We start from the raw sequence: 144,179 nt of genomic DNA, 5'->3' as shown, positions 1-144,179 counted from the left end.
CGTGCATTATTACAGAGATAATAGTACAAACATATGCTAATGTGCACAACCTAAACCGCCCCGTGTCACAAACACACACAATCCATAGCTTACTTATTAGTAACACAGTAGAGTATCAAACCACTATAGAGCTATATACATGATGAGAGATGCTGCAATGCATGCTGGGAAAGTCCCATGTTACCTCTTTGTTGAATTAATAGCCCCTTCCCCAGTACCTGTGTGTATTAGTGTACCTGTGTGTATTAGTATACCTGTGTGTATTAGTATATGTGGGATGAGGGCAGGTGTTTAGGTGTTTGTTTAAATCACAGTATTTCATGAGTACTATTTAATCTCATATAGGGTCCTGTATGTAAAAAATGTAAAGTAGATACTGTAGAATGATGCTCACATGCTGTGTTCTGATCTGCCCCATCATGTCTCTCCTGATGTGTTTTTGTGTATGTTTCTGTTGCTTGTGCTCGTATGTGAGTACGCCTCAGAGAGGAAAAAAAAGGGGAAGATTGTAAATGAGAGGCAGTAGGGTGCACTAACAATGTTTGATAAGACCTGGGGTTCCAAATGATCACTCCTCTGTCTTTCCTTTTCTTCCCCCCTCTCTCAATCTCCTACTTCACCTCTCCTCCACTCCCTCCCACTGGTTCCTCCCCACACCACGTTGCTTTGGGTAATTTACCAGCAGCAGGATACGCCCTCAAGCTCTCAGCTCTCACAAACAGAGAAAGACATGAATGCGGCCACATACATTCACACATACACATTTCTTCAAATTAGACACGGTGTCCGTGGATCAACTCAACAACACACTTAAAGTTTTCTGCAGAAACTTTTTTGTCTTTTGTTAGCGAGTCAGAGTGCGGAGGCGATTCCTGTTTAGGTTTGAATGCACATGGCAAGGGGGTTGCCGGAAAACTTTTGCCTTTCATAAAAACTATAGTTCTTACAAACAGACAAAAAGCTTACTCTATGTGTAATGGTGGAAATGCTTACAGTGCAGCGAGGCATAAAAAAAACAAAAAAAAACCTGCACAAATATACACACAGACTTACTTGTGTAAATACATATACACATATAGGCACACATACGCGAGTACATTTATATAAATACATACAGTTGTACATCTGATACATTTATCTTCTCCTTTGTTGCGGGAGAGAAAAAAAATTAATTGATAAGTGGTTTAAAAAGAGTATATGTTCGCTTATGTTCCTTTTGTATTTCCTGTGTGTCAGACTGCCCCTGGTGAAGTTATGACTTCATTAAAATAGAACTAAGATCATGAGCTAGACGCACAAATTATATGTATGTGAGTCAGCATTCAAGCAAAAAAAGTTGTTTTAGAGTTTAGATAGTGTTTATTACAAAAAAAAAAAAAAACATGCATATTAGATAATTCCATTTAAATGTACAATGACATCTAATTTGGGGTTGGGTTCTCAGTGTGTGGATGTGTGTGGGGGGAAAGAGAGTGTTTTTGAGTGTGTTCAAATTCCTGCTTGTGTTTGTATGTTTGAGTGTGAAGAATAATTGCACATCAAAAAGAGCCTGACCTCCTGGGGAGGGGTCCTGATTGAGTGTTGCTCTAGTTAATAGACTCACTTTTATGTTTATGAGTCAGTTTTCTTTTGATGACTGCTCACATGTCCCAGAGCAAACTTGTCCTCTGATGTACCCCAACATCAGTGCTAACAGAAACGCATTAAAGTAGCTGAACTGTAATCTATTTCTTTTTAAAGGAGTGTTGTGACTTACCATCTGGTTCCACTATAAACAAGTCATATCAGAAATATTATACTTAAATAGCTAGTGCATTCACAATCCTCCGAACTCTGGCAATTTAGCTCAGTTCTATAGTTACAATAACACTGTACCCATCAAAGCAATTGCAATTCCAAATGGACAAGAAACACAAGCAGCGAAATGATGAGACAGGTTTAAAACAAGCCGACTGACTTTGTTTGAGGGTAAAACAGAAAATATGACCTGTAATATTGCCAGTAATCCTTCATTGCACAGTGTGTTTCTCAGACTATGTGATATTTCTAACACTGGACTGACTGGCTTTTCTCAACAGTAATACTGAGCAACAAAGTTGTTTCCTTTTTTTACTGTTTAACTGAGCGGTATTCTTTGCATCTGTAATTGCACTGAAATCCTTCTGCTGCTGTTTGTTACTGTACTTTCCTAACTCCCGACTACACCAGTGCAAGGAACAATTACTGCCTGGCTGATTTCTCATACTCAAATACCTTGTTTTGAGCCAGCTGAAGAATCTCTGGAGGCACTGCTGTCCTCCTAACTAACCCACATTGGAGCTCCCCTCTGGCAACAAAGTCCACTCAATCAAAAAGGCTTCGTCAAGGAAATACAGCGATAGTGTTAGCACCATGCATCCTGCTGTTATTGCTGCTGCTGCCATTCTGCGATTTCCAGCAAACATTTGATAATAAACACTGTTACTCATTAAAATCGTCCCCTCAAACCTTGGAAACCAGTGTTTTTTCTTAAACGCTACATCTTTAGCACGATCTGCTCATTAGACCCGTGTCCTTTATCACATGCAGTGACATCCTGAATCCTCCGAGAATGCCAAACGATCAAGTTCTTTTGTCTTCACTTAACATCAAGCTAAGTATTTGAATCAAAACAGTTTTGCTCTCATCTTGTGACAATTTAAAAGCTTATAGTTATTTGCACACATATTTGTAGGTTTGCTTGACCTCCGGTTTTGTACTTTGCGTGTGTTTGTCTGTGGACGTGTTTGTGATTAACAAGTGCATGTTGATGCTGCTGGTTTTCTCAGGTTGAGAATTTTGTGTTTTTGGTTTTCAAAAAAATATTGAGGTTGGATGGCATGCTTGAAATGCTTAAATGGTTTCAAAGAAATTTGTAACATGCTTGAGCATGCAGTACATAATGGAGGTGTTGCTTCAGAGGTTTCCTATACTAATGCGAAAGATCCAGAACAGTGGTCAGTCAAATGCATTATGTATTGATATTTATGGGGAGTCTATTTTACTTTTTTCCTGTAATAACATCTCAAAAGTGAATCTTGTATATCTTACATCAGATTTTAAACTGAATGAAACTGGCTTCAGTAGGGATAGCAACATGGCTGCTGTCACATACTATACTTTCTTTATCTCCCTGAGTCCCTGAGGGATATAAGGTCACTCTGTTCTCCCTCCTTTGTATTGTGTCTCACTCACAAGTTAGGTTGATATCAGCGTTTTCTCTATAATTCTAAAGTAACAACTTGGCCTGAATGTCATTGTGTAACACATGCTTGGTCTCCCACCAGAATCCAGAACTTAATTCATTTCAATATAAACAATTGTATTAATACCACTCAGGCAAAAATAGAACTTATCCATTGGTGTTGGACATTTGGTTTTAGGCTGTTATTGCTTGGATGTTTCGATGTTGTACAGTTAGGAAAACACACCCTTGCCTACTGTGTCTTTAAGTTCTCCATGTACTGTATGTATAAGGGAGGCAAATGGCTAAGTGGTAAATGACTGCATCTATATAGAGAGAATTTATCCAAAGCGCTTTACATGCCTCTCGTTTACCTTTTTCACACTCACACACCAATGGCAGTAAGCTGCAAGGTGCTGGCCTAACCCTTGAGAACAATTTAGGGTTCAATGTCTTGACACTTTGCCATTTGAACAGGAGGAGGTGGGGATAGAACTGCTAACCCTGTGATTAGTGTACAACCCCTTCCTGAGCCACAGCCACCCACCCAATTACATTATTTCTTTCAGTATCTAAATATCATCTTTATTACATTATCAAGTGAGAGAGTGGCAAGCTGATATATTTCCACTGCAGAGTTGCTTTAAGATACAGTTCCTCTAATGTCCACTTGATATTGGTTTTGAAAGTAGTCTTATCTGTCGTGTGGGGGAACCCCCTTAATTTTAAGAGATACAAAGTCAATTTCTATTTACTCTAGATGGCCTCTCAGTAGGTAATTCACCATCTAAAGTATGTCATTGTGGTGATTTTGTAAAGGGTTGCATTAAGAAGATATTAAGCCTTAAATAAATGTGTGTATGCTTTTATTTACTTAGGCTATCACACTCTGCAACAGTAGATGCTGCTCACTCAACCCACCCCTGCTCCCCTCAGGCTTTACCACACTGGCCAAATTCAGATTTTCTGGTTTTTAACAACTGCCAAGAGGGTAGTGAGCAGTAAACCCGACTGCAGGCTTCAAAGCATCTCTTCACACAAAGCTACTAATGACGTCACAGATGCTATGGCCATGTCATTATACATGAGGGTTCTGCTAGTCTTCGTTATTCATAGAGATAGAAATGTGTGTGTGTCTGTATGTGTGTGTCTCTCCCTCATAATCATGGCCTCCTCTGTCTCATTGACCCAGCACTGTGCAGAGAGCCCAGAGCACAGCATGAGTCATAGCAGCTGATCCCGGGTCTGCATTTAATCCCACGCTCCATTGCACTGAAAAAGGAGCGGTGCCTCACTGATCTGAACTGAGATCTGCACAGTCACAACACTGTCTTAGGAGGCAGTGGATCCACATAGCACATACGTATGCCTTTACACACATACAGTAATGTCAATACATTATATATAGCAACCCTCTTGGTATATAAGATAAAAACACTTTTAATGAATAGAATGGACTTGAATGAACTTCCAGAACTTTTTTTTATATCAAGTTAAAAACAAAGACAGATTATTACAATGATTGTCTGGTTTTTGTTTTTTGTTTGTTGTGTGCTTTTGGAGAGTTCCCTCTCCTAAAGTCCACAGGCAATTTTCTTATTCAATAAAAGAAGAGAAGTTTCTGTGCTCTATGATCTGGTTTATTCGTTTTTTTCCCCCCTTTACAGTCCTTTCCCTACTCTCTTTTTTACTTTCTCATGCTGACAGCTACTTGCAACATTTCCGTTTAAGGAGTAAATGGTGGAGTAAGTGGTTGTCCACTATTTGTGTCTGTGGATGTTTGTGTTTACATGTTTGGTCTATGTGTTTCTGTATAGCTGCATGTGTGATGTAAGGTAGCCGTTCCTGTGCTCCGACATAGGATAATGACACAAAAGCCATCTTTTCTTAAAACCATCTCTACTGTACCTCTGTTACCATGGTAACTGTTTCCAGATCTAGGATAGTCCTGTCTCCTCCTTTGTCACTATTACCCCCCCTTACACTTCATAATCTCTATCTCCCAGCTTCTTCAACTGTTCCTCAGCATCTTATCGCTAATAACTGTTACTGGGAACTGAGAATGTGTGTGTTTGCACGCCGTATGTGTCCATGTGCCAGTTTTAGGAGAGGTGTCCCTCTATATACGCAGTTCAATGTCAGTAAAATTGAAATCCTTCATCAGCGTTTTGACACAGAGCTGCACCCACACACACACACACACATACACACAGTCATAGGCACACACACGCACTCACTCACAGACATGCACTCTGAGAAACTTCTACTTGAGGTGATGTAGTGTCTTGTAGTTTCCATGGTAACATCTAGGGAGCGAATCAAGGAGGAGGGCCAACATAACAAAAGGGAACACTGCCCCCCCACGACTAGCAAGAGGAAGAAAACGGGAGGACGGGAAGAGAGAGAAAAGATGGAAAACAGAGAGAGACAGAGAGAGAGACGTTGGTTCAAAGTCCACAGGAATACTGATGAACTCCTGTTGCTTAGTTGAAAATCCCTCCTCTCAGTCCGCCAAGGTTTGTCTAGCCTTCCTGCTTTGATCTTCGGCTTTCCACTTTTGCCACAGGCAAGGGACCGGTCGATGTATCCATTGTAAACTACACATACCTGTATTTTGAGCCTTGAAGGAATTCTTTAGCTTTGCTAATTAAAATTGTTAAAACGTGAATAATAAAAGCTTATTGCAGACATGAAACACCTTTGTAGGAGTTCCCCTCTGCGCCACAGGTGTTTCATCATTATTTATTTGAGAATACAAACAGAAAAATCCAAGGGAAACACGTATCGACCAACAATGTGTAGAGAGTAAGTTTGAATTTGAATAAAAATAATACAGTGACGCCTAATCTTAACAGGGATTAACAACACATAAAAACAACTCAAACACTATCACTGTCTAACAAAATTTAAACACTGCCAATGTATCAGTACTTCAGATATTCAAATTTTGATGTTATCGAAAATCAATTGAAGGAGAAACCAAGAGAAATAGCTATAATGTTTCATTTGTCCTCACTAAAGTGAGATTGGCTATCAAAGTAAAGGTTAGAACCTGTTTGGAGACATTTTCACTTTTCACAAAATGTGTAAAATTTAAACATGTCAGAATTACGTACTACTTTTTTTTTCTGGGTGTTTAGAGCAAAAAAAGTCAGTCACACTTTAGAGAGTAACACCTTTAAAGGAGCATCTTACCCAGTAAAGAAAGCACATTTTGAGAGGTGTGAAAACTGGATGATGTTGTTGGTGAGAGAGCATATGGTGTGTTTAAGTTTCAGCCTCAACCTGTTAGTGACATGCGAGAAGGTGTTAACCATCGTTTTCTCTCTTGACACTCCAATATCACGAACAGACAGAGTCTAGTCTAAAAATGGCAGAGTGTATGACTCCTGGGGTCACTTGTTGAACCTCTCACCATAGGAGATGACTGCATGTGCATTTCATATTGTATGTACGTATGTAATGGACTTTGTGATTTAACTAACGGTGTTAGTTAGGAAAAGAGGCTGTCAAAAATTGCTCCCTTGTCCTTTTCTTCCCTGTTTCTCCTCCACACTCACATGCTAACATATCCACACATGCACACGCTGTCTTTGACACAGACACATGTGCAACGTTGCAAAACCAGATAATTGAAGTGGACACGAGAAAAGCAAAAGCTGTCGTAGCTAATTGAGACAAATGAAGCTGGTGGTGATCAAGGGATAAGCAGCCGTTCTCAATGTCACTCCAACAAAGAGACAGGGGACTGAAACACGGAGCCAGAACAGAGGAACATAGCATATTACACATGACCCACACACTCTGGCTCAATGTCACAGAGCCTGAATGAAAGTTAAACTCATAGCATCGTGTTTAATAGCAATATTGTACTTTCAGGACACATTAAACCTCTATTTGATTCCTTCTGCTTTAGCAGCTACCAGCTAAGACTAAATAAAGAAATGTGAATCTGAAAATACTAAAAAGGCATTTTCTATAATATGAATCAGTGTTGTTTAAAGTGACAATATTTAGGATTATGTGTTTTTGCGATAAGTGCCCCCAGTTTCCAAGTGCAATACCACTGATCAGCAGCTGTGCATGAGTATTTCTTATGATTACATGACTTATGAGCAAAAACAATGACTTTGACTGAATTTGACACACATCAAGGCAATGCAACAACTCCCTTAGTCCAACAGCAAGAAGCCCAGCTCTGCAAATCTCTCCACAACAACTAAAAGTCAGTCTTAGATTTACTCTTGTCTGGTGACCTTTTTTTCTGTCATTCTCCTTTTTTCTCTAATTAGTTTACATCATCATGCTATTCAGTCTTTCCACCTCTGTCATGATTTGCCTCTGCTGAATTGCCCATCTGTATTCCCCTGAAAGCCTCCTCTTTCCAGTACTCCAAAATGCTTTTGGTACAAATATTAACACCCAACCCAGTGTTATGAGCTTACAGTCCAAGCATAACTAACTGAGCTAACTTAAGCTACCAGTAGCTTACGTTACAGTTCACAACAGTTTAAGCCAGAGTTGAGCCAGAGCATCTGTAGAACATCAAAGAGGAAAAACAAGTGCTTCTCATTTCTCATGGGCTGGGGTCCAAAGTTAGACGGCAGGCGTATGGGACACAGAGTGGGAATGTCAGGGGCACCGTTCACCTGACAGGTCAGTGTAACATCAGAATGGTTTAAAGTCTGTTATCTTTATAGTAGATAAGTTATATGAGGTCACTTTAAGAGATAAAGTGCACTTAAATGCAGTAGCTGAAGGTCTACAGGAGCAGATGTGTCAATCCACTTTCCAAGCGAAGTTGTTTCATTTTACTTCTTCAGTCCAGTAGTCCAAGTAGAAGGCATATATGTCCACATGAACACAACATATCTGGGATATTTATTTATTTATTTACAGTATGTGGATAATGGTGGACATAGCAGTCACTTTTTAAAATGCAATTTTGTTGCTGTCCTCTTTGATTTACTTATTTCTTATTTTTACCTTTCTCTGTGTCATTTTAACAAACAGGAACGTTGATAGAAATGTTGACAAGCTTACTATTACCATGTCATGCCACATATACTATACTAACAGCAAGTGTTTCTTCTTCTTTAGTCATTCATAAATTAAAAAAACAAAAAACAATTCTGTACAGGCTTGTGTCCATAGACGGTTTTTCTCTCTTACCACAGAAGTGCTTCATCTCACTTTGACAACAACCGATTTCTATATTCTGGATTCATATTTTCAGTTTGTGTAAGTTTTTGATTCATGATCACTAACCTTTACAAATTCATTATTTTGAGTAAATCATTTGAAAAGTGTTTGCTCTAGTGAACACTCCGCTGCCTTAATCTGCCTAATTGCTCTGCGTTTAGAGGCGGGATATAAATGAGGCATTCAGCAACACTGTAACTAATGCATTTGACCCTACTGGTCAATAGCCATATGTTAGACTGATGTCAGTGGGAGACTCTAATTAGGCTACAACACTATCCCAATAGACAATCTATAGCTGCAGTATCTATCACAGGGTAGAGAGAGAATGGCATGAGTTGGACAAAAGAGAAAAAAAGTTTTGGCTCAAACTGGGGGCAGACATTTGTGTCATTGTACAGGCCACTTTTTTACCAGAGACAGAAGATTAAATATGGTTGGCTGAGGGAGACAGGAGTCAAGGCCTACCAGCAGAGAAGTTTAAAATATGAATAAACACATCGATGAAACTAAGGATAATGTAAGAGGAGGGAGACAAATATGAGATGTGGAAGCAGAACAAAGAGACAATCACTTGAAAGAGTAGTAATGTTGATGGTATTAAAACTGTAGTCTCTCACTCCTTCCCTGCCTCTTTTGAACTCTCTTGTCTTTCTGTCCGCCTCTCCGCCTCTTAATGTGCAAGAACAGATGTGGTAACATCTTCCGCTACATTAGATAAGGAATGATTTCGAGCAGTACGCTGGTGTCAGATGGTAACACTATTCATAGACAGCTTTAAATAAAAGGAGATCAGTTATTCAATTCAAGAGAAGCGCTCAGTACAGAGATATGGAAATGCAGTTTCCCATAGCTATGAGTGAGTGTGTGCGCATTCATGTGTGTATCACTGTGCCTGAAATGTGGGTGGCTCTTTGTTGCATAAAGGCGTGTGAGCATATGAATGTCAAAGGTGCCTTTGTGAACGTGCCCGTTGTTGCAAGAGTGACTTAAGGTGAACATATATATCTCAGTTTTTTATGCAAATTAAGTTTTCCTGCACGCATCTGTGTATGTGAATGTGTGTGTGAGAGAGAGAGAGAGATTGTGTGTGTGTGTGTGTGTGTGTGTTCATTTATTAGCTCGCACAGTCACCCACTCTTTTTTAAAAATAGCAGCCTCTTGGCTGAGGCTGTCAGCAGCAATGAGAAAATAAGGAGTTCCATTCTGGAGGTAGCAGCCTTCATGATACAATAAGGATAGGGTGGCTGAGGGAACACACTGACACACACACACACACACACACACACACACACACACACACACACACACAATTACTTTAAATGGATGCAGCTATATTCACTGTTAAAGTCCAGGTTAGTTGACAAATTTTTAACCAAACCATTACATAATGTTAATTATAATTCATAACATTTGCATAGACATTTTACATGCTACCATTGATTACTTTAACCCTGGTACTCCTCCCCTCAGTGTACTGTGTAAAAAACAAAACAAAACAAAACAAAAAAACAGGATACAGAGCTTTTGCTGCTATGGCTACCACTGTAGGCTACAGAACTACAGTATTTTAGTAGTAGATACTTATTTATAGGAGCCAACATGTGTGTTGGGTATGTGTTGTTTATTTGTTTAGATTGCACACATTCTTTTGATTACTATTATTTCTGGTAATTGGCACAGGTGTGTGGTTACCTTAACCCTGGGTGGCAGGATTCAGACAAAGAGCCTGAGCCAGGCTCCAATATATTCTGTTTTGCTTGTTATTCTTTTGTTTAATAACCAGTATAAAACACACCTGACGCATTCACTGTAGATCTTTACTTAACCTCTTGAAAGTAGTCACCACATTATTGTTGACAATAAACAATAGGAGGATTGTAAATGATGTGTATATATTTAGCAGTGCTACAGCCACCTTCCACCTTATCTGTCATGTTAAGTAGCTGATCCCAATCTGGTACTCTGAATCTGTATTTTCCTGAAGAGAGAGGGAGGTGCAAGGAAAGATAGTGAATACAAAGAAACAGCACAAGAGAAAGAAATAAAGATATATGAGGTGAATGTGGCGACTCTGCTTCCTCACAGTTGTTGTACAGAGCGTGGCTCACACAGTAGTTCATTATTCCAGAAGCTTCTAGCTTGATATTTCATGTTATCAGAGAGGATTTCCTCTAGCAGTGCTCCCTGTGACAATGTTCAGAGCCTATATGGGCCTTTCTCCTTTCCAAAAATGTCTGTACTTTCTTATCACCTTTTTCTATTCAATCCTCAGAAACACACATACACACATTCTAATGCTATACGCCTTTATCTTATGCACCATGAAATACATCTCACCCAAAGATCACACATCACCGGGCACCAAGCCTAAAACAATAACAGAGCAGCACCCGTCCCCAGGCCTGTGGAAGCATTCCCATTTGTTTTGCAGTCCACCTACTGTATAAAAAGTCACACTGATCACAGTGCCTTTCAAGCACAGCCAAATCCAGTATGTGGAGAATGGCTGGATGCCAGCCACACTGGCACCTGTTGATAGGAAACTGAGGGGCATCATTGTCCCACTCTCTTGGCAATTAGCTAATAAGCCAAGCAGCTAATTAGCCCAAGTGCTACTCCCGTAAATATATTGTCTTTAAGGCAAAAAGGGTAAAAAAGCACGATGGTGGTCAACTGTATTATTTCCCTACTGTCAGTAAAGGCAATGAGTCTGTTTACTGCCATTGATAAGGTGTAAAAACAAACGCTATTGCACCATCGCAGCTCTTACAAAGCATTTCAATTCTACTTCCATCAGCAGGCGTTTCATACATTTACGGCAGTCAGCGGCTAAAGTGTGACATTTTTTATGTTATGTATAATATATTAAGTGGTCTGGAGCTCAGAATTGCTTTTCATTGGGTTAAGTAACACAGACCCATTCATTGCCTTGCTTTTATTTAAAATATAAGTGGAATAAAGAATAATGGAATCCACCAAATATAATACACTCTGATAGTGAATGCAACTTTCAGTTTCAAACACACTTTAATATGATTTTTTTTTCTATCCCTCAGCATTTGTCAGCACCTGATAGGTACGCACACTGGCTTTTGTGAGGCCCATTTTCCCTTTCTCTTTTGTTTTATTGACTGTAAATCTCAAGGTTGCCCTTTATTCATATCCACAAGTAAACATCAGGTGGCTGCATGTGTTATATTGCCTATCCATTACCTCTACATTCTCGCATGGTTGCTGTCCCCACCATGACCTCTTCCACTCCTCCTTCTTATTCCCTTCATCCATTTTCTCTAATTTTACTGCCACCCTCCTATTGACTCCAAAGCTCCATCCTTCTCCAGCCATCCTGCTCTCCATCTCCTCTCCCTCCTTCCCTCTCTCGCTCCATCATCCTTGCCTCTCATTCAGAGCAGAAGCAGCGCCAGTCAAATTGATTTTGCTGCTGTGCTGAGGAGCCCCATCAACTCACAGATTGGGTTTCCCGCTTACTCTCTCCCACTGGCCCTCCGTGTTTTTTCTTTCTTTCTCTCTCACTTCAACTTTTTTCTCTCTCATCCTGGTGTCCTCTCTCCAATCCTTCTGTCTCTCATCTGTCCGCTCTGTTTCCCTTGCTACTGTATGCTACAAAACTGTCTTTCCCTGACATATTCACTCTGTATAAGTGTTTCATGACCCTGATAATACAGTGCCTATGCAACATATGATGTTGTGTTTTAATGTGTTTTAATGTGTGTGTGTGTGTGTGTGTGTGAGAGAAAGAGAGGCCAAGAGGGATTTAAAAAAATGTTTTTATGCAAACACATGCACGTGTTTTATCAAACTGTCTCCAGTCCACAGTGCATGGGACTGTGCTATGATGATTTTCTGTCCTTTGATTTGTGTATACAATCTGTGTGGCTATGTCCCTGTATATTACATTCAGTACTGTATTATACAGGGACATAGCCACAGTCACCAATCACTCATTACATATTACCTGAATTAGTTAAAACAGCAGGTACGTTAGTTTACTAATCATTTAATATGGCAGGCTATTTAATGACATAAACTAATGTTAGCAAGAGTTTCAGTTTTGGAGTTACTAGGCAGTTTATTTCTTGTCACTGCGAGTTGTATTTCTCATCTTTCTGTAGATGAGTCTCTCTGTATTGAGGCTATAAATACAATACAGAAAGCACAGTAATCAATCCCTGGTTATGAAAGTAAACAAGCTGACCCCCAAATTGTCAAAATAGCAGAGCCTCACTGAAATAAGTGTCTATAATGGCTATTTTATAATGTCAAGTTATAATTCCATAATCCTACTTATTTACTTTACTAAAGTATTCACATTATTATGATATGTTACTGCCTGAGGCAACTTGGGAAGACACTTGGGAAAGGCTGTGGTTATGGTTAAATTGCTTTATGGGTACATTAGTTAAAGGTTTGTGATGGAAAGCATCACATTGCCACTGTACATGAGCATGGAATGTAGTTTGTGATGTGCAGAATTGTCCAACATAAACGTAATTAGGGATAGTGATTTCCCCTGTCATACATTGCCATGAAACACTAACCATTAGGCTCATTGTGACAATCTTCTCTGCCCTTTCTGCCTGTTCTTTGTGTGGCTGCTTTTTTGTGTGCAGGTGCCATACCTAAAGCCTGCAGACCCCTGCTCCTTCATAAACACTCTTGCAGCTCAGTGCTGATTGTCTCTCCTCTCTGAGATGCCCATTTGGTTTTGGTTGACATTTGGCTAATAACGAATCATTATTATGGCATTTTAATATTTTCTAAAGAGATTTTTAAGTACTACCTTCATAAATAATGCCCAGGTAAATAAATACTTTAAAGCTGGTTCAGGTAAAGTAGCCTTATAGCCCATTAGCTCTAACTGCTGACCATCATTCTGCAACTACATTTCCAAAATGATTCAGGCAGTATACTGGAAGCAAACCAATTTAGTGGAGGCTTGGCAGGCCTCCCTGTGTGTGTGCGTGCGTGTGTGTGTTTGTGTGTGTGTGTGTGTGTGTGTGTCTGTGAGTGTGTGTGTGTGTGTGTGTGTGTGTGTGTGTGTGTGTGTGTGTGCGTGTGTGTGTGTCTGTGAGTGTCTGTGAGCATGTTCTATCATGCGTGGCTCCCTATAAATAGTCAGCTGAGCAGATGTGCTTCGTAAACAGATCATAGCAGATGATCTGGATTGATGAATGACTCTTCAGGAAAATAATCTGACAGTGTAAGTGAACAGCTTGCTCTGATCTCATCACAGTGCTGCCCAGTTGTCCTCCATATGACTCACGTTACTGTGTGGGTCACGCAGTAACGGAGGGCTCTTTGACTGTTACCCCTGAATAATGGATTCAACAGGAGTGACTAAATGTTTTCCAAAATTTGAATACTTGCTTGTGAAATATGACTAATGGAAGCCATATTACCACATCCCACTCTTTAGCTTCAGGTGTCACTTTATTTTATACTGTAATGTGAAGAAATTCACAGTAGTGTTTTTTTGAGTCATGAATGTAGGTGTTTGTGAGTGCGTTTAAATAGTCTAATTAATTGAGACAGTTAAATATGTATCTATCTGTATGTGTATGACTGGATGATGGTTGCAAGGTGTTCTTACAACAATCCAGCAAACTGTATTAAGTAAGAATAACAAAATATACCTGTGAAATTGTTGTTTGAGTGCCAATATAATGCAGCTGAACCACCTCTGGGACGTAACAAAGTCAGAGGTGTGTCCTGCAAAATACAACAGTCTAAAGCACAAGTGTTTTGTGTATTCATGTGCGTGTGTGTGTGGGTGTGCATGGACCTCAGAGTCTTAGGCATATGTGGGTGTTTTCCAGTTATTGGATAACATCCAGCCTCATGCCACTAACCACATTTCTGCTTCACTTATTATTGACTGAAGAAAGAATAGGAAAGGAGTGCACAGAAATAACAGGAGCAAGACAGATAAGACTGGGTGTATGTTGAGAAGTGAATAATGAAAAGTCGAAAAATAGACAATCTGATGTGAACTAGGCCAGCTGCCAAAATCCAAATGTGGATTGGGAGATTGATCTCTGTAAAGAGTTTTGTCAAGATACCTTCGGACTAATGAGAACACACACACACACACACACTGCATTCATCCATATGTTCTGAGCAGATGAACTGATCAACTTAGCCCCAAACAATGTTGACGTCTAGCGGTTGAACAGATTTTGCGATGTAATCCTCTAACGGCTGAATTCCACCAGGCATGATGCGTTGCATGGAGTGCCGTGGTCCGTTTCAGACGCGTCCCAGAAGTCGCTCTCCTCTGTTTTGCAGAGAATTCACAGCTGTTCTATTTTTGTCTTAAAATGTAGGGGTGTGGCAATATACCGATACTGACAGCAATTGTAATATTTAAAAGTCCAGCGTGTAAGATTTAGGGCACTCTATTTACAAAATAAGAAAAAGAAATGTTATATCTACAGCATTTTTTTTTAATGGCCACTGTAGTTTCTCCTTCACACTAGGAAGGAGAGGGTCATGTGAGGTGCGTGCAATCAGCAACTTCATCACTAGATTGCACTAAACCCTACAGTACACTGGTCTTATATAAATTAGATATTAATATTGTGTTAATAATAAACATGTCAGATAAGAGTGTAGGTCTGATATCATGACAGCCCTTAATTAGATTGCAATAACACCGCAGTATTAAATTACCATTATACATACATATTACATCCAAGTGTAATGTAAACATAGTGCAATAATATGTGCATGCTCTCCACTCATTGCCACTCTTGTGGGGGTTGAATTATGCACAACACTGACGTAAACAGAGCAACTTCCATGCGTATGTATTTTAGTAATTATTCCAGCAAAATCCCCTACCATGCACTCTTGCTCTACAGTATGTGTACCATGACCCTCATACATCTGCATGTGAACATGGGTGGGTGTGGGACTGTGTGGGCGGCTGCTTTGATGTTCATGGACATGATTTGCACATTACACTGGCCGCACACTGTTGATTTTCAAATCTCTTCCGGCTCAGAGCTGGCATCTTTTTGTTTGTCATTTCTTTTTGTTTTTTAATAGACAGCGCTTCCTCTCTGGGATTGTGTACCCCTCATCGGAATGGCTGTGTATGCGGAATGGAAGATGTGGTGCTTCACAAGAGCCTCCTTGTTTTTCTATCAAGGTCCCTATGGCTCCAAGCTGGAATAACTTCTCTCCACACACCACTAAGGTTTTATGCATATCTTTTAAGCTAGTGCACCAGAATGACATGACGGGACATGGTGGGAACAAAGGAGGAAGTCAGGTAACATTAGTATAAAGTGACAATGTCCATGTAGGGAGGAGGTTGTGGTGGACGGATGCATCAATAAAACATTAGACTTTATCATGGGTCACCACTGTTTCTTTACTGTTTCCAGCCATGATGCAGAGTTGCTTGGCTTTCTTTAAGCTGTCCTCGTTCCATAACCTTGTGACATTGTAACCACAACATGAAAGCTCCCGTAACCTAAGCAAAGTAGTTATTTTTAACCTAAACCATGTAGTTTCCCTAACCTTAACTTCGTAGTTTGCAAGGCTTTTGTTTGTTACAGGGACTGGGCTAGGTTTGGTTTATTTTGCACTGATTTGCACACATTCAGAGAAACTTTTTGTTAGACTCACTAGTTTTAGGGGTGCTGTTTTAGTGCTTTTTTTGTTATTAGAAATTAGACTTGATAGTGAGTGTTTTTTCTTTCTCGTTTTGTTTTCATTCAGGTAGCATAGGCTCTGGTTTAGAGAGTTCTCATTTATTCGTTTTTTGTTTTTTTTTAAGCATCTGCTTGCCTTTTGTCTTCCTTTTAGTACCATACCTCCTTTTGTCTGGTTTTATGTTACTTCCTTTTACCCCTTGACATAACACTTGATTAACAAACTGTCTGGCTATCTGTCTGATGAATGCCCGTAAGTATACGTCTATCCTTGAGCTACAAACCACAAACTATTACTGACTGAACAGGTTCAGGGGTTAAAGTGGGATTTGACAGTCTGTGAATTTTCTGGTTATTATATTTTATATCGTCTCAAATTCAAAGCTTACATGAGACGTTTATGCAGCTCAGAAACTGACATATTGTGATACAAGGTTATCAGACAAGTAAAAATATATAACTTAGTACATTACATAAATAATATCCATTTTCTGTTTATTAGCTTATCCTTATCAGGGTCGCTGGGGCTGAAGCCTATCCCAGGTGACATTGGGCGAGAAGCAGGGTTTGTCCTGGAGAAGTCATTAGTTCATCACAGGGCGGACATATAGAGACAAACAACCAAAACAGAGCTAACCTCTGCACCACTGTGCCGCTTTACATACATAAATAATATAAATAAAACTGTATTCTAATCATTTGAACTAAAGCTGTACAAAGAGGATCTTCCATTAAGCTCCATTCAGTTGATAAGTTGGACACGGGAACACCATTTCGGTGCAACTCTTCAATTCTTTCTTCCTTTCTGTCTTGTTTACTTGCGTCATGCTTATTTCACCCCCTCGACCTAGTCCACATGCTGTCCTCTGCTCAATAATCACCCCTGAGTGCCAGTGACATTTTACTGGCTTATTCCCCACACATGAAAGTAAAGACATAGTCCACAAAAAAGAAAGACATAGGGACCAAAAAAAAAAAAAAAAACCAACATAATATTGTGTTTGTGGCATCAAAACACAGCAAGTGACCTTTTATAGCGCCGACTGACTCTTCTTAGATCCGTGCCCTGTGAGAGGATTGAGGCAGCGTTTGATCTTTTAAACACCCAGACGTCGCAGACAGTGGTGTAATTACAAGACAGCTGAAGCACAGGCAGGGGAGCATTGATCAGGAGCAAGGGAGAAGAAAACACACACACAACCACACTCACATGAATACACATATAGACTGCACAAGTCCAATTATTCATTCAATCTAAAGTTCAGGCTTGCTACAGTGAACCTGGATGCATCATGACATTAAACATTATTGATGTTGACTGTTACGTAAATACCTGTACCTTGATTGTTCCCTTCTCTGTAAGTCGCTTTGGATAAAAGCGTCTGTTAAATGACTAAATGTAAATATTAGTTAATATTAATATTAGCTTGTATCATTATCAAAACATCTCAGTTTCCTAGGATCTCGATCCAACCTATTCATTCGACTTCATCAACACTGGCTGGTAATTAAGTAGACTGAGAAAGGTAAGCTTGTGCACCAATACCACTTTTTCTGAAATAAGCAATTCTTAAATTTCATGCCACATTTTCTGCTCCTGCTATGAGGCAGTTACAGCATGTGATTGCCAAAAGGCAGGGAACCACCTCCAACAAGTTACAACGTTATCACTCAGGCTAAAACAAAGACAAAGACACTAGCAATACAAAGTTGCATTTCTTTCAACTGCAACATAATTGTACAGATTCCATGTTCCATATATTTTATAGTTTTTACTATGTCTCATGTATCACGAAAAGGGACTCGTGTTGAAAAATATGCAAGTTCACAGCCCTGGTATGATAAAAGACGTATAACTAAACCAACAAAAATAAGCTTAAAGTAGGCTTAAAAACAGATATTGATTTTGTCAGCTTGAGAGGTATTTGACAGCCTCATGCAGCTGAAGGTAAAAGTCTCTGTTAGAAGAATTTAGAATATCAGGAAGGTCACAGCTCGAGGATGTAAGACTACACACCAGCTCATGTGAGTAAAATGTCTGCAGTATAGCTTAAGGACCAACAAAAAGAAAAGAAAGATAGAAAGCTTTCTCAATTTTAATTGAGAAAGCACAAAATATTATTTATTGTCCCATCCTCAAATAAACAGATGTAATCAGTCAGACTCATTAATGTTCTGGAAGATTTTCAGGACTCTAATTTTGGCAGGCCATGTTACATTATTTAGTTATTTAGAAGGGTGTATTTGAAGAAGAGGAACACACAGCTGCTTGATACTCTACAGGAAAACAAGTGGCAAATAAATCTTCAATGAAAGGACATTTAATTCAGAATTTAACTGTACCCGTAGGGAAAAAAACAAAAACAGGAAAACACTCACACACAATATCAAGCTCATTTTTAAAACAATATAAAATGTTATTCATTGGGTGGCTCATGTCGCCTAAAAGTGAACAGACTGTAGGACACTGATATCGGCAGTAAAAACATGTCGGCAGACGTTAGACTGCCCTCGTTAAGCACAAAACTCATTATGGCATGCTTTGCTCCCCTGCTGAAAGAAAGAGTGAGCATTTCCTTCCATTTGAAGGGGAAAAAAATAAAACAGTAGTTAGCCTTTTCTATCTGTATCTCCCAGAAAGGTTTGGTTGTCTGGGACCCATGTGCAGAGAGAGATAAAGCCAAGAAGGGTTAGTAATACAGCGCGGCTATTTAAGAGGCTGTAATGATATTCATTAATTTAGATTCATTTCAACTTCCATCTGGAGAAAGACAGAGGGAGAGAGAGAAAGTGTGGGAGAGGAAGAAATGAGAGTCATTGGATATAAGATTCAGAAGACTGGGATATGGAGGTTTTAGTTGGGGGTCAGAAAGTTAAGCTGGAGTCACAGAACTCAGACAAGAAAAGTAAATACTGAAAAGGGAGTCAATCAACTGCGCAGTCTTTTCTCTGCAATAGAGTTTTTGGAAGCTGCTTTCTGTTGAGGGAAGGCTGATTTTGTATGCTGTGCATCATCTGAAAGCCTACGTCAGAGACAGCATTGTGGAAATAGCCTATAAGTACTTCATATTCATTCAAAAATGTATGGATTTCACTTTTTATCCCTTTGACTTTCAGAAAGAAACACATTTCCGAATGTGTCCAGTGAAATCCATGCAAATCCTGCAGCCAGACAATTGCTAAATTGGTCATGGGTGGTAAACTCAGGCAGCAGCACACAAAACATGCAAACATGCAACCACACATGGACACATAAAACTGGATGACAAAACCAGCAGAAACAAGCTGTGAACCAAATACTCCTAACAATATTATTACCATTATTATTTTTTTGGGGGGGCCCCTGATGAGTGTAAGGCAAATATTCACTCTCCTTTTAGCTCTGTTTTTCATCTCCACTGTCTGCTGAGAAAATGTCTGACTCTTTGGCTGCTAAATGTTCCACTTTGTTCACAAGCTAGTCTCTAACTTTGTCTATTTGCCTTTTGGTGGTGGAAAAGTAGAGTACAATAGGTTTATAAGAGCTATTTCATTGGAAACAGCTCTGCACTGCTGGACGCTGATGAGAGCAGTAAGAGTGAACCAAAACAGTAAAGTGGGCAGGAAAACAAAAAGACTGAAAGACTAAAATACTCCATACAGTCTGGGGAACTGCAGAGTCAAGCGATAATTCTCTGTGGGTTAATTACTATAGGCGACCACTTTGTACATTATAACTTTAAACTGAAGTCTATTCCACACTCTTCTATAGTAGATGTGTCCTAACTATAAGGCTGCTTTTTAGTATTTCTTACAGTGACTCTGCAGCTGCTTAATCTCCATCGGAAATTGCATTGTCAGGCTACTATCAGTATCAGTATTCACTCGTTGTTACAGACAACATATGGTCCCCATCACCCTAGAGAACAGTTGGCAGATCCTCTTCTTAGGCTTGACAAATTAAGTAGAATTATCGCCCAGGAAAAGTTATAGCAAGGTAGTTTTAGCAAGCCAGTTTAATAACACCTGAAGCCAAATTTTTGGGATGCATGCCAGTAAGGTTTGTAAAGTCTTATGGTATAAAAGCCTTTGCTATGAAAAACACCCACATCTATATACAGAAAAAAGAGTTGTATGTGTCTTAGTACAGTGTGATAGGACATTCTAGAGGTTGTGGCATGATGGTGCCTGTGTTTGACAGTTTCTAGCTGTCCACCCTGTTGCTTGGGTGCCACAACTTTCTCTTTATATGTTGAACACAGGGGTCAGATTCTGTGGTATTTAGTTTCGCAATCCCCGTTCAACCTATGCCAGTCACCAGTGCGCCTGTGCACCATATGATTGGAATGCCAGTCTGCAGCTTAGGAAAGATATTTTAAGGTGCTCATTCATGGCCATGACCACGTTCACTTCCATGTTTAGTTAAGTCAAATCTCAGTAATGTAGGTGATATTTTTGACCATGCCCTGATGCTTGACCAGCATGTCAAGGAGTTGATCAACAACTTCTACAGCTAGGCATCGTGAGGCGTGAGGATGTTACATTACTGCAGCTTTATAACATGATTAGGCCATTCATATCCTCTGAACAGAGGTTCAAGTAACATGTTGATCACCTTTTACTGCCAAAAGTGACTATATTTAACCATCTCCTAAATGGTGGTTTATAGATATAAATTTTGCCTTCTCCTTTGGTTTGCAACTGGGTTGAACATCTAAATGTGCCCCATATTGTATATCACTGTCAAAAGTCAATTTAATATTTTAACCACAAATGTCCATTGTGCACATTGTGTTACATTGCATTCTGCTTTTACTAAGGCGACAGGTCTTAAGTTCATGCATTCTAAGTTTTTTTTAAGTCTTCATTTAAAGACCACAAAATGGTATGTTTCCCTGAGAGCAGCTGGGAGCTAATCCCTAAAACAGTAGGAGAACATAGTTGAACTCGGCTCTATTTCATCAGGATGTTCTCTTAGTTCTTGGGATAACAAGGAGCCTCACCTGCTGAGATCTTAAAGCAAGTGGAGTAATGTTGGGTTGACATGAGCTTCATTTAAGATGGTGGAGCAAGACCATGTAATATTTCTTACAAAAGGAAGCAAATCAGTGGTAGCATGAATGGAAACCCAGTGCAGAGAGACCCAGGCTGGAGTTATGTGGTCAAATTCAGTCCTCGTTAGAATCCACCCTGCAGCATTTTGAACACCATAGACTTTTTTTCATCAGGAGCATTTAAACCACAGAGAAGGACAATGTAAGAACCAGTGGGAGAATAGGAAAGGTCAAAACAAATGAAAGGGGGGGTTTGCCCAGGGCGCAAATGTGGCCAGGACCGGCACTGATTGAAAGACAACATGTATGAAAGGATTTCAGTGAAATCAAGATGTATTAAAAAGAGCATATTGGAAAAAGAAAACACAGATATCTGCCAAATAATTGCCAAGTAGAATAACGGAGCAGTACCAGAGACCTTCAGAACCCTGTCAAATGCATTAACAATTGGGCAGCAACCTAACGTTGCAACTCCAAGTATCACTATTTGCAGGCAGACAGGTGTTATACCAAAAAGTGATCTAATAAAAACTGCGCACTGCCTGTTTAATGCTGTACCCTAACAGTCATAACCTAGATTGGTTTCATCTGTTTATATGAGATGAAATGTATATGCATGGTAATTCAGAATAATGTGGCCATCATACAGGATAATTATATGGTAACTATATGATATCTTATATGTTAGGATAATTGTATGTAAATAAGAAGACGTGGAAAAACAAAACAAAGCTCCTGTTTAATTAACAGACTTTAAGCATTAGTGAGCAAGCAGTGGCCATTTCACACAGTACTACTATTGTTGATTCAGCAGCAGGGGGCAGGGCATTAACATTGACTGATTGCTTGGATCCCATTTCACACTTAATATCCAACATTATTACTTTTTGAATTTGTTTTTAATTGATGCAATTTTACATTATGTTTGCATTATTGTGCATCCACCATGTAATTATTTCATTTGCCTCTCTGGGTTTTCAAGTTTATGTTTTCTTTTTTCTTTTCTTTTTTTTTTTTACAAATAATAAGATGATGTGAGGACACCATATGACTTTGTACCCTTTATATGTAAAGAAAAGACAATTGCTGTTTTTGACAGCAGAAAATGAAAACTAGTGCCCCTCTCTATTGAGGTATACTTACTTTGTAATTTGTGCAAGCCTGGATATCACAAACTCCAAATGGCTGCATTTGAGACAAATTCATTCAACAGTTACATTAAGGCCATATTACTGTTTGAAAATGTGCCACTTAAGACAATTAGCATTGGTATTCTGTATACTCAAATAGCTTAAATATCTCAATAATTGTTTGGTGAAATCTTATTCAGATATTCACAGTCCTTTGTCAATGAATTCTGTTGACTCTGGTAATCCCCAGACTTCTCCTCTAGCACCCCCAAAAGGTTAGACAGTTTTTATTATTTGTCAGATGGATCACCATGAAATCTGTTACAGACCCTATGAGGATCTATACCAAGGGGGATATCGGGGTCCCTGGTAATATTACACACCTTGGTTCATCATTAGAAATCAAATATGCTTGTGCATAACTATCTAAAGCATCCATCCACCTATCCATCCATTCATTTTCCTTAAATGCTCATCCTTATAAGGGTCATGTGGGGCTGGAGTCAGTTGCTAGTTTATCACAGGACTGACACATAGAGACAAACAACCATTCATGCTCACATTCACACTTTAGACTAATTTAGAGTCACCAATGGAGATACAGTAAAAAATAGACACGCCCAGGAGAAGGAGGGGGGTCACTCCGGCCACAGAACTTAGCAGGCAGTTGGCTGGAAGTCAGCTGGAAGACGGCTGCCATTCAGCTGGCTTTCAGCTTGAACGGGAACTTTTGAGTTGCTACTACTGTAAGGTATTAACTGTGGGAGGACGCCACCCAGGGGGGTTGAAATAAAACTAAAAGAATGAAACAAAACCTGTTTTGCTACACAACAATTTTGTATTAGGGCTACAGTGTGTGTGCACAATTGTATTTTTAGACCGCCATGGTTTGTGTTATATAGACAGTATTCCTGGAAAAAACAGTTTCAGCTGTGGGGCAGAAGGCAGCGATGGAGAGATGGTGTTCAAACAGACCACAGCAGGGTGCTGCTTTATCCAACCTTTACAGTAGAAAGCCATTTCTTCCATGCAGGGGATTTAGTTAAAGGAGTGGTGAGATGGTGCAATGAAAAGCAAAACTAATGGGAGAGACAGAACAAGACAGAAACAGAGAGAGATGATAGAGCAAAGAGGGAGAGCACGAGTGCTGCGGTAAAGCAACAAGGATAAAAACAAGACAGAAAGATTTAAGACACGAATGCTACAGCAAAAGGGACACTGATAGAGACACTGATTCACTGAGGATCTCGGAGAGAGCAGGGAATACTGAGCAGAGAGCAAAAGTGAGAGGTGAGAGGACATAGATGAGATGTGAAGGATAGAATGAAAGCAGGCAATGTGGAACGAGAGTAAAACAGAGAAGAGAGCAGTCAGATAGCTAGGAAGTGATAAGGTGATGGTAGCAGTGCACCCAGGCATGGCTCAGTAGCCAGGAATTGGTAGTAAACATTTAGTGAGGCAGAGTTGGGAGTCTGAGGGACTTTTGAACAGTAGATTGTCTCCTCTCTCTCCTTTTGAGCTGTGCACTGAGCTGCCCTTCGCATTTTTAGGGAGTCATCTGCCAAATTGGATCGATAAGTAATTAACACTTTGCCTCTTTGCTGGCAAGTTCTCTTCCCTCCCTTCTCTGTCACTCGGCCTATTGCACTGCCCTGCAGACAGCAACACAGACAAATACACTCGATCACACACCCTCAAACACACAGACTAAGAAACGAGGGGTTCACCCATGCACAGATTTACACACACTTTACTTCTTGGCCCTCAGTGGAGCTCATGGGGATTGTGAGCACAGGCAGCGTATGTATCGATCTCCTCTGTCCTAGAAAATACTCACTGTTCCATCCGAATACTCACCAACTCAGTTTCTCTCACTTTCCCCATCCTTCAGTCTTTCTTGACTCTCCCGTGACACAAACACACACAGTACAACGCACCCCTGCAGCCTCACCTCAATCCCTTTTCTATTGTTCCCACTCGTCTTCCGGCCAGAGTGACATTTGCCACCTGTTGATGTCAGTGGGGCACTCTCAGGACAAAGTGTCAGCCGGCTACACATGTATCAATGACTTGCAAAGACAATAAAGTAAGGCAGTGGGATATCTGTAATGCAGAGTGATCGGATCAGATAGGAGAGAGGAGGTTGGAGGGATAGAGACACACAGAGAGGTAAAGAAAAGCAAGCTGAGAGAGAAAGAAAGACAGCAAGAGCAACAGACAGAATGACAGAGACAAAGACAGAAAAAGCCGAAAGACATGGGAGGGAGAGATAACAACAGCCCAGGGCCAAGTAGAGGATTGATGTGTGAGGATTCAGTGCAGAGCTCCATCATCAATCCTATTGGCTAATCAGATGTATGGTTGAATTATTGATAAGTGAACCTCATCAATAATTGCAGCACTGCTGCTTTTGGGCCACAGACCATAGAGAAGGAGAGAATCAGAGCTTTTGGCTTAGCAAGAGAAAACACACAGTCATCATGTATGCTTACGGAAGAATAAAAAAATATAGAAATAAAATACCTTGAAGTCATTTCATTTATGAATGAACTCCTATATACCAAAACATGGCATGGGAATAGAATGACACTGACCTTTGCATTCAGGATACACATTCACTCATTATGTTAAATTTATAATGAACCCAGTTGCTCCTTTCACCTCATCATGAGGTCAGAAGAAACCTCTGTTCAACAGTATATTGGACACTCTCCTCTTTTTCTCGACAGAAAAGGACACTTGTACAATCTCTAATCACCCTCTGTCAGTCTGTATAATGGGTCCCATTTCAAAGCAATATATAATTTTGGCAAACCACTGCTACATATATACAAAACATACATTTTTCCTTTCCTAAAAGAATGACTCATTGTTAAAGCAAGCGAGTGTCAAACCTCTGTAGTTCTCAAGCCTTATTCACACCGGGGAGGTAAGTGCAGTGGAACGGCTGTGCCACGGTGACCGGAGCTGATCGCTGCCAGTCTAATCAATCAAACCATTCACACCACGCACCGCAGAACATCTGTTTTTGATGCGAGACGTTCCTAAACCGCGTGAATCTCAACAGAGCAGATTGCACCAGACAGGAAATCCGACACAGAATCAACGTAATACTCTTCCGCCCCCTTTCAAAATAAAACACAATACGCAGTTCACAACTTCACATCAATGTTACGTCATGACCGGTAGCAACAGATGAGCAATCTGTCAGAGGGTCTCAACATGAACGATGAGAGACTAATTGTTGAAGTGGAATAACACACAATAATTTATGACACAACAGATCCTTTTTATAATCTCTTCCACGTTGAAAAAGCAAAGTCAGCTGTTTGTTGTTGTTGTTTTCTTTATACACAGTTTATCACGTACGTTCAGGATTCTCGCGTGAATACAGCTGGCTCACTACGCTGCCGTCAGCTAAACCGTGGCGCAGCGTTTCCACGGTGCTGAAGTCCCCTGTGTGAGTCTCTATGGGAGGGTCAAAGTCTTTTTGTCCTATAATATCTCACTTTGGAATAAAACTCTTTGGTCTTTCTGAGTGGAAAAATAACACACTGGAATTTAAGAGAAAAAACATTGTCACCTTCAGCAGTTTCTAAAAAAACTGTAATAGTTGTTGACCTCATACTTGTGAACCCATACTGAAACTACCGTGCAAATAGTAAAGTTCAAGGTTCAAGGACTGAGAGGTTCATACAGTAATTCTAATAGAAGTAGTAGAAAATGATAAATGGCTATGTCTCCCCTTGAATACCCAATAAAAAAAAGGTTAGTTTATCATTTTCACCTTGGGAATGAGGCTTTGTAAAAAACATGACCACTTTGGTCATTCAAGGACACTCTGTTTGATTGTGTACTTGCTAGATAGTTGGCCAAACAGTCCTTCTGCCCATGGATTAAAAATTAAAACAGAGTTTACAGGGGCCATTTATGAGATTAATGTAGATCTGAAGAGAAAAAAAGGAATGTACAGGGGTGATGTTTTTATTGGCAGATTGTCACGCTATAGAGCCAAGGTGGGATCTAAACACGGAGCATTGGTGCTAAAGTTAAGTTGCTTAGCTACCATAAACTCACTTTTTTTCTGAAAGACAGCTCTGATTGGAGATTGAAAGACCAATAGAAAATAAATAGAGATGTGCATGGTTGTCAAAAACGGGGGAGAATGGCAAGTGTTAAATTCAAACTACGACAAGAAACATCCAAAATAATTGAAACTGATTGTTGAGCTAAAAGTATAATTGCAGAACAGATTGCTCAGGTTTTTTCTTGTTGATAAATGAGATACTGAGAAAGGTTAAAATACTCAGAAGAGTGTAAAATGCTGAATGATGGTGAATGATTAATGTCAGAGTGAGTGCCACAGTTCATCAAAAAACATACAGTCAGAAATGTACGTTGTTAATCAGTCCTCCACAGTGGGGCGGCAGTAGCAACTAAAGGTTGCCGTGACTTGGCTGAAAAACTGCTGTTTTGACCAGAGGAGGCTGTGGTTGCAGCGGTGCAGTCTGTTGTAGCTCCTTCAGAAGACCTGGCAGCTGGATCTTAATCATTTGAGCATGAAGGCAGAGCTCCATCAAAAGACCAGAGACTCAGGTCATCATTGGAGAGAGAATGTCCTTCATCAGAAGACCCAGAAGCTGCTGCATCTGCGAAGTCTGGCTCTCTGTCATAGGAGACACTGGGTAGTTCTCCCTCAAGGGGGTAACAAGAACTTCTCAGCCATGTTTGTAATTGAATGCAGCTGTTTGAACAAATTTACAGTATACTGTACATTAGGGGAGTGTTACAGTATTCAGAGCAGGATTCAAACGAGACATACTACCCTCTTATGAGCCAGAGCATACCCATTTTGTGATATAACCATATCAGATACTTGTAGTATAAGAGACACTACGTGAAAAACAGCTTTTATCATTTGACTATTTTATCGAAAGTAAAAGGATCCCTGCCACGTAGAGATCTCGAGACTGTAATCCATGCTTTTATTATCACAAGATTGGATTACTGCAACTCACTTAATTTTGGCCTGGACCGCTCACTCTTGCACCTCCTGCAGCTGGTACAGAACACTGCTGCCCGTCTCCTTACCGGCAAACGCAAGCGTGACCACATATCCCCTGTCCTGGCGTCGCTACGTTCCCCCTAACCAAATCATTCAAAACATGTGAAGTAGGCATGAAGAAGTTAGAGGCGGATGACATGACTTTTCACCTCTTTTCATCTCTCCTTTTTTTATACTCAGCAGTTTCCTGTCTTTTTCAACTCCAGCGAAATGATTTAACACTTACTCAAATTATTTAACCTGCTGAATGAGCAACTACATTCGGGCCTCAGTGCTCCAGCCTGGATCATACACACATGCACATGCACCATGAACAGTCATGCATGGCTGGACCCTTGCTGAGTCGTCTTTATGGCACACAGTTCATTCGAGTACACCAGTGTATGTGCTTCAGAGAGTGCACACACGTACACAGTTTACACAATGGGGAAATGTTTGTGAGCATTAGTTATCTTGACGATGACTTTGTGTATTTTCCTGTCATCACTTGAAACTACCACTTACAGCTTTGCTGGGTGTGCGTCTTTGTGTGTGTTTCTTTCTTTGGACCTACCGTTATGTGTCACAGGGCTGTAGGTGTATGTACGTGTGTATTTGTTTCCCTGTGACCCTAAATACACACCTATGTGCTTGTGTATGTCTGTGCCTTTTGTATGTGTGTGTGCTTTTGTTGGCAGCCAGGTGCATTACCCTGTCAGAGTGTGGAGCCTGGCTCATATCTTACCTTTAACAGCCAGATAGGAAAACCACTCCGCTTTTGATTTGAGGCGAGAAAAGTGGTTTAGCACACCTCTCTCATATATCTCACCTTCTCCTTCTCCCCCTTCCCCCCTACACTCCCTTTTTACTTTTATTTGTCAATTTCCTCTCATCCTGGCTGGGCTGTCAGCAGGACTGGAGTCTGAGGTACCTGTGGCTCAGGGTTCATTTTACTTACTATAAAAGCTAAAGGAACTGAGTAAAGCACAGATCTTTGTAGCCTTACTGGAACTCCAGAGTCACCTTTAATTTTCAAATTAAAGGTGTCACCCGTTGATTTGATGAATATTGGTCCAAATAAAAAGAACAGTGAGTGCTTACAATGATGTTTTCACACCCTCAAATTAAAGCTGAATGTCAGCATTTTAACCTCATTGACATAACTTCATCAAATGAGTGCTTCATTCGACTCGAGTCACTTCTGTTCTTCTATGCTTTCTATGTAATTGGATATAGAAGTGTGCAAATAAGGATTAATGTTTCAACCACAGAAATAATTATTATGTTGTATGGGAATAAGCAGTGAAACCATAGACTGTAATGATAATTAGACTCAAGTAAGTAATGTGTTTATATAACATTCAGTAATTGTGTCTGTAAAAACCAAAGCAAACACAGAGCACTGAGTCCTAGGGAGGATGCGATAATGATTCTGTGCAGGGTCAATATAGTTTATAGTTTTTTTTAATTATTGTGTTTTTATGTAGTTTTCATATTTTTACTTTCATTTAGTTTCTGTTATGTTTCACTTGCAGTAGTTTTGCTTTATTTAGTTTTAGATTTTTACTACTTTGTAGGGGTGGTTGTTAAAAAGACATTTGTTTCGTGCACGTTCAACTGTATTCTATATTGCCTTAATTGTTGTCTTTACTCTCACACTCACCCACTCCCTCAAATGAGCCTTAAACCTATAACTTTTTGTAATCAATTAAAGTACCTAATTAACTGGTTCAAACCAACCAGCCATCTAGAAAATGAACGGCTGTTATTTGCAGATTTCCACATCAAATACGACTTTCAAAACAAAAACATAGCAACAAAAAGCCCTGCAAAACACACACTCACCACTTACTGTACCCCCTACCACCACACACCAATCTGTACCTACTTTCACACTTTATAATAATAATAATAATAGAATTTATTTTTTAGGAATTAATCAGCCCTGATTAATGAACCATTAATTTGTAGTTAGTAAATAACTCTGAATGGACTACTGTGTTGTAGATGATGAGAGAACTGAGAGATACTAAATTATCAAGTAATGATTACTTATAAATAAATATTCGTAAATCAACATACTGACCATTTTCTTCACGAGTTATTCCTGATTAAGTCTGAACTGAACTAAACTAATTACTTAATAATTATTTACTCTTTTTGTGGCCCCTCAAGTAAAGTAATACATCATAGTTACAGTCCAGCTACAGAATACTAGTGAATTTAAAAACTCTGACTTACAATTAACAATTCTTCCAATTCAACTTCACTCAGCATTTAAGATGAAACTTAAAACTCTTGCATATTTATTGCCATCTCATTTTCAGTAATTCTGTTTGAAATACCACTTCAGCTTCTTTCAGTGCTTCAACTCTAGGCACAACTTCATTAAAGACATTTCAACATTTCAGTTTAAAAAGAACAAGGAACATTTTTTTTGCACTGTACACATAAATACATAGATACACACTTTTTTGTCTCCCCAACATAATACAATTTGTTTGTAAAGACAGCTTTTTTACAGTCTTCCCTGCACTCCACATCCACAAAATCGTCCACACTACCTAGCAACGAAGTCCTGCCTCCAATACAGTCTTTGTTCCCTCATTCAGATATTTTTGGGGGAATTTACCTGGGGGCATGTTTCTAGCAATATTGAGAGTGTAGTTACTAGTACTACAATTTAATTGACAGTTTCCTGATCAGAAAGCTGAGTCATGGGCAGGAAAAGGAAAAGAAAAGAGAAAACGACTGCCTAGCAAACACACTGTAATACACAGTCTTAAATAAAATAACCAGCTGACACAAACAGGTCCTCCTTACATCATTATAATTTCAACACTCAGTGGATAATGGCACTTTCACTTCTCAAAAGAAGTGGTTCAGGATTTTCCACATTTCTGCCAGGCTTTAAATATCAATGTAAATCAGGGATGCTCAGACAAGTTTGCAAGTTGATAAGAATGAAACCCTTCACACTACGAGACACAACAGGTCCTGACTGAGCTTTCAAATTAGATTCCCTGCCTGTCAAATGAGTTAAATGTGGTGTAAATCTGTATCATTATTTTCTGATGTGTTGCTAGCTTGAACTTTTGTCAGTGCACACTTAGGGTGCATTGAGTTGGGCATCCTGCCATTGTCAGTTTGATGAACAACATGATGCTACTGTGAAACAGCCTGTGTTGCACCATGCTCAGTGTAAAAAAAAACAACAACAACAACAATGTTTCTAACAATTTTCGTCATCAGTGGAGTGGACATGTTTTTTTGTTGTTGTTTTTTGTGACGGCTGTTGCCGACCCTGTCCACTCTGGGATCCATGCCTGAGCAGGCATGCAGTCATGAAGATGTTATTTGGTAGACCATTACTTATGCCTTTCTAATGCATAAATGTATAAGCCCATGTCATCTGGAGTGCAAATATTCTAGTTAGAACTTGCAGAATGTGTGTTGAGATGTTGTTTGTTTGTATGTTTCTATAGTGCACTCCTGTAGCACATGTGACAGGTCATGACTCCATGTATGCCCACCTCACTGCTTACCACTATCGCCGGTCTAAATATTCATCTAGCAGTGTACCTATTAGATGTATGGGATGGGCTGGCCTTAGCCAGCCGTCTTCATTAGTGTTATCATGCCTGGCTTCCACCAGTGTCCTTTGCTCTCTTTTTCCATCCACTGTCTCTTTCTTCCAGCACTCCAGTGCAAACAAGGGACTCGGCAACAAATTGCTGTCATAAAACAGATTATTAAACAGTGCTCCATGTTTTCAACCTGCAGATGGATATTTTTCTTGGAAATAATACGGTACTCTCCTCTCACTCTTAGCTCATGCACCCTCTTTCTTTGTCTCTCCATCGGCCTGCCTCACTCTCTTTCTCTCTCCATATGCCGTTGGAGGTTTTATGGTTCTGAATGTTGATGACAGTCGGGACTATGGCGTAGGGCCAAGTGTAGAGAGGGGAAGAAGAGACGGATGAGAGGAGGAAGACATCGAGGGAGGGGTGGTGGGTGGCGAGAGGGGCAGAGATTTGCAAACAAATTTAATAACCAGCCCGCAGAATGGAATCACTTTGCTTTGCTTTAGAATCGCTCACCTCCCAGGATGAGAGTGAGACGAGTGGGAAGAGGGTGGGGATGGGGAGGGGAGATGCTCTATTAAACGACTGGAGAAAATTTTAAATGTGTCACATCAATTTCAGCCACTGCAGTTGTCAAGTGTGTTTGGTTTATATCTGAATACTTAAGAGAGAGAAAAAAAAAAAGGGGAGGAAAGGATAGACAAGAGAGAGAGAGAGAGAGAGACAGAGAGAGAGAGAGAGAGAGACAGAGAGAGAGAGATGAAAAGTGGGAATTAGAAAAAAGTAAGAAGGTGGCAAAAGATAGCATGGCGGATGAGACAGATGGAAGCAGATTAAAACCTTTAATCAGCATTCTATTGCATGAGAACATGCGAGTGAGGGAAAAACTCTAATTATAATATGGTGAGCTTAATTCAAACTTTTGGATTCTTCCAAATTGGGAAGACCAGCATGCTCAAGGATACTCTTCCGCAAAGGCTTTACATGAGAGTCTGCCTCTAACTGAATCCAAATTGCAAGCTTTTGCAAATCTAACTTTGCAAGCACAACATCCCTCCTAAATCTTGTCTCAGGTTAACTTGTACTATATTAAGTTATTATTACTATTATTTTTTTTTCCTCTCTTAATATGGTGACAAAGGTAGTATTTCTATGAGCCTGTGTAGTCCACGTTTCTGAAGGTTTGGACTGAATCGGAATAAAAAAATGTTTTAAGAAATTTCAATGGCAAATTTCCTTCAAAAGCCGAAAATCTCGTTTCTTGATGATGTCCAAGAGCTTAACTTCTTGCCTCCTTGTAGTGATGTAGAAGTTTTCTCAAGGGTGTGTCGCTACACTGTGCCATTACTGTTAGACAATGCTTTGTCTAATCTGGCCCTGCAGTTTTGCTTAACCTTTTTGCAAAATTTACCCTATAGATAATGTTGTTGAATTAGTTTATCACTTCAGCATAGTCCTTATATAAACCTGCTCTGTCCTGCTCTGAACTAAACGTGGGAACATCTGTTTATTCTAACAATAAATAATGCAAGCATCATTTATTTCCCAGGAACAATTTAAGTTGTTATGACTTCTATTAAAAATAGATGAGGTCATTTTTCTACTGGAAATGATCTCATCAGGATCCTGATATTCTTTGGTATTTTCCCTAAACCTGAGTCAAAGAGTGTTGAAACAAACCAATTGACCTGAAGTAACTTGCATGGCTAACTCCTATGCATCAGATTAGTGGAGGCGAACAAGCATCTTACAGACCTGATTTAGACCAGACAGAGAGGTTGGTTGTTTTATAATTCACAAAAAAAGTAAAAACTTATATTGTATAGGTGTATATACCTTTAATTTATACGATCAATGCATGATGTATGTTATGGATTGGACCTTTAATGAATCTGGAGGTTTGGACCATATCCTGGCCATAATTACCCGGAATCCTCAGTAATTATTTCCCAGCCTGCTTAATAACTCCCTCTTGTGAAACCACGAATAGAATAAAAATAATTTTATTGGCCGGGAATTGTGGCTGTTTGATTGGTTGGGAATGGTGATAGTGTCGCTAGTCTGGTTAATTGCTGCTCTGAAATCATTTTAATATGAACAAATGCCCTTGGTGGGTTCTCTCTCTGTTGCTCTTTCACTTTCTCGCTCACTCTCCTCCTACAGACACAAGCTAACTGGGAGAGGGAAAGAGATTGAAATGTTTCCATTAATGAGATATTAAAGTGTCCCCTGTTTCTAATTATTCTCACTGATTACATGCAACAGTCACAGGTTAGCAAGGCTACCAAAAAGTCTATTTACATGGCAACATATACAGAGAGGAGCGATGGAGAATGGAGGAGCTGCTCCTCTTGGATTTTTGCCAGACCTTCTGTCACTTTAATGAACAGATAATCTATGCATGATGTATACATTAAAGATTAAACTGGCACCTTCAGATACACATTACTTTCTGTAACTAATGAGCAATCGATAGCTGGTTCGCAAGAGTGACTTTTTATAGTCCCATTGGGGTAGATATACATTATGTTTGTGTTCTATGCATGTTTGTCTTTGAGCATTGTGTATTCTATCACATTGTTTTCACAGTTGTGGTCCACAATTGGCACCCGATAGTATACATGCATATGAGGAGAGTTTTGTGTGGAAATCATTTTGTGCAACAAACCATAGAAATGTCTTACATGGGTTTTTGGTAATGCGTTTCTTTGTGTCTTTGCAAAGATTAATAATGGTTAAACTGATGGTCATGTGTATCATAATTTCAATTTAATCTTTAAAAAACATGTCAGTGAAAACTTTTATGGTACATTTGCTGTTTTAAACTCCAAGGTCATTACACACACTGGATTAAAGATGAAGAACTGGAAAGTGAGGATGAGCAGCAATACCCTGTGAGCAATGTTAAGTCCATTGGCTAATAAAATAAAAATCACTGTATAAACAGAATATTGAATGACAAAGGGAAAGATGAATAATTACAAGGAAAGCAAGCATGCTGGAAAAAAAAGACCTTTGATACATTTAGATAAAAAGCAACTGAGAGTGGACTGGGTTTTGCGAGTGTGCCTACTTTTTGGACATTTTCTTTTGACTGTTAAGTCTTGCTTTTGTTTGTTATCTGCACTCTACATTAAAGTTCCATTAAGCACTCCTTTTTTTTATTTACATTGAATAACCTTTTGTAGATATAAGAAGGCTGCTACTACAAATACCAAATCATCTGTCACTATGCACCAACCCTTTATATTTTTAACACCTTAACAGAGTTGTTTAGGTTCACCAGCTTATTACTGCATTCCAATGGCTTTCGCCAATTCTGACTTATAAAAACATTTGAAAACCCTTCACTCAGAAAAGCTGCTACTACGCTATTTGCTGAATATGAAATAGTGCAGGAAAAACAAAGCATTTTGTGATGGACTGAAGTGTTGGGCTGGTGGATGATGGACTAGGAAGAGAAACATGACTCATTCGGATGCTACATTGCTCTGTCAGTATGTGTAAGTGGATAATTGTAAACACGTGTGTCATAACCAATTGTTAAACTCATATCCGGGCTTTGTTGCCACCATAAGGTCTTTAAGCAACTTAATCATTTTGTTGAGATGAAGTAGTCACTTCTCACTTTAACTTCTTGTCTTGCCTTTTTACATTTTCAAAGGCCCTTTATTTTACACATCTCTTACCGTGCTTTGATTCTTAGTGAGCTTTCATTGGAATCAATAGAACAGCAGTTCCAATTTTTCTGCCCCATCTCTTACTCTCTTTTCTTCCTTTTTATTACGGTTTCCCTCTGTGTAAAGATCAATAACACATGGACCCTTAATGGCACCGCACTGCTGCTATAGCTTTAGCTTTGACATGTAAGAAAGTAAAAATTACCTGCAGTTAATCGACAGACAGTGTTTATGTGAGTTTGTGTATGTCTTTGTCTGAATTCTCTGCTGCTGAGCGTATTGATGGTATCCGATATCACTGCTGCCTCTCCTTTGTCACAGGAGATGAGCAAAGACAAAGAGTGAAAATGAGAGAAGAAAAAGTAAGTAATTGAGAGAGGGAGAAACAATGAGCCATATATATGAGCCAAACAGCAAAAGTTAATTTGTAGCCCTAATATGGCACTATTTTTTCTGGAGATGAAAATTACCTTTCAATATAGATTTACATAATACATTTTCCAAAATAGAAACACTGCAGTGGAAGGATGTGTGTTGGAAATGGAGAGTGCCTTACCTGTTAAGATACTTAATCTTTTGTCAAACTGTATTACATCGCGTTTTAACATTTTACCACTAGATGGTTTGTTACACAAAATCTTTTCTTTGCACAATCTTCTGCAATCTTCTTTCTTTGCACATGATTACATGTTCTTGTGAGTCCAATGTCCTCGTAATATCATAACAATTGATACAACAATTGATAACAAATTTACTGTGATATTCTTCAATCCAGAATCAACTAACTTCACAAAAACAGCCCCTACAAACCCAGGTAACTCTGTTACTTTCCCAGGGTGTTCCACAAGGTTCTGTCCACGGTGTACCTTACCTTTGGCCCATGTGTCAGCTGGGAACACCCCCATGACCCTGCAAAGGATGAAGGTGACATAAGATGACAAATAGTGTCAGCAAAAACTGTGAGCATGTGTGTATGCTTCTACACTTGTGTATTTGTGTGTGACTGTGAAAGTAAAATGAACTGACTGACTAAACAAAGCCTTATTGAGACTAAGGCAACATGACTAATCAGTCCTCCTGAGTGTAATCTCACTTAAAACTCAAGACTGCATAAAGTTGTGGAATGAATCTGCATGCTGGATTTGCCATGGACGTGTTTTAGGACAATCCACCATAACCTCCCCTCACACAGACAACAAACATAACATTATTTATTTATTTTCCTCACCTTTACTTCACTTGACTGTCTTATTCTTAAAAGCATATGATGCACCTATATCACGACAGGTGGATGCATTCAGGATTTATTTCATGAAAGAATTCAACATCCTTGTCTCCCAGAAAACAGCTTAGTTTTTGTGCCAACATGAACATCCTGGCATGTCAGCGAGAATGCAAAAATGTTCCCTTTTTCTTCTCTTTATTTTCCACCATGGTTAATCTTCATCAGCACTATGCAACGCTTAAGTCATAAGGTGAATGTGGCTCTAAGTGATGACATAAATCACATACTGAGCAGCATAATGACACATAAACACTATATATACACAATAAGTCAAGTGATGTATGTCTGGCTATCTCATTCAGTTACGAGGACCTTGTTTATTTATCACTACTAGATAATAAGCACTGTATGTAAATGATACCATTCATCACTGAGATTACTGTGATGCTGATATTGATAGTGTATTGTGTGTCTTCATGCATTCCTGTTCTACTGGAGTGTTGGGTTTATTGGATTTGTCTAAGTGGTGCCTTGAAAGGCCATCACAATGGCTGTTAAATTATCAAAGTGGTGAAATCCCATTTTTCATGAACCATCCCATCTTTGACAAGCCTGTAGTCTTTTCTACTATGTTTCATCTCATGTGTATCACAGAGATTTTTCTTTGTGGTTTTGCATCCATTTAGACCGACCCAGATGAGATGATGTGGATAAGCATTCCAGTTGATTCTCTGCGGGAGCCAGTCTCTGTCCCATCACGCTCCTCAGCTTTCTGGAGATTGATCGGTATCAGTCGCCTGCCTGACAGCTGCAGTATTAAATCTCATTTAGCAAACCTGACAATTTGAGACTGAATGAAAAACAAGTAAGACAGACAGAAGAGGGGAGAGAGAGAGTTTGCAGGCTGGATGGGGTGGGAGAAAAGGAAGAAGACAAGTAAAAAAAAATAGAGAGAGAGACGTAGACTGACAAGTCTTGAGACCTTGGAAAAAACAGTATGACTGCCTGCGGACTTCAAGCTTTGCTCAAGGCATTTAAGACTACTTTATGTAGATAGGAGCCTGATACCACAGTGCCTTAGCAAATTAGCAGTGAAGTCTTACAATAAATTAAAACAAGACAAATTGGACGCAATGATCACATTATAAATTTCCTGTCACATCAAAGTGTATCTAAAGTGGCTATATTATATATTGCCATATTTTCATGATGGCAATGAGAAAAATGGGATGTGAAAGCCTCCAAATGAATGTCAGTGTTTCACTGTGATTGGTGGTTGTGTAAATCGAAAAAGCTGACTATATCAACTTGATGATCTCTCAATGCTGTTTTCATAAGTTGTTGCTATTGTGAAAATTAATAATACTAAAAAAAAGAAGAATCTCTCCTTAAGAAAGAAACAGAAGCAAAAACAGCGAAACATTATATTATTAATATTAAATTGATTTTAGGAATAATTCAACTGTAAAAATGTAAAAACGATTGACTGATCCCTGTAGACCAGAGAGGTCTACAGTTGTGTAGGTTGTATCAAAAAGATTTCATTCTTGCTAGCACGTACCATTTGTGGTAACACTTTATAATGAGTACACACTATTAAGCACTAGTTAAGCATTAATATACTGAAATCATCATTTATAATGAAAAAGACGACCAAGGGTAAACAAAGCTGAATAAAAACTTGCCAACAACAACAGGGGATCACAAAAGTTTAAGTACAACAAATACAATCTTTAAAATAAAAATCAAGTCAGAAAATATTTCAGTGTCACAATTTAACATATTCTAAATCCTATCTTCAAAAAAAGTCAAAAATAATTTTTGGCCTGCATCCGAGTTTTCCATCTTCATCTCTCCATTCGTCTTAGCTGCACTGATCAGAAACGTCTGCTCCACGGAGCGTTAACGTGAGTAAGGTCTAGCTGCAGCCATAGCCACTACAAACCACACCCCAGGTAGCTGTAGAGGCCCATAGCACTTAGAAAGTAAACAGAAGGGAAACAAAGCAGTAGCGGGAGCAATTTTAACAACGTTAACGGTTGATTCACAACATTAAATGCCTTTCAATGCAAACAATGTGCTTGAAACAATAAATTTAAACAAAATAGAAAGTTAGTAATAAAAGATTATATAGGATTGCAGATTTAAATAAAAGTATTTATTTATAAAGTGACTAATGTATGTGCACACGTTTTATTAAACTCAATAAAATATTTACAATATTAATAATTAGTAGTAGTTATTTCAATTAAAATAGGTGGTTTCCACTGTTCGTTTTTCTAAGAGCCACACTGTCACAGAGCTGGGCCTACTACATCAGATGCCATAAATATCACTCTAAGGTGATGATTTCTTATGGGTTAACAGAAAAGATTGCTGGCCATTTGACACAAATAAAATTTATTTATTTAGAACTAAATCAGTCCCACCGGAATTTTGCGGGCCTTTTTTGAAATAGTTGTGGCCTAAAATGCGTGATGTTGCATGAGGTTTTCAAAAAAATTGCGGTGAAAGTTGCGGTGCTTTTTACATTTTTGTTGCGGGAGGAAGTGAAAGTTGCAATTTAACAGTCGCGCGAGGGGGCCCCGTCCCCGGGGGCAAACCACGGAGAGGGCGCAGTGAGCACTAAGTCCACGACCCCGGGAAGTGGCGAGATCCGGGCGGGCAACTTTTATTGGCAATAGAATAAAACAAACATTCTCACTTCAACATATATTTATAATACTACAGCCTCTTCAAAAACTCCTCCAAGTCCAGAGCTCTTCTGAGTTTTTCTGCATACGTGTCCATTTTCTGTAGTGCCTCCAAAATGAGAAAGCAGCTGTTTCTCACTGTTGAGACAAAATAAAATAGCAAAGAGCAATTAGTAAAAGGACACTCACACTGAGAGGCTGACATAAACAATGTACAAACAATACATATAGATATTAGCACTCTCCTTATGTTTTTAGCATACCTCAAGTCATACTGCAGTCCACTGTTGTACATTTCTGTGGCTCTGTCAATGGAAAATGCTTGGACAGCTGAAAGTGCATGGACTGTTGCCTGTGTCACGAGGTGAAAAAAAAGGACATCTTTCATTTAGACATTAAAGTAGTCTGTCATGTTGGGGAACTGAAATGTTGTGATTTTGGTCTATAGGAGAATAAAATACAATTAAAACTCATACTTTCTGAAAAGAAATAAAGCAAAAATAAATTGATAACCCTACACTGGCCATTAAATTCATACAAAAGTTACTGAAGCACAATAGCAGGAATAAAAACCTATTATCACCAACACACATATTACCGAAACTATTCAGTTTGATATGTTGAGTTAAATTAAAATTAGAAATATTCTGCGTCTACGTGCCGTGTTCACCTACTGCTTCTGTCATCCCTTGCTCACTCATTACTTAGATTTTCATAACACATGTAAAAGACGTCACAAAATCGGTTTGCTTACGGACATTTACAGTGTATTGAAATGTGTTTTTACAAATGGAGTCTGCTGTCTTTGAAAAACAGTCATTAATGGTCTTTTGCCTAGCAAAATATGTCTTAAACATTACATTAAACGTCAACATCTTCCCAAAATGTAAAAATAATATAAATGTGTCTTACCTGAACCGCCATTGCCATCTTGTCTTGCAACAGGAGTGGTTTGCAGGGGGACATGGTTTCTCGCGGCTGCGGTGGCTGCAGTTGGGTATTATTGTATGGGTATGGGTATGAATTGTAAGTTCAACGTAAACGTCCCGAGATGCACTGTTTTTCCTAGTGTTGTAACTTGTAATAATCAACTCTGGAAGAAATTAATAGATGTATCACAATTTAAGTATTCGACAGAGGAAAGAATCCAATTCAGTTTAAATGTGGCCATGCTGCATATGTGGTTATACTGTGTTTATGTGGCTGTGATTATGAGACTCAAAAGACAAGATGAAATCATCTATGCCACAATTTTACTCAGTTCTTTAAATGTCAAAAAGCCACACTTGATGCTTTTCATTACTTAAGGTGTCACTTGGCTAAACTGGCATGCATAACTGTGTATCGACAGCATAGCTCTGAAATTTAATACTGTATTTGTGGTAACTAATTAGGAAATTAATCTCTCAGCCCATTTTGTTTATTGGCAAATTATGTTGCCTCTGCCAGGCATCAGTGAGTGTGTGTGTGTGTGTGTGTGTGTGTGTGTGTGTGTGTGTGTTTCTTCTGTGTTTCTGCAAAACTAAACCAAAAAAAAGGAGCTAACAAGAGCAAGGACATATTTAACCACTGTGTAAGTACTTCTGTAACCTGAACAAGACAGCGGCAGAACAGAAAGATATTAAATGAGTCACATACAACACAATACCTAAAACTGACAACTATAATAAAAAGGCCAATAGAGCAAATAACAAAGACTTTATAGAGTAATTTGCAATTAATAGAGTAATCTGCTACAGAATTTAGTTTTGTGATCTGAGCTGATTATTGCAAAATGAACTCTGTGAGAGAGGTTGACAAAGACGGGATGAAAATGTGTCTAGAATGGCTTTATAAATAAAAATATACCAGCTTGGAATATAGAGGTCAATGATGGGTTGCTATGGTTAGAACTTAATGAATCTATTAATGTAAACATTTGGTCATTAGTCTTAAAATATTTGTTGTTCATAGATGGGAAGAAAAAACAACTTTTAACTAAGGGGCATTTGGATAAAAAAAAGTATTTATATAATTAACTGATTATCAGAATACTCCATAAATGTTGACTAAATGATTAATGTAATCATTTCAGCTACACAGTAGGTAGTGGCAGAATAAAAGTCATTAAAATGGTCATTGCTTAAGTTGAAGCTTCCTAATACAACCAATGCAGTGCATTATAATGGTGTGTAAATAACATTGTGTTTGCGGTTTCTATTTGCAGTAAGGGAAATTAGCATTTTTATACGGTGACCCTGAGGGTCAAAACACAACACAATTTCGGAAAACACACAGTGTGGATGTGTTTTGTGAATATTAGCTGTATTCTGACCCCCAGGGCCACTGTATATTAAATATTAATCATTAATCTACATTTGGTTGTAGTTTGTTGTGTTTACAAAAAAATATGATAAAACATTTAAAACAAATGGAAACTTGGCTGAAGATATAATTATTATTCTATTCTGTGTTTTTATTTGTACACCTGTATAACATCAGGTGATGCTTAAATTTGACATCCATCAGGAAATATCAGTGTTGCATCCATTTCTGTCCATCCATTTTTATTCATTAGTTAAGTTCCGTTCCGTTCCGTTCTCTTCCGCTTATCCATGGTCGGGTCGCGGGGGCAGCAGCTTCAGCAGGGAAGCCCAGACTTCCCTCTCCCCAGCCACTTCTGCCAACTCTCCCAGGGGGACCCCAAGGCGTTCCCAGGCCAGCCGAGAGACGTAGTCCCTCCAGCGTGTCCTGGGTCTTCCCCGGGGCCGCCTCCCGGAGGGACGTGCCCGGAACATCTCACCAGGGAGACGTCCAGGAGGCATCCTCACGAGATGCCCGAGCCACCTCAACTGGTTCCTCTCGATGCGGAGGAGCAGCGGTTCTACTCTGAGCTCCTCGCGGATGGCCGAGCTTCTCACCCTATCTCTAAGGGAGACCCCAGCCACCCTGCGAAGGAAGCTCATTTCGGCCGCTTGTATTCGCGATCTTATTCTTTCGGTCACTACCCAAAGCTCGTGACCATAGGTGAGGGTAGGAACGTAGATCGACTGGTAAATCGAGAGCTTCGCCTTTCGGCTCAGCTCCTTCTTCACCACGACGGACCGGTGCAGAGTCCGCATCACTGCAGAAGCCGCACCGATCCGCCGGTCGATCTCCCGTTCCATCCTTCCCTCACTCGTGAACAAGACCCCGAGATACTTGAACTCCTCCACTTGAGGCAGGATCTCATCCCCGACCTGGAGACTGCACTCCACCCTTTTCCGGCTGAGAACCATGGCCTCGGATTTGGAGGTGCTGATTCTCATCCCAGCCGCTTCACACTCGGCTGCAAACCGCTCCAGAGAGAGCTGAAGGTCACGATCCGATGAAGCCAACAAGACTAGATCGTCCGCAAAAAGCAGCGACCCAATCCTAAGGCCACCGAATCGCAGCCCCTCGACGCCCTGGCTGCGCCTAGAAATCCTGTCCATAAAGGTTATGAACAGAACCGGTGACAAAGGGCAGCCCTGGCGGAGTCCAACTCCCACGGGAAACAGGTCCGACTTACTGCCGGCAATGCGGACCAAGCTCTGGCACCGAGAGTACAGAGACCGGACAGCCCGTATCAATGGGTCCGGAACCCTATACTCCCGGAGCACCCCCCACAGGACCCCCCGAGGGACACGGTCGAACGCCTTCTCCAGGTCCACAAAACACATGTAGACTGGCTGGGCGAACTCCCATGCACCCTCCAGGACCGCGCTGAGGGTATAGAGCTGGTCCACAGTTCCACGGCCAGGATGAAAACCACACTGCTCCTCCTGGATCTGAGGTTTGACAATCTTGCCGACCCTCCTCTCCAGGACCCCCGAAAAGACCTTCCCGGAGAGGCTGAGGAGTGTGATCCCCCTATAGTTGGAGCACATCCTCCGGTCCCCCTTTTTGAAGAGGGGAACCACCACCCACTGCCCCCGTTGTCCACGCGATGTTGCAGAGACATGTCAACCAAGACAGCCCCACAACATCCAGAGCCTTGAGGAACTCCGGGCGGACCTCATCCACCCCCGGGGCCTTGCCACCGAGGAGTTTTTTTGACTACCTCAGCGACCTCAGCCCCAGAGATGGGCGAGACCACCACGGGGTCCCCAGACTTTGCCTCCTCAAAGGAAGACATGCTGGTGGGATTGAGGAGGTCCTTGAAGTATTCCCTCCACCAACCCAAGACGTCCCCAGTCGAGGTCAGCAGCACACCGTCCCCACTGAACACAGTGTTGATAGTGCACTGCTTCCCCCGCCTGAGCCGCCGGATGGTGGTTCGAACCTCCTCGAAGCCGTTCGAAAGTCGCTCTCCATGGCCTCACCGAACTCCTCCCACACCCAAGTTTTTGCCTCTGCAACCGCCGAGTTGGTTCCAACTTGGTTCCGTCAGTTGTCATTTCATCAGGGGATGTTTGAGCTGCACTTTGTCTGGACCCTCACCTAGGACCTGTTTGCCTTGGGTGACCCTACCAGGGGCATAAAGCCCCCGACAACATAGCTCCTAGGATTATTGGAACACGCAAACCCCTCCACCGCGATAAGTTGGCAGCTCCAGGAGGGGTCATTAGTTAAGTTGTAGTAGTAAACAGTTTGGTACTACTGGATGTGTTCAGACAGTCCATGTAAAGTACTAGCCAGATGGGAGCTTAGTAGCTGTCTGTGTGCACGCTGGCTTTGCTGTTTAGCTAATTCATTTACTGCAGCAAAACAACATCCTAGCAAAAAGACCCCTCTCTGAGAATTCAACCCTTCCAAGTTAGTCCCAAGTTGTGGAACTGTATATGACTTAGGCTGTCTGTGTGTGTGTGCGCGTCTAGATGTGTGTGTGTGTGTGTCATTGCCCTGCATCAGCTCAGGTCCCCTTGAATTCTTCATTAGCCTCGTCTGTGTCGTTTAATTTTGTTCTGGTACTTATGATTCACCATCACACAAGCCTAAATAGTGAGACACTTCATGCAATTTCAAAGTCGCTGGGCAACAGGCAGCTTGCTGGCCACCACTCTCAGCAGAGTGGAGAACCCCTGCTGGGCCACTAGAGCATGCTGGGAGATTAAAGTGACTCTGCCGAAGAGTTAGAGGAGAAAATGGCCACCACCCACTCTTTGCTATAAGAGGGCACATCTACCTTTTTTTTTTTTTTTTTTTTGTATAATAACACCAGAGATTGTTCAAAGTGAACTCTACTCTCTGATTTACTGGGTCTGTTAAAAACGTCTCTGTTAATGCCGTGTTACAGTATGTGTTAGTGTGCATGCTTGTGTCTTATTCCTAAATGATGGTTTTAATTAAAAGAAGGTAAACAAAGCACCTAAAATGTGTGTTTATGTGTATATGTTCCAACCATAAATAAGACCTTTCAATAACAGCAGGGCATAATGGATATAATTGGACTTTTGAGGACATGCATAGAATCAGTGAATTAAATCTGTTATTCCTGATGCTCTCTTGTGTAAAAATATATGAAGTAAATCTAGTCAGTTTTACACATTAACTTCTGGCTTCATATCTCCCCCAGAGATAATAAAGACTTAATCTACTCTTTTACTACATTTGATAGATGAGAAGCTCATTTGAGGGTGTTTTAACCATTTTCACAGTTCATTTAAATAACTACATAAAACCAAATTGGTGAAGTAAATAACAGCTGAATCAATAACTCTGTTATCACAGCATAATTTCCTCTCTTCAGAGCTTTGTGAATGTACAGACGGGGACCCCGACAACAACATACAGAAGGCTCACACTGTTTTCCTCTTAAACATGTTTGCTTTGCATGCTTGTCTGTATTCATGATCACATGTGGCCCCGCTGAGGCCTTTACTCATCCAGAACGATTCGCTTGTGTAAAGCCCTGGAGTTCACTCCATTTTCCAGCCCACAAAGCAGGTGTGACAGAGCAGCAAGCACATCTGCTCTCTTTACGGCTAAAGTGTGTTACTATATGACACTACATTTTATGGGCCCAGTAAAATAAAAATGATAAGCATTAAATTGGCCCAGCATCTTATAAAATCCACTGAGAAGGCAGGGATACATGTTGCATGCTGGTTTGTAAACACGGAAACACTACTTTACCAGCATGGGGTTAACAACAGCATAGGCTGGTACACACCTATTGGGATTTTGTGTAGTTATTATATATTGCTCCACTTTTATTTTTTGTTTTACTCTGGCAACCCCTCCAAACTCTAACCATCTAGCTATAGGGACTAATGACAGATAGAGGTAATCAATGCACTGCACGACTCCTTGCTAAGCCCCCCTATCCTATTCGCATGCATTACTGCCCTGTCTCCTTCATTATCTATTCAACCTCTCTGGTTCGCCGCATGGCTAATCCTTTCTTTAGCTTTCCATCCCTCCCTCCCTCTGTCCACACTTCACTTCATCTCACTATCCATTCACCAAACTCCACTTCACTCCGCCTCCATTTTACTGTAATACCCCACTTTGGTTTCTGCTCTTTGCAGTGTATCACTCACAGCGCACATTCCCTGCCACCCTAAGCTGTACCTGCATTTTCTTTTTGAATGACTCTCATTACAAATAAGAAACATTAAGGGCACTTTTAATCTCAAATCCTTCCTAATTGTGGGAGTTATTCAGATATATGATCCTTATCTCTATGCGCTTCCTCTTTTTACTGCATAGGGATGCTAATGCAGTATTGGAGCCATGTAGGAGAGCTCATTGTTCTTATCTGTCTGGAGCTGAATCTGAATATCTAATCACCTTAACAGGAGTTTAATGAAGTTCCACATGAGGCTGAAGAAAGGAAATATCCACACTGGATTCTCCTAATCAGTTTTTCTCACTGTGCCTCATTAGAACCATAATGTCACGTCTGTCATCCGTGTGTGCGCGCACATGCACAGAACTGTATGAAGTTGTACTTGTTTGTGTATGTGTTTATCTGCATGTATGTGTGCTGTGCTATGCATGGTTCATGTGCATGTGTGTATCCTATTTTTATGTGCTGTTTGTGTATGTATACACACCAAAGCTTTATGTGTGTTGGACTTTTTTTATGAGGAGGTAATGCAATTTGTAATAACCTCTAATGATAATAATGTTGATATTATTCCTAATGGAGAGCTGATCTACCATGTTTTATTGTACAGAATGCTCCAAACCATTACAACAGTTGATATCATAATTGGATTGCATTCATCTTCATTTGTAGTTTTTTGCGATTTATTTTATCTGGCTAACTTAAATGTTGTTCATCATCGGATCCTACTGGGACAAACACTACTGAGACATTCATTATTGATAGCAGTGATCATGTGTTCATTTTAATTTGTTTTATTAAAGGCATCTTATTTCTAATTCTGCCAACTCATCTCTAAACTTCTGTCTTTCTCTCTCTGGGACACAAACAGGTTAGCAGAAACACGGGTATAGAGTCTAAGCCTACAATAATGACAGTCTTCCCTTCTGCTGTGCCACCGCCATCTGGTATTTCTTGAGGGGGAACTATGACACACACACGCACACACATCTTTGGCACTAAAAAACACACACCTTGCAATGTTGGTCTCTGCAGGTTCAAGGCAAGCATGCTGTTCATCAGTGTTCACAATCTGTTTGCTAGTTCGGGCCTCCTACCCAACTGTTACTCCACAGTTAGCAAACAGCCCACACACCAGCAAGGAATGTAAACCTGAGTAAATATGCAACCAATGCACATGCATTAAACCAAGATGTTTGGATATGAGTCAAGACAATAGACTAACTACCTATTACACTTTATAAAGGAAATTCAATGCCATGCAACATCTTACCAAACACAATGCTAATTTCTTGACTCTCCAACATGAGTTTGTACTTTTTTACTTTTTTTTTTTTCTACTTTGTGTGTGTGCAATATTTAGCCATTATGAAAGCCATCCACCTTTTAGCACTCACCACTCCACCCACTTATTATACTCTTATCTTGTATTAACACTACATCATCAATCTTTCACACACGCACAGAGATGATGGATACACCGATGCCTCAAAGTGGCACAGTTTCTAAATGACATATTCAAATAAGTATACACACATTTTGTTATAAGGTCACCTTTATTACAAAACACTAAAAACTATCTCCTAAATGTGTTCCCCAAAATTGCATGCTCAACTTAGTTTATGGAAATGATGGCATGTCTTAATTTTGAAGAAGGCGAAACTGCAAAAAAAAAAAAAAAAACACAAACCTAAAAAAAAAAAAAACACAAACCTGTCTGCTGCTCGAAACTCTGTATCTCCATCTTTCCAGCTGCTAAACCCACTACCTTCTGGACTGGGGCTAATTGTGTAAGTCTGCATGCTGAAAAAGATAGGGATAAATGAAAGGGATGAGGAGTATGGGAGAAAGGGGCAGAGAACTGTCAAATTGAAGTGGCTTTAATTTTCTGTCTGGGTAAGGACTGCCTAAGACAATGTTGTTCAATTTGAATATATATTTTTACAGATTTATTTCATTTGCCTCATGTTTGCTTAATTAAGAGCAGCCACTGCATTTATTGAGAAAGCTGTGTGTCCCAGGATCGGGAGTCAATTTAATGCATGAGCAGATTAAATCCTGTTTGCAATAAATTGCACTCATGGCTTTCATTCTTGTCAGAAAGATTTGTGCTGATTTAAACCTCTGCCATAAAATGAGAGCTCTACAAATCAGTGTGGTTAAAATCACATCTTTCGATGATGCCTATATGCTTTCATTTAGAAGCAGTGGCTTTGGACGCACAACATAATTAACGTGGCAAGCTGATTGTCAACAACGTGGACTTTTCTGGTAGAACAGAGATAAACTATGAATTTGTCTTTTAGTGGAACCAAATAAACACCCCTGCCTAGGCACAAACTGGTAACGACAGCTTGAGAACATGTAGAGCAGTATGTGTGGCTTTCTTAAATATATGTATTTTTTATAACGTCGACGCTCTGTTGAGGCTTGAGGGAAGCATGAACAGGTAGCATGTGACGTGCATCAAAATGACTTATTTTCTATGTAAGCCCACACACTGACGGCAACATGCGTCACTGTGGGGTGATTGGCATTGAAGCGTCAAAGCACTCTGCTATTCTCTAACATGTTATAGAAAAGCAGAAGCAATGTCAGATTTGCCCTTGATTGGTACTGTGGATTAACTACTTTTCCTGCATAACTTTTCCTGACCCATGTGAGTTGCACTTTAGATTCAAAGTCAGCTTGGTATAATTAAATGAATAACAAATTGAAAGTGCTACTTTCACATAATTCCGTTACAATTAAATGGCTTTCATTATGTGTATACATATATATATATATATATATAGAAGTATTCCCCAAAAATTATATATATATTAATATTATAATATTTTTTTTTTGTATACTTCTCTAAGGTTGATGGGGGGACTATTTCCATGTTCATAGTAGATTTTTTATTTATTATTATTATTATTTAATTTTTTTATTTTATTTTGTAGGATCTTTTTAACCTTGTCTTGTGGCCTTTGTTCAGGAGTTATAACTAAATGATGTCAGCCCAAAATTGTATGTATGCTAGTGTATGTCTGGGTGTGTTGATGCTGCTGTTCCATAAATAATTCAACAGAGGCTTTTCAACTTTAGAACAGTTTGTTGAAATGGCAGGACATTACTCTTTGTGTGTGCACTTGCATCCTGTATGTGCCTCATATTTTAACCTTTCAGTTACTTTGGTTCAGTGGGTACATTAATCCATGGGAGAGAATGGTCTCCTGCGGTTTGTCCAGATCTATGAGCAACATGAGTCCCTAGCCCTTTCTTGACTTTTTTTCTCTCCTCAAACTTTGCAACTGAGCCCAGATCACAATGCAAAGAAGTCACACTAAGTCAAAAAATTATATGGCTAGCAAGAAGCAAATGTGTACCATGAAGCTTACAGGGCCTAAATATAATTAATTATATCCTCTTTTATTGGTTTGCCTCTTTAATTATTTAAAATCCTAAATGAAGGCAATCAATCCATACTCCGTCTGTCCAGTCTGCCCAGTTCAACAGCTTTTTAGGTAAGGCATATTTTTGGGGGGATATTTTCTGCTGAAACTGTAATATGCTAATAATATACTAATGTACTACTACTGTTAAAGTTGTTCATTTTTGCTCAGGGAACTTAAAAGTTGAAACGCAGTGTTAATAGTCTATTTTTGTTAAAATGATCAGTTCTGAATCCACATACTAGCAGCCTAAAAAAAAAAGTAGCAACTGAATGAATTCAGAACATCCCTTCCTCAATGTCATTCTTAATATTTATTTAAGATTTATCAACACCTTGGTAAATGCTTGGCCTCAAACTCTCAATAATAATAATAATAATAAAAACATCCTCCATGTCTTTGTGGTTGGCACTTATTGTGACGTAGTGGATCCTATTATTATTATTATTATTGTTGTTGTTATTGTTGTTGTTGTTGTTATCACTATTATTATTATACAGACTGAGGCTTCATTTCTTGTAAACCAATCACAAAATCATAATCTGTAAATCAAAATAATAAGTCAAAGTCCGAATCAGCCTCTAAATAAGGACATCAATCACACAACTGAACACAGATGACAGGATATATATATAATATATATATATATATATATATATATATATATATATCCATATTTTTCCTGTTGATGTATGCCCGATGTCCTAAAACAACAATGAAGACTCTGCTATATTAATCACTATTAAATATAAAGCAGTGCATGGTAGACATATCACCCATAATGAAGACTCATTCAAGATAGATGAGCTGTTGCTTTGTCTCTGCATCTGTTGTATGTATCTGAATGCCTTGTGCCTATGTGTTTATGTGTGAGCATGTCTGTATTATTAAGCCATCATCACATAAAGAATGTGTGACGTGCATAATAGGGGTGAAGACTGTGCATGTCTTACTTTGTATAGAATATGTGTGTCATGTTATATTGTATGTGTACCAGCTGTGGCTTTCCCAAGCTATGGTCTAATATGGGATTATGTGTCGTTTTTTAACATTAAGTAGAACATATGTACAATGACATGAAGAGGATGACATGAAGTGCATACTGTAAATGTAACGCAAAGCTGTGAACTGGCCACTGTGATGTGGGTTTGCGCGCGTATGTTAGCACACAGGCATGACGTATGTGTGCATTGCTTCAGAGTGTTAGAATGATATACTGAAGCTGACACTAGGAGTGGTGTCACATCTTGTCTTTATTAGAGTGGAGAATTATGAGGCTTCAGACCTGTTCTAATCATGTAACACACAGTACAGTGACACTCTTGAATGAATGGCCACATATTTCAAGCAAGAAATGCTGAACGCAAAAACTCAGCTGCTTTGTCAAGCTCTTCACTTTTACTTGTAAAATTCATTTAATTCAAAGGTTGAAATTAAACTGTGATGTGAATGAGAAGAAAGTTCTGGTTGGGTTAAAATCTGGTGAACTTGGTATGAATGATCTCTTTTTGTTAAACTTCTGTTTTGAAGAACCATGTAACTGTCTGAAATCCAGTGTCCATGAAATTAGCATCGTGTTAGTCACTGCTATCAGCATGCAATGTTTTAAATTGAAAAAAAAGAAGCTCCTGTCCTCCTTACCCTGAAAACAAATAAGTGGGCAAAATTAATAAATGAAGACATTGTTTGGTTGACTCAGGTTGTTGACATTAAGTAAATGAGACATTGAAAATTGTATTTTTATTGTTTGTTTTTTTCCTCAGCTCTGTTAAGATGATTTATTGATACTATTTTTGCCTCAAGCCCAAACAATAAAAAACATAGAGGTGGAAGAGGTGTATGCACCTGGAAACAACTATTAACGTCAGAATATTATGGTATTGTCTTGAGCACATTTAACACACAAAAATACATAAATACAACACATACGCAAACACTTTAGCGTACATGATCCCCTAGAGGAAATAACCTCTCCTAGCTTATCGATTAACTGAATTGACTGGCTAGAAGTTGGGCACAACATAAATACAGAAAGGATTTAATTGAAGAAAGAGATAGTGACACAGAGTCTAACACACAACTCTGTTGGATTTATATGTTCATGCAGCATGCATCACAGTCATACAGGAGTTTTCCAGTCCTCTGACATCAAATTAAAACCACAACATTGTCCAACTGCAAAATCTGCAAAATCTTTCAAGGATGAAAGATTTGATTGTTGCATATTTGTCCTTTGGTGACCATGTTATTATCCATTCCCCTTACTTATTTCTTTTTCAGTTTACTTATTTAGCCCCTCTTTGTCCTGCACGTTCTGATCATCTTCTTCAATCAACCTTCTGCAACCTTCTTCCTTCTCTCTCGCTTCTTGTTCTTTGTTTGGTCTCTTACATTCTTCTTCCTCGATTTCTCACAGAAACACAATAATGATAATAATTGTGCCTAAGGCCGTTGGCGTGCTGTAAACATATTTAGTCTCTGCTTTACATTTTCTTCCTTATCCTCTTCTGACTATTCTGACAGAATGTTACTCTCTTGCAGTGGTATATTGCAAACTGGATGCTAGTAGTCATCAATTCTGATGGTCATCGAACGGTACAGGTTTATCTAATTGCCACCTTGGTGCCACAACAGGTGGAGATTTAAGTGCAACAAAGTCAATCAATGAAAAGTAAAACCTACTGCAGGGAATATCCATATTGCATTCTACTGCCATCAGCTAAGAACAAGGAATTTGGACTACATTAGGCTCATGATCATCAGATCTTTCAAAGTAATTAGGGGGTCATAAGAGGCAGATTGTACATGCCAATGATGGTGTTATCATGTGGAGTGTGTTTATTGCTTCACATTAAGCCTCCAGTGGAGCATCATTAGCATGTTTTAAGATTGATTCTTATGGCTGTAATCATTACGTGTCAAAGATTTGACTCCACACTTATTTCCATGATCATATCCTCATTCAGATAGCCCTGAAAGTTATTAATTTATCCATTTTCACATTTAGCAGAGGTTGTTTGAATTTAGTAGTAACCTACCAACTGTTTGTACTGTAACTGACTAAAAACCAAGATCATATTGAAGTTATTAGGTACAATAGTGCACATGTAATACCTTAATCTACTGTATATACCTCCAAAGATGGAGAATATGTTTATCTATCAGTCATGTGAGAGTACATTCCTCACATTTGTATAGTTTTCATCCTGAATGCAAGAAATTCATGCTTAAGAAGTTTACATTTACTTTTAGCTGACACTTTTATCCAAAGCGACTTACAGGGAGAAATTTGGGGTTCAGTATCTTGCACTTCGACATGCAGACTGGAGGAGCCGGGGATCGAACCACCGATGGTCTGATTAGTGGATGACTCGCTCTACATCCTGAGCCACAGTGTGGACAATATTATAGAAAATGGCTTGACTGCACAGTGTTTTTCTTTATGTAGATCTCACCTCTTATATTTCTTTCTCATACCTCTGGCTCCATGCAGTTCAAGATGAGTTATGTAAACTGTTGTACAGAAATGACAGGTTCAATCTTATGTAATGCACCTTAGGGGAGCGTTGCCACCATTTTTATGTTTTGAGTGTATATATACACTCAAAACAAAAATCCCTGTTATATATAACATAGGAAATGAAACAAACAGTCCTACGTAATGGTATTGTTTGTGTATTGAGGGTTCCAGAAATGCATTATCCATTTTCTGCAACCATCCTTTTTCGTCTCCAAGTCTCCTTGTTTTCCTCTTTGTGAGCAACACGGGTATGTGGTTTAATGTTCATTCCCATGGCCACAACATAGACCTCGCCTTCCTATTCGAACCACAGAAATTATATTACACAACAGAGATCCAGTATATGGTCTTATGTAAATCTCTATATGGTTGCAATAACACAGTATATACCTCCACTCAATCAGACTAATGTCATATTATTATTGACCATCTGAGAGATGATTTCTGCTAGATAATTATCTGCATGTATCATAAGCATGACTATTGCAGAAGCCAGGGGACAGCTCATAAAACTATCCCATATAATGAACAACCAAATGATACCAACAGAGGAATTTAATGACTGTACAAATGTAAAGGCAATTCTGAGGCACAAAAGGGTACATTCAATACTACTACCTAAGAGGGAATACAAAGAGAGGCGATGGAAGTTCCAAACAGCAGATGGATAGATCATGTGAATGAGTCACTCTGGCTTGGGAACTGAACGCCGCATCCATTATTAGGGCTGGTAGTTGATGGCAAAGGCAAGACAATTACATTGCACTTCTTCAGCTTTTGACAGACATAAAGACTGAAGTACAAAATAACATGGGGACGAGCTGAAAGACAAACTAACTTGCAATAAAACAGATAGATAGGCATCCAGACGCAGCAATCCACAAGCAGACAACTAAACACGTCAGCCAGACAGACAGGGAGCGAATCATCATAGTGCTGGAGCAAGATGGACAAACAGAGCGCATCATGGGCAGTAAAACAGCGTTTGTTGTCATGTCCATAACTCAGACTCCCCTGAGTTTTCCCCTGAAATGAAAATCGGACGTTGTAGTTCCTCTGCTGGGGTGTCAGAGGGGAAAAAATCCATCCCTCATCCCGCCTCTCCTCACATCCCTCTCTAAATCTCATCTGGTTTCATCATAAAAAACGACAGGCTGTCTTGGTAAAGCATAGGGCTTATATCAGCATGGGTCTGGATGGGCCAAAGACCAAAGCAGGACAAACAGGGCCAGCATGGTGCTTTTCGCTCTTGTGTTTTGTTACTGCAGTAGACGTAAATCCCTCACAAAGCTGAAACTGAAGGAAAAATGATCGAGAGAATTATTTTCATGTGTTTGGATTTATATTAAGAACCAGGTTAGTGAGCTTCGAATAGCACATATTATAGATGCCAAATTCTTGTGAAAGATTGTGTGTTTATCATACATAATATAGGTATTGACTGTGGAAATAGATAATCCAATGCAAGGCCCCCCTGGAAGTACTTCTTCATGCAACTGACCCAGAGATTGTTTGATGTTTGCTTGGACTTGTCTTGTTCTGCCAGGGAAAAATCTGTTGGCTTCCTGTTTGTGCAACAGAGTTGTCCAATAAGACTTCATGTAGAGTGTCACTTTACTCACTTACTCACTATATAGTATATGTTGGTCATAGTTGGAGAGAATTAGAGAGCTTGGTAGGTATGTTCAAGTAAGGAATTGGCTCCCTGATGAAGTGGGTACAGTCACCGGGTGTAAGCATGATAGGTGATCAGTGTCCTGCCAACTGGAGTAGGCGGTGATTTGTCTGTATCTTGTATATTAATGGACACCTTTCAATGACATGGTGTTCCACATGAACAACTGAATGTGTCAATTACTCTGAAGAAACGTTGTTGCCATTTCACAAAACAGCCCACATACATATTAAGCCTTAAAGCTCATTGTTACCATGGAGCACACACCGCAATATTTACTCCCATTTAAGGCTGATACTGAATTATACTGCAATCAACAAGTCCATAATTACTATGTTACAAGGTAAGTCATAATAGCAAACATGCTTCACGACTCTCTTTTATATATTACCCTTTCCATCTCCTCATCAGTGTTGTGATTTAATAGAGGGACTCCGCTGAGAAATGTGCTCCATTGTAATAGGCTTTCATTTACCACCACACTATGTTGCACTAATGACTTACAATGATAATCTGTTTTTCTAACTTCCCTTTTGGGAGACAATTTTGAAAACTAAGACATCGCCTATAATGCACACAAAGGAAAAAGGGTGAAACAGTAATACAAGAGAATGTTAACCAGCAGCAAAAAAAAAAAAAAAAAAAAAAGATAAAACCCAGAAGTCAGCAGCAGTATCAGACAGAGTGCCAATGACCTGATACCACCCCTGGACTAATCACCATTTTACTGTACTGTAATGTCCCAGGGTGGTCCTGGATTTTACTCACCAAAGATGAATTAGTATATACAGCAGTTGCTATTACAATTTGCATTGTCAATGATTAGAACCATATAAAAACACTGATTCATTTGTTGGTTGAGATAACTCCAGCTTCTATGACATATATTTTTTACTAGCACAGCAGTGGTCATATACACTAGAGTTTGGCGGGTAAGTTTTGGGTCAGGCCAAGTTTTTTCTAAGTCATTAGATGGCAGGCCGGAACATAATCAAAGGATAATTTAAGAAATTGATTGAGTGACAGAGTGTCATTTTGTAACTGCTTAGTCAACTGTTCCACACTGTATTTACATTGTGTGCTTTATTCACCAGCTTCAAACACAGAGCACCTTATAAAACATGCATGTGGCGATGCAGAGAGTGGATGAAAAACCTTAAGTAATAAAAAGAAAAAGACACTGATCAGCCTATTAATCGCCTATTTAAATAGTGAAAGGAACTCATTTTGAGAATGACTGACTTCTTCTTGGTTACGCATCAGAGGATAATTTATTCTAATAATGATTTGACATACTTTTACTCTTAGAATTATTTCTTGGCATCAGTGACTGATTTTTCTTGTCAGTGTTTTTCATCAAATGAACCTTGCTTTGTTACTATTCACATGTCTGGCACCTTGGCCCACAGTCACCTACAAGTTTAACTGGTATATTTTTTTATGAAGTCCACCATATTTAATTACTATATTTTAAAAGTAACCCAGAGGGTTTGCAATCAGCAATTTTACCACTAGATGCCACTAAATCCTACAAAGTGGTCATTTAACTGTTAACTTAAAATGTTTAACTGACCAGGACCTTAAGATCACTGTAATTACTGACAATTTCATACTGACAGTGAACACTGGTTTCCTTGAACCATATTCTGTCCCTAACCTTAACCAAGTCATGTGTGCCTAAATCTGGTCATTCATCACCCTCATGGTGAAAAGCTCTGATAAACAATGTTGTTAGGGACACCAGAGCAGAAAAAGCTAGTGTGTAACTTTGGAACGCAATGACAAACAAACAAACTTGTTCTATTTGTAGGATGTCTTGTATTCTTCCCCATGATCACCAACAACTGTCTCTCTCATCCATTGTCATCATTTCCACTCTTTTGCTAATCTATAAGCTGTTTAATTTAAATATATAATTGTATATTTATATATATATATATATATATATATATGCACAGTAATTACATTTCAATGTAGAACTCTTGGCCACACTTTTGCATGATGGATCCTAACCACACTTTACTACAAAAAGTGCAAGAAGATTAAGTCAACATTGTTCTCCAATGACTTGATGCCAAAAGCATGTTTAATGACAAACCTCTGGTACTTCAGAATTTGGAAAAGGTTCCAATTCACAACCACTTCTTGTCACCCAGCTTAGCTTTTTCAGTCCCATTTATTTCCTCAGAGATAGGAGGGTGGTGGGAGGAGAGATGAAGAAAGGTGGACAGAGATAGAGCGTAAGTGTTTTTTTAGGGGTTCTAGTTTGTTGAAGCTGTTGTGCAGTGACCTCTCAACTATCTCTCCTTCACCGTTTCTGTCCTAGTCTGCTATTCTTTGCCACTCTCCCTCTCTCTCTTTTTCTTTTCACCTTCTCTTCTTCTGTCTGCCCATTGCCTTATCTCCTCAGCAACCTTATTGACTTCAGACCGACTGCACAAAATGTGTTTTCAAACAGTGGTGATGGCAGTCTAAGACCGACAGTCAGGACTATGGCTTTTAATCTCCTGCTGCTTTGCATTTTAAACCAAGAGGCACAGGGGCAAGTGACAGAAAGTGTCCATAAGTGTGTGTGTGTGTGTGTGTGTGTGTGTGTGTGTGTGTGTGTCCGATGGAAGAGAGAATGACAGAGAGCTATCCTTGACCTCTAAGACCAGACATGGAGTACTTACTAATCCCCTTCACCAGTTGCCAAGGGAACATAGACAATCCCAATAAAGTCTGAACAAATGACAGCTTCCTTCAGTGGTTATTTACTCTTAGTGGTCACCACACTATTATACATAGACACATACACGCAAGCACGCAAACACAACTAGACATACTCGTATGAACACTCACAAATGTAAATCATTTCTGTCACAATTCAACAAAATGACTTGCATGTATGCAGGCTGAATAACACTATTTTTAAATACATTCATCACTTTGTAGTGTCCCAATTTAGTCATACCGTTAGACGTTAGGAGTTACAGTTACATAAGAAGATGGATCCTGTCCTTGGCCCATTGTCCTCTTCCATTCTATGATTAACGTGCACGATCAGCAATTTCCACTAGTCATGTTGGTTTTGGTGAAAAGCCATTGTTGAGTCATCCTTTTTTTAAATAGTTTTTGTAGTTAGTGAGACAACAGAGGCTGACAGTGTACCAATCTGTCTCGCAGTGGGAGTCTTCTGTAGCTCTCAAGGTACTCTGCTGTGAACCATATGAGCCCACTGAGGAGAGTACACTTAAAGTATAATTCAACTTGATTTCTTCTGTTAAGTATGGTGTGCCTCAGGGATTGGTCTTGGGACCAAATATATTTCCTTAATACATACTTCTTATACTTCATACTTCTTCTTCATACTTGCCCATTAGATCCGCAGACCCAAGAATGTGGAGTTCATACAATGATTAAAAATTTGCTTTAGCAGAACTCAAACAAGGCAGAGGTCCTTGCCATTGGCTCCAAGCACATGGCACAACAAATCTTGCCATCTACTGGTTCCTTAGGCCTTTTGGATCAAATCAAGCCTGCTGCAAAGATTCTTGGTTTCTGGTTTGAGAGTAATTTTGAGTTTTTAGCAGGACATAATCAAACTTGTGTAATCATGTTTTTACGATTGTAGAAATGTTCCAAAAATAAGAGCTTCTTAAGTTTTAATGATCTCTTCACGCCTGGATTACAGCAACAGCTTTTTGATTTACCTGAACTAATAATCTATTGACCAAGTCCAGAGTTCACAAAACTCAGCCGCCAAGTTTTTAAGCAGAACCAAAAAATGTGATCACATCCACTCCTCTTTTAACCTCCTTGCTTTAGAATTGATTTTAAGATTTTATTCATTATCTCTGACACTCATGGCCTCTGTCCTTGCTGTATCTCTGATATTAATACTAAATGTGTTGGCTTATACTGTTGTTGTAGATCCTCAGAGAAATGTTTGTGATTGTTTGTTTGTTTTTTGTGTATTTCTGACACCTGGATGAAGATTAAAGAGTGCAGAGCATTTTCAGTGAGGCCCCTGAGGCTCTGAAACAATCTGCCCAGGGAAATCAGGTTGACTGAATCAGTGATCTCCTTTAAAGGTCCAGTGTGTAAGATTTAGGTTGATACATGTACAGAATATGGCAGAAAGTGTTTTGTGTAGTGTTTTTTGCTACTTACAAACAACGTGGGTCTGACTCAGAATGGACAAACTGAATACAGTATCAGGTAGGGACCCAAGGGACTGGAATTGTTCTGATTGCCTAAAAAATATATGTTTCAAGGCTTCACTCTCAAAACTAGTGTTTCTTGTTGAAGGAAAGTGTGTTTTTTAATTTTATTTGTATTATTTATATAATCAATATATGACAAAGATGTGTTTATTTGAATCACATTACATACATTATATGCAAAACCTGCTGCATGTGTCTTATTTTCTGATCATCAGTGCATCTTGTTTTTCTATCCTTGTGTAATAGCACCTTGCAAAGACCCACTGCAAAAAGATTCATGTCCTGATACAGACTAAACCTTATAGCAAAAAGGTATGCATTATCTTCATTCATGTCAAATGTAGCCATAAATGTAGAAATTGAGTGCCATATAATGTACTGGAGACTATTGCTATATAATATACAAATATAAAGTATAAGATTTGAATTGAATAAAACATGAGTCATAAAATGAAACAGCAGCAGTGTTGTCACTGATTCTTTTCATACAGGGCCAAGATCTAGTTTGTGAATGGCACAGTGAGTTGTCTGCCTCTTGTGAAATAGTAAATTGACATGAAAGTACAGTGCTTTGGACAAGTACCCAGCTTGAGTTGGCCTGGGAGACGTGAGTTAACAGAAGATCACACACAACCACACAGTGGAATGTGTGTACATGTGCTTTTCTGAATGGCACCAATCCCTGTGGGTGTACACCTGCCTGTTTACTAAACCTTGCTCTGTTTAAAAGTGTTCTACACACACATACACATACACACTATCTCTTGACTATTAAATATGTTACCAAGGACTCTAGAGCATTCCTTTACACACATAAACACACCCACAGCAGGACTCCGTTCATCATGGCAGCCTCATCTATCTTCTCAGTATTTCTTATTATTTGGTCTGTGGGTCACAGACCCTGCAGATTTCACGGGTCTCTGCTCCTTATCAAGATCAATTCCATTCAACTTCATAGGAGCTGAGGCCTCTTATTACATAATTAAATTTGGGTTGATAATGAGAGTAGAGCACAGTTCCAGTACCTGTGATCTGTTGAGACGAAGAGCAGGCCACTTGCTGCAGTTGCTAACATATGACAAACCAGAGTAGAGAGGTACTTTCACTGAGGACCTGAAAACCAAGTCTGGAAGACTCTCAGCCTTTGAGAAAAAATGTTGCCCTCATGGGGACAACTTACTCACATCTACACTGCAAACAAACTAGTTCAAGTGTTTACAATTTAACTTTTAAGCTCCTCTTGTTTACAAGCGGCCTATAGAGATTTGTCTCAGTGTATTATTTTGGAATTACTCACAACTCTATTTTTCTATATTACTAAGGAAGTGAAGTGAGCATACGACCCACTGCATGAGTGCTTCCCCCTACTGGGAAATGTCTTTGAGTTGGCGTCTTCAAAAGATGCTATGTGAATGTGTCAGTGAATATATTGAAAGAGTTATGAACAAGATGAGCTCCTGGGGTTCTTCTCAGAAGTCGTATGAATGGTCTATGTGGCATTTTAAATGCTTAATATTTACAGGTAAAGAGTCATCAGCAGGGGTTCAGGATGGAACTTTCATTATGCTGATTGATGTTCTGGCTTCTGTTGAAAAGAACTGTATCAAAGTGAAGGAACTTTGTACGTATGTTTTCTCTCCACTGGCCTCAAATGACAGAGCAGTCATGCTGTTAATACAAATGAGCTGTCCTTGTATTCCTATGTGCAGAAGGCCTCAATGCCCACGCCTATAAACTAATATGCTTCAAATTAATTAATGAGAAAGAAAATAGAGAGAAGAAGATAGAAGATTTTCTCTATAAAAAAAACTTAGACTTCAACAATTTAGAACATTTAACTCCTAATGCAGATCTTTACATTTTAGGGCAACACAGTGGTGCAGTAGCCAACACAAACCCTTTAGGGTTCAAACCATAGACAGTATAAAACATACATGTAGTCTCTGTGATGTCATCCATAGGTTTCTGAAGAGCCAGAATGTGGTGACTCTAGATGTCACCAGCTTGGCAGTTACAGTACCTCTGCTTCCCTTATGGCTAATCCAAAAGTGAGCAAAGATGTGGATCATGGGTGGAGCTGAGGTGGGCTGAATAAAGCCTGGTTGCTTAAACAAACCACCTGTAACAACACCCACCTGTAAATCAAAACAGCTACACTTGTATTTTTGCATATGTTTAAGACAGATTGAAGGTTGTTTTGTTTGTTTTTGTACCAGGCTGTAAACATGTTTATTTCTGCTGTGAAGTTGGACATTTTAAGATGAACGCTTAAGGAGATTGATTTGTTCTGTAGCCAGCCTCAAGTGGCCATTTGAGGAACTGCACTTTTTGGCACTTTACTCACGCTTGGTTCAAACAGATTCTGGGGGTTGCCAATGGGGCCTTTCTATGTGGAGTTTGGTTGTTTTTCTCTGGGTGCTATGGCTTCCACCCATAGACCAAGACATTCAAGTTAATAAGTTAATTAGTGACGCTAAATTGCCTGTAAATGTGAATGTGAGCCCCTTATGACCTTTCTAAGGATATAAGGTTATGGGTAATAAATGGATGGATGTTAACATTTTAAAGTAATGCTGAATTAATATTTCCTTCACACTTCTCAATGGCTCAAACAAGAAAGTAAAATCTGTAGAATTTGATTCATCTTGATCTATCTTTGAAAGTGATGAAACCATCTGTGTGCAGTACTGGGACTGCTTTAGTTACTGTTACACAAACACCTCAAAGGAAATCCTTAGCAAATGAGAACAAGAAACGGGCCTTGTATGATTATTTCTAACTCTCTTTCCACCATAATAACATTTGGATTATTTCATCTTGTCATTTCTCACATTTGCTCCTTCAGAGGATTTACTGGACCTTGACTGTGCACTACTTGTTTGACATTTGGTGCTTTTATTGTAGGTGGCCTGGCTTTCTTCAGCTTGAAGTGTTGCTTTGGGCTGGTGTGCTTTCAAGATGAACACATCACAGAAGAAAGAGGAAAAGTCCATCCAGCTAATGATTTCTATGATGTAACAAAAAATGTTTACACATGAAAATGTATTCCCTCTCTCTCTCTCTCTCTCTCTCTCTCTCTCTCTCTCTCTCTCACACACACACACACACACACACACAGACTCGCACACACAAACCGAAAGAAAAACAAACATGCACATACACACACATCATCAACTTTTTTCCTTGTGAGTAAGTTACCCTCAGGTATTCTATTATTCAGACAACCAACATTATGAGCCATTCTCTATGCATGAGAATAGAGACATCTATCCATGAAAATGAGACATCTTAAGCATCTGAGTGACTGAATTCGACTCTGTGCATCTATGCTTATTTGTGTACTATATGTTGGAGAAAAAAGGTATACATATGCATGCATTTGTGTTTCGCTATATTAGATGGAGAGGAACAGGCAGTGCTTACACAGTATAATGAGTGACTTGCTTTTCTTCTTCTCAAATGTTCTCCATATAAACCATAGTACACTATGAATAATTTTAATAGCAGTTTATCACTTCACGGATGCTTAGTAATTGTAAAGAATAATCAGTAGTTTAGCAAGTTGTGGCGAGACCACCATCTCTTCAAGCTCAAAGGTGTGTCTGGAGAAATATATGCACAACTGCTGTTTTAAAAATGGTGACGTGGACTGTTGCTAAACTGAAAACTGGAAATTACTAAATTCACGGGCAATCAGTCAAATGGCTACCTTAGGATATCCAAGTTCTTTTTGTCAAGATTGTGGAGAATTTCTGATTTTCTCCAGAACTCAGCTTAGGTTCAAAATAGAATTCTTATCACATTAAAATGAATCAAAATGAGATATTGTTGCTGATGCTGGAAATGGACTTGGCTATCCACAATGCCAATGAAAACGTAACAGCTTAAACAAAGCCATTGCAAAGCATTCCTCAATGTTGATGCATGTGAAAACTTCATTAATTACAACCAGGAAATTGTCTTGTCACATCCCTTCCTATGCAGGGAGGTCAGAGAGCAAAGTCAGGGCAGAGCCGCACACATAAGATGGCAGGGATTTTCTCAAGGACTCTTCAGCAACATCGATGTTTTTCAGCATTGCCCCCGGTCTTCTAGTTCTTGAATTTCGATTTGTTTTTCCACAGAATTTTGCATTAAAATATTACCTTTCATGCTGTTTGTTTCAACGTGTCTAAACAGAGAAATTGCCTACAGCAATATGTGCTTCAAGAAAGACAAAAAGCATTAACAAGCCAGCTGCATTTTTAGATTAAAAATGACGTGGTGGCAATGAAATGTTAAAGAGACTGTCTCCAAAGCAATGGGATAATTATCACTTCAAATTATTATATTCCTCACTTATGATTCAGGAGAAAAAGTTAGAAGATCCTGATCTCCACTTTAAGAGGTTGTTTGTCTCTGACGGTGTCCTCAATCTCTCTAACATGACTAACTTCGATTGGTACAATGCTTATTATATGTACATACATTTGTGTATGAATTTGTGTGTTTATTTGAGCTCTCATGCATGTATAGCTGTGTGTAATGATAGCATGTAATGCAAAAACTGAAAAAAATCAGTCAAGGCTGGATAGAGAACGGAGGATGACTTAAGAAAAAGGTCATGATGAGAGAATACCGAGAGAGAAATAAAGAGAGAAAGAGACGAGGAGAAATCTTAAGACGGAGTGTCTACAGCCTTGTGAAAAAAACCAAGACATGCTGTACGGCATGGAAAAAGCAAGGATACATAATGCAAACTACATTTTCAATGGTACAACACTGTGTAAATGTCTGTGAGTGCACGTGTATGTGTGTATGTGTGTGTGTGTGTGTGGGAGAGAGAGAGAGAGAGTGAGAGTGTCTCAAGCAGCAGCTCTCCACATCCATGAAGCAGTGGAAATCACGGCTTAAGTATGTATGGTTCCTCCTGTGGGAGCCCCTGTTAAATTTTGCATGCCTGCAGAGAGTGTCATAACACATTCACATCACACAGCTCAACAAGCTCACAGGGTCAGGCTAGAGAAGAGAACTGCTTCTGTGTGTCTGCGCGTGTGTGTTTGTGTATTCACGCACAGTTGCTCCATACATATGCATGCGTGTATGGACAGTATATGCATCGCATGCATACAACACGTTTGCCTACTTGCTCATACGCATGCCTGTTTATGTTTATTCATGTACAGACACTTGTGCATCTCCTCATAAAACCTCCTGTTATGTTGGCTAACATCATTTGTACTGTAATGCAAGGCTGAGCAGACCACTTAACCTTAATTAACAGCTCATCTATACATAGTGTCTATAATAACAGAGTAAGACTCAAAACATTTAAAGGTCCAATCTATAGTCTAAAGGCCAACCAAAGGCCAAGCCCACCAACAGAAAGGCTTTTGTTTCTATTTTACAGACCCATTGATATGATGACTTATTAGGCTCCTAAATGTGAAGACTTATTGATTTATTGTGAAGCTGCTAAAAGCATAAATTGTAGCACGTGAGTAATTATTGGAGGTCAGATCTTTAGTTCGACCTTTGGGACACAAACGTAGCAAGTTTTTATTATCTATTTACAATTTAAGACATAAGACTAATGAACATAACTTCAATTGAAGTTTCATATATTGTGGTGATACACATTATTGTGTTTTTAACCACATAGTTTCATAGGTATTTAAGTATGTTGGGCTCACATAACCAACATCACCAAGCAAATGGCTTGGTGATAAACATCGCCACGTAAATCTTTTACATCTGTACATTTTAAAGGAACCATTGTTTGCCTCGCCACTCTTTCCTTTTTTACTGCTTTTATGTGTTTTAAATTGGAAATAGTCTTAACAGTGGATGTAGGTGATGAACAGGTTCAACTCAAAGCATGTACATAGATCATGTCTCTGTCCACATGTTTGTATGTCAAGCTGTTCAGCAAAGATAAAGTTTGTGCATGGAAGTGCACACACACACACACGCGCACACACACACTTGAGGTCTCAAAGCAACACACTTTGAGACAAAACACTGAGCAGTTAAATACATACTGTAAGCACTTAAACACATCACTTAAACACTCCCACACAGGCTTTGTTTAATTCATTAGCTGTTGCGTGTGACGTGAAATCTCTGCCCACACACACAGTCACACATAACATGGACATGCATTAACACACATGTTGTGTACACGCACAGGACAGAATGAGGCCAGTCAACTCTAAAGGACTGCCAGGAGATGATTAACATGTTTTGTTCGCCACTCCCCACGTCTCCTATTTTGCTCTTCCGATTTCTGACAGCCCTTTGCTCTTAGTGTCATCCAGATACTTGATAATATATAAAAACAATGAGCTCTGCTCTTCTCCTGTCTATCCATCTCATTGTCCCATGGTGTGTGTTTGTCATTTTTTTTGTCATGCCATAAGCCTGTTCTCTATAGCAGGCTGTAAAAAGTCCATGGGGACTTCTTGCAGGTCTTGTTCTGATTTTCTGTGTCTCCAGCTCCATTGCCTCCCGCTATTCCCTACTCCCACACAATGACAGGGTCGAGACCTGTGTTTGCCTGGCCTGAGTGCCGCAGCAATACGCACATATGTACAAACACGCATGGACACACACAACACAACAAGTACACACTCGCAAACAATCACTTGTAAACAGTTTTTCACTCAGGAGTTTTACCCCGAAGGAAAGAACTCATTTACTCTTACAGAGGGTTCAGAGGTGTCACAGTGTGTTTATTTGTCTGAACACAGGTCTCTCTCTCTCTGTGTGTGTGTGTGTGTGTGTGTGTGTGTGTGTGTGTGTGTGTGTGTGTGTGTGTGTGTGTGTGTGTGTGTGTGTGTGTCTTCTTTCTTCCTTTTATTATATCACTTAATTTCCCCGATTCTTCCTCCTCTCATTTTTATTATGCACTTTGTCTTGCTGACCGAGTGTCTGCTGTTTCAAAATAATATTTCTATGTGTCAGTCAGCACAACGAAAAAAAACTGATTCATTTATGCATGTCTCTGGCCCTACGCATACTGTACACACAGGGCAGAAATAAATAATAAGTAAGATTAAATTTGTCGTGGACCTCTTAGTTTAAGTGAGAGGAATACAGACAGGCTGAGGTGAGCGTTAGCCAATAACATTCAGAGTGAAGGCAATCGGTCAGTTAGAAGCAGCCAATAGCAATGAGCACTGCATTCAGGGGTTTAGTTAAGGCTGTATTGATTTCCTGTGTTGTAAAAGATGGCTGTAAAACTGCAAAATTCATTCTGAACTATGGCACACAGACAAAAGGGCACTTATCTCTGTGGTAACTTCTTGAAGACCCTGAGATGTTGAATGCTTCATTATAAGTGATTTTCAGCTTGACACAAGGTCAATAGCCCAATCCTGCCACCTGTAATGCCATTAGGATTAGCAGCTAAATTGATTATCCCTATCAAATCTTTGCTACATCCGCGAATCAGTCCCTCAAACTAAATGTGTTCAGAATGGGGTGCTTGAAGCATGTGATGAATGCCTTCTACCCCACCCCTTCTCCCAAAGGACCACTGACCCTAAGACAGAGGGGATGGAGTGATATTATTTTAATCACAGCTATCATGTTGTATCAGGCTGAAGACAGCTTCTTGGAAGACAAGAAGGCTCTTAGATGAAGAGTTTGTAAAGAGGAAGGAATTAAATGTGACACCAGCTGTGGCTGCGGTGGACGTGCGCCACAGTAATGATTTTCTGAGAGGCTGGATCCATTTAGGGACATTACATATATACTTGTTTGCCCCTCGGACATAAGATATGGCCCTGTCAGTGAGATATAACTGTGTTTTTTAGGTCAGGAGAGTCAATAAATCTTAAGTGCAGAGAGAGAGAGAGAGAGACATCATGCTTATTTTTCTGCAAATGCCTGAACTGTAAATGAACGAAAAATTAACAAAGGCATTTCAAATCCAATCAGACCACATGAGGGTGTGCTTCACTGCTGCAGATTGCAGTTATTATTTTTTATAGCCTCTGTTATCACAAACAAACACACATGCAAATAGCGACACAAAGATCCACGTTCAAACACATGTGTCTTCAAAGCTTTGCCCGCCATTTCACAGGTCAGAGTGGATTATTTAGAATCACTTTGCCTCTGTCGTCATGGTATAAGACACCGGCATATCAGCATGACCGGGATGTGGAGGTTTGCACTTCAATAACAGACACACACAGCCCGGCACGACACAAAAAAAAATAGAAATTAAATATATATCTGAGAGACACAAAGGCGAGTTATTAAATTATATGGGGAAACATGCGCCCAGTGCCTCTAAGACAAGAGCTTTTCTCTTTTCGCCTAATCCCAACAAAGGGATGCTTACTCCTTTGTTCTACACTCCCTCTCGTCTCCGTTCGGACACGGAATAAGGAATCCAGGGAAGGGAGGAGTGCTTGCCAAGTCCATACGGAGAAGAAAAATCTCTCCCTTTCTTTGTTTGTTTGGTTTTTCTGTGGAGTTAATCTCAGCACTGTTGATTAGCGGGTGGTACAGCACTCGGTCGTCTTCTCTGGGAGGAAGGGAAGGAGAGGAGAAGGGGAAAAAAGGAGAATAAAAACAAACAACTGCTTCCATCTTCAGCCATCTCGGGAGAGATAGGCCTTTGCCACACGCATAAGCACACTTGTGTGCACATGCACACGCTCGGCACCAGAGAGAATAGATAAAAGAAACAAATTTAACAACAAGAAAATGAACAAACAAAATCTGCCACCTTGGGGCTGTCCATCACCTCAAACAACAGAGGATTAATATTTCTAATCTGTTTACAAGTTTAATCATTTTGATTAAGGCTTAGTCAGCAAAAACAACAGCAAAGGTGGAACACTATCCCAAAAAACTTTCAAGTGTATCACTGGACTGCAAGAAAAAAAAAGGAACACTTGAGTTGGACGAGATTCTCATTCACAGCTCACAGTGTTGGCACTTAATAAAATGACAAAGAGCAGGACAAGTATGAGTAAGACTAGAGTAGAGGGGGAGAGAAGAGATGAACTGGGGATTTGAATTTTAAGGACATGAGGGAAAACAAACTGCCAGAAAAATCCCTCCCTGTTCTTATCAATATTCATCGATCAGATTCAGTTACAGAAATGCATAATTTAAATGGGACATGGTGGGCCTATCTCTATTTAGCTGGGATGTCCTGGCTGTGACCTTGTCACCCAGAACACTTAATCAACCAACAATTGAGATGACTATCCTTCCTAATTGTCTTTAGACATTGGTAAATGGGCAGAGGAAGGATAAATAATTACTAAATCCCCATGAGGAGCTTAGGTATTGATCTTTGGTCAGTAATGATTGTTGATCCTATTAACCTGAGCCTTGTGTAAGCACTTTGATCTCACTTACAAAATGTAAGATCAAAACCTTTTTCAAGAATCTGAATCCAAAGCAGACAAAAATCTGCTAAATTTACACACATTACATTACATTACACAGTTTCACATTTATTATCTTGGGATAAATTCAAGAAATCATCTCATCTATCATCTCATTTTCAAATGGAGACAGAACAGCACATGACAAAATAATATATAACACAACCAATCATCTAATAATCATAAAAAGCAAACTAGATAACAAACAAAATAAAGCAAAAAGAAGATAGTTACAACCCTAGACTAGATACAATCAGATGAAAAAACAGCCTTAAATGAGTGAAATGATGACAATGAACAGATATTTACAGGTCACTTATTCAACCTAGAGCCTGGCAATCTTACACTGATGATAAGACTCTGTTCTGATTCAACATATTTTGTTATCGGAACTAGTATTTTTGTTATCAGTGCTTAAGTCCAAACACAGACGAGCTCTCTTTTGTCTCATTTTGCTTTTGAGACTCAAGTGTTGATTATTGGACCTTTTTTACTGCTGACAAATGCTGCTAATTGTCATTCAACCAAAAATGACCTGTGCCCTTTTGTGTCTGTAACTGTGATCAATTCATTTTTCAGTGAAGTGTTTCAGTCCACGTTTTGTCTGTCGTCTTTGTATTGCCACCCCACACAGCAGGCTCAGCGTACAGCAGGGATCTGCAAGAAAGTTTGGCCTCAGGCCAATTTTTCTCAAATCCAGTAGATGGCAGGCCACAACATAATCAACATAATCAAAGGATAATTTAAGAAAATGGATTGATAAACTAATGCAACTGGAATCTCCAACAGTCTTTTACAACAAAAAAGAGCCACAGTTGTGCGCAGGACTGTGATGGTATTAGGCAATTTGTAATGTGTGTGGGCGGCAGAGCGAGCAGCTGATGAAAGTGAGCAGAGCAGAAGAAAAGTTTAGCAGTAATTTGTCTATCTGGCAGTAAATGTACAGTGTAGGTTACAGTTAGTCAATTAATACATGCTGCAGACCAATAAAAGTCGTGTCTGTTATTTTTTAACTGCTGGTAAAGTGGAGTTAGCACTGAAGTAACGACCTGGAAGCTGCACTGCCTCTTTGTTACACGGCGGAGGTGAACTTATTATGATAATTATTTGACATACTTTAACTCCCAGAGTTATTCTTTGGCACCAGTAACCGATTTGCACGACAGAGATCTATTTCAGTACCAGGCGCTTTCAAAACTATCTGGTAGGCCAGATATTATTGCTGGCGGGCCACTTTTGGCCTGTGGGCTGGCAGATGCTGACCATTGGTGTACAGGATTGGGAATCTTGAGCGCCCCAGCCTTGAACAAGAGAAGATAATCTCTATTACCTATCTCCTTGTAAGAGGATCTTGTTTGTATGAGTGCATATATGCATGTAGGTGTGAGTGCCTGTATATGGCCAATCATGGTACACACCAGAGTCCACTAGAGTAACCGTAACATGGTCCTCTTTACTGTCTGATAGGATCAAACCTCTCAGGGAGCACACATGGCGTTTTCTGATTGGTTATTGGCTCTAGAGGTTCTGCTCAGGAGAAAACCACTTCGGCCTGAGTCTCACACATCCCTATACCTGGTGTGAGTGGTATCTGGAGGATCAAGAGTGTGAAGAGAGCTCTCTCCCAGTGCACACTTGTCCCTTCTTTATCTGTTGAGCAGACATCTGGCCAGGAAGCTGACGTCAGAGTGGTAAAATAAAAGCCTCAGTGCAGCTCAAGGGCAACATGCAGCCTTAAAATAATCTCTCTACTAGTCTGCTTTGTGCATTCATTGAAAAGCTGGAATTTGCTACACGTCCTTGCTTTTAATTAAAGTATAATGATACGCATATTTATTTTTTAGTGTATATATTGCTTAGGCTCAAATCAAATATCAAGTGACATGAACAGGCTTCAAATCATTGCTGATTACATATATATATATATATATAGAGAGAGAGAGAGAGAGAGAGAGATTTTTTTTAAAGATATTTTTTTGCCCTTTATTTTGATAGAGACAGCTGAAGAGTAACAGGAATGTGGGGATAGAGAGAGAGATGGGGAATGACATGTAGGGAAGAGCCACAGGTCGGACCGAGGGCCACCACGGCAAGGACTGAGCCTTTGTACATGGGGCAGATGCTCTACCAACTGAGCTAAACGACACCCCTGATTGCCTATAGTTTAGATGTCAAAGTGGTGTCAGTCTCAGGGACAGGGGCAATGCCAGTTAAGTACAGTAGTTATAAGTCTGCCAGTAAAACAACACTGGGCATTGTCTCTATCAGCAGTGCCATTTGTCAATGAGTTTAATTATGCCAGTTCAAATAACGGGCTTACCAATAGTCCCTTTTGGAACTCGGCACAGCTGTCATTTTTGGATTCTTGAAACCTGATACCTGAAAAAAAAAACAATAGAAAGTTTTTTGCTATACTGTACGGCAATTCAATACATCACAAACAGTAATAGAGGTACAGTAAACTGAACTAAGATAGCAAGTCAGCTGCTTGCGTCTTGTCAAATGTTGACTGTAGAGCCATAGCTAATAGTAATAGTGAATTTTACTTTTGAGTGACTGATTCCTAGCAAACCTAGAGAGAACTTTGCTAATTGCCAAATATCATAAGTGTGATAGTGTGGCAACACTAGCAGCCAGCTAATATCAATTACTAGTCCAACTGTCCCAGCTAAAAGTCAGTCCTAGATTTACTCTTGTCTGGCTGCTTCTTGCTTGGACACTCTATTTTTTGTGTTTGTACTCTTCAGGCCTCTGTCATTTTGTCCATGGCAGCTGCTAAGTCCAGTTACATTGCCCACTTGCCAATTTCTGGCACGGCATGGCTCCATTTCCCGACAGCATTCCCCACATCTTGGGCTTGAAAATCTCTTCTTCCCAGCGGTTTAAAACAGCTGTGGTACAAACACTAACACTGCACCAGTTCTCTGAGCTCACAGCAGCAGCGATTTGCTGTCCACCAGGCAACTGTGTAAATCACATTGAGGTGGAGCAGCCAGAGGACATCAGAGGGAAAACCAGTAAAGGTTTTCTCCAAAAAATATGATCCAGTTTCAACAAAATCAGTGAAATAGTTGTCGGTGTGTGACTTAGTGCCATTTAGTGTTACGTACTAGAAACAGGTGTATGGGGCACAAGTAGCAATGATAGAGACAACATTCATCTAATTCCACCTCAGTGTAGCATCAAAAGGATTTATTCTTCATTTATTTATTGATTTGTAGATATTCTATAAATATTGTATTGTATTAATTTTGCTATGTGAAACACGGCGGTGCAGTGGTTACCATTTTCAGTTAGTGCTAACCACAAGGTTCCTGCTTCGAACCCCAGCTGAGGCCTTTCTGTGTGAAGTATACATGTTCTCTCCGTGTCCGTGTGGGTTCTCTCCGGCTTTCTCCAATAATTCAAAGACATGCACTTAATAGGTTAAATGGAGACTCTAAATTGTCCGTAGGTTTGAGTGTGAATGGTTGTTTCCCTCTATGTGCCCTGCAATGAACTGGCGACTTATCCAGGGTGTACCTCACCTCTCGCCCAAGCTGGGATATGTAGGGTCCAGCCCCCATTGAATGGATGGATGGATGGAAACACGTTGGGTAAGAAAGAGTTATGTATATACTCCTGAGTATAGAAGAGGATTAACTATAGGTTTCTAGCAGTGCAGGCTTTCTAACTATCTGGGCCATGGGGGTCACAATGGAGTCATCCATGATGATGTGTAAACAGCATACAGGTGCAAAGCTGGTTTTGTTGCGGGTGGTTTCTTGTAATCGAGGACACTTTATCATGGGAAGCTTGGCTGCTCTGTCAGGGAGAACAGACTCAGTCACCTGACTCTTCTTTTGATCCCTTTTGTCATGGGAAGCAGAGTAGATGGACAACAGTTATCCTTTTCTTAATGCTTCTCCTGTAGGGGGGTGTGCTCACACACACACACACACACATACACACACACACACATACACACAGAGTGTGAAGGCCTACAGTCAGTTACACTTCAAAGGCCCAGTGCTTGATTGGGCCACCTGAGGTTTGAAGGTAAGGACAGGACAAAGCTGCTCCACCGAGGGAAGATCTGCTCACTCTTCTGCCTCACTCATTATAGTCACAATATTAAGCAGAACTTGAGCCTTTAGCAAAAAATAATTGTCAGGCTGTAATTGCTAAACTTTCCTATTACATTGACAGGATTTTTCTTGTAATTCCTGTTGTTTTTTTCTTCTTTTTGAACATGTGCTCTATAAGCAACAAGCAGAAAATAGGATTACAGTAGAATACCTAGATACTCACAGAAGAGACAATGTCTCTGATAGTGAACGTAACCACACCCCTGCCAGTAATAATTACATGTAAAACTATGGAAAGATAGCAGAATATACTGTAAAACATACTTCATTAATGGTGCCGGAACACGTGTCAACATGAAACTTAGATCCAGACTCCAACACACAGTAAACTTGTAGGCTGTCCCCATCCCATTGTGATGTCACAATCTCCTAACTGTCAGCAGAAATGTGTCAGCTTCTTCAAATGTCAGCAAGAGTTAATGAAAGGTAACATCCGTGTATGTGCTTCTGTTTTTGCAAGTTTCTGTGAGTGTGGTTGTGTCTGATGCAAAGTCAATGTGATGCTACATACTTATGTCTGTTATTGATTGACAGAAAAAGACGAATTAGATTTTTGTGCAAACTTGTTTGCATTTTCATTATGTTCATGACTACTGGCTTTCCATTGCAGAGCCCAAAGTCAACAAGGGTTTCAATTTCTTGTATTATCACTTTGTTGCACACTGTATAAAAACAGTCAATAAGTTACTGCTGAGTTTTACTTACTTTTTCATTCACATAAGCAGAACAAAATGGAACAATCCGTTCTCCGCCATCAATTTTTCCTACAAATTATGTCCATGTGCTATTGATTTTCATTCAGTGGCAGTTTCAGTGCCAAATGTGAATCCTGTAGAAGACTCCGATCAAAAACATTGGCAGTAAATATTTTGGGGGTATTCAATATTGACATTCTGTCAGAAACACTGCAGAAAAAAATGTAATCCTGGGGACAAAATGCTCTCTCTAAAGTATACTTTTCCAATTCAACATAGTTGCATATAACTGTAATTTGTTGAGAAAAAGTTGTCTGCACCGCTACACTTGAACACTTGAATTGTGTTCGTTCCACGGGTTTGGTACAAGTCAATAGTTTCTCCATTCGGGGAAAGGATGAACTTCGAATATAAAGTTGGTGGCAAAAAGACCAGTGCAGCATTACACTGAGGAAACTGTCAGCAGGTAAAGATGGTTATGTACCAAGTAGAACCTGAGGCTCCTGAGGACGAGGTTGATTTTCGGTGACCGGAGAACAAACACACAAACAAACACGCAGAGCAATTATCTATTCATCTGCCTATTTTTTGTGTTACATTATGATAATATATATATTGTTGTTGTTGTTGTTGTTGTTGTTGTTGTTGTTGTCATTGAAAAACCATGTTATTGTATCTAAATCACAAATATTATATATATTTCTATATATATATTATATCATATATATATATAATATATATCTATATATATTATATATATATATATATATTATATATATATATATATAATATCTATATATATTATAATTATTATTATTACTAAAATTGTTTTTACTTGTAATTGTTTGCAGCAATTGCCTTTTCTGTTTGAAAACTCAAACTTGGGGATTGTTTTAAATGTCTATATTTAGCATAAAAATAATTCAGCTCCACGGTTTATTTTTGGAGAAGACCTTCTGGATAATAACAAGCACAGATTTTGGAGGCTAATGGGAACACAGACTGGAATGATGCCCCAAAGGTTGTGAAAACAAATGTTCTCAAAATATTTTTTATGGCTACAGGAAAGTATTGGCCCTGAGTGGCCAATGAAAAGAAACTAAAACACTTGGTTAAGGATGTTCTGTGTACTCACTCTTACTCACTCTCAGCACATAAAAAAAAACTACTGAATGTTGGCACTGAATGTAAAATAATAATAATAAATAATAGTGTGCTGCCGAATTATTCAGTATATTAGAACATTAATTCTTGTGATGTGATAATATTGATGTTGATGTAAAATAATGATTGGATTTTATTTATCAAAGGTGATTTTCTGACCTTGGCTGGAAAATTAAGTTGTATTTTATTCTACTCTTCTTTAAAAGCATAAAATAATAATACAATTTATTTAACAATTAATTGTCTGACTGTAATTGCACAGACAGGGATGTGCTTTTTTCAACCAAGCAAAGTGAACCTTGAATACTCAAACTAACTGCAACTAACTTTTACTTTTCAAATAGAACCAATACATTTCTAAAGGATTTAGAAAAGCAATAATTATGATGCAGTACAATAAGCCTCATCCACTGGATCCCAAGGCTGTTTCAGAATAACTTTTGTCGATGTGCCTGGTACTTCCAGATACATTAGCGCCTCAGTGTTGCCATGCATGCAAAGTCACAGACTTTTAGCACTGAAAGATTTACTAACCAATGTTTGGCAGAAATAGGAAGCAGAGGTTTCAATGTTTTCTTGGTTTGTTTTAATCCTGCCGATAACGTAGTTTGCTTACAACTTTAGCGTTATAAGGTAGGTTTGCTTTTTACTATCTGTCATTTGATGATAAAGTAATGTTCAACTAAACTCTTAACTGGTTTATGATAGGGTTGCTCAGATAATTTCCCCATACTACAATAGAATAGTTATATATCAATACTCGAAAGAAGGCAATATAATTTGAGATAAGGGAGTGGGTGGGTTGTCCAAAACACATAAATATAGGTTCTGTGCAACAGGGAACTCCAAAGGCATTAGGAGTCAAATTAAGTTGTAAATAAACAAAAGAAACTGTCACCGGGGAGATTAAACTTGTCTTTTAAAAGTATTTGTGATAGATAACACCAGCAAGGGGAAGAATTAGACATGGTATTGTGATAATATACAGGAAAGATTATAAATAAATACTAAATGAATGTTTTATCTCAGGAGTTTTTGGGGACATTACTCACAAGGATCCAAACAAAGAGTAGATGCAATATGATCAAACCAAGTGCTGTGTACGCCTTACTTGATAGTTGTAGCTTTATTAAGACTGTGATTGTTATATGACTGTGACCTCTGCGCACATGCTTTTGGTGATGCTATTAAAACCAGCAATAATTCTGAACTACATGCATTTCAATGAGGGACGACAAGTGAATAAACTGAAGATGACTGTTTATTACAAGAGATGATATGTGATGATAATTCTTTAGACTCTACAGGGTAATGCATATCGAGGAAGAGGCTGGATGAATCTCCTCACTGAGCACAGACACTTATGGTGGTGGCTGATGACTCTTCTAAGGCTAATGGCTGCAGATCTGCAGAGATAAAGAGGTGGAGGGGAGCGAATAGCAGCAGCATGAAAGCACTGAGGGCAGAGAAAGAGAATAATATTTAAAAAGACAGCAGCAAGATGATAGACTAACAACGCAGATGTGTTGATGTGCTATTGGATAAATGTGACCAACTGATGGAAATACGGACAACACGACTGAGAGCCCTATGACACCAAGGAAATTAATGAGCATGCATGAGCTTCATTGTGCAAAAGAGGCATGCAGACACATCATATCATTGTGAGCACTTTGGAGAGGAATTGTATGAATGGGTGAATGTGACAAGTGCTCTAAAAGCACTTTGAGTAGCTGAAAGACCAGAAAATTGCTATACAGATATGTTCAAGAAGTCAATTTTCCATTCCATGTACATACTTTATTCCTTTTAGCTCAACAAACTAGGAAAACAATGTAAACACAGTATTAGGGGCTCAGCTGACAAGTTTACATGGATATGGAATCTTGTCCTTAGCCTTGTTGATTCTTTAGGCCCTGATAACTTTATGGCTGAATAACCTCTCTGGTATGTATATATATATACAAGTTTCTAAACTCGAAATGTCAGACATATAGCATTAAAAAAGTTCCTCATATGCCACATTTTTCTGCTTCCGCCTGGTGCTTGTTTCTATGCATGTCAACGCCGTAGAAAATAGTGTACAGCTCTTGTCCTTAACAGCCTATCATCTGTCTAGTTATCGTTTCATCTATTTTACATTATTTGCAAGTTGTCAGCTACTACTTTTTGGCTTATTCTTTATTATAATTAACATATGTACACTTCCCAAGATGATCACAATAAGCTAAGAGGAACCCCAAAATAGACCTACATCATGAGGAGAAACTCTCACACACAAGTGCATACTCTGCATCACAGCAGAAAAAGAAATCAGTAGCATCAATTAAACCAGGAAAAACAGCAGTTCTTGGAAACGTATCCGACATGAATTAGGCTGACATGATTTTTAGTATAATTAGTGGCTGTTTTGCATTTCCCTATCTCTCTTTTTTCTTTTTTTCCTGACTTGTCCATGGCACAATAGCAACTCATATACCATGAAATGCAGCTTGCAATGTTTATTTTTTAACTTTAAGAAATACATCAAAAATGTGTAAATACAAAAACCAAATACCCCCACAATTGTTTACGACACTCTTCTGCAAACATGGACCTTTAGAGTTTTTAATGGTCTCTGCACTGATTCCCTGACATCAAAAATAGAACTGAAACACAGGAATATGTGTATGAAATGAGTCAAATCAGCTGCAATGTAATTTTATTGCAGTGCTTTATTGACTTCTATGGGTCATAGGTCACTACACGGTGTAGCAGATGATGATAGTGCCAGCAGCTGTACAGGGGATTAAATATAGATTAAAGCACTTTGTCTTTTTAATGGAACACTTTAATTTACCTGCCCCATCTGTTTACTCCTCCTCCTCCTCTTACTCCACCCTCTTCACCTCCTCCTTAATCTTTTTCCTGACAGACAAATCATTTGTACGATACGTCTCAGCTAAAAAAAAAAAAAAGAAATCTATGTATTCTATACGGGTCTTGGTGTTGTGTGTGTGTGTAGCCCAGCCATACTCTTTGAATACAACTTGGAGCACAATCACATGGCTGCATCAAGGGAGCAAAAGATCGAATGGGAAATTACAGAAAATTACAGGCAGTATTCAAAAATCAATTTGTGTTTTCCCAAATGGGAAAAAATGTACGTAGAAGCAACATAATCTAAACAATAGTGAAGATACAATGCAATCTGCTGAAGAAAACATATTTTAGACAGACACATAATATGGTGCTTCAAGACTATAATGACTAGTGGAATTTTCTTCAGTAAGCTGCTGTACAATAAGAGATACTCTGTTGCGTACTTACAGCAAAGCCATCCATGCTCACTCAATCTGAGACATCACAAAACTGTGTTTTGTTCTTAATTTCATGTGTAGGATGACATTATTTATTTAGAGATGCCGGTATAATCTATATTCTTTTATATCTCATAATTGTAATCTAAATGTTTGTTTACTTTGTGCCTGTGTATGTGTATGAGTGTGTGTGTGTGTTTTTTTTTTTATCTTTTCTCCCCCTTCCTTTGTGGTACATATACAAACTCTCAAAAGACACCACATCCTTGCCACATTTTTGATTAAGTATCCACTTTACCTCCCAACACCGGTGCTGGTTTGCTTTCCCTTTATCTAACTTATACTGTTTTCCCCCCAGGAAGAGATTTGTGCTCTGAGATGTATGACTCTATACAACCTATGTAATCATTACAACCATAAGTCAGCTGATGCATGTTTGTTTCTGCCATGTTATTTGTTGATGTTATTAAGTCTACAGGAATGCTTTTAAGACTCTAAGAATAAGAGGTCATGTATCTATACCGCTGTGTATAAATCACTGGCCAACTATATGCAAATATGTTCATGCATAAATTTGTGTGTCTGTGCGCGTTTCTCTGTGCCTCCCTATTTGGACTGTGAAGTTTTTAATGGGTCCAATATCTCCCTGCATGTTAATTGGCAAATTATGGAAAATGGTCACCCACAGCCACCCCTACACAGTCACAGTTTGGCCAAGTCATATTTGTATATAAATACTGCAGCTATTTTATTATTTAAAAGTTTAAAAATAATAAAAATAAATAAATAATGCTCAAACTATAGCAAATTCCGGCCAGACTGAAAACTATGTATTGCTTTTTCTTTTTTTTAGTTTCTAGTAGTTGCCTTCACTTCTTTTCTTTCTTTCTTTTACAATCAGTCTGTTCAATTTACACTGCGACAGTCTGCAGGGTTGAAGCAGCCGAGCTGTCACAATGAATTTGTGTGGCCTAAACAAGATTAACTACTGCTATTTGTATCCCCATATCTGTGAAAGGGTAATCAACGCAGGCGGTTTGGCTTGCTAATTTTCACCATGGTAACCACTTACAAAAACCCATCACAGCAAATAGCTTGGTTTCAACAGCATTTGTACCGTATGTGTGTTTTGTGCACGTTTGCCTTATGCCGGACTCAGATTACAGGTTATTTCGGATGACTTATCCTTGATTTGCCCCCATGAGAATCTTTGGTCAGTACAGATGTTTTGCACAGAATATCGAGTAATATAAGCACTTTAGAAATAATGTTTTCATTTCCTGAACTACCTTCAGACATTATTAAGATTATAATGGTAGCCTGGTTGCAAGAATTTGGACCAAATGTCACTGCTGTTTTTACAGATTCGATGTGGACTCACAGTAAACAAGTCAACAAGAAAAAACTTTTAAAATAGAATCTGTGAAGCTAATGTGGAAAGGCTCAAGGAAATGTGGCTTTGAGGTGTCTTCAGCTGTACACAAAAAGAAGAGTTGGGAAAGACTTGTAGTCACGTGTGTGTGAGAGAGATGGTGTGATATGTAGCTCCTGTTGCACTTTGTGTTCATGAGCAGCTAATGTGTTAACCTTTTTCTCACATGTGTGATGCAAGATTACAAATCTTTGTATGAGTCTAGTTTAAGTAAAGGTACATGTCTGCCTGGATTCGGAAAGCTCTTGCCACTATAAAGTGTTAGACAAAGTACATGGTCACAGAGTTGTGAAGGGATATGGTGCTCTAGAGGAGTTGGCCTCCACTCACACCTCCTTCACCCACAATGTTAGATCAGGATGATTGAGATAGGAGTGAATGTGACATCAATCACATTATTTGTAAATGTTAAACAAACTACATATTGCTCTGCCAGCTACACAAACTTTATACTATACTAATAATAAGAGCAATGTTGGCTAGTCACCCCAAATTATATTTAAATGTGTATATAAATAAGTATACTGTAAGTATATAGGTATATATGTATAAGTATATAAATAAGCAAAAATAATATGTAAACATTTCATAAAGGGAGAAGAGATATTGCTGTAATTTCGCTCAAAAAACTATTTTATTATATACAATAGCTGAACAATTAACACAGACACTGCATTATAACTTGGAAATGAATTTGTTTATCTCGCCATGTCTTTAAGTGTATGTGTAGTTACTTTAACAGAATGTAAACGTCTAAATTCTCAAGTACGTGCTTATCATGAAATTAAGTATTTAAAATCATTAACTCGTACTTACACCTCCTGCACTTTCATAGAAAAGTATATGTGTGCATTTGTGCAGCAGTAAGTGTATTTTACCATTAACTGCAGATTCTTTGCAGTATGGCCATTTGTGTGACTGGTTAGCTATTAAACTTAATCACTGCTTAGACGGGGGTGAACAGAATCGAATGGGGAGTTCTCTGCACAACAGACAGTAAACTGTAATTGGTGTAACAGAAGAGACATACAGCTTTGAATCCTATTGTTGTTTTGCCCTCTGAAAACTCTTCAATTGACCAATGTGCCCCCCACGTTATGAACTAAAAGCCTATTCATGAATATGAGAGTGATTTTCTGCAATGTGGCTCTAGTGCAAAATTTCTGTTAGCAGTTCATCTGTCTTTGTCTCGGTCTTTCGGTTAAAATCTGTGATGGTTGACAGCTGTATTTCAATTGAGAAACAAGTGAATGAGTAAGTCTTGAGAGAAGTCTTTGGTGCTTAGACTCTACAGAGAGATATTTGATCAAGGGGCGTTTCAACATGATAAATTCCCCCACATAGTTGACACACTGGTGGTGGTGGCTGATGACTCTGCTAAGGCTGACGGCGGACGGAATGATGAAACTGATGAATCTGCAAAGATTGGGTCGAGATGATGACGTGGAGGAGTGTGCAAAACAGCAGTACGTAGGAAGAAGGAAGGTGAGCTCAAAGTACAGCTCAAAGTGTTGCTGGCTGCCTCCTTGATGGCAGTCCTGCCTCTTCCGTCTTCAGACTTTAACCATGATAATCATATGAGACTTGTAAAAAAATGACTTGTGAGCCTCTCTGCTGCATGGTCCCAAAATCCACAGAAAAATAAAACCAACAAAATACACACCCACAGACAAAAATCACCAATGAGGACTATCACTGCGCCCACCTACACCACAGGAATGATACTCACTCACTGCTGACAGAAAACAACATGCAGAGTCAACGCAGGACATGGAGTGAAAGGAGGAAAAAGCCAGACATACCAGAAAGGAACTATTCTTTGTATGTGAAGAATACGTCTTGACTTTGCTTACCTCTCCATACTGAACTGATTTCCACCATTTTGCTTTTCCAGCTCCTACTATAAACTCCTCTGCTTTCTGTCTCCACTCCATATCTCTACAATCATGTTTTACTATTTCCATCTTCCTCTCCTCATCTTTAACTCTGTCCTCATTTAACTGTTCCCCCCGGTCTCATTCCTCTTCATTTTCATCCTCTGCAGACACTCTACTCACATCTTGTCAGAGAGGTGAGATTAGGCAAGTTTCTAACATAACTGAGACAAGCCTACTCACATAGGCACACTTACACTAGTATGCCCACACACATATCCAGTAAAAAAGTTTATATATACAGATGCTTTCCAACCAAAAAACTGAAAAAAATTACAAATATTTATTTATAAACTGCAAACTGTAGGAAGCATATAATAAAGCCTTGACTCTTCCGTGACTTAACCCACTAATCATCAACATGTTAAATGTGTTGCTGAGAGCCACCAAGACACAGCGCTATAAGGAACATTAGACCTGGACACTGTATCTGATTAAGAAGCCACTGTAATATTACTGCATAAGATTTCTATGGTTAGCAGATTGGCTAGCAGCAAACTGAGGATAGGAATTAGTATGTGTTTATGCCAACTTCATGATCATACAAGGATTTGATATGGTTTCCCTAATTGGTGAGAGTGTAACTAAGTAATAGAAATACCTACTGTAAATAAAGTTTGGAGCAAAGTTATAAGGTGTTTCCATGAATATATTTTCTGTAATGTGAAACCACATATTTTGTGGTGTATATTTAACACCATTTCATAAAGGTTAAGAAGTTTAGCCTCTAATCTAAACTAACTAATATGCAAGCATGTACTACACCTTGGTCCTACAGTATGAAAACAGTCTGAGAGCTACGTGTGCATCTCATCTCTTTGCTTTTGTCTTTTGGAGATGCCAGCATTCTATCTTTTGGATAGTCTCTCTGCTGTTTAGCACGCAGAGATTCGGCTGTGTCTGTTTAATCCTAAAGTATGCAGTATGAGAATGTCAAACCCCCAAGCTGCTTACCACATTCTTTTATGTATTCTTAACAAACACTGGTACATCAAAAACACATAAAACACTGTAACACATCATAAGCTACTGTACCTTCTTCAGGTGTTTACAGCAGTAATGTAGACAAACATAGTATATCAGTTCCTCTCGGGAGTCCCAATATTGTGGAAGAGTAGCCTTTAGTGAAAAATAGAAATGGAGAAATAAAATTAAAGAAACAACGTGATGACAAGTCTCATTAATATGCATTTTCATCATGTATTATCTGCCACATAAAGTCCATGTGATAACACCTACAAACATCTCAACGTCCATCATCACATTTTAGAAAAGCTGTCATGAATTCAGTTATTTTAGGCCTGAAGGGACTGACAGGCTTTATAAACTTGTGATGAAGGGGAGTAAAACAGACTTTGATATACAAAACAGACATTTACTTTAAGGTGTACTTTGCCTGGCACCAGCTGCTTGTATTTGGCTTTGCCTCAACTGGGTTACAAGACTGCATGGTCTGTTGCCTCACAGCCATGTGAAGTCTGTCCTAGCACAGCTCAGTCTGCTCTAATCATAGAAATAGGGATTGTAGAATTAGTCCTTTCTGGTCCATCAAAGTTTACTTTGGTGCACGGCCATAGTTTTTTGATAACGTGCTAAAGTCATTGTCAAAAATGGCATGAAAAATTCAAATGTCCCTGTACATCTGCCAGATCTTGGCTAAAGAAAGGAAACTTTGGAAGAAGCAGTGAGTCATCATAAGTCTTTAAACATTGTTTTTAGCGACAAGGTGAGAGCGTAGAAGGAGTTGCTTTGACTTGGCCACACCAAAAGTCGTAAAAGAAGTCATAAAAGAAGTATTTTTAGCTGTTCCTCTCCAACTGTGATTCTCCATCTGCATCTTGTCTTTCATAGCTGGTTTTATTTTCATTCAGCAGGATGTTGGATATGTGACAAAGCAGAAAATAGAACGAATCAAAACAGGAATAGAGAAAAGAGATGAGAGTGCACAGCGGTGAAGAAAGAAAACAGACATCCCTTTCTTTCTCCTCTTCTTTGGGACTGTCACTCTGTTGAACTGCTCACTATCACAGCTTTGATAAGAGCAAGAGGTACAGAGGTAGAGAGAGCGAGAAAGGAGAAAGAGAGATGGAGATGAGGCAAAATGAGACTCTTACACTACCTATCCATTTACACCCAGGAGGGGTTTTTTTTTGGAGACTGTAGACTGATTACCTGATGAGAGACAGGGAAGGAGGAAAGAGTGATCCAATTAGGAAGACTGAAGTGTTTCTAAAAACTCAACTCAGAGCCACTGCCAGTCGACTTTCAGAAGTCGAATGACTTATCAAGTGTTCCTTATCAAGTGTTCAGAGTAAAATAAGGCGGCTGATTTTCTGTGTGATAAAAATATCCTCGCTAACAGGTGTGAGTTCAACTAATTATACAGGAGCCAAAACACCTGTCCACTGCTAAAAGGAAGTGATGCATAGTTTCACTGAAATATTGTGCTATACCAAGAAAAATACAACAAATTTCTGTCTTGGCTCTATGATTTACTGTATGGCTTGGAGAGAAAGTATAAATAATATATATAGTACTATTTCTACTCCAACATCCAGGATCAGACACAGAGAAGTACTTCTGTTTTAACAGTAAGATAAGCTTTGTTAAGTTTGTTATTAAGTTTCATCACATTCACACCTACAGGCAATTTAGAGTCACCAATTGTCCTTTTTACTGCATGTCTTTGGAGTACGGGAGGAAGCCGGAGTACCCAGAGAGAACCCACGCAGATACAGGGAGAACTTGCAATCTCACAACCCCAACCTTCCCGTCACTGTGCCGCAACCAGAATAGTACTTACTTTATTTTCAAGAATATTTTGATGATCACACTTCTACTTAAGTAAGATTTAAAATTCAGGTCTTGTAAAGAAGTACTGTAACTTTTACAGAGGCAAAGGATCTCAATACTTTATCCACTACTGTGTCCATCCATCCATCCATTTCCTATAACCGCGGGCTAAAGATCCAACTAGCGCAGGGCGAGAGGCAATTCATGTGTCTTGGTAAGAAGTGAATTGCAGTTGATTTGGTTTTGGTTTCTAAATAAATATATATGTAAAGGTAAGACATTGTGTTGAATTCTTACATCAGGGAATGAGGTGAACTGTAACGAGTGCCTTTATTACAACAGTAATATCCCCTCAAACCTCTGACCTTGACTAAATTCTTGCCCCCACTAGCAATCTCTGTAGTACGAATGATTGGGCTTGTGATTCCCTGCTCTGATTAAAGCTTGTCAGGAGTGGCCACCACAAATTAACATGCACTCCTTCATTTATTTCCCCTTTCATCAGTTGCGAGGAGAGAGGAAGCAAAGGGCCTCAGGGAGGGTGGAGCGGGTGAGCAAAAGAGGCAAGTAAGAGCAGAGTGGGAAAGAGGGGTGTAAGAAGCAAACAGAGTAAAGCAGCGTGCTACCCCATGGCCTTAAGGGAAATGGAGAGATGAGGTTGGAGGAGGTGTGAAAAGAAGATGCTGGCATGAGGAACAGGGAAAGATGATAAGAGCCCCAGGGGCGAGGAGAATTGAGGCATAAGAGAGTTTGGGGGAGGGTGGGGGGGGGACTTTTGTTTGAAGCAAACTTCATATCCACTTGATCTGCCTCTGAATTTTGATCAGGACTTGTTAGATGTCTGCAACTGCCTCACTTCTCTTTCTCCTTCTTCGGCTCCACTCTCCCTTTCTCCTTGTCATTTCCTCTCCCTTTGTTTTGTTTTTTTTCTGTGACAAGACGGGATTGCTGTCAGACAGAAAAGAAGGTGAAAGAATGGGACATAGAGAGGGACTTGAAGCTGGGCTGGGTTTATTTTAATTATGTTGTAATGAAAAAAACAAGAATGACATGGTTGTATTTGTTATTAACTGTGCTAAACAGTCTTACAATCCTACTTTATAGACACATTATGAACATGTTTGTTTGTTTTCTTCTCTTGTGATGGATCTACTTTTTACAAAGAAGGGAAATAAAACTAGACTGTCATTTTCACATCTGACAAATCAATGGCTGAGACGGACACTGTTTAAAGTGGCTGTAAACATGATCACCACGTCACTTCTTTGGCTGGTCTTTGCTAGCAATATTCAATGTGTAACAACATGACGGCAATGGAAACTTTATCAAATTCTGTATTTACTACAATGAGAAAAAGAATAATTCGACATCCACTTACAGTATTAGCTCTTCCCGGAGCTTTCAAATGCATCTCGCAGTTTTCAGTCTACTGTGTTTACACAGTTTTCATCATTGTGTTCCATACTTAGATGCTCATATTAATTTTCACACCCATACCTTTTAGCTGTGTGGTTTTATTATGTGCTCGCTTTTTTGTTGAATATACATTGGTTATTATTCTCCGAGCCTTTCTTGTACACCTCTTTCAAAACTAGTAATGCATCATAACAAGGGACACAAAGGAGAGAAAGGTCCAGCTGGATTTGAGACCCTGGTGAAGCATGTTGCTCCACGAACAAGTGGCAATCAAGGGTTTTCTTTGTGATAGGCAGGATCAAAACAAGATAAATCACACAGAGGTGCAAGGGCAGTGATTCAAGCGACAGAGCATGGAAGATTGAGTTCATCAGAAAATAAGCCTCTCCAAACAAACCTCACAACAGGTGCTGCGTGTCAAGATGTGCCAAGTAAACTTTTATAAAAAATAAATAAATAAATAAATATATCAGTTAACAGACAGTTTTTTGCTGAGCTTCACAATAAAATGACAGTGATGAAGGTCATTTCAAGCCATTGCGGTTTTTCACACAGTTGATGTTGGCTTTCATTGTGTGTCCCTCATATATTTTATCTTTCATGTCTGTCACATCATTGTAAAATTAGGGTTGAAAGCGCAAACATTGGTGTCTGAAATACTCCTTCTCTTTGTTTATTTTATCTTTATTCTACTTTCTTATGATCCAAGGACATTCTGGAGTTGTGAAAGCGAGTGGGCAATAAAGCAGATAGTTACGTGATTAGGCTTCCGTGCCAAAGAGAGTTTAAGTTTGGCTAAAGCTACTCTTCTTCCGTTCTGGTCTGGCTCCTTCACTCCTGCTCTCCATCTCTTTCTCCCCATCTTTCTCACAACTTGGCTGTCCCCTGGCTGAACCACTTCTGTTTAATATGTGTGTGTGTGAGAGAGAGAGTAGTGTGTGTGCACATGCTAAGCCATCAATCGATTATCAGAGTGTAACTGAGGCTACTGCTTTAAATCAGCAGCCTTACAAAGTTGCTTTACTTCAAACATTAGTCAGTGCACTGGCTGGGAAATACCAGTATCAGTACAGTACACTTCTATTTATTTATTTTTTTTGGGAAGGAAATAAAATAAACAGTTATTAGAAATGGTAAAAAAATATTGTGTTGTCAGTGTAGAATGCCAAAGGCACTACACTTAATATGTTGTGTATTCTGTGCCAGCTCAACTGATACATATTTCTTTTTCTGTTGATTATTTAGTAATTATTTTACTTAACTTGATGGCTCCTTTGATGAAGTAGGAACAGGAAGTTTCTATAACCTGACACGTTTTGGGGTTTTCTCTCCCCCGTGGCTTCAACCAGTCATGCAAGTGTTGAGCAGGTGGCAACAGCATTTCGTTGACAATTATCACATACATATGGCATTAGTTATAAGTTTGTTTGTTTGGTTGTCTTTCAGTAACTTTGCATTCCTGCAGCATATGTACTGCTCATTACAACCTGCAAATTGCAATGTGTCACCAGATGACTGACTTTGACTTAGTTCCCAGTTATTTTCTCAGATTTTAGACAAAAACAAATAGTTACAACTATTTACACAGGCTGAATGTTGACAACGTTGGTAACACCAATTATGTGTCATCAGAAGATTATAATAATGTCAAAAGAGTTCAAATCTGACATGATTTTCTCCAGGAGAAAATATTATCTTTTTAATCCAATCAAAACATTTACAGCCTGTGTCTGCAGCGGCCCAGTGCACTCTGTCGTAAATACTGTTGCTGTGTCCACTTATCTATAAATAAAACCCAGATTTTAATAAGAAGTTTCCTTTAATCACGCTATGATTAAGTTTAATTGGGAGTGCTAATAATACCTGTGGGCTTTATAATTATGTTAATCTCAGACATCCGCAATCTCTGCAGAAATAACTCAACAGAAAAAAAAAAAAACCTCTCAAGTGAACCTAATACAAGTGAACTTATTCTGAATGGAAATGGGTAATTGAGATCAGTGTGTTCACAGGAAATAGATGTATTTTCCTTACATCATTTATTTCACTCAGTTTTGTTCACTTTCTTCATAGCCCTCTCTACTTGGTGTTGACTGACTGTAAATAGTGCTGCGATCTGAGGACAAACAAAATGTTGCTCTGTTCTCAACAAACACACACACACACACACACACCTCTTTGTTTGTGGTGAAGCAGTACTTTTTATGGATATCACAGATGACTGGCCTTATGTCGCTTCTGTTCCTACCCAGCTTAAACCTCAGCCAAAGAATGATACTGTACGGTGACCACGAGAGCTCAATGGACTTAATAGATCACATGCAAATAGAAAAAAAAACAAAAAAAAACACACAAACCAATTTGACAACACATGTGAGGAAAGTGTGAGAACGAAGAAATATAGCACAAATGACGGAAACTGTTTTCAGGAAACACTAAATAGTGATGAGCACGCTTGTTGTTACCATGGTTTGTGACTCATGAGGTTATTGAAATTGGTGCCCGAAAGTAAACTAAAATGCTCTTTTATGTCGGACAACAAGTGTTTCTCAGTCGTGTTTATCACCTTTAAGAGTCCCCTGAAAACGTTTCAAAGTAAGTGACGTGCACGCGTGTGCTCATTGAAAACAGAGCAATAGCTTGTTTGCAGAACATACTGTACATACACAACACAAAAAAATGCCATGGAAAGTCAAAGAGAGAGAGAATATATATATAAAAATAAGCGATTGTATTTGGAGTCTAATTTAACCTAAATCAATGCTTCCTCAAAAAGCAGTGTAACTAAAATCAATGTATTCTTATTAAGGATTTAAGAGTGCACTCCCATTCTCTGTGCACAGCGCAGTGAGCCAAAACCCTTGAGTATAATGTAAAATACAAGGTAACATCCTGTCGATATGCATGTACTGTATGAGTTGTTCAATTCCATTGGATTTAATTTACTACGTTATTAGAAACATGAAATATTGATACCACCTGGGTAAGCCCAGGGGGCTTCCCAGAAGTTTAAGGGACCATTTTGTCATTATTTGACAAAAATTACTTGTTCAATGCAGTCATGTATCTTTTTTTTTATATAGATTCAATATATTTTAATATTTCAGTAATTGATGCATTATTTTTTTATGCCCCACAGGATTCGGTTGGTAAAAGCTATTTTCATTATTTATTCATCATTTTGCTTCCAATGACAGGCCGTACAATGCACCTTATTTGTATTTCCATGTGATAAAGGGCCCTCCTTCAGCTATTCTATGTCCAGACAGTGTCAGATGCACCACACATAAAACATGTTCCATGTGCTGAATAATTACTATTCCCCATAATTAAATTTGTATGCCACACTGGAGGTTTATATTCCACTCTGTGTCTGCCATTGTTATTTTATTAGTCCCTTTGTCTGCACACGAATGTATGCGAGTTTGCATGTGGAGAGAGAAAATAGCCTAGAAATGACTGCATCAGACATATTATACATAGCCCACAGCACACATGTAACATACAGCTAATTCTAAGAATGAAAGGACTGTGTAAAAAAAAAAAATTACATTGAATGTATGCAGCGGTATGTTTTTTGTTTTGTTTTGTTTCTTTTGTCATAGTTCATAAGTGGTGCTTCTAGCATTTTCTTTATCCTGAAAGGGCAAAGCATCAAATGTTTCTTCTTGTCTCGTGGACTTAAATAGTATGTGTAGAAAAAAAAATAGATCATGTGTGTGTTAGTGTGGTAACAACTGTAGCTGCTTTGTGACTGCATAATAGAAGAAATTTCAGGTGCAGTTTGTGCTTTAGAAATCCCCCAATCTATCATGAACAACCTCTGGCTCTCTTCAGGGAAGCGATAAATATCTTGTGATATCTTGTGGCAACTCCCAACAAGGTGTTGCAACTTGAAGTCCTATGAAATAATAATTTCTTTTTTCCATTAAATCAAATTGTCAGGAGTCCTAACTTTTCTAATTTTAGAATACATACATTTTAGAATATATATATATATATATATATATATATATATATATATATATATCACATGTAATAAATGTTATATATTATATTAGTGCTGTCAAAATTAACGCGTTAAAAAAAAATGAACGCAATTAACGCGGTTTTGTTTACTTCCGGTGCGGCCGCCATTTTGGATGTGGCAAAGTAGAGCTTTGTTTCCCAGATATATTGTGTGTGTGTGAATGGGTGTATAAGAGGCATAACTTAAAGCCCACGGAGACTGGCCCTGCACGGTCGCCCACATTGCCCACACAAAACCGGCCCTGCTTGTATTAGTTTACGGGCAGATCTGCCGCATCCAATTGGCGGACACGGAAACGTATCGAGTATCTATCCTAACTAAAAGGAGAGTCTGTTGTAATAATATGTCAATGATGCTATCCAACTAAAAGAGAGTCTATGGAGGAAAGATGGATAAGGACGGCTTTTAGGGGGAACATTTAATTTTAAAAAGTTGCCCGACGGCTCGTTGGACAAAAACAAGGCAATTTGCACAGTTTGCAAAGCCGAATTTAAATTCCACAGAAGTAACACGACTTTAACGTATCACCTCAAAGCAAAACACCCAGTCTACACTACAGGAGTGTGGCACTCGTCAGTATATTTCCTCATTCTGGCTTTTTTCTGTTTGCACTGTGCATATGTGCACCATAAGCCAATAAAATGAATGAATTTAAATATACTTTCTCTGTGTTTATTCTACATTAATTTGATCATTTTACATAAATAAATATTCATTATAAGCTTCAGTCTCAGAAAAATGCATTTAATTTCATTGATAGATTAATTGCGATTAATCACGATTAATTACAGAATTTTTTTGCAATTAATTAGTTACTTTTTTTTAATCGATTGACAGCCCTAATATATATATCAAATGTTGAATTTTTGCAATTGAAGTCCCTTGGACCTGTGGTTAACCTGCAGCCAGATCTATCACAGCAGAAAGAATTCACTCATGTTATTTAAAGTTCTGCCTGTCTACTTTATGAACATGATAATGCGATAAGAAACTACTTTTGGATTTAACTTTGCTCTCCCTGGTGTATGTATCAAACACCTGTGGTGACAGTGATGGATTGTGTTTGTGTCAGGATCTCTCTTCTAGATGTACAAAGATAGCATCTTCTTTCTTTACTGCATCAAAAAAAAAGCTTATGAAGGTCCATCAGTCTCTGGATTTGATTAAATTATACCAACCTACTCAAGCTTTATTCTAGCATCTGCACTTGTAATGTGTATAATGTGTATGTGTGCAATTTCAGCTAAACTTCAAAAAATGGGTGCTTACATTAATTTGTCTGATAATTTGCACCTTGTAAAGTACTCTAAATAGAGCCCATCCATCATTACCATGTTGCATGTGCACTAAATTTCATCTTATCATATAATAACATAATGTTTCTCACTGTTTATGTGAGTGTACATTCTCCAAGTTATGTTGTGACATGCCTAATTTGATATTTGAGGGTATACCAACTTGACTGTTGCCCTAATGTGTTGTGTTCCCATTTGTCATTGCATATTACAAGAACATAAATAAAAAAATGTCATTTGAAAATTACTTCCCAGGTAAAACAGAATGTCATGGCATTTACCCATGGATACTAAGAGGATTAAAACAATGGTCCAGTCTTGATTTCCAAGTGAAATGAAAAAGGATCTCATCTGCAGGAAAACAGCATTATGGATTGTGAATAAAGCATTTTAACGGAAGGACACTGGAATGTATTAGACTGTAAATGATTAGATTATATATACCTGCATGCAAATCGACTGGGAAATGGATGCATGCACACATACACACATAGAAGCACACAGGTTTGTACAAACTGTGCACACTAGCACTTAGACAGGGAATATTTCCTCTTAAATTATCTCTGGTTAAATGCCTTTTAGACACATATACACACAGCCAGATGGGTTTTTAGGTTATTGCTGTGCCCGCAGCAGAGCAGAGGGAATGATGTCCTCTCAACCTGTTGAGATGTTGTCTCCCGGCATTCCTAAAAAAAAACCTGTTGACTGACCTTCACCATGAATGCCCTCTGAACAGTGAAATTCACAGGCATTCATTCATTGCCCATTCATTTGATCTCAAAAATTACAAACCAACAGCATGTGTGGTAAATTTTTTTTTCATAAAGAGTGAAACAGAATATAACTTTTTATCGTACTCACACTGATAGAATGCTGCTATATTGACATTGAACTCAATGTCAATATAGCAGCATTCTATCAACTAAAAAAAACAAAACATACTCTGAACTTCTGAACTATTTCCAGCATGAACGCATGAACCGTTACAGCCTATCACATGTACATGGAAAGAGTTATTGCAGTAAGATTCCTTCCTAAAGCACAGCCCTCCTCTGTAAAAATGTACAGTGAAGTTCAGCTAAAGTTAATATGAGGCTTCAGCAGACTGAGTTAGAGAAATTTCATACTAAAACAACGGTGACGTTGTAGGATATCTATTTGATTTGTACAACTAAGACTGCTGAAGCCTAATGTTTGCATTTTTTGCATGTCTCCAGACTGTGCATTTAGTTCCCCTTCACTTCTACAAAAATTGGTTTGAAGATGAATCTCTTTGTGGCCAATATGTGAATATAATACATTGAGAAATCTTACTGTATTCCACTGTGAGATGGATGGTTAGGCCAGGCTTGAAACATCTGAACCTATCCTTTAATTAATATTTGGAGATTTGGCTTTAATTAGAAATTTAGATATTGGCTAATGCTCAATAACTATTTGCCTACTGGCTCATAGTTTGTAGGCAAAGAGCTACTGAGCATTGACAACTTTTTAAACACAGTCAAACTGTCACCGATTTGGCTTACATCCACTCCCTACTCCCCCTGGCCACGTCCTGAAAACCTCCTCCTCTAGTCCAAATTTCCTTTTCTTGTGTTGTAAATACAAACACTCCCTGAGTGCTTTAAGCTCCCAGTCCAGACAGCATGGACTGAGCCAACTAGCTTTGCAGTTACAGTAACTGACTTCACCAGAGTAAAGCTTTGTGTCCATGAGGAAACTCTATAATTCACAGAGAGTTGAGATGGGGCAGCAGGAGGAGGACATCAGAGGGAAAACCAGAAAACATTTTCACCATAAAATATGATCCAGACCTGGAACCTAAGGTTACATAGTTTGAACAGAGACATGCAGGAAGCAGAGTGACAGTGACAGTGACAGTTCACACAATTACAAGTCAGTGTAGCAACAAAATGATAGTGAAGCTGTTTTTTTTTAAGGTAGAATGTTATGTATTGTTACTTTAAGCAGTAATTAAACAAATATATGTGATATGCTATTATAAATCATGATCTACAACTTTTAACTAACTTTGATGCTGTTATTTATAGTGATAGGATAGTAAAATCTTCCTTGAGGATCTGAAACTTGAATCTAAAGTTTTAACTTTTTAAGACTTTTCTCTTCTGACTAACTTGTTCTTACCTGTTAACCTACTATCTCATGTTGGCATGGTAACAGAAGTGAGCCTCTGTAGTGTTTTTCTTTTTTTCAGTAATCAATCTTTAATTGGGTTTGAAAAATAGTAATTAGAGAGAATGCAGTACAGTGTAATTAAAATAGATTTAGAACACATCAAATATTAATACATCATTGTGGATAAAATGAGACTGAAAATATAAGTCGTTGTGAAGAGTGAAAAAATGGGTCTGATTTTGAATAAAAACATTAAAAAGGTATTTAGGAAAATCAGCTTCTGTTCCTTTTTTGGCACATTTTTACTCAACACATCTTTTATCTATTTCATGATTTTAATGCTGTTCATAAATAAAGTTTATTATCATCTGTCCTTCAGTTGATGAGGGGCTATTACTTTAGTGCTGAGTTGTCAGCCTGAACTGAAACAGGCTGATCTGGAGGTGAACTGACGTGATTCACCCTTGGGAGGGGGCTGCACCTGCTAACCCCAAGTCTGAGAGAATACTGGAAAGCCTTCAGGCAGTGACTTTTGACCTTTCATTGATTCTATCACATGTCACTTGGAATGGAGAATTGATCGCTCACAAATTGCATTTCTGCTGCTAACAATCAGATCAGAAAGCAGTGTGCACACATTCTTACAAGATCCAGGATGGTTTTACTTCGATACTTTGACAGAGTTGATGGTATACACTTTTATGAATAACAACAATTTGTTAACCGTGTTTCACACCACAAAAATCAATTGCAAGTGTTCGATAAACACAGCGTTGCAGAAAGAACAATCAGGATTTTTCAGGTATCTGAAAAAAGCCACTGCTTCTGAAAGTAAATCAAGGCATGAAATACACCATATGAATGTGTTACAATCAACAACTATCATTGATCAGGATATCAAAACACCCATCTCTATAACACAATATAAACATACTTATAATGCATTGTAATCTGGTTACAGCACTAAGTCCATGAAGGTTCTTATTCATCCAGGTCATCTTTCTTTAAGAAGAGTTCAATCTGCAGCACCTGGACTCAACTTTAGATCCATTATAGCATTGTAATTATTAATAAATATTCATAATGCTTTTTAACAATAATGATAACACCATGTAACACATTTTATAATTACTTATGCAGTGAAGTATCAATACTTTGTCATTGCTGTTCGCTCGCGTACATTTTATTGAGAGATAAAAGATTATAATGTATTATAGTTACCATATCATCATCAATCATTTTTTAATGCATTAACATGACTGTTATCATGCATTATATTATGTGGCTTTAAGTTGCTTTAAGTGGTAATTGGGTGTTATAGGTACATAAAAATAAGTACATTTGATATATTTGAAAGACAGCTGACATACATACATTACCTCCTCCCTCCAACTCTAAACACTAAATTGACAAATTACAGATAAGACCTGAACTGATTCCACCTTCCTGGTATTAAGACTTCGTAAGTCTCAACCAATAAACAATTATTTCACTTTAGTAGAACTTGTCAAAAAATCGACTTAACCCTATTTGTCATCTGTATATAAGCTAGTAACCACTACTATCCCTGTCATCTGCTGACATTATTCCCAGGTGTCCTCATTAACTTCCATTAATTTTTAGGACCAAGTCTAAGGACCAAGTCTAAATATAATACAAACTATACAGCAATGTTATTCGTATAATAGAATTAAGGTCTTGTTTTTTTAGCTAATATTGCCATTTCTATATGATTGTTTCCAAACTAAACTACACTTGTTTAAATTAAATACATTAAGTTTGAGCACCTAACAATTTATTCTCTAGCACAGAGCCTGATTGTAGACAAAAATGCTTGCTTTCACAAACAGATCCAAGGAGGCACACACTATAAATCATGTGCTGAAATAGAAACATAAACAGCCCCCAAACACCTACATGTCCACACACCCACATCAAACCCACAGACCTCCCCCACGAGTGTCCCCAGAGTTTAATTTCAGTGGGAGGTTTTGTGGACATTTATGGTAGGATCTGTCGTAGGTGGCACTGAAGCGGGATTGAGATGGAGATGAATACAGGGAAAAGTGAGAGTTCTGAATTCTGAGAGAGAGCGATTGAGTCATATAAAAATAAAGGAAGTTGTTCAGAAATAGAGGAAAAGTGGAAAGATATGATAACAGAAGGGGAATGGGACGGATAGGATCAAGTGACAAAGGCTGCTGGCCCATCCTGGAGAGAAGCAGAGCAGGGCTGCAGCACAGGAGTCACAGAGATACAAGGAGAGATGGAGCAAGAGGGGGAGTGAGAGAGAGATGTGGGGGTGGAAGAAAGGTTGAGGATATTTTTGCAGCCTCTGCATTGCAGGGCCAAGGTCAGAAATAAATAATGAAGTAAGTGAACAAAAGAAGGAAAGAAATGAATGAACTGATAAATGGAGAGATACAGTGAGGTTAAGTTCAACCTCAGTATAACTTCTCCTCCACAGGAACTCCCACTTACAATACAATTATTTTCTTCTTTTTACTCTAACCGGAACTAACAACACCTAATGATTTGAGTTCATTGAACTTTTTTTTTCAGCTGCTGACTCAAGCAATCCATTTTTTTTGTAGTATTGAAGTGGTACTGCACACTTAAATGTGTTTTTTGAGCCTTAAACTAAATTAATTGTCTGTGATGAAACACATCAATACTGGTGTTAATGTTAACAATTTTGCTAGATTTATTATGGGTTAAAAATAGCCCCAGATGTCATATACTGTTTAAGTTACCCTGAACCTTGCAAGGCCAGTTTTGAGATAGAATCTGCTTGGGACTAATCCCTGACATTTCTCTAAAAAAAAATGTTAACATTCTCCGAACAAAGTGGACAGCCCATCTTTCCCTATCCAGCTTTGAATAGGACTCTGTAAAACAGGGCTCATCTTCACTTGTATGCAGTGTACACTATTTTTGCTGTACTTATTGGTATAATGGTTCAAACTTGTGCTTTTGATGGATAGAAACACCATCAGACTGCATTTTATTGATGATGATCCCATGAAAAACAGCAAGTGATTGGCTACATATTGGCACTCATACACAGATACAGACACACTCAAGAGTTAACCACTCTGAGCCACTACCTTGGATAACACAGGTACAACACAAAAACTTTTACAAGCGACCATGAATGTGACTAGTGACTGTCAAAGCTCCAAGCAGACTTTCTGTATTTCCAGCACGGACACACCGAGTCTGACAGCAGCTGCTCATGGCTGGTTAGCTCTGACTACCAGCTTTATATACTGTTCCTGCTGCACTGAGAGTTGGTCAGTCTGTCAATCAGTCAGTGTCTCCTTACCTGCAGTTGTCTGCTACATTTCTTAAATTTGCTAGGAGGGAGCAGAATTTGGCTGCTCAGGCAGATGGTAGACGGCAATCATAGTGGGTGAGAGCATGATAGTAAAATTATGTCAGGCCAGCAGAGACTACAATCAACATTAACAGTATTGAATTACCATAAAGTTAAAATATTTTAACTTTTTGCCAACAGGAAGGTATTGCCCGTCTGCCATCTAATGTCTGCCTGAATTAATGAAGCATTGCACTCGAGTTTGTTCTATGTTCTATGTCTGATTTCACGAGCTCACCATTCATGTAAACTGCTGTACTGATGGCCTCAAAATCAAAACAGCAAAAAAAAACTCACCAACATGAAATCATCCAATGAAATAATATAGTTATAATACGGTAACATTTTCAGAGGCTTTCTATTTTAAAGGTTACGGTTAAAAATGCTCTTAAAACTCTAAAATCAGTGCCAGGCCTCAGTCATTAAGAGCTTCTCTGTCCATGGTGCTGAAGAGGATGATGATAACACTGATTTGACGTTTAGGTGTTAGTAAAGGGTAGGTCATGTTGTAGGTTAAAATAATAAGCAGAAATGAAAAATAGACACAATAAAAGTACTTTATACACTTAGAATTGTCACACTGAATACAATTTATAAATGTAGCCTTGTGGTGGATTAAAAGCAACTTTGCTTTCTCTGCCTCTACATGTACATTACTTTTCATCTTGCACTACTGATAACATGTAGGTCGCCTTGTGTGAGTTTGCTAGTCTTTAATCAAGCATGTGACCCACAAGGGTTACAGCAAGGGAATTTTTTATTTTTATTTTTTGTCTTATTTGGTTTTTCACAGCCCACGAATTCAAATTCAATTGGAATGGTAGGAGAGCATAGGAACGAGGTAGAAATCTCTACAGAATCAACAACAATTTGGCACTTCCTTTCTACTGTATAAGTTTGTTTTTTAAGATTTGTTTTGTAGTCACTTTTAGGAGTACGGGAGAAAAGTCACATACTGAGGAAAGACAAACTGGCTTCAAACCCACAACGTTGCTGATACAGAATCTGTTCCTCAATAGTAGCTGGCTCTCTGAGCTAGAGCAGCTCTCACTCTCAAACAGGGAATAATTGGTTTTCAGATGAGAGCTTCAGTATTTTGTGTTTTTTGCAGTGGTTATGTGTTTCAGATTCTTGATGATTGTGTGATTCATGCTTGATTTTTCGCCTTTCCCAGAGGGCATAAGTTTTTTGAAGAGAACTGAGTTGAAAGGCGTGAAGCTGTCTCTTGGTCAGCCATATTTTTTGATGTAAGGATGTTCTTACGGAGTGGATCACCAGGGTAAACAGGGTAAAAAATGAGTTGCATTTTTAATTAAACATTATTTCATAATGAGATATGGTATCAGAATGTGCTGTGAATGCTTAAACGTCAACAGTTTTATTACGGTAAATGTTCTTCCAGTCTGCTTACTTCTCTGGTTTCTCATGTTTTTCAGTACTGAAGAGAGTCAACTGAAGTAATCTGGAGTCACATGAGAATATGGAGATGTGGGATCAAATCCTCCAGTCAAATAAATATTTACAAAAATATAACATGGACAGAAACAAAAGTTGCTGAAAACTAAAATGGTTTAAAACCTAAAACACCACGGCCTACCAACAAAAATCAAAGGGATCAATACAATCAACAAATAAATAACAGAGATAAGTAATTGTGGACAACAGTCATTATCAAACAGTGGATTATATCGTGATTTATCTAATAAATCTCTCTTTTTTAGGGTGAATCAGCTTTACACTGTTGCTGTTAGGGCGACATAGTGCATATGTCTAATTATCCTCTCTACGACACACTGGCTCTGCAGAGGAGCTCCTTCAGCAGAAGACTCCTCTCACTTAGATGCACCACAGAGCGACACAGGAAATCATTCCTGCCTGCGGTCATTAAACTCTATAATGCCTCCCTTAGTGAGACTGACACACCCCCTTCTGTAATGTGACACAAACACGGACAATTACCTTTTGCAGTGTACTGCAAATTTGATCTGTTATATACATTTTATATATGTGTATATATATATATAATATATATATATATATATATATATATATATATATATATATGTATAATATACACCCCTATTTTTTTCTTAATAGATGATTACTTGTTTAACATATGTTGTTTTTGTGTGTTTGTATACTTGGAGTGTTGTAACTAAATTATTACCCCCTGGGATTATTAAACTATTTCTCATTCTGATTCTGATTCTGATATATGGACCACCAAGTGAAGTGAGTCAGATATGTGGATTTGATCAGAGATTTTATGGATATAAGTATTTTTACGTAACTTAAATATTTTTCCCAAATTTCAAAAAAACAAGAAAAATATTTAAAGCTTAAAACTTTTGAAACAATTGTGTGGTATAAAAATATAATATCTATAAATGTAATCATTTGAAACTTTTAATATATCAGTTACAACTGACTGTATGTGGTACATAATTATATTAATCATGAGAAATACTTGAGTGTAGTCTACTTGGCTCATTAGCTGTAAACATTGTTGAAGGCAATGCACACCCACAGTGGCAGCATTTGCAAGCTACTTTTTTAATGCACCATATGAATATGTAGCATTGAACATAAATAGTTAACGGAGAATAGTTTCATTTGAATGTTATTTGTGCACAACAGTTACAATACCTAGAACCACTGTCAGCCATTTTGTTCAGCATGGTTGCCCACATTGGCAAAGCTATGGCAATGTGTTAAGAGAATCTTCTGGTTTCCATTTGTATTTTCTGGCTAGGTGAATGACAGTGCTGCTTTCCAAATAGTACCAAAAAGGACATAAAACCTAAACTGAAACAGCACAAATTTTATTAAAACGTTGGAAGCAAAGCATGCTGATGAATTGAAGAGGATAACAAAAGGCGGAAAGCACTTTCGAAAGCACACTATAAACACCCGCTTCAGAATACATGTATGAATGCAGCAAATCAGTCCCTTGGCAAAGTCTTTCACAGTGTTTACTACATTCACAAAAACAAAGAGCACTGTCCAGCTTTTTCTCAATTACTCCATCTGCAGATCGAAAACAGCTCTGCAGGAGGTATTCATTCAGTCTATTGTAATTTCATTTCACTACTGATACATTACCTTGCAGATGAACAATGCGTTTGCCTATCACTGCTTATTCTGTGTCATTACTGAAGCTGAGCTGCTTGTTTTAACTGAAATCTATTTGTGTGTGTGTGTGTGTGCATGTGTGTGTGTGTCAGTGTGTCTGTACCTCACTTCATTGACATTATTGCCACAGTAAAAATATGGCGACCATTCAGTCAACTCTAGCAACCAAACAGATAGATGATAGCTGAAGTATTGAACCCAATCATGAGACGTCCACTTGCATTTAGTTAAGCCAAGCTTCATGTTTTAACATTGGTTGCAAGAAGTATAAGCTTAGAAGTATAAAAGTGGGGGATTGGCAACTATCAAAACCTTTCATGTACTCCTGAATTTACATTATATTGGAAGTTAACTGTATCTACATTTTAAGGGGTTAGAGCAGGCAAACCTTTTTCCTGACTCTGCTTCTCCCACATGCTTCATTTCACCTTTCTATTAGCATAGCACCAGTGCCACCTTCTGTTTGCCTCTTACTTTCCATATTTGGCATCGGTTATTCTTCTTCATCACGTCTGACAGACTTAGGAAGGAGTACTTCATGCACATACATTCAGATACACATATCTCATCCAGTCTTTATCTTTTATTTCCACCATCTCCTGTCTTCTTCTGTCAGTCTCATTCTCTCTGCCAGTTTTCTCACAGTTGAGTATAAACCCAAGCTCTAAGCCTCCCCATAGTATCCACTTCTCCAGATGTGAGTGTAATGAGTTTGAACATGTCTTCAGCTGGAAATATATTCTTTGTTTAATGACCCTTACTGGTGAGTGACTGGTACAATATGGTATTATATTGTGCATAGGTCATACTTTTTGGCTTTTCTTAAAATCCAAATCTCACAGAGATGAATTTTGGAACTGTGCTAAGAAAAATAAATACAGTGAGAACTGTATGTATTGTACACTCACAGCTCTATGCACACACATCTGCTACTTATTAACTTGCAAAACTAACAAATATTTTATACGTTGTAAATGAAAATAAACATGCTTAAAACAAAGAATAGGACACCATAGGAAAGTCTAAGCCAAGAACTTGGCTTGAAACAAAGGAGAGACAAAAGAAGAGCACACAAAAATAGGTGTGAGAGGTCAAATGGTTAGACAGTAGCAGTATATTTAATGAATGGGGAGAGTGATAAAAGGCAGAGAATGGGATTGAATAGAGAGTCATGTTGGGCCTCTGGAGTGTAAGAGCTATCTTAACACATGCACACACAAGTCTACAGATAGAAAACTCTATTAAAAGTCTTTATTAAACCATCAAAAGATCAGATCCCTCTTACAATCATCTGCCACTTTATGGAGTAAATTAATTCATCATATTTAAAACGAGAGAGAGAGAGAGATGGGGGTGCTCAGTGATGTGGTTTTATCTGGGTTCTGATAGGTGGGGGTGTGAAGGTGTAGCAAAATTGAAAGAGAAGGGATAGGTGAGAAAGAGAAAGAAAGAGAGGAAGAGAAAGAATTGGATTTTTAGAGAGATGGCAGCTAAATGAAGCCGTAGAGTGTGGTACAGATGGAGAATGGCTTCAGACACAAGTTAATTATTTCCTGGCTGGTGGAATGGAAGGAGCAAGGGCTCCTTCATTAACTGGCTGTTCATTACTGATGGATAGAGGGGATGGACACATACACATAGGCACATGCACGCATGCACAGTTGTACTAGCACACACAACCCTGTGCAGATGTATACACTACATTCACAAATATTTAATCAGTCTAAAGTGAATAATACGTCTGGAATGCTGAATAAGCATTGTAGACATGAAACATATAAAGAATGATGAATATATTAAGTCAAAATGAAGGTTACGTAAAAAAAAAAAAAAAGTGTGTTTTCCACATTTTGGGAAACACACTTATTGTTAATGAGGTTAGGTAAGAAGATGAGAAAAAACGTAGTTACCACAAATACTGGAAAAGAGGGGAAATTGTTTGCCTCAAAGAAGGAGAATTATACTTTACCTATACAATAATACAATAAAAAGAGTATTGACTTTGTACAATGCCAGACCTTTTTTTATGAATACATTCAGAAACCTATTCACCCCTCGCTTTCAGCCCTGACCACCTGCAGTTAGTATCAGCATTCAGGATCATCAAGTACTCAATCACCACATTATTTAAAAGACTGCATAGACTCACATTGACTTTAGACTTTTTACGGCGATAACACTGACAAACAAGGTGATAGTGTAATTGGAGTGATTTTGAAGTGTGTGTCACGCAGGTAAGTGGGCACTCAGAAAAGAGTAGGCTCATCAGTTTAAAAGGAGATTTGAAGCTTTAAGTTGAAAGCATGGAGAGAGAGTTGGGAGGGGGGGGGGCTAAAGCAGCCTTGTTTATTCCTCTCATAAAGGGCTTGTCAACTCTGTCAGCCCAGAGGAGAGAAACCAATTTGCAAGCTGACACCTTGTGACGTGTGTATGCGCACATGAGTGCATGTCAATGCACAGCCATTCCCTCAACTTCTCACCTGTTAGCAGATACATGTTTGCTCACACATGCATGCACAGAGCCAAGGAAACACATGTATGCCAAACACACACACACACACATATATAAATATATATATAGAATATGTCGTAAAGACTTGCTGACACACAGGCTGCACCCACGTGCACACGAGCTGACTTAGACAAACAAGTTATGAATTTGAATGCAGATTGTCTGAATGAAAAGTTGTCTGGATGAAAGTTGCTGCAGGCTGTCCATTTAGGAGAGTCATCACCCTGTTTCCATCGATGACACCTTGAGACGCCTGAGTCACTTTTCATCTATCTGACACCTGAAGACAGAAAAAGAGAGAGAGCAAGGGATAAGCAGACATTCAGAGAGCAAACACAATTCTTCCATGGATAAGCATTCATGAACATTTTTTTTCAGTCTTTCTTTGTGCAGGGATATGCTGCCGCTTTAGCACGTACTGTCGATGTTGTCATGTATAAATGCCATGGGTGAAAGATCATCTCATTATCATACCCACTGGCTGTGGCTTATTTGGTGTCGCTTCTGAAAACTGTATTTCTGCATATGCATATGTTGGAGGGAGAAAGAGAAAGATATAAGTATGGCATGCATTTTATTTTTTACACATTTCCACAGTTATTCAAACATTGCTCACTTTCTGCAGCCTTTACATATCAAGTTTGACATGGAATTCTTCATACCTTCTTTAAATTGGATGTCTCTGACCATTTTAAATACAATCCAGATGTGTGTACTACAGATGAGAAAGCAGTTAGTGAATTTGCACATTAGCACTGTTGCTTTCGGGCCATTAGGTGGAATGGCTGAGATTCCCGAGAGCTACAACAGCAACAGTGATTCACTGCTTAGATTTTGGTCCACCCAGAGGACTTTTTTCATATTTTCTTTTCAATTATCAGAAAGCCCTAAACTGACATGAAACATCCCTGCGGCCCTGCTCCACATTTACAGTACATAACTCCAAAAACATTTTTGCAATTTATTTGGTATAATAAAACATGTTTGAAATTCATTAGAGCAATATAAAGCTAAAAAAACAAACAAAAAAACAAACAAACACACACACACACACACACACACACAGAAGCCAAGTAAAATGCAATGCTTTATTTTTCTGACTGATGTACCTTTCCCCCTGATGTCTGATGTCTAATAGAAACTATTACTTCATAACATCTCCATATACCTTTTAGGAATTATCACAATTACTGCATTTAAAAGACACATCCACACTGACAATACAGTATGGGAACATTCCCCAAGCATCTAAAGGGTAAGTCAACAGATAATTCAAAGTGCTTCAAGTGTCAAGTGCTTCATTGAGAAAAGCTGAACAAGATTGGGCAAAGGATCAGGATTTTATGTGAGGAGCTTGAGATTAGGAGATGTGAAGTGAACAAAATAGATAAGTTTGCACTCACTGTTATAAAATGTAAAAGAGAAAAAATGAAGCTTTGACAGCTCAGACTTAGGGATAAAGATCACTCCACCAATGGGGGTGCTGGAGGGAATCAAAGCGTAAGGCGTGGACTGGAAGGCGGGTTGTCAATCATGGTGTGTTGCATGGTGTGTTATCACTTTTTTTCATAAATGTTTTTAAAAAATTTAAATTGATGGCAGCAGCTTGAGAATCATTTAAGCGCAGAAAGAATGTGAGTTTGTATCTTTAAAAGGTTAAAGGTTAAAGATAAATTAGTTAAGCTTTCTCAATGAGGTGTGCGAGCAGATGCAGGAAGGCCAGCCAACAGGATGTTGTAGTTGTCAAGTGAAAAGAATGATGAAAATGATGAAATCCTTTACCAGGAATTGGGCAGACTCTTGAGCCAGGGTTTGATTTGTTGAATGATCAGTCCAACACTGACTGCTGTGAGAGCAACAGAGGATGAAGTGGTTGTCATGGCTTACAACTATGGCTTTTGGCAGATTGTGTGGATGTTACATTGTTTTGCTCAGTGGTGATGCAGACAAAACAGGCTGTCCATGCAGGGCTGAGAAACATGTGTGTTTTCTCCAGACTGAAGAAAAAGATGGAAAGATGTCATTGTGGAGATGTCATCCAGGTATGCTGAGATTGATTCTATTTGAACCTGTGTGGGCCAGAGGAGAGGGCATTGAGGTACAGTGGAGATGGTGAAAAACTTTGTGAGCCAATAAAACAAGAACATGAAGGGTTTGAGAACTAAGCCCTGAGGTACCACAGAGAGAGAGCATTGCTAGGAAACCTGCTAGATACATCCAGCAACGATTGTTGCTGGTTGCTAACTCCAGTCATTCAAGTGTGTTATCATATGAAGGAGTAGGTCAAAAGATGATGTAATGCAACCTGCTCAGAAATCTAGGACAATATTCTCCATGAGGGTGAAGTGTTGAATTTATAAAGGTATCTTTGAGTGCTATTCATATGTGACAAGCAGCACTGTGAGACTGGACACAGATTAAGAGAAGTGCTGCAGAAATGCTGGATTTGTGACAGACTGAGTTGGTAAAGAGAGAGTTGAGCTATTAAGCCGTTCAATTTTCATCTCAACTATCTTCAATCACATATGGTCACAAGCTTTGAATGGAAAGAGAGTGAAACTGCAGTTTCAGAGATGAGCATTTCCTATAGGATGGCTGTTAAGTGAGGATGCTGCAGAGCCATCCAACTTCTTCGCAATGAGAAGATAGTGTTTATCGTTTGGACACCTGTTACAGTTTTTTTCCAGTTGCTAACACACTTGAAATGACATGGATAGCACAAATATTTAAACTGAAGAAGAGTGAGAGGTCGGGGTAGAGCATTGGTGTCTAATTATTTTGTTTTCCTCTTCTTTCAGCTTACTGTTTTGTGAGCATATTTTAGTTCACTCAATATCTGCTGTTAATATGTTGCACTGACTTGTTTGGTGAAGAAAAAAAAAAAAAGAAAAAAAAAAAATATATATATATATATTTCAATAGCACGTGTGTGTATCTGCAAATATTTCTGTGCATTTGAACAATCAATCAATGTAAAGAATTCTCTACAGTTTGAACTATGTTAGTATGATGGCAAAGCATACTAAAGATGAGAGTGCTTTTCTTTTATTATGCCCAACAGTGTGTAGTTGGTTAGACAAAAATCTGTAATACGAATGAAGGGTGTGCCACCTGGTGCAAAAGTTTGATTTTGGTTGCAGTGATGTATGAGGTGTTTTGCAGTTTGGGTGTATCGTTTGGTGAACTGTGTTAGTATTTTGATAAAACCAGCCCAGTTTGCAAAATTGTGTTTAAGCAATTGGAAAAAAACTGTAAACATGCAAACCGAGACCTTCTCTGTGTTCTGGCATGACTGACTTGAAGGATTCCCCAGAGAGGTAGAGAAATATTTTGAGAAAAAGGACCAAGAAAAGTGACTCACATCGATAAGCCTTTCTTATAATACTCCCTCGTATCCCTTGTTAAGTAATTCCCATCTGTGCTGATGGCAGTAGCTCATCCTTATTGTCTTAACATGTGGGATGTCGTCTTTTGTCAAGACTCAGTAAAGCAAATACACTGCATATAATAAGGAAACTTTGAAACCAGATGCCCACAGTCAGAGAAAGGGCACGTTCAGATCAAACCTCTCCATGAACTGTTATTGTCTCTATGGATCAAGAAGATTGACAGATAATACATAGCTACAAACAACCCTTAAGGCAAATACACGCACTTACAATTCTCTTTCTTTTTGCCTCTGTTTCTCAAAGACAAAATATACACACACACTGGCATTTGATTTCCCCTTCAAGCTTCAAAGAGGCACCTGGAGTGACGACGAGGACAGGGATTAATCTGAAAAAGCATCAGAAAGCTGCATTATCCACCCAGATTACCACTCCTGCTGCTCCAGGGGCAAAGGGACGTGTCTGTGTGTGTGTTATGTGTACGCAGGTGTGTTTTCAGGTGTTTCCAGTATGTGAATGCTCAGATTTCTGTGTTGAAAGCAAAGAAGTAAACACAACCTAATGTTCTAGGACAAAGCTGGGGCAGAAGTTGTAGATAAACAAGGCAACACAGACGGTAAGAAGTCATAATAAACTTTTTGAAAACAATTTTTTTCCAAGGAAAGTTTGTTGGCATCGAGCTCATTTTAAAAAGCTCATACAGCAAACTTTTGAATCAACGAGGAAGTGGGGAGGGAGCCTCAACAGCAGTGACAGTGTCTGTTTCCTGACAGAGAGGAGTGTTATTTAAAAATGAGATGGGATGAAATATTCTGAATTGCATTCAGACAAAACATGGCACAGTAAATAAGAGTTGCTTGAAAAAGAATATGCATCAATGTAAACGTCACATCAAGTTCCCATTCGAGATGACAAGCAATTCCAATTGTGACAAAACAATTAATAAAAAGCTATTATTTTAGTCTACAGGCTAATAAAATATATATCTTTTGACTTTGCTTTGTCTTTTTAAAGATGTTACAATACCCTGTCACATAAAAATGATCTGGTCTTACAATGCTGTCGATGCTGTCCACAAGGGAATGTGTAATGAGCAGTAAATGTATTGTGTGTGTATTCATTTAGCACTAATAATGGATGAAGACAATTAAACATTCTTGACTGAAACAGAGAGAGATCAATGATAGACATGTGAATGATGATGAGAACAATGACACAGAACCTAATTAATATGATGGATGATGGGGTGGATGATTTTGACAAATAACGCTAGATAAAGAATGAGGTGAGAAGGAATGTAGAAAAAAAACAAGGTTATGAAAGCATAGGTGCAGGCAGGATGGATGGATGAAGGAGTTTTGAGGTCAGAGATGGATGGAGCGATGGCTGAGTTGACGGTTACGGGAATGTTAAGGTGAAAACTTGGTTGAGGTAAAGATGGAGATGGGGCAATATCACTCAGGTGTACACATGATATGTATATAAAAGTATGCTAATTTTAATTTAACTTTGTTTTAATGAATTTCATAATTCTTATCATTCCATTCCTCATATAAGCGAGCCATAATTGCGGGATGATGGCGTATTTAATTTGGTTGAAGTTTGAAGCTGAAGGGCAGAGCAAAAATAAACATATGTATGCTCACAGATAAAAGCCCAATGACAGAATGACCAACATCAGGAAAAAGTCTCACCTTGACAACTCAAGCCATGGTGATGTGAGTTCAACAAAAATGCAAATAATCCCCAGCTAACATTAATGTTAACTTCGAAGGCTGATAAATGATTTAAAGCAACTGGGATGCATCTGGCAATTTGTGTGGTTACTCTTAGCAGTAGCATTATGACATAATTACACCCAATTTGCAAGACGTAAGAGGTAGTTTATTTAACTTCTGTTCTACCTGCTATGGATCTATGACATCGTATCTACGTTGTTTTGTTCCCTGCTCCATATGGCTTCATACCCCACCAGGAGAGTATTTTCCCTGCCCAGTTTTGTTTATTTCTTCAGATTTAGTTTGATTTGGTCTTTTTTCCTTGATTTTTGTGTTCTATGGCTTAGTACTGTAGACTACATTGTTAAATCATTGTGTCAGTTCTATTTGTGTCTGATATGATACGATTGGGAGTCTGCACAGGGTGGTTTATGTTGAAAATTGACCAGATGCTCTATGCTCTTCCTGGATTTGACTTCCAGCCTGGCTCAATGTAGAGCTTGACACAGTTTCTGTCAAAAATAGACTGTGTGCGGAGCAGAGAGGAGAGATCCTTCTGAAATCCATTGCAGCTCATCTGATGGAATCAAAAGCATTGTCTAGAGTGCCTGTCCATTGCTTTGCTTCTTTACATCATCACTTCTTCTTGTCTTACTTCACCGCTGTTCACTTTCTTTTTTGGACTGCTGCCCCTCTACCGTTGTTTTCATCTTCTTGCTTGTAACACTCAAGGCTTGGTGGACGGTGGTTGTTGAATTTTCTCTGACGCATTTGCTGTGGTCACCTTGTCACTTGTCCTTTGTACATTTTATGATGGTTGGCAAACAATGAAATGACGCACTGCTGTCACCCACTGCTATATGATAAAAACTGTCACCTCGAAAAAAGGTCATACCAACAACACTAGAAAAGTAGACTGTAGTGGTCAAAATGGAAGTGACGACATGGTGCATTAGAATTTCTTTTTCTTTTTTATGAGAAAAAATATACTTTTCTGTAAAATTGGTCATTTTTATAGATAAATACAGATAAAAATGAAGCGTGTTAATATGTCTGTGAACATGTCTGTAAACATTAGCAGAAGCTTTTATGAAATATCATAAAATATTGAATTGAAATTGAATTACAACAGGTTTTTACACTGAAATGTGTGTAATAATATTTTCACACAGCAGAGTTTAGGATATATCTCATTGTCATGACACTACACAGTGCTATGGTCAGTGTCTGTGGGTGTATGTGTTTTCTGTTTTTTCTGCAAACTGCAGAAAGCAGGAATAGGCAGTGATATTGAACCAATGTGGTCTTAATTAAAGCGCTCAGCCCATAAAGAGGAGAGTCAAGTGACTTTTAGTGCTTCATCTGTTATTAAAGGCAGTTCACTCATCCTTTTTTAATCTGTAATGCTTTATTGATTCATATGAGGTTTTTACATTATATACTTGCAACTTCATGACACATGTTGTATATAAAATATGACCAGTATGTTGCTTAAAACACTTCTGTGGTTAACTGAACTTCAACCCAGAGTTGTCTTTATAACCACCAGGCCACTCTGCCACATCTATTGATAAAACACCACTGCATTTGTGTATAATGACTCACTGCAAGAGCCTAACACCACTGCAGTGAAAACAGAAGCTGGAGTTGAAGCAAGGCCAGCAATAAGTTGTCTCATATCTCAGCTTCTTGTCCCAAGATGCCCTCTGTCTGCTTCATTCCCTTATTTTATTTTTCAGAGGCAGTCATCGTTCTCTGCCTTCTCTGTGCTCTTTTCTATTTAACTCATTTTGCGATGAGCATCAGAGCCCTTCGGTGTGACAAACAATGAGTGTATGTGTGTCTGTACTGTATGTAGCCCATTCTGAGTGAACACGTGTCCATGCTATCTCAACGGGGCATGAACAATTCTTCATATTATTGTATTAAAGTCTCTACATCTGTGAGCGAGCGAGGATCACAAAGCAATCATTCAATATAAAGCAGACTCTCCCCTCAACAACTTGTCATCTTTATTTTATCCACTTCTTCCTTTAACATTCATGACAGAAACATTGTTGAGTGAATAACATTTTTTTGTATCCAGTGAGTGCATGGGTCAGGGATCCATCCATTGAGCTGCGAGAATAAGAACATCATGCGCCATAATGGTATGGATCTTCATGTTTTTAATCTCTTCTTTCCTGCCTATGTTTTATAAAGTGTACACAAGGCAATATGAAAAACAATGGTTTACAGGTTTATAGTTTTGTTTGGACTTGTTATAAGTAAACACTTTCTTTCTTTCCTCAGTTAATCTTAAGCTATTCCTCTTTTTTTCACTCAATTCTCCTTCTTTTCTTTGACACTATCTCACTATCTCTCTCCCTAACCCAAAATTGTGTATCTTCCCCTCCGGATAGTGTTCATTAGTATGATAAATCTCTCAGGCCTTCCTAAATATTCCACTCAGTTTCTAATGAGACACACACAGACACACACAGGCACGCACACACACCAAAACAAATCTTGCAGAAATGATGTAAAGATCAAACCTAGTTTGGGAGTCAGTCGATAATGCATCCTTTCAAAGTTACCACAAGGCAGGGTCCCACAGATTTTGTACACAAAACCATATCAGCTCACTTTCTGTTAATCGAACAAGTGCAATGTCTGATTTGGACAAAAACAAGACCAGTCACCAAGTTGTGCTCTCTCTCCCATTGCACTCACGCTCAATGCCTGCTCCCCTTCATGGTGGTAAGATGCTTTTCACACCGGCTACAGTTTACATCTCCCTCGTGTGTCCCTTTAACAGATTAGCCAATGTCAGACCATATGTCTCCACACAAATTCCCCCCACAGCAGGCACACTGCTAAAAGCTCGGGCGTGGGGGGGTCACATAGGTTTTGTCATCCTGTCATAACCAACTCCCCTTTGTGATGTACAATACCTGCGATGTCCCTGTTATATTAAAGTGAATCCAACTGTCATACAAAACTGTGCTGCAGATCAAGGCCATGGTTGTGGCAGCATAAGGAAAGCTGGGAACCAAGCCAGGGTTAGAAGGTATAATATGCAGATGACAAACTTACCCACCTATCTAGCTATCTATTCTTTGAACTTACAAAAAAGTATAGAAAACAACACTTCGTCAAGAGGTTTTATTTTTCAAAGGGCACCTTATCTAATGTTGAGCGATGTGTGACTCTGAGTATTGCCTTATTATCAGAGAATATCTTAGTTAAGTGTAGGTAATTCTGAGTTTCCTCTTCAGTGCCTCCTATAGTCTGTGGAGAGAGCGCTTCTGCAGGGTCACCTCCCAATAAATGACTGAGGCAGAATATCTGTTTCTGTCTCTCCTCCCTCACTTCCTCCCTCTTGCCATCCACCAATACTGAGACTGCACAAGGAGGATGACCCTTTACCTGCCACAAACGTTCACACAAAATCTTGTAGGTACTCATTCTGTCACACACACACACACACACACATGGCTCCGTTTCTCCTGACTTACCCAGAGCTGTCCAGGGACAGATTAGCTGTGACACAGTGTTGCCCTGCCACCTCTGACCTTCCAGAAAGTTCTAGGAGAGCAGACCCTTGGCTTACCACTGAAATCCAATTACCCAACCAAGCAGGGAGGCAAGAGAGGGGAAATGGAGGGTATGGTAGCAAGAGGAAAAAATGAAACTGAAAGTTCGCCATGCTGTGGCTCTCTGCTCCTTTTCTATCCCTCTTTGCCATGTCCTTTAGTCCCATTTGTTGTGCTGCTCTGTTTCTTTTGCCATCATTTACATCTCCTAGCACACCATTGTGCTATTTTTGTCAGACTGAATTTGTTTCATGATGCCTGCAGTAAAGAACAACACAAAGGAGGAAAAGATTTGACAGCACGGCTGGGTGCAGTCAGTGCAGCAGCGCAAATAAATCTGCTATATATTATTAGATACAAGCCACTGAACATTTCAAGGTAATCTGAGATTGCTAATGGATTGCACCGAACAAGAAAGGGGGAAAAAAAAAACACTGTTCAAGTTTGCATAAACTTTAAAAACTTTATATTAAACATTACATATTCATGAGTATGGTGATTGCTTCCACAATCTCTAAAATCTCTCAGTCTGCTGAAGGTTATAAAAATCGTTTATATACCTTATCTTTGCTCATCTGTATCGATCACTGAATCACAGTTCATGTAGCTCTTTATCAAAGGTGTGCAGCGAGACGTATGAGCAGTGATGCTCACACATCCTCCTCTGAAAGGCTGCAGAGAGGCCTGATAACCAGCACTATCAACAGTAAGATCAGTTTTCCTGGGATACAGTATCACCTCCAATGCTGTTAATGCTGATGAAGGATCTCCTGGTTTTACCTTTTAATTCATATGCAGCAGCTTAGTGGGTTAACAGAACGGCATATCGGGGCAGATGGCAAATGAATGGGTCACAGGTTGTGCTTCACTGTTACTGTACATGAGTGTAGGTGTGGGTGCACGCACCTTTAGGTCAGATATTTTAGGCTAAAAGAGACGCAGATAGATCTATCTATCTTTGATTGTAACAACATAATTATATCAAGGATTCTAACAATTTATATTATGTGGTAAACATAAAGATGGAGAGCTTAAGTCATTCTGACGTGTCTTATACACCATCATTTGTTATTATACTCTTCTGTGTGTGTGTGTGTGTGTGTGTGTGTGTGTGTGTGTGTGTGTGATGGCATAGGGTCTGCTAAATTTATAAAGCAATATTTGTACATCTGTTGTTTTCTGACATGAAAAAAAGCCAAGAGGGGAAATTTTATCAACATAATAAAAGAACATAGACCATTCATTCAAATTAATATTTTCTGACAAACTGTGACTGAAAAACTGCTTTCACACATTCTTTCAAAAAAACAGACATAACATGATGAAAAACAAACATTTTAATTAGTTTTAGGTGTATTCAAGGTTGCTATGATTCTAAAAAGCTAGATTACAATAACATTTTCACCCAGGGCTTTCTTTCCTGGCAAACTCTACTTGTCAACTAGATTCTTTTAGTAAACTAATCTGTTTTGCTACCGGCCTGTCAAGGCTTGCAAGCGTCTGCATACATGCACTAGCACATGAGCAGATACAGGTCAGTGAACCTGGACAGGTTTTGTATCCCAAGGACATAATCTGACTTTAATTCCAATCACTTGCATGAGTTGTCACATTGACGCGATCCCCTTCAGGGCACACGCACAAAAGCACACATACACACACAAACACGTCCTAAAAATCAATTAATACTGTAAAGGTTTGAGTGCCTTTTTTCAATTTCCTTTTGTATTCACTTTAACTTTATGTTCCCCCTTTTATTTCATTCCGTTGTTACTAATTTCTTCCTTTTTTCATTGTTTTCTTTTTTTCTTCCTCAACTTTGTGCCAATTAATGTGAATGTTGAAACTTAAATGTGTCCTAACTGCTTTTGATAGCTAGCAGAGACGTGATGTACAGATAAAGTGGAACTTAAATCAAAGGACTTAAGGACAATAGCAGTTTAAAACAGCAAAAGTTAGGCTAGCTATATATAATGACAGACATCCCAAGCACCATATAGATGTGTTTTAAGATAATTATTCTTTTCTCAGAGTCAATGGCAAGGATGAAAGGACAGGAAGAACAAAAGAACAAGAAGGTAAGAAGAAAAATGAAGGAGTTTCCTGTTTGGCTGTGAAACTGACAAAATTAGTAAAAATAAATAAAAATAAAAAAGATTTCAAATTTAAACATATGTCATGAATACAAAATCATGAAAACAACCACTCTCAAACAGCTGGCACCCAGGATGATCTTTTAAATTAGATAAAACTCTCATCATAATCCAAATAATATAGTAAAGGAGGAACAAAGCCAGTCCTATTAGTGTGTGTGTATAATTAGAGACTTGGGAGACACATCAGGGGAGAGATCATTCCCTCTCTTTCTCTATGGAGGTTGAGTGATGAGATTGAGATGTGAGGTATGGGATTGCTTGTGACACTTCCTCGAAACAACACCTGCTACCTCGCTAACACGTTTAGCATAAAGTAATCAAACTTTTCTCATTATCTCAGCAATGCAAGCCAATTAGACATGATACATCAACAACTCTGCAATTATCTACAATTACAACTCATTAGGCTCTGATTTACTTATGTTTTAATTAGCTTGCGGCACACTTTGCGTTGCAGACAATGTCCTCGTGCTGGTGTCGGTGGTTGTTGTCGTCACTAATGCAGCTGATGTTGTTTGTTGGATTGTTTCACTTGGCTGAGCATGGTGTACTCAAGAGGCTATCAATATCCTCTTCATTGCCTCAGTGTTGACTCTCGAACCTCCAATACACTCACTCACTGACTTTTGAATGGCTGGGCAAGTCAAGTATCTGTTGGTAAGCTTTTATTGATGGTACTTTGTCTGGAGCGCAGTACTTCCCCAACAAGTTCCCTCAGTTTTGAACTCCATAGAAAGAAGTGCACACAGCAAAGGTGACTGATGTGTCAGTCAACATATGTGAGCTGGAAGAAGTTTAATCGCGTGAATCGCACACAGATTCACTGATATTCATTTCTGAAATGTAAAATAATCACATAAAGGAAAATATGGCTTATTTAAGTGTATGTGGTGTGTCTAATGAAGTAAATAGAGCGTAGCATCTCCCTACATCAGTGGTCAACGTGTCTTGGAAACAAACCCATTATGTGATGGATTTCCCTTTTCTGGGCCTTTAGCATCTTTGCATGAATAAGGAATTGACAGAAAGAGTTGAAGGCAGAGAGGAGGGGTGAGGGATGGATTTAGAAAAGCTCTGTAATTGCTGGAGGGAGGGAATGGACTGGAGGAAGAGGCGAGAAAAGAGAATGGGATTGTAGCCACAGATTACCCATTTGCCGTTCTCCCATAGTTCTGTGAACGAGTAATTTAGTTATTTCACTTTAAGCTCCTTTCATTTCTCCCCGGCAACATTTTAACCATTTTTAGTATCAATTGTCTCTTGCCTTCATGACAGAAACAAACCAAACCAATTTTCGCCCTCTTGTTTTTGAAGAGGCAATCAGCAAAGTGTCCTTGGTTTGATTAGATTCCAAGCTGCTGTCTTCTTTTCCTCCATTTACACAATTTCTTTGTGTCTTTTTTTTTCTCTTCTTAAAGGAAACTGCAATAAGGCTTCTTCTCAAACTCCATGGAGATTACATGAAGTTGAGAATCAAATAAATTCCTGACCCAAAAAATCACACAATGCTCTTCTTTATTTCACTTATCCACTGTCTATCTTCCATCCACAAATTCACAAATCACATTACCATATAAGTGACCATCTCTTCCTATGCGGCAATTTGCAAGTGAGTGCAGTACTTCTGTAAGAGCTGCGTGCTGGTGGTGCACTGTGTGCGTGACTCCCACATGACTACAGGAAGCTTTGGCATAAATCCTGCTCCTGCTTTCAACCACCAGGGTGCATTTTGTTCACTCAGATGTCTTCACTCTATTCTGTCATTTTGTCTATTCTTTGCCTTTTTACTTAAGTCACCTTGATCTGGATTTGACACTGTACATATTTTAATTTTAATCACCTTTCATTCTGTACAAAATCCCTAGAGAGAAAGAAACTGGAGACTCATTTGCAGTATTTTAGCTAAATACAACCTAATTTCACTGTAAATATTTAGTATTAATATTAAGAATACAGAAAGATACCAACCCTCTAATTTTCTGTCCCTATGAAAATCCAGTCAGGCCTGCTAGCTTATGAGACTATGGGGTGTGCACAATGTGTGTAGTCACAGATAGGCAAGTTATTCTGCGTAAAACTAGAAAATAAGAAAATCTACTGTCTGGTTTAAAGGAAACATTGTGATGTGATTTGCCTTGTGCAAATATAAAGTACTAGAGAACACATTTCAGATTAAAGTTAATAATAAGTTAAAAATACATTAGACTGAGGTGCTTGTGTGCCCTAATGATATGCTAGATTATGGTCGCCTCATATTTAGAGGTATCTAGTAGATATAAGATGTATAGTGTGACCCAAGATAAATAACATCAGGGCTAAAGTACACAAGACCCCGTCTATATAGAGAGGGTAGACAGGCTGCAGAAATTTGAGCTTAAATTAAAGGTTAAATTTTGAGGGGCTATAAAATTAGTCATTGTGATAACTATGTCTTGACTTAATATGTAAATCATCCAAGAAAAACAAAAAAAATATGTTATTCATCGATTCCCTCTACACTCTACAACAACATACACATGGAAGTATTTTGAAGCAGCATCATTTGTCTGTTCTTTCTGTTGTGGAGAAATTGCTGAAAGTCAATGGCACCAGGTCAGGAGGGAAGAAAGCGTTCAGGAGCCTCTGATGTCTTATGCTGTAATATTTATTAATGCTTACCAAGGAGAATCAGAGACATTTTCACATACAATCAGGTATGCATATGAATCTGTCTCTATTCTGCCTCACTCATGCTGGTGGTCAGACTTTAAACCCTTACAGATGATGCCACAAATACTTTACGCCCAAAATATTCAAAGGGAATGCATTTACCCACGTTTTTGTTCACCTTCAACACATTCTAGTCTGTAGAAACTGTTGTCTGTTCATGCTAATGGAACATCAACAGTTAGCTATCTATTATGTCTAGGAGGCCAACACTGAGTTTCTTCGACCCTGGTCACCAGGCAACTCTAAAATAGGCTGGCACCTGCACTACTCCAGCACTCCTGCACGGCCCTTTGTACCCAAAAGATAGAAAATTCCATAACACTTTCCAAAACCAAATCACTGTTGCAAAATAAATAGGTTCGGTTAGGGATGTGCACAAAAACAACTTTGTTAGGTTACAAAGTTTACAAGACACGCTGTAGGGAATGACTCTCAGTTACAAACAGAAAAATGAACAGTTGTTTCCTATTGTAAAATCTGTTAAGCCATCCATCCACCCAGTCATGTAATGTCATCTTAGTTCATCCTTTGCTTCCACCATAATCACTTACTGAAACATCTGAGGAAGACAGTATACTGTAAGTGCACCATGACATACTCAGCCTTGACACAAAAATTGCAACGCACCACTGAACAGCTTGTGGCCTACTACACTCGACCCTAAGCAGTTGCACACAGACCAAAGTATCTAACAGGTTTAAATGAGGCACACACGTGTGATCTAATGATAATGATCATGATCTTTTAATGTGCACCTTTTGCTCACTCCTTGTGTCATTGTGTGCGCATGTGTACAGTCCATGTGTGAGAGTGAGAGAAGGAGAGTTTTGTGCCGTATGCTCCATCTTTGCGCTTCCCAAGGTTAATCATTAACTGCCATGGGATCAGAGCATAGATTGCAGAGAATCATTAAGCAAAATTATGAAGAGAGGCTGATTGGAGAGAGAGCGGGAAAGGGGGAGGGCGGGGGGCAGAGAGAAAAACAAACTGCTTAATTAACACATCCTCATTACTACTGTATTATTGTCCTACTCTTATCTCCCTCACCTTGGTCTTTCTTTTCCTCCTTTTATTAATATCCCATCATTCCTCCTCCCGCTGTATGAGACAGAGTAGTTAAAATGATGAGAGGGACAGTGAGAAAGGGATGAACCTAGGATAAATGTAAACTACAAAGCAAGAGTTGACAGGGAGATGAACCACAATTTCAAGCGAAGGAGACAAACACAGGGAGAATAGTAAAATAGCCTGCAATAGGTAATGAGACCAAAGACAGAAACTTGGAGGCTGAGGAGAGTTGATGATCTAAATTAATTGGCAGCAATACCCCTGAGGATACTCTAAAATTGCAACAAAAATGAGACTATCCTCAATTTATTTTCACAAAGACTGAAAAAATGTCAAACACCTCATCGGTCTGCTCAGTGGGAGAGTTGTGAAAAGCACAATGGAAAAAAATTACTTCTTATTAGGAATTAATATAGCAGAGTAGGGCTGGTGATGACAGTGAGTGACCCTGGACACTCCTGGTTTAAATAATTAGTCAAACATTCTCCTCACACTAGAGGGTTTTGCTTAAATATTCACTTTGTGTGAGCTTTTGAGTGAATGTCTGTCGTAGTTTTAGGTGAATGCTTTGCCTATGTGTAAGTGGATGAGAAAGAGTGTGTGTGTGTGTGTGTGTGTGTGTGTGTGTGTGTGTGTGTGTGTGTGTGTGTGTGTGTGTGTGTGTGTGTGTGGGTTGGGTGTATGTTCAGTGCATGTGCAATACAAATTTATCCATGTGTTTAAAGCACATGTGCTCAGTCTGTTTTCATCTTCTGTGTGTGTGTGTGTGTGTGCGCGCGTGTGTGTGTGTGTGTGTGCTTGTGCATGCAACTAACACAAATCTGAAATTGGCAGCAGAATATGCTGTACGAATTAATTAGGCGTAGAGGCGCTAGCATCCTAAAGTGAATAATCAGTGGGGAGGATGAATGGAGGAACAGGCCTGACAAGTGAGCACAGCCAACGATCCACATCAGAGCGAGCGAAGACGAAGCTTCATTGGACCTACGTTTGATGGATTTAATCCCTACTGATGGACTCTACAGAAAATTGCTCAATTCAAAAATCTGCATAATGAAGTTAAACTGCCTACGCCAGATTATTATTTTGTCAGTGGAAGGCGTACTGTTTTGCGACTGTTTGTGTTTAAAAGTTCATTATTTTCTGCAGCAAGACTCAGTCAGTTTCCTTTCCAAATTCTTGAGCTAACTATGAATAAGTCATTGTTTTCCTTTTTGGAGAAAATTTGCACAAAGCAAAGCAAGGTGCTACACTTCCAAGAAGCTTGTCGGGTTTTTTCACACGTTCACACTGTATATATGGCCTATATCACAGTACTTGAGGAGAAATAGAATCCCTAACAATGGTGCAGCATTAAAGGCTGTGACTAATGATGAATGTCCTGTCAGGGTGAATTAGAGCCATAGACAGCACCACATACAATCTGCCTGGAAGACTGCCCAGTGTGAGAGAGTGAGTGAGGTTAGGGAGAAGAGGAGGAACGGAGTGAAGTGGGAGAGATGGTGAAAAAGACAGAAAGATATGGAATTGGAGAGGGGATGTAAGAGAAAAGAGTAAAAGGCTGGAGAAGAGGTTAGAAAGAAGGTTTCGGGGAATAGATAAGGGTTAACGTAAGAAAATAAAACAAGGAATGTAGAAGGATGCATAATATGTACAAAACATTTAATGTAAATGCAATCAATGAAATTACTAAAGTTCCAGATCATTAAGGCAAAACAGAGCCAGAGCCAATTATCTCTACAATACTGTAACTAAACTAAAGAAAATCATCTTCTCTCAGAATACAAAACAATTTATCATCCTGAAATTACAGACATACAGTGAGACGTGGAAAGACAGAGTAATCATTAGTGCTTTTTGAACTGCATTAACAAGATAAACTTTTTTTTAAAATACCACAATTTGCAGATATAGAAAAATATCACTTGAAAAAACATAGAAATATATATGGTATATATGGTTATATGTGCTTATAAGTGCTAAATGGGGGGGTTAAAGTCTTAGTGCTCCATGTTAATGTGTCTATATGAGATATTCAAAAAGATACGAAAATATTTTATTATATATTTATATTTTTTCATCGTTAGGTTTAAAAGGTAAATTGAAGTATGAACAAATAAGTGAAAGAGAAAGAGACAAAGAGCGATAGGCCAAGAGATGAGGAGGGGGAAAAACTTTTTAGAATATCCTTAGCACCACCTTTGTTGTCACTCAAAGCCGTTTCCGTGGCAACCAAGGGACAAGTTACCCACATTGTGACACATTTTGGGGACCAATTTATCACCCCATCTCTGACTGCACTTCTGTCAACAGCAGATCAATACACAAACATAAACACACGCACAGTGCATGTGTGTGTATAGGTAGAAGTTTACTGTTATACAAATTTGGTTTATACTGTGTTTCAGATGTTTTAAATCATACAATGTGTACGCGAGTTCCCATTCCTCACATGTTCTGTTTTCACTACTCTAATATGACTTTGTTGCTAAGGCTGGCAGGGTAAGGTAAAAGTTCAGGTTAATGTATGAATAGAAGAAGTCCAGAACAGAACGAGAGTCAGGGACAGGTCAGAGAGGTGAAGTTTAGATTGGGGAAATGTTGACTACTAATTAAGGAAACTAAGAAGACGTTGTGATGCTGTCTGTATCTATGGGGAGGTGTCTGAGACAGCCCAATAGACAGTGTATAAGAACCAACTGTTTTTTTTTCTGTAACCCCTTTTGTGTGTTGCACTGTTAAACGCTCCTTCTTGTACAAGAATACTAAATTCAACTTAAACTTTGATACTTCGAATCCAGTCTTCCTGATTGAAGGGTCATTTGAAAATTCTTATAACATTTACCACCAAGAATGACTCAAATAAACCCTCTTCCTGTTGGGAAATCACTGAGTTACAAAATTAATTTAATTTAATTACTTTAATGCTTTAGCTTTTAGGTTTTAAAGGTCCAGTGTGGTAACAAAACACCAGAGTAGATATATGACAGATACAAGGCTCAGAGGCAGCACTTCATCAATGGGACATAAAACACACAAAGGACACTTATTCCCATGGTATTTGTGTGTGTGTGTGTATGTGTGTGGCTAGGACAAAGAGAGACTGAGAGAGAATTACTGCTCACCTCGACAAATAGAAAACATCCTGTAATATTTGTTTGAATTGCTTTTTCAAATACAGCAATTCAAGGCGATGCATAGTAAAAACACAAACATAAAACCATTTTATATACAAGGTTTGTGGTTTGAAAATGTACCTATGTTTAAACATATTTCAATGAACATACTGAAGCTCAAATTTCTTTTGTCATTTTGGACTTTTGTCATCAATATTTTTAACCAGTATCAGCTTATCTCTTAATACATAACTTCTGTTTAGTAAAGTCTGTGTCCAATGCCTGTTGTACAGTATATATACAAACGTCTGATGGCATTCGACATGCTGGTTGGAAAAACTTTAATTTATAGAAGCAAACAGGACTTGCCAAGACAAAAAGTGCATTGTAAACATCTGACCCAAAAGAAAATGCTTTTGTTATGAGTGCCACAGTTGGCGCTGAAGCAATAATGATAATGGCCTGGGAAAAAAAAAAAAAATCATCATCCAGATTGCCTTTGAAGATCTGTTTAATCATTAAAACATTTCTCTGGTTGTGCTTTTCAGGCTCTAAGGTTTACCTTTGTGAAGGCTTTACTACATTAAAATCCATTAGGCTAATGATGTTTCAGCATCGTATTAAAAACACTTTGTCCGTTTCCTTTCGAAAACATTGACACTAATTCATAATCTTTTTCACAGTTCCACTTTTGAAACAGTTACTGAATTGACCTTTGAAAGTATCTTTTTGTGGCATGTACAAATTCAAATAGCAGGACAGTCTTTATAGTTTATTTTTCAAGCATATCATCCATTAACTGTATTCAAAATTGAAATGATTGTGCAGCATAAAGTAAGCCGTTACAAAATGTTTGGAGAGTTCATAATTATATTTAGAAAAGAATTAAATACTGCACCTTGACCTGCAGACTTTTTCAACATTTTGGTTTAAAACTGATAAAAAGGTTGTGTGTTCTGTGGATAGTTTGGTTGGATACAACAGATCTAGGGCCAAATGTTTCTTCCACATCCTTTCACCCACATTAAACATAAAGTGTTAATGAAAATGCATAACGTGCTTAACTTCTCTGCAAACATTTTGATAAGTTTTGTTTGCCATTCTTCGTACACTTAGGCAAAATTAAGTTATTGGTCATAAACTCCACATTTTGCCTGTGTAAACATGCCAAATTTTAATTAATTTTGTTTGCAGTAAATTGACAGTCTCCTATACTTTATGACAGATGTGATGCCAGGATACAGCCAGTGTGAGAAAAAAAACAAGCTAAGCTAGTAATATTAACACTAAGCTGTTTTTTCCCCCAATTTAAAGGAACAATAGACAGAAACCAGAAACAGCATCAGCTCATGTGTATGCTGTATATAAACACAAAAATGCATGAATGCACACAGAGGGAGCCTAATGCACTTCTTCAGCACTTCTTTCAAAAACTTAAAAGGTCTTTTCATAAGCTCTGTTTGGCATTGACAAGCCTCCTGGATTTAGGGATCAAGATATGGAAGACAGCTATAATATTTTATATATATATTGTGTGTGTGTGTAGGTGTGTGTGTGTAGTGGGTGTAGGTGTGTGTAGGTGTGTGTGTGTCTGATGAGCTCAGCAGTTGTTGATTCAGCTAAATGTTTGATCCGAAGAACTCTCTCTTCAGACTCAATCATTAATGAGGCATACACACACATGCACGCACACACACACACACGCGCACGCGCGCACACACACACACGCACACACACACACACACACGGGTCCACGTGATGTATGAGCTGCTGTGGAATCAGATGCCAAATTGCACCCTGCTTCCTTGCCTGTCAATCATATTGTAAAAAATGTAACACCATCTTTTACAGCACAATCTGACAAGGTGTTCTTATGCAGTCGTGTATTGGATGCACACACACACACATGCACACACACACACAACAACAACACGCATACATCTGACTTCACTCTGATGAAAGGCTCTTACAGTATAAAATAAAAGGTCAGGGCTATCAGAGTTCAACAGACAGCCCTCTTGTTTCTAACAGGACCTTGTTAGCCTCCTGCCACTTGACTCACCTCGCAGCCAGTACTTCACTGTGAGTGGTCCACCGCTCACTTTCTAAAGCCAAGTCAGCAGGATACATACCAGCAGAGAAAGTAGGCAGCGGAAAGTTGAAGCTGACCTTGCCAAAAGGTAATGTATTATATATTAATCCTTCCTTTTAAGTAATGTATACTACTTTGTTGACAGCGATTCATTACAAACATTTTACCTGTTTAACCTCACAACTGTTGATGGCAGCCTTTCTTGCTTTCAAACTGTGGTATAGTTTTCAGTGAGAGAGCATTCACTGGGGCAACTGGGTTGTCTGGTGAAACAAAGATATATAGTTGTATATCATCTGCATAGATACAGATATATTTGACATCATGTTGATTGATAATGTTTTCCAAGATGGAGCAAATATAAGAGAAAAAAAGAATACGACCTAGACAATAATCAATATCTGATTAGTAGTATGACTAACAGTTGAAAAAAATATATATTATTACCATCTGCAAACATAACTGGTTCATTGTTAAAAAGCATGTTCTACTGGTTGCTTTGTAAAATGAAACAATTATTTCCTTGTGTTTCCAAGCCCATGTTTAATGTCTCTAAAGAAACTGCAGTACTATAAAGTGAGATGCAAAGGAGAGCCAAGTTTGAGGTAAGAAAAATATAGAGGGCTGATGAAGCAAAATTCAACCCCTTTTTCTCTTTCAAAGGCCCACAGTTTCCCACCCAAGCTCTCTTTATCGACAAGGAGGTTATCATCCTAGCTGCAGATTCCACAGCAGCAATGCAGAAGATAGAGAGTGGAGGAGATGTCACGGTAGAGGTTACATCTGATACATCTTTATCAACACACTCTATTTGATTCTTTTGAACACATGCAAAAGCAAAATCCTACTGACACACACCAACTTTTGTATCTAACCAACAGTGGTTCCCTGACACGTGAGCACACTTCTGATTTCTGAAACAATCTGTAGTTTCCCTGTCACTACTGCAGCATTGGTGGTGACATACTGTTAAAGTCCTCATAAGCAATAATACAAAGTTTCACACTGCATGAGTGAGATCAATTACATTTTCAGTTTAATTTGTTTAAAACAGCGATACATGAGGTAGTAATATATTCATGTGCATGGCAATGTTAATTTGACGAAAAACCTATTGCTAACAATAGTTCAAAATATCTTTGGGAAGCAGAAAGAGGGAGCAATTTGTGAGTTATTAAGAAGATAGGAGGAAATGAAGCAATCAGAAGTGCATCAGCTGGAAGTACTAAATGAAGACTTTTATTCTACTGGAGATACACCTGAAGACACCTGTTCTGTGATTGCTTAACATAAAACTCCAAATAAATTGCCCATTAATTGAAGTAATTATCATAACTATTGAACAGCATGAAGGGTGATTAGTTATGTGGAACATTTTTTTTCTGTTGAACTAAGTTCTGAGGTGATTCGATCATCATTTGATCTTTTGAAGATCACAGAACATTTTATTCATTAAATTTAAGTGTAAATTACAAATTTAGCAATAATTATTTCGTAATCAATGAGTAAATTGTAGTTGCTGCAGCGATCAGTTTGGAGACAGGTACTCTTTTATATAAGTTCATTACAAACTCAGAATAATACAATTACAGAATGCAAATGACATGTGTTGTCCTAGACTTTGCAGGTACCAGCTCCGCTAACTAACCTCAGCCTCCTTTTATTGCTCTCTGTCTCCCTTACATGACTTGGCACACTGTGGATCCTTATTTCCTTCAAAAACAGGACATTAATATATCAGCGACCTGACATGTTTTCACACTTTCTTCTTGTCATTTATGTTAACATGGTCAGATAAGGTCTAAATGCAAAGTCCTGGAAAGTTCTTTTTGCTTGCCAGGAACAGATCTACTTCAACGACAACAAAAACAGAACAAGATGTTAACAGTAAAATAATCCTTTAATCCTTGGAATTTTTTTCGCTACTACAAAATAAGTTTGGTCTGGTGATAGGCCTTGGCAACAATATGACAGCTGGCAGCAGTTGTTTGACGTCTGTGCAGTACCTTTGTTGATTGATTAGTAAAGTCAGAGGTTATTTGGGAACAGTATGTCTTTGCATGTTGTCACACAGTTGTGATGCATCTGATTTGGTTCTAGATCCAAATGTTTTCTCTTCTTTGAGAAAAATCAAAGTTTTCACTTAACTAGACTAACTATCACTTCTGGGGGGACCTGAAGCAGTTTTGGCATCTTTTCAATATTTGACATGACTTCAAGCATCTGACTATTGAAGTAAAATAGAATATTTTCCTTCACTTGACAGATAAATACACTTGGTGACAGGTGGGTCTCATCAGATATTCACTTCAGGTGAATTCTGTGCAGTGTGTCAACTGGGATCTATCAAAAAAAAAAAAAAATGCATTCTTGTGTCCTGTGCATCCAATTATTGGAAGAACCCACCCTTTTTTTTACAGGTTTACAACAAAGCACAACCGTGGTTAGATAATATGAGAAAAAAAAAAACCCTGTAAATATAAAGTATTTAAAAGTTACTGGGGTTGAACTGTGTTAAGTTGGAAGCCTTCATAAATTATGACTGCGCAGTATCAAGAACACCAAGCATCTAAAAAGCATCTGTACCTCGCACACAGGCACACACATAATCTACAGTCGACTTTTTCATGTCCTATCCACCGTGCCTTTGATCTAATCTTTCTAACAAACATTTGATCTTCTGTCCTTACTCAGATTATCTCTGAATATATGCATATTTGTGTTTTGGATTCCACAAAGACAATATTTGTGTCATATAATGTGTCAGCAACATTGTATTCACTGTAATTCAAAATTGACTACAGTAAGTTCTATAGATCTTTTCAACCAACGGCCCATGCATTATTTTATTCTCCTCAATTCTCACATTCTTGTTCAATTGAACATAGAAAAACTGAATAACCACATTTGAGAAGTAAAAGCAGTATCAGAGAGATGAGCACAAATACAAATAAATCTATCCAGCCAACAATGCAGTTGCCGAAGGGGATGGATCCTACCCATCATGCAATGCATGAAAGGCAGGTTACACCCATCAAAGACCACAGGGCTAAGACACCTGCATGTAATTTTGAAGACCTTCCTGCTGTGATGCAATCCACCATGCTACCCAGATTCAAATAAAATGTTACCAGCTATGCATCATGAAGCGTGCTATGATGCTGTGCATGAGCTGTACTAACTTCTCATGCTTTTCTGCCTCAAATAGCTCTACAGAGACTTTTTATTCAACAGTGTGTGGGTCCGTTTTGTCCTCGGATATGAATATCAGCTCATAACATTCTGCCAAAGTCATCTCTTCACACACACTCGTGTTCAGAGGCACTCTACAGTCTATATCAAAGAACTAATGGAATTACATAAGGATAGTGGAAAGCCAACACTTCATTTAAGAGATAGGAAAATCATTCTCCACTCTAAGATTGCTCATTATTTCTTGTGTGCCATTCAGTCTATAGTCTGCCAGGAAAGAATAGTTTTCCCACAAAAAGAGAGTCCTAGTTTGGAAAACGCAAAAAGGAAATGAGAAAAACAAAGGAGTGTTTTTTTGTTTTTTTTTGTGGCAGAGGTTTTGACAGAGGAATGACTCTGATCGCACTCAAGCGGAAAATAAATGTCATTCATATCCTGTGATTTTAAAGGTTTCATCTTTTTTTTCTGCTTACTTCACTGCACAATTGTCTCCTTCTTTCTCCCTCTATACAATACAATGATACCTTTGCAACTTAATCTTTCTCAATTTTCTTTTTCTTTGTGTGCAGTATTCTTTCACTTTATTCATATAGATTGGAGTTTTTTTTACATACGAGAGTCAAGATACAATTTGATGTAATATTCATAATATTTTAAGTTTTATTTAAGTTCCCATAAATGCATTTGTATGAGACCTGTTTTATTATACATTTCTTGACTTTTATAAGTCAGGTTTCTCTTCAAAAGCAGCACAAATTCAGAATTTTTTGAATCCTGGCAAAAAAAAAATAAGTATCATGCATTTCCATCCACTGTTGTTATTTGATTTTTAGGAATACATTTATCGAGATAAACAGTTTATGGCACTAATTGTCCAGTCAGATGCCATTAAAGCATAGCAGAAGAAGAGCCAATAGAAAACATGCAGAAAATCTGATGACATACATTTCATTTATTTATTTATTACATTTTACATCTCTTAATGTAAAAGGATATAAGTTACAATCTTCTTATTGATCCACATATGTGGTGCAACTATGGCTCAGAGGCAGAGCGGGTCATCGACTAATTGTCCACGGTTCGATCCCCGGTTCGATGTCGAAGTGTCCTTGGGCAAGATACTGAACCCCAAATTGTTCCCGAAGGCTGTGCCATCGGTGTGTGAATGCGTATGAATTAAATGATGCTAAAACTGATGACCTAATCTCATGACCTTGCATGGCAGCCTATGAATGTGTGTGAATGGGTGAATGAGATATGTCCTGTAAAGCGCTTTGAGTGGTCGGAAGACTAGAAAGGCGCTATATAAGTACAGTCCATTTACCATTTACATGCATCATCAAGTCTGTATCCATTGTGCTTTCATCAATACACAAACTTTGTGCACACATTATACTCTTTTACTTTGTCCCTTATGTTCACACTATAGGTTTTGTCATCCAATTTTCTACCTCTCACTCAGCTGTCCCGGATTTTTGTTCACATTTGTGTACACAAACACATACAGTAAAATGCGCACAAGGCAAAAAAACACAACCCTCCACAGCCCCAGTCAGGACCTGAAGCATCTCTGATATATACCATCCTGCTCTGACTTTAAATGCACACTATATTTCTATGCTGAGGCAGCCCAATCCCACCTGTAATTCAAACGGAGCTTGAACAACTGCAACATTTAATCATTAAGATGTAGCATGGCAGCTGCAATATATCGTGCCATTTTAGGGTCCTTAACTTCCTTATACCTTTATAGATCTTCACACTGTTAAAAAGGTAACATGCACATTAATATGTAGTCAGTGCTAAAAAAAGTAAATTGTCTTCCTCATAATTTCCCCACATAATTTCCACTTTCACAATGCTAATTTTATTTTCGCCTTTTCTGCATCTATCATGCCCTTTTATATGTGTGTTAACCCATCACACTGCTTCTAATTCTGGGTTTCAAAAGGGGTCAAGCCTGAGAGAGTTCAAACTGTTGGGCTTGAAACAATTATAGAAATAAATTTACAATGCAAAAGGTCATTTAGTAATGATAATAATAATTTGTATGCAAGAGTGGACAACTGGCCCAGTGGTTACAAAGACACCTTTAATTATAAGCCCCAGGTTCCTACTGTGATTCTCTTTTGTCCTGTTGTGCCACTAAGCATCTTCCTGCTGAAGTGCCCTTGAACACTGTTTTAAATACACTGAGAGGCGTGCTCCACATTGCAACCCCCAGATACTGAACACCCTAGAGGGGAGCTGAGCAAAAAGGCAGGGATCAACAAAGTATAGTAATTATTATCAACATTAGGGAGGCATTATCATCACAATGTCATTTCCATCTCCATCCTTTCCATTTTTATCCTCATTTTTAATCATCATCATCAGCATAATCATCTGATGTCAACAGTGCCAACTCTGTCGCCATGGTAACTAGCTGCCAAGATGCAGAGTGTCAGACATCATGAGGTGGTTTTTCAATCACCTCATAGTGTTATTATCACACATCATGAGTGGTTTTCTCGACCTAACCTCACATCTTTATAGCCCGCAATGTAATGAGACAACATTGTTTACACTTTGTAGCTAATGTGATGTGATTATCTACAATAATTCTGTTTATACCATAAATGTCTTACTCGAGTATGTTTATATGTATGCAGGTTTCACATGCATATTTTTGTGTATGTAAATATTATGTACTGGTTTTAAAATAAAAAAGCAGAGTTTCATGAAGCCAGCTAAAGTCTGCCATGTATAGGTGCCACATGAACTGAATTTATTGTGTGGGTCAGTTAAACAAAAGCGTAATAAGCCATGTAATGATAATCTACACACTTACTCTGGCAATGCAAAGGATGAATGTTATTGCTTGTTTTTCTCATCTTCCATTAACAGTGATACACAAGACGGAGGAACTAAATCAAGCAGAGTGGCAAATGCAGAACACAAAGTCTTTTTGCAGCCAGAAACCTAAGCAGATTCTGATATGACTGGTGGATTTGGGCAAACAAGCAAAGACAGGACGGCTCAAATGCATTGAAATACACTCCAGGAAAGCAGGTCAGATAAAGAGAAGGTGATGGTCAGGAAACAGGATGGCAGTCCACAAAAAGTAAATCCGAGAGGAGCACAAAAGGTGAGAAGGTCAGGAACAGGCAAGAGAGAAGTGGGAACTTTTCAGGCTCAGGTTCAGATTCATGACTGGAAAACAAAAGCATAAGCTTGAGCTGTGAGAACATTGGCAGGGAATGAGTGTAAAAGGGCTGGTTGGATACTGTAGAGCTGATGAGAGATAGCAGATGGGAAGGTGGATGTAGGAGTCAGGTGACTGGGACAGGTGTAAAAATCTGAAGGCATCTGGTCGACAGGTAAAAAGTGGCTCTGAAATGATCTGTGATGGTGGAAATGCCCATTCTTAAATGATAGAAATAAGGCCATAAGGCATTACGTATGGCAACCACTGCTTCTATACTTCATTACCATCAATGTGGCTGAAATAGACTTTGTATTTTTAATAGAAACAATGTTAAATAAATAGACATTAACTGTTAAGCTTGTATTAAGGTCAGTATTGTCAATAAGTAACTTATATTTGTAACATAATCCATGCATCAAGTCATATTTGTACAGTACACATATAAAAGTTGAATATCTAGTATATATTTGTAGTTGTGTGTGTTTGTGTGCGCATGTTCACCTTTGCCCAGAGAAACAAAAGCCAAACAACTTCTTAAGCTGTCGGAGGTGGAAGCGATGAGAGAAAAACCCATGACAAACTCCTAACAGGAGTTTCGATAGCAGAGCGATCAATATGGCTGTTTCAAACAGAGAGAGCAGAAATATGACACTTATATGTTTGTGTGTATGTGTGTGTGCACTGTGAGACACAACTGGACTCCGGATTTATGATGGTTATTGACTCAGTTCACTGCAAGAGCAGCAAGACACTGAATAGCAGAATCATTACTTTGACAGTTACAAACACTCTCCACACCCGGTCACAATCACACACACCTCTTGCACGTACACAAAAGCACAAAACCCAGAACATACACAAGCAAACTAACATGAAACACTCTTCAGAATAGCGTGCCTCATGTATTACAGATAAGTTGACATCAGATGAATTCCTTTCTTTGGGGAATATTGTGCATCCTACAAACATAAGTGTACACCCACACAATCAACAGCTGAGTTCATCACACACACACACACACACACACACACACACCACCAGAGGCCAGAGTTCCTAACCTCGTCACACTGTGCTAGAGCAGCACATCAATCAATGTCCCTCATAAAGACAATAAGGAGAGGAAGGAGAACGGTGGAGAGCATAGGACAGGAGAGGTTTACAAACTACTATAGAAATGTGTTGTATCTTCGACTTTCTGCGTGAGAAAAAGGCAATTTTACACAGAGAATTTTAATTATAACCTCTGGCTATCATTGTAATTTTACCACAAAATAAACAATGTAAACATTAGCTCCAGTGGGTTCAAAACGATTGTTTTAAACATCCCATTTCTGTCATTAAGTATTGATTATTGAAGCACTGATTACTTTTGTAATTTTGAAAGCCATACTGTAGCACTGACCTACATTTCACCATGATTCTCTGCCTTTAGGTCATCATGACATGATTGAGTGTTTGATCAAAAATACACAGTGGGGGTGAATGAGAGAACGTGGGTGGGGAGACCACATTAAGTGACAAAAGCAAGAAGGATGAATAGAAGAGAAAAATATAACAACGTTAGAATGAAAAAGGAATGGTGAGGGAGGAAAACAGCAAAAGCAGGAGAAGAAAAAGGAAAAATTCAAGTAAAAATACAGATGAGGGGGGAAAGATCTGTTGGTTTTGCTGAATTTATGTCTGGAACTAGGGTATTTAAGGTCAGGGCAAAAAGTAAAAAGAACACAGCATGCAGGGGAGAACACGTGGCCCTTCAAAGAGTAGGTGTTTCCAAACTGAAAATTTTGGGACAACTGAGCTGCCAACTGAGTAAATGGTGTTAAAACACGCCTTAGCTTCCAGACGGTTGCTTGTTTCCAGACAGAAAGTGTACTAAAATACCTATTTGTTTTGTGACACAGAAATTGGACTTTGAAGTGGTCAGCAGGTAGAAAGAAAATGGGACAGAGCAGTGAGACCTTGTGAAGAAGGGAGGGTTAAAGAAGTAGTGTGAAAACAGAGGATGAGAGAGCTGAGTGAGGAAAAGAAGTTGACAGGGTTCATTGGCCAGTAGTTGAAGAAAAACTATGAGGGTGCATGGGCAAGAGGGGAATGAATCAAACAGTGAAAGAGAACAAATTGGTCGTAAATGCAGGGAAGTAGACTAGATGAGGAAAAGTCAAGTTGGATGCTTTAAAGGAGAATAAGTTACGAGAGAAAACAAAATGGGGGAGTGGATTCAAGTGTGAGAAGCAGAAGTTGAAAATGCTGCAAGTTGGCAAAGGAAAGAGGAGAGAGTGAGAGAAGAAAAGAAGAGAACATGTCCCTGCAGTCACAAATGAACGCGTCGTCAAATTAGATTATGATTATCACACTCATTAAACTGTCATTACTACCCTCACAAACACAGATGCCACTTTATTTGTCTCACTCATGTTCCCTTTCTACAACATTGTCTCCTGATCATGTTATTTCTGTAACTAACCCAATCAGATGACCTCCTCAAGCCAAATTCCTGGAAGCTTTGAAACTATTAATGGCAAATTATCTATTTGTAGACTTTTCATCAACAGATATTACAATCACTAGTGACAATATGACAATGACTTGCTGATGATGGACCCACAAGCACATACGAAAACAGGGCACACTGGGTAAAAGTCAGCAAGCAAGAGTAAGGCAGGAGTTGTTTGAACTCTAGAATAAAGTAACTTGAAGTAAAAGGGCAACAGGCAACAAAATAACCAATTGCCACAGCCATCAACACCAAGCAAGCTGGACCAGAAACCTGGAAACCAGCAATGTGGACCAGACATACCAGAGAGTGTTTCAGAAAAACGTGATGCTGAAGGAACTAATTCAGAGGAAGACTTACAATACTCCATGCAGAAAGGTTTGGATAGACATTCTTAAATAATTATATACTGTAACATGTGATTTTGTTGGTTTGTTTTGGGAAGTTATTACTTACCTGAATTGAAGGTCTAAATACAGAGGGTGTTGAATGTTGTACAGTAAAGCTCCCTGAGACATATTGCGATTTGTAAATTTAGGGCTAAAAAATGAAATTTGTAGAAAACAAGTAAGCAGAAGCAGCTCATGGCCAGAGAGAGTTGTCTGCCTAAGCACTGAACTGAGAGTAACAGACTTGGGTGAAGAGCTGAGACTAACAGGCTCAAGCAGACAACAGAGGAAAATACACTTCAGGGGAGAACTCAGAGATACAGTCTTGAGTAGAGGCTCAGGAGAGACAAGGAGGGCGGGATCAGGAGAAACAGCAAATACACTTAAATCAAGTACCGGGACCAAAAAGAACAAAACTGCTGGAGAAAGTAAGGCTCAAATGTATGGCTTGAACATAGGAAACTGACAGGAAAGTTACCTGGCTGGGAGAAAAGATGATCCTCTGACTTGCCTGGATAATAAGATTACCCAGACATGGAAGTGTCAGTTCTGGTGCTAGAACAATGTCTTCTTTAGATCTAGACAGCTGGATCCACCAGAATTTGTGGGCTGGTGCAAGATGATGTTGTGTTCTGGCACTGGAACCAAGCACGCCATAGCTTTCCCCTGGCTGCCAACGACACGTGTGGGCTCTAAAGAGCTTGCTGCTCAGCTTTCAGGGAAACCAAGTACAATGAGCTGCAGAATAGGCAGGTCCATAGCAGTGAACGGTGAGGCAGCAGGATACCATTAGCCAGTTCACAGTCTGGATTTAGGAGCGATTAACTGAAGCCCAATAAAAAGACCCATGTCTCACTGGTGCTAACCAGATACAACTTTGGTGTGAGGTTACTGTGAAATCCAATGGCTCCAATTGTTGTAGACATTGCTGAAGTCAAAGGTCAATGGTAAGACTTGGATAAACTTCAACTCCTACAGATAACACCACAAATGCTATATGCCCAGAATTAGTCAAAGAGAATGTTTTTACCCATGTTAGTGTTACCGCTTGCCTGGAGACAATGTTGTCTGTTTACGCAGATTGGAATGTCAACGGCAAGTTATTATGTCTAGGAAGGCAGCAATAGGTCTCTTCGACCCTGGCCACCACAGTGTTGAGATAGACTGGCACCTACTGTTCCCAGCCAAAGCCAATCAACAAATACTGCTAAGGGACCTCAAGGCCCACACGTGACCTCATCTAACCTAAGGATAGAAAATTCCATAACACAGGTGACCTTCTGTTACCCCACAATTGGGCTGGACTGAAGGGAACTTGGACATATCCTCAAGCTCCACGCAAATGTTCTCGAAACCAGTAAATACAGCTGACTGTTCAAAACTGCATAACTTGATTTCTAATAACATGATTTACAAAGTTAGGTAATCCAACAGATATCACTGGATTGTTGGAAGTTGGCATTCAACACCAATATTTTGCAAGCTAGAAGTTGTCCATTTATTCAACATGTTAAATGAACTGGAAGACATCAGGCAGAGGAAAACAATTAGGGACTCCATCTGTCAGAACAAACATCTTCTCCACCTCCATCTCCACTTACTGTCCTCAAACAGTAGCAAACGTACTAAGTGATCATGACAGCACTTATGCCTAGTAAGAATATGCTTCCTCGCGCCACTGCTTTGGCCATATTGTAGATGATGGGTTTGAGTCACTTCATAGTTTTAGGAAGAAGTCCAGAGGGAGCAGCAGTGTAAAATGATCACTCTCTCCCCAACGGCAGTGCAAGATTAGTTCCTACCCCCTGCCTGAGCAATGGGCCCAGGTTTAGCTCATTCTACTATTCTAAATCAATTATACTACCTGCTAAATCAGGCTCTTACGCAATAACACACAGGTTTCTTTGTCTCTCATGCAATCTTTCTCGCTTTATTCCTCCCCCTTATACCTTCACTCAGTGTGTTCGATGTGTCAGTTTCCCAGTCATTTTGCTTCCCTCCTTCCTTCTGTTTCCCCCACTTTCTCTCCAGCTGTAAGATGAAAGGCTAAGGTGTAGAGGTGTGGTGCTAGTGCCATCTTTTGACTAAACAGAGGTTGTAATAGTGCCAGAGTGAGACAAGAGCTTTCTCCACATCTCCAGAGAAGACATAAGTGGTTGTTCATTCAAGAGGCTGCCTCCAGCTGTGTCATTTTTCCACATTCACTAATCTTCAGAGAAATGGTTTAAGCAAACTTTTCACCCTGGTTTCCCCTTTTGTTCTACAAAGAACCAGAAGGATTAAATGACTCAAGAGGATGCGTGTCCATCCTCTTCTTCTCTGTTTATTCTCTTGTCTCTCTTTGTCTTCTCTCTTTTTTCTCACTCCATCTGGACCCCTGTTTGCTCTGACGTAAAAATCGTGTTGTCTTTTGTTGTGTTGTTGTGACATTGAATTTCTCCTCAGAAGATTCAGTGGTCTGCTCAGCTGCACATCAACTGGGACAAGTTACGTTACAAAAAACAATTACCCCTCACTGCAATTCTGATCATTCATCCTTGACGCAAGAAAAGAAGAACATTCCACAAACTTTTAACTACAAGCATCCAGATATAAGCACACGCTTACGCATACACATCTTCTGTATTAACAGAAAATCAGAAGCAGTGGTGATAATAACGGTAAAAGTGCATTACAATGTTTGCATAAATTCTCCATTCGTATTATGCCCATTAGTGCAGGTAATTGAGATTGTGTTTTGCGATGTACGAGGTGAAATACAACCACTGTTGTCCTTGTTAAGTGTGATTATCTATATTCAGAAAAATGCTCATTTGCTTTAATAAAAGTCTTAAACACTTGCAGTTATTGTAACTCCCAATTAAGTCTAGAATTTCATCATTTTAAAGGAGCATTAAAACTGGTATTTTTTGCGATTTAGCACTCCCAGTTTCAGGATGTCATTATGCCCATGCAGGTGGTTGGCGCAACATTGTGTGGTACAAACACTAACACTCCTCAACAAAGCAAGCTAGCATTAGAATTACAGCAGCGATAGTTCGCAGTAGTTTATTTTACTGTCTATCATAAAACTCAGAGAGCTGGTGCACAGCACCAAAACAGTTTTTCTGAGGCTCGCCATTAGCTCTTACACGGGACTCACACAGTAGCGTGACGGCTGCACCGCGGTTTAGCTGCGTCCTTTGCCCACCGTCAACTCACACCGGGCACGTGTCAGCAGCTAACGGCAGCAGAGCGAGCCGGCTGTATTCACGCGGACGTATGCGAGACCCCGCGATAAACTGCGTATAAAGAAAAAAACAACAACAAACAGCTGACTTTGCTTCTCCGAGGTGGAAGAGATTATAAAAAGCATCTGTTGTGTCATAACTGATTGTGTGTTGTTCCACTTCAACAGGTCTCTCATCGTTCATGTTGAGACCCTTTGATCGATCTTTGATCACCTGGTGCCACCGGTCATGACGTAACGTTGACGTGAAGTTGTGATAAGCTACATGAACTGCGTATTGTGTTTTATTTTGAAAGGGGACGAAAGTTTATTATGTTGATACTGTGTCGGATTTCCTGTCTGGTGCGAAGTGCTCTGTTGAAATTTACGAGGTTTAGCAGAAGGTCGCGTCAAAAATAGAAATGATACGGAAAGCTCGCGCCGTGGCGCGGAGAGACGCTTCTGGGACGCTTCTGGAACACTTCTGTGTGAGTGCTCTTATTGACTAGACTGGCAGCTATCTGCTCCGGTGACCACGGCACAGCCGTAAGCTGTGGATTCAAGCCTCGGACTTCACTAGAGAATCAATCACTTATGATCAAGTAAGACAGATTTGACCTCACAGCCACTAAGCACATATGGTAGTCAGATGTTGTACATCTCTAGAGTAAATAAACCCATCTCAAGTCATAGAGAACTTGTCCTTTAGTTTCAAAATAAGACATGAAGAAAGACATACATGCATTAATGGCACACACTCATTCACACAAAGGGACTTTATTCACTTTTCATGTTGTGGAGTTTTAAAAGTTAATGAAAAGGACCAAAGAACTATGGTCATAGTGCATGTGTATTTCCTCTGTTTGCACTTGTACATTGTTCACATTGTAATAAGTTTTTTTTTTTTTTCAAAATCTTTAATTAATATAGTCAAATGTTCAGACTATTTGAATATCTCATGCTAAAATGTCTCTAAGGTCATCAACCATAGTTGCTAAAGCAACCTAGTTAAAAGAATGGCTTAAACTCTTGTAATTCTTGTAATTTACACAGAGAAAAATAATCTTAAATAAGACTTATGGCCTGACACAAAAAATATATTCAAAGTTTCTCCAGCTGTTATTTTTGAGGCCTGCCTGTGAGGTGATGTCAACTCGTCTCATGATAATTTCCAAAATTCTGAACCTCAGGGCCATTCATTTCAGTAGTCGTGATGAGGACTGTGCAAGAATCAAAGTCAGGTTTATTGCCAAGTAAGTAAATAAATTTGTTTTGGCGTTTAACAATAAAACAGAAATGAGAAAGTTAAAAACAAGTACTGTAAAAGTCAAGAAAGAAAAAAAATAAATAAAATAGAAATAAATCCACTGAAGTTGCTTATGAGGCCTTCTCTAGTTAAAGAGTTGTGGGCACCACAGCAGAAAACCGAATTAACAAACAAAACAAGACAAAACAATGTACACCAACACTCCGAGGCAGTCATCCATAGCGCAGAGTCTTGCATCCAGTATTTGACTGGAGCCATAGATGTGCCCTCCAAGAAATTTGAAAAAGGGATTGTCCATGCCAGCCCTATATCATATTCACATTCACTGTCCAATGTATCCTTGAACACTGTGTTGCTTCAGGTGGTCATGCACAGAAGAAACAAATGGGACGAAAACACATCTCCTTGAGGTAAATCTGATGCCACATCAATCCAAGAGCCTCATGTGCCATTACCATCATCCTTTGTCTCCTCTGTGTGATAAAACTAGCTGTGCAGCCAGTCGGTCAATGTAGGGCACAGTTCATTGTCCAGGATATGCTGCAATAATTTAGCATGATCCATTCAATTGAAAAGCCTTGGACATGTCTGCCAAAAAAAGCGCTACCGCTGTTGGCTTCGATTCAGTTTCACTACGTCAGGTATAGATTGCAATCGTGCTGTCCTGCTGTCCTGAAGTAAATAGGCATACAGATTTTTACTCTGAGTGAGGACACTGAGTATGAGCCATGTCACTAGAAATATTTCCTGAAGTTTTCCAAAACAAGAGATGGATCATTATTCACTAACTGAGTGAAGGACTTAAAACTTTTGGTATGTGACACATTTTTCTGGTTCCAGACCTCATAGCAGGAAGAAATGTTTATCAGATGTGCAATGACGAGAGAAACGTCTTCTGCATAATCCTTTGGGCTTACTTGTTTATAAAAATAAAAGTGTGGTTTACTTGATTTAGGCCCTTGTTCATTCCTAACTACTATTATTTTGTTTCCTGAATAGGTCTTTGAACTTGAGTTTTTCTTTTTCATAATGGCAAACATTTTCTTATCATCATGACAAGGAAAGCACACATTTAACATGCTCCCAACGCAATTATTAAATTACTCAACCCTGAAATTTATGTCTGTAAACATCAGAGCAATGAGAAATGGCTGTTTTTTTGTGCCTTCACTGTCAAACTCAACACGTAATATTTGGATTTAAAAACAGACTTAGACACTACAGCCATGAGGGGCTGGGGTGGTTGGAAGTATTTGCCTGGATCATGTCCATAATGGCCTATCTATAAGTCTGAGAGTCATTGTCAAATGTCAGGGTGACCATGGTATATGAAGAGGGCCTTCAGTGTTTCGGGAATACATAGGGTCTTGCAAGGGTGTAACTGTAGCTGCACACACTTAATATCTTCACTCTCATGTTTATGTACATATTAATCCACATCCCCACTTTTCCTCCTATACAGACAAATTGTGAAGGATAGAATTTAGTGCCATCTAGTGGTGTAGTTGCTGAAGTGTTGATCGCCTAACCCTCTCCTTTGTAGCGTGAAGGAGAAACTACAGTAGCAGTAAACAAAAGGCCCTATCTCAGATCAGTGTGCTACTGTAAAGACATGACAGACAAATACAGATGATAACAAATACCTGCATGCATTAATGGCCACATATGGTGCTTTTTTTCTTTCTTTTTCTTTGCATGTTTTTATAATGTAAAACTACCTTACAAATGCATGAATGAACAACAATCAATAATAAATGCATGTTATCAAGGTATATCTGACCACTCAGCAGCCTTAATATTTGAAAGGCATCTCTGTGAGTCAAAAACAGGGTATTATTATAATCACAGTGTCTAGTTTCTTTCCGAAAAAAGTCTGATTTATGAGAATTACACAACCCTTAGTTTTGTCAAATTAACAATAAGTTACATTTTATGGAATTTGTGACAGATTATTGTGCCATCCCATATCAATGACTTGTTTTTCCTCTCTGAAAACACACAAACAAAAGCCAAGACTAACCCTGTGTGTCAAGAGCAGAGCAATCAATCTGTCAACTCAGTAGCACTTCCCCAATTTAGCTCCACTTCACCCTCAGGGTTACCGGAGACAATAAACACCAAGTATGCGCAGACAGGATCCCTTCACATACTGTCACACGCAAGAAAACGTGTGCACCTTAATGATGTAAACAACAAGCACACTCACATAAACACAAACAGGCAAATATGTACACCTACACAAACACTTAGTCTGACATACGAGACATTGCAGGTTTCCTGGTGACAATTGGATTGCCGGAAAGGCTATGGGTGTACGAGTCACTTACAGCTTAGTGAGATGTCAGACTGATTACACTGTTTTCACTATTGTTCATTGAAAAAGTGCAAAGGTGCAGAAAAAAGTTGCATTGTTTAATTGATCGGTGCCCTCAGCTAATTTCCAGGTACTGCTACCATTAAATCATGATAGTAAGTCATAATTATTTGCCTACCCTACTGGGGAGACTCACCTTGAATATTTTTAGCTGTTGTCCATGCATGAAGGTAGTTTGGCCTTCAAAAGGAAAATGGGTTGTGGTGGATTATGTTAACAACAGCGAAACATGTAATCAGTGACACTGTTTTCATAGCTGCAATGAGGGCATCTTCACTCTCATCCTCAATGTGATCTTTATTGTAAGGAACACTCTACATTCATTCTCTCTGCCTTCACATTGTTAACTTTACTGCTTCTGCTGTTATCATTACATCATGTTTTTACATAACCAGGATGACTAACTTTGTGGGTGTGTGTATCTTCTAACTTGTCTCTTTTTAAAATGTCTGTCTCCTTCTGCCAGTGTTGATCGAAGATTATAAAGATTGTAGATCTTTTTCTTGTTTTGTTCTTTTAAGATTATCCTATAAACTTTAAAATCATTACAGTGAAATCCTTTAAGAGGGGGTGGCCCCATGCATAGAGGCTACAGTCCTCGCTGCAGTCGGCTCCGGTTTGAATCCCGCATCGGACGGCCCCTTACTGCGGGCCATTCCCCCCTCTCTCTGCCCCCGCTTCCTGTCTTTCTTCAACTGTCCTGTCCATTAAAGGCATAAAAATATACTTTAAAAGAAATCCTTTAAGAGTTTCCGATAGCGACTAGGTAGTTTATGTTAAAAAAGGCCTCTGGTTGACCCACATCTGAAAACGTTTTTGGAAAGCCAGGATTGATTTATAGGGGCAAGAAAGCATATTTTCTATCTACTGATCAAACGAAAGATTAAATACTGTACACATCAGCAGATTACAGTATATATAAATATCCAGTGTGTACACAATCTCTTGGAGCAGTAAATGATAGAACACCCTATGGTTGTAACCATGCTTACAGCAGGTTAATGGATTTTGGATTCATGCACATGTGTATATATTGTGTAAATGTGAGTGATGCCACAAATGAGCAAAACAGATGTTGTTTCTCTGTTTGCCGTCTCCGAAGGCTGTTTTCATCAGTCCATTTTGAAAGGTGTAGCTCACATCACATCACATCACACACACACACACACACACACACACACAGACACACACGTACTGATGAGCAAACTGGGAATGTGGGAATGGAACAGTTCCAGAGAGGGCAAAGTTCCACATCTGTAAGTGCAAAGAAAATAAAAACAGAGATCCAGAGAAAACAGAACAAGGAGTGTTAGCATGAAAATAGCACTTCAACAACAGATAGGATCGGTCTCATCTGTTTCACCCAGTCATTGGGACAAGTTGTTAAAAAACACCCCCAGCAGACTGAGAGCTTGAGAATGTAGGCAGTGAGGAGTAACCATACACCATTTAATTGAGAGGAAGAGTCCTTGTTGTCTCTTTTTGTGTCTTTTTCTGCGTCTCTCTCTCTATCTTTATATCGCTCTCACTTGTGGGGGTGTATGTTCAGACACAGATGCTCTGTCATGCTCATTCCCTGCCTCTATGGTGTCTCTCTGCCTTTGCCTCTATTTGTCTGTTTTTTTGTCCCTGTGTGTGTCTCTCTCTGTATCTGTAGCTGTTCTTCTTTCTATCACCCCTTCTCTCTCTCTCTCTCTCTCTCTCTCTCTCTCCCAAACTACTCTCCTGAACTACAAGGCAAAGGCAAAGCTTTCACAACCAATATTTTCAAAAAACACATTTTTCTTTTTCCTCAGAGTCATGAACCTTTGCAAAGAGGCTGTGACAATGTGTATGCTATATATTTTAAACTGGTCTGGGTGTCGTCACTGTTTGCCTTTTGGCATAGGTGTGAATGAATGTCAGGCCCAGCATGACCATCACTCATAACATGTCTGTGCATGTGAACAGTGGAGGAGGTTGAGCCACAAAGAGAGCACAAGAGAGGGATGTACAAGAGCACAGAGAGAAAGAGAGAAAGAAAACGTGATGTGTCTAGTTTATTGACTAGAATATTCCAGCCTCTTCACCATTCAGTGTCAGTCCTGGGGCTCAACAATGACTGATGTGCCCTTCCCATAACACACACAAGTGACTGCCTCTGATTCCATTAATGCTCTTGGACCTCAGTTATTGTCCATCCTCTGTCCTCTGAGGAAGCAGCCAAAACCACTGGAGGAAAGCAGCAGCCCTATTACACGTCTCAGATGGATTTGTTAATCAAGCAGTGTTGCAAGATATTCTGTGGCTGGATACATCTTGCTCCCTCGGAGATTGTCCGATGTCACACAGGGTCAGATGCTTTGTCGATGTAAAAGATAGGAAAGGAAACTGAAAAAAAGGAGGAGGGAGATGAGAGGAGATGTGTACTAATGTCTTTTGCACTCCTTATAATGTGCTATTACGCTACGGAATCATATTGCCTTTACTTACTTTCCTGAAGATTTATCTCTGTCCCTTACACACCCACAGACAAGCACATGCAGTATGTACACACACACACACACACACACACACACATACACATCACATATTGACATGCTCCAGTGCTTTTAGTGCACCGGGGCTTGAGAAACGAGGTGGCAGCAATTAACACCTCACTGACATTTGCTTCTCCAGCTGTGGTGGGGGAAATAAGGGAAATGGGAGGAAAGGAAATTAATTCAATCCATCCATGATCCCCACATCACTTCACTGTATTTATCTCCCCTTGTGTGTGTGTGTGTGTGTGTGTGTGTGTTAATTTCTCTCTGAGCTTTAAATGACCTTTCATCTTTCGTCTATGTGTTACAAAAATATAGTGCTTAGCAGAAGTCATTTAAAGTTCACTTTTTCAAAGCAGAAAATAACCAAATTCTATCTATCTCTCTCTCTCTCACACACACACACACACACACACACACACACACACACACACAGACAGACGCACCAGTCTGTGCAAATAAATATGCGCGTTGTTCAGTGCAGTTTATAAATCAATCTTTATGACTATTGTCGTGCTGAATTTAGACACTCAATACGGTGCTTGCTTGTGGGTGGGCAGAGAGGCCAAACCAGGCTGCCCAGGCATCTGCTGCTCTGTCTGTGCTGGAGCTTTCTCCATACTGTAAATAACACTTGAGACACACATTCGACCATACACAAACACACATTTACTCAAGTCCACTGAAGGCATCTCAGCCATGTGACAGCTCTCATCCAGCTACTGTGCTTCAGCTCTGGTATCCAGTGTCTATTTTTTTTTCTCTTCCTGTTCTTTTCTTTGCTGCTGAAGGAGAAATCAATGCGGATAATTTCTGTGTAAGTCGAAAAATAGGTGTAAAAAATAACGATTTTGCTGCCAATCTAGTTAAAACGTAAAACCAACAATTCCTCCTTTAACCTTAATATGTATATTGATAGATTCACCATTAAATAGACAAACAGAATCACTGATGCTTTGTTTGAAATGAACAGCTCTGACAAAACATAGCACAGGGGGAAAGAATTGCTTTTTTGAAGTTTGTAGAAAAATAAGACATTTCAAGTGAAATATGGTGCAGCACACCACAGGTTATACTTGTCCAAGGAGAAATCACAATTCTCATAATATTCCTACAGTTTGCAAATGGTAAACTGCTGTGTAATCCAATCAAATCAATTTATATTTACAGAGGAAGCTGCATTCTTACTTATCTTCCCTAATTGTGCATTTATGTAATATTCACAAAGTGAAACAAGCATATTACACGCTTCACTGATGCGATCAAGTCCTGCAACAGATTACCATAAGTGTAAAGATACTGAAGCAAAAACTGCATGTGAGTCAAATAACATTTTCTGATTTGAATAGGTCGGGTGGACATTAGGAGTTACATGCTTCAAAAGTTCAAAGTTCAGGTCATTTGTATACAACACAAAAATGATTTTTTTATGGTAGAATGCAGAGGATGAGATGAGGAGTTCCTGTAGTCTGGTGGGACAGCAGCAGATTGATGATGGCAGCAGGGTGTCTATCAGAAAGGAAAGGAATATATTAATGTGGATAAGGTTTTATTGAACACACATACAAACTCAAATAGCATAAAAGACGTGTGGCTTGGAGGCTGCGGAGAGAATAAACTTTAAAAGAAGTTGCAGCTCTGGCTTAATGGGCTGCTGCTTATTCCACTGAGAAGAACGAGGGGGAGATAAATTAAATATAAGATAGAGAGAGAAAGAAGAGAGATGGGGATGGAACGAGGGGTCGTGAGGAGGAGAAGAAGACTGACAGACTATATGAGAGAGATAGAGGAAGTGATAGTGTTTACTTGGCTACTACACATCTCACTGTGTCACCTCCACTCAATGTCACGGCCTTCTCCCTCTGACGAGATGCTAATGCACATGTCACCAGATCGACATTTCCACCTCAACCATCCCAAAGCATCCACTCTCAGCACTCCTCATTTCCATCTCTCTGTCACCACGTCCCCAGTCTCTTCTTCAGCTGCTTCCAATCTGTTCCTGGCTCTAATCTAAATCAATCTCTCTGTCACTCACTGTCTGTCTAGAGTCCCCCTTCTGTCTCTGTGTCTGTCCTTCGAGCTGGTTAAATTGAACTGTGACTTAAGTCAGCACAGGATGAACATTTCACAAACACATGCACACACACACACACAAACTTAGTCATCAGAGACGAAGAGCGGTACAAAAGCTGTTAAACTATCATTTATTTATCTTTATTTAAGCGCTATGCACTTTGTATAACCGAGTGCATTCGCAGGGTCACACATGTCATCATTAATAGACACACACAAAACAGACTTCATATTCTGACCTCATTCAAAGTGAAGCCCCTTTTCAGTTTACTCGGCTGCTGTTCATACAACATTTCATCAAGGAGAGACAGGCGAATGAAGTAAAGATATTTCTTTATCATAACAGATGATATGTAATGATTAAGTCTTGACAGAAAGTCTTTGATGTTTTGTCTACAGGGAAATCTTTGTGATTCAGGGGCATCTGCAACAGCAAGATAAATCCCCTATATAGAGTCCAGAGTGCAGGGCTGATGACTCTGCTGAGGCCTGATGAAATGATGAAAAGACTAGGTGGCCATGGGGAAGTGGGATGACTGTTTAGATTACAGCAACATGAATGTAGAGAAGAGGATAGGTTAACAATGTAGGTGTGTCGCTGTGCTATTGGACAGATGTGACCAGCTGATGAGAACAGCTGCTAACACAATTGATAGCCTCAGATAATGACCATAAGAAGGAAAGTTACTATCATCACAACCCACTCCCTGCTGTGCTGAGGTCAGAACATCAACGCCCAACCTCAAAACTACTCTATGTTCACATAATAATCCATTCCATGTGAGCTGGCTGACTGAATTCATTTTCATTAACCTGCAAGCATGTCAATAACCTCATCTTAAGTTGCTGCACATGTATTGTTGCATGTTGCTTGAATATGTTGTTGTTGAACAGGGTTGTGACAAATCCAGTATCAACATATTATCTGACACTCATTCACACACACACACACACACACACACACAATCAACTTGCAGGCCAAATTCGTAAATATGACGTAAATCCAGAGAAGCTAGAAGTCAAACACACACAGTTTCAGCCATGAACATCGCACCCATTTACTGCCTCACACATCTGTCCGCTGTCGTAGTACAACAGGGACCTCTACAGGCCAAATATGGAGCAGATCTCATCCAACAGTGACTAGATTGAAAGCTGAATGCTTTAAGGCATTCCACTCAGTCATTGTCACAAGCTTCTCTGTGTCTGTCAGGCAACTTCTCACTGTCTTATGGCCTCCTGCAAACAAGCAACCACAAACACTCACATTTAAATACATCTCCTCATAAGCGTTAAATCTCAGAGTGCTAACTTTGCAAAGAAGGGAAATCAATTAAGGTTTGTTGTGTTTGGACGTTTATGGAGTTTTGTTTGTTGCATTCATGATCAGTCAATTACCTATTAATCTGAAAAAGAACAGACATACTTCCATGCCAAAATCAAGGTGCTTAAAAATAAGAAAAACACGCTGGGTCACATGATGATCAATAGCGCTTATGTCGATATTAAATATTAAATATGATATGAAATAAGTGGCCCTTTTCATTGGTCAGTATTTAACACCTGCATGTGCTTTTAGATCTATACAGCAGCTGTTTCCAGCCCTCAGGGTTAGGACACTCCCACACAATACAAACAAGCTGGGTGGGGGTTATTAATGGAATAGGGAGAAGAAAACATGCTTCACAAAATTATTATATAATTTTTGGCAAGGTACTCTGTCCCTTGAGGTCTTCAAATATTATTAAAATGAAACAATCTCAGAAGGAAAATAACTATTTGGTGAGCTGCCCCTAAGCAACCTGTGACACAGTGATGCAAGTGACGTTTTTTTGTGTGTCACAAGCAAGAACACTTGGAAAACATTTTTGATGCAGTTAGCGTGTACTTAAACTCAGCTGGCTCTGAAAGGTTATGGTAAAGATAAAGAGACTATATTTACAACTTATGTAAAAATCAAATGCCCTGGTATTGGTATGAGATGTAACGAATCTTCTCTAGTCTAATAGCATATAACACAGAGCTTTCACCCTTGTTGTATGTACAAATGTTCAAGAACAACACAAGTGATCACAAGTAAAGTTTCCAGGCTTGCCCCAACTTTTCAGAGGAGCAATTTATTCATAAAAGATCTTTGATTAGACTGCGCTTGAATAAGAGACAGGGAAAAGGGCACGATTGTGCTTTTTTTTAATGAAAAGCTCACTTTGATGTTAGAAGCATATGTTGATAACATAATTAGAGCATGGTATTTGGATATCTTTGTGGAGGTTATTACACCACATCTCTAGCTTGAATAGATTTTCCTAGACGGTGTGTGACATTTGCCTTCATGGTTCTTTCTCCTCCGTTTTGATCTATTCACCTCATAAAGAGGTAACTTAATTGGAGCTTTTAGTAAACAGACTAACACCCACATTCTGACTTTTCTCCTTAGTTTGGTGTTGTATTTCAACTTTGGATCAGTTATTTTATGCACACTATATTCATGTATTTCAAGATTTAAAAAAATACGTATTGTATAGTTTTCACTATTATTCAGTGCAGCCATTTGATTTCTCAAAATCTCAAATGCAAGAATTTTCAAAGTGAATGTATATGGTTTAAAAGGTCTATTGAACCAAATTAAATGCAAGCACATGTCCAAAACTCAAAAAAGTGTGCTACATAAAGTGCCTTTAGTAAAGCAGAGACGGACAGAAAAGCTGTTTTGCTTGGAGAGAAACCACTTTTCGTGCACTTTTGAAGCTGTTTTTGTCTTTTTTGGTAGGAAGACAGAAAGCTAGTACAGTAAAAACGAAGGACTGGGTGTTCTGTGGGTCCTCGTGAATTGAGACCCAGTGATTCAGACCAAACTCCACAAAATAGCATGGAGCCTCCAGACAGCGAGCCTGCTTACACACAGACCTGAGCGCACATTGTTCCTCATCAATTATTATTATTGGCATCTGTGTAGAATGAGGAAAAGACTGACTATTGAACTCCTGAGGCGGTGCCAGTGTAGTGTGTGGTAGTTAGACGCATTGAACTAATATCGACACATGTGTCACAGGCCCATGCAAAGCTGTTTTGTAGACATTTCCTTTTG

This window comes from Larimichthys crocea, chromosome VII (genome assembly GCF_000972845.2).
Source record: "Larimichthys crocea isolate SSNF chromosome VII, L_crocea_2.0, whole genome shotgun sequence".
Lineage (NCBI taxonomy): Eukaryota > Metazoa > Chordata > Actinopteri > Sciaenidae > Larimichthys > Larimichthys crocea.
Note: the sequence above shows the minus strand (reverse complement) of the source record.